At 41.8% G+C, this 144,179-nt stretch overlaps 10 protein-coding genes and 2 pseudogenes across 10 annotated transcripts; 2 read left to right on the top strand and 10 right to left on the bottom strand.

The window, feature by feature from the left end:
• Window positions 1–5,970: 5,970 nt before the first annotated feature.
• On the top strand, window positions 5,971–7,587 carry LOC140366299 (odorant receptor 131-2-like; annotated as a pseudogene).
• Window positions 7,588–13,178: 5,591 nt separating this feature from the next.
• On the top strand, window positions 13,179–13,944 carry LOC140366237 (odorant receptor 131-2-like). The gene has a single exon (XM_072452905.1). The coding sequence runs from the start codon at window positions 13,222–13,224 to the stop codon at window positions 13,942–13,944; it is 723 nt and encodes a 240-aa protein (XP_072309006.1). The 5' UTR covers window positions 13,179–13,221.
• An 8,113-nt stretch (window positions 13,945–22,057) lies between these two features.
• On the bottom strand, window positions 22,058–26,167 carry LOC140366236 (odorant receptor 131-2-like; annotated as a pseudogene).
• A 30,513-nt stretch (window positions 26,168–56,680) lies between these two features.
• On the bottom strand, window positions 56,681–58,556 carry LOC140366234 (odorant receptor 131-2-like). Its single transcript, XM_072452903.1, has 2 exons — window positions 58,404–58,556; window positions 56,681–57,460 (listed from the first exon to the last, which is right to left on the bottom strand). Exons 1-2 carry the CDS (start codon window positions 58,554–58,556, stop codon window positions 56,681–56,683), a joined length of 933 nt encoding a protein of 310 aa, XP_072309004.1.
• A 6,935-nt stretch (window positions 58,557–65,491) lies between these two features.
• LOC140366233 (odorant receptor 131-2-like) lies at window positions 65,492–67,219 on the bottom strand. The gene is made up of 2 exons (XM_072452901.1): window positions 67,067–67,219; window positions 65,492–66,271 (listed from the first exon to the last, which is right to left on the bottom strand). The coding sequence occupies exons 1-2, from the start codon at window positions 67,217–67,219 to the stop codon at window positions 65,492–65,494; spliced, it is 933 nt and encodes a 310-aa protein (XP_072309002.1).
• A 4,044-nt stretch (window positions 67,220–71,263) lies between these two features.
• LOC140366231 (odorant receptor 131-2-like) lies at window positions 71,264–72,970 on the bottom strand. The gene is made up of 2 exons (XM_072452899.1): window positions 72,839–72,970; window positions 71,264–72,043 (listed from the first exon to the last, which is right to left on the bottom strand). The coding sequence occupies exons 1-2, from the start codon at window positions 72,968–72,970 to the stop codon at window positions 71,264–71,266; spliced, it is 912 nt and encodes a 303-aa protein (XP_072309000.1).
• Window positions 72,971–86,791: 13,821 nt separating this feature from the next.
• LOC140366229 (odorant receptor 131-2-like) lies at window positions 86,792–88,665 on the bottom strand. Its single transcript, XM_072452898.1, has 2 exons — window positions 88,513–88,665; window positions 86,792–87,571 (listed from the first exon to the last, which is right to left on the bottom strand). Exons 1-2 carry the CDS (start codon window positions 88,663–88,665, stop codon window positions 86,792–86,794), a joined length of 933 nt encoding a protein of 310 aa, XP_072308999.1.
• A 6,447-nt stretch (window positions 88,666–95,112) lies between these two features.
• Window positions 95,113–96,826, bottom strand: LOC140366228 (odorant receptor 131-2-like). The gene is made up of 2 exons (XM_072452897.1): window positions 96,695–96,826; window positions 95,113–95,892 (listed from the first exon to the last, which is right to left on the bottom strand). Exons 1-2 carry the CDS (start codon window positions 96,824–96,826, stop codon window positions 95,113–95,115), a joined length of 912 nt encoding a protein of 303 aa, XP_072308998.1.
• A 9,271-nt stretch (window positions 96,827–106,097) lies between these two features.
• On the bottom strand, window positions 106,098–107,971 carry LOC140366227 (odorant receptor 131-2-like). Its single transcript, XM_072452896.1, has 2 exons — window positions 107,819–107,971; window positions 106,098–106,877 (listed from the first exon to the last, which is right to left on the bottom strand). Exons 1-2 carry the CDS (start codon window positions 107,969–107,971, stop codon window positions 106,098–106,100), a joined length of 933 nt encoding a protein of 310 aa, XP_072308997.1.
• A 6,447-nt stretch (window positions 107,972–114,418) lies between these two features.
• Window positions 114,419–116,132, bottom strand: LOC140366226 (odorant receptor 131-2-like). The gene is made up of 2 exons (XM_072452895.1): window positions 116,001–116,132; window positions 114,419–115,198 (listed from the first exon to the last, which is right to left on the bottom strand). Exons 1-2 carry the CDS (start codon window positions 116,130–116,132, stop codon window positions 114,419–114,421), a joined length of 912 nt encoding a protein of 303 aa, XP_072308996.1.
• Window positions 116,133–125,298: 9,166 nt separating this feature from the next.
• On the bottom strand, window positions 125,299–127,162 carry LOC140366225 (odorant receptor 131-2-like). The gene is made up of 2 exons (XM_072452894.1): window positions 127,010–127,162; window positions 125,299–126,078 (listed from the first exon to the last, which is right to left on the bottom strand). Exons 1-2 carry the CDS (start codon window positions 127,160–127,162, stop codon window positions 125,299–125,301), a joined length of 933 nt encoding a protein of 310 aa, XP_072308995.1.
• Window positions 127,163–141,383: 14,221 nt separating this feature from the next.
• On the bottom strand, window positions 141,384–142,163 carry LOC140366224 (odorant receptor 131-2-like). Its single transcript, XM_072452893.1, has one exon. The coding sequence runs from the start codon at window positions 142,161–142,163 to the stop codon at window positions 141,384–141,386; it is 780 nt and encodes a 259-aa protein (XP_072308994.1).
• Between the last annotated feature and the right edge of the window lie 2,016 nt (window positions 142,164–144,179).

Here is a 144,179-nt window from a genome sequence, read left to right as displayed (position 1 = left end):
ATGTCACCGTGAAAGTCCTGAAAGAAAAATAACCCTTCAAACTTTACGTTTTAGTAAAATTAAAAATAAAAAAAGTATTTACTGTAAAAAGGACTTAAGTAAAGTTGAGATACTTTCCACCACTGTATTGTGTGTATTATTAAAAAAAATCAGCAAATATTAATTTATTATTCATTACTAGTTTTTCATGAAAGGCCCTGAACCTGATTTCACCTGCACTTTGCACAATGTGTCGTAAAAGGAGCTGCTGTTCATGAAAAAGCGTAACCTGGATAAAACCTGGATAAACATATCTAGAACAATGCGGATATGAACTGTCAATGTAAAAACTGGCATAAATATTGGGCAGTTTACAGTAGATTGCCTGTATGGTCTCATCCCTACTTGTTAATAAATATCTTTATTTAGACTTTTTACTGACTCGACTGCCCTGTTGGTTTGCCAAGGCCTGGCCCAAAGGACAATGAGAGGGATGGGCCGGGCCAGGGACCAAATGGCCGCAGTGAACCCAGACCAGAGAGTTCATCACTTTTTTTTAACACCATATTGCTAGTTTAGACCATTTGTAGACTTGTCTTTTACGGTTATAAAATATACATCTCCAAAATATATGGCCCTAAACATCATTCAAGAAGAAATTACACCTACATATGAGGCCCTGTATCGCTCAACAAAAACGTCGATGATGAATGTGATTTCAGAACAAGATGGTTGAGTGCATGTTTGTTGGTTTTGGAGAATGTTATTTTATATTCCTGTGCTGATTACTGAGTACTGGCTGTGATGAGAAATGTACAAAGTTTAACCACAAGGCATAAATTACCTCTACACTGTGACTAGTCTGTTATAAAAGAGCCTTCACAAACTGTTATTGAACAGTATTGTTATTGAAAAGAGTTGATACCTTTGCCTATTGTTGCTTGGTCGACTTTAATACTTAAAATTGAAGTTTGGTCAATGTTACATAACAGTTTAAAATCATAGTCCCCAAAGTCTCATTTAAAGCCTGTCCACTGGGAAAAGCCGGCTGTTGTGAACATTATTTTCCCTTTGTATTCAATTAGGCCAAATGTCAGGCTGCGGTAATTGAGGCTCAATAGTCTCTGAAGAGGTGTGTTTTGATCTTGCACAGGCGTGTGGAGGGGGCGACCTTTACAGTACACACTAATGAGACAAGCACATGATAAACACTGTCCCAAACGCACAGGAAAATGTCACAGTGTCACCTAAAGTTTCTCTCTCAACAAACTTACAACTAGAAGACTGAAAAGTTGAAAAAGTAGAAATGATGGCTTAAAAGGGCACATTGTAACTTTTCTAGTGGAGGTCGCGCCTTCTGCTTGTTCCCATGGAGATGTTTTGCCCGGAATGGTCCTCAGTATGATAGGAAAGTTTATAATCACATTTCAATAAACTTTATTTACTGTGGGAGTGTACTGTATATAAGTTAACGCAACTGTTGCCTATCCATATAGTAAACAAAGGCCAACATCCATAATACACACTTTAGATTTGACAAATAATGATGTCTGATAACACATGTTCTTTGTTAATCGATTGTTTAAGCTATCAGAAAGATTGTTGCGTTTGATTCGTCCCTGTCAGTTATCAATGACATAGAAGTATTGATTATTAGGCATGCGCTCATTTGCATTCAAGTGGTTTTATCTCGGAAAGTCTAGATTTTCATGCCATCATCACCCAAAATGACATCACAGAGTTTGATCTTTAATACAGAACTTTTACTTTTTTGTATTTTCGGGGCGTTTGAAGTGTCCGTAATGCTGTCTCTGGCTGGAAAACCAGCCTTGCAACATTTGCCCACTCAAAGACAGCCCTCCTGGGACACCCTGGCTCTTTTCTATATTTCACAATGTTAAATGTTTGAGAGAGCTGCAGATTAACATAAATTGATAATAACTACTGCTCGTCTGTCTCCACAGAGCAGGTGGGGTGTGGAAGTTTGACTGGATGTTGCGTTGTGTGCATTTTTCAACTTGTAAAGACGTTTTCCGAGTTCCCAAGGACCATGCATCAACACGACATTAAAACACAGCATTATCATTCAGTTTGATTTAAAAGAAAAAGAAATTACCATATTTTCTGGACTATAAGTTGCCCATTTTTTCATAGTTTTGGCCTGGGTGCGACTTATACTTATATTTATACTTATATACGTATACTTATACGTCGGAGCGACTTATATGAAATATTATTTGTTATTTTCACACCGCATTTCATACTCCAGTGCAAATTATATATGTTTTTTTCTTCTCTATTATGCATTTTTTGGCTAGTGCGATTTATACTCCCGTGCGACTTACAGTCCGGAAAATACGGTACAAACTCCTTGCCTGGGATTCAGAACACATACTTAAATTCTTCTAGTCACCCAACCCTCTGTCGCGCCTCGAGTCATACGCAAAACGTATTGTGCAGTCAGAATTGTTTATTTCTGTGACGCTATTTTAATTTCATTTTTCTAAAGGATTTTCTGTCCCGTCGGCTTCATTAGACAGGACAGCTGAGCATAAAATGGGGGCGAGAGAGAAGGGGGGGTTGCAGTAAATTGTCAGACTTGGGATTCAAACTTGCGACACTGCGGCCGGCTGTATGTCGAGCCTGGCATGTGTGCTGCCGCCTTAACCACTCCACCCCCGTGCAGCACCTGAATGTGGACTATCGTGACATATATTGTTCAGACTAACACTATGTGCTCTCTGCTCATTGATTCAGCTCAATGCTATGTTTTTCTGTCCTTGTGATCTTTTTTCCTTTCTTCTTCACTCACTTTACCTACTTTTTGGAGGGTTTTCTGAACTCAGGGAGATTGTGGCGATTGTGGCCCAAACTACGGCCCAAATGCGGCCCTCAGACCAATTTTTTTTAGCCCTCCAGATTCCTGCTAAGTTGGTCAAAACAACAAAAAGTAGTTCCGTATTTTCCGGACTATAAGTCGCACCTTTTTTCATAGTTTTGGCCGGGGTGCGACTTATACTTATATTTATACTTATATACTTATACTCCGGAGCAACTCATGTGCAACTTATATTATTTGTTATTTTCACACATTTCATACTCCAGTGCAACTTATATATGTTTTTTCTTCTCTATTATGCATTTTATGGTGCGACTTATAGTCCGGTGCGACTTATAGTCCGGAAAATATGATACTTTTTACTGTAAAATTGGAAAAATTCAAGCAATTTGATGTTTTACCAACCAAATATTAATGTTCCAAGTCTGATTAAAGGTTTGGAGACTCATCAAAACAATGTCAAATGCAAAGTTTCAAACGATTCACTCTGCTCCGTATAAGTTTCAAAATGCGTCCCTCTGTAAAAAAAAGTTTGGACACTCCTGCTATAGACGAAGACCAGAGAGTGTGATGGAAGGGGCTGAGGGACAGCTACATTTTGACCGGCCCTGGTCCACCAGACTGATTCACCAATGTGCGTTTGGAATTGGTCTTTTGGCCGAATGTGGCTCCATGCTCAGGACCTGGCGCTGCACGTGAGGTAAAGGTCGGCCGAGGTCTGAGCATCCGACGTTACCAAATTATAACCAATGTTTTCAAAATGAATAAAACCTTTTATGTGAATGCTGCGTGTGAGCTGCTCTCAATGATAGTGTGACTGAGAAGTGAACTCATTTTACAATTATTTAAAGGCGCTGGACCTGTTTTTATGTGTAAACAACATGAAAAACTCTTTGCCGTCCACATGTATCGCTCACTTATTATTAGTATTATAAAACAAGCATATAAGTCAACCGTAAAGAATTATCAGACAAATTCAGATGTAAACAAAGAGCTGATTTCAAACACGCTAATTCATACTTTTACCAATTTGAAGTATTCACAAACATGTATCTAAATGTTTTAATCTCTACAGGCTTGTTCCTGATAAGTGGCTGGTCATGTGACTGTTGCATGTATAAGTGTCACTTCCCTTTACCATGGTCCATGTTTTTCAGCAGCACCTCACACATACAGAGGAGGAGGGAGTGAGTATAGAGCTGAAGGGTCCAAGTATGTCTGAGTGTCTTGAATATTTTGTTCAAGGGAAAAAATACTTAGTTAGTCTTTTAGTTATTATAATTATGCATGGTTTAATATGTTACATTATTTTATTTTTTTATTTTTTTATTTAGTTATTGCTAGTTTGGGCAATGTATAACTTTCTAGAATTATATCACATCAAAATATCAGATGGAAGATAAAGCTCTAAGACACATTTGTCAAAAAAAACAAAAATTAAATGATGATATTTCAAAATTAATTCAGGCTCATTTGATATGAAAAAATATTGGGGGTCATAAAATGTGTATTACTAAATAATAATTCAAATACAATACAATACAATAGGAGCTGTATTGTCATGTTGTTCAATAAATAATAGCTGGAACAATACTTATTGTCGTACAGTTTTGCTCAAATAGAAACATGTTGTTATTTTATTGTACTACAATAACATGTAGTAACTTCTAATTATAGATACTAAATTAGTGTTTCATTTTTGTTCATTGCTTTCTTTCTTTTTTTTACAATATTATCATTTAAAAAAGGATTTACTGGGATTATCCTGTGTCATGAAGTAGTTTCAATATTATTTTCTTGTTGCCATATATCGCACTTTGAAATGTTATTGTTTCGGGCTTACGATTCCTAAAAGGAATACAGCTAGTGTACATTACCCATGTTTTTGAGTTATTTTAGAAGTAGGATCATCTCTGCGTGGTACAAATATAGTGCTTTTTAGAGAGAATGTTTAGAATATTCTTCCTCCATAAATGGTAATCGGACTCTAAATAAGGAAGGCAGCAGGAACCAGACTACATCAGCTCCAGGCTCCTTAAGTCCTGTGCAGATGAACTGTGTGGAGTTATGGAGCATAACACTGTACAGGAAGTGCCAGAATCTGCTCAACCTCCTGAGGAGACTCAGATCTTTTGGAGTGACAGGGCCACTCCTGAAGACCTTCTATGACTCTGTGGTGGCATTAGTCCTCCTGTACGGTGTGGCCTGCTGGAGCAGCAGCATCACAGAGAGAGAGAGGAAGAAGCTGGACAAAGTCATCAAGAAGTCCAGCTCCGTCCTGGGCTGCGCTCTGGACTCGGTGCTGGAGGTGGGGGACAGAAGGGTCCTGGCTAAATTCACATCTATGCTGGACCATGAGTGTCGCCCCCTGCAGGACACTCTGTCCGCTCTGGAGAGCAGCTTCAGTGAGAGACTGATCCACCCTCGATGTGTGAAGGAAAGGTTTCGCAGGTCTTTCCTTCTGCTGCTGTCAGACTTTATAACAAACACTGTTAGTCCTGAACACGTGTCATTCATCTTCATAATCATGTGCAATACTGTTAAACTCATGTGCAATACTGTGACATAAGGTCAATCATTCCTTGTGCAATATTTTCTGTCCAGCCATCGAGTATAAGAGGTTTTTTATAACTCTAACCCTAACCCTAAAAGTTGTTTTTTAATGATTTACTTATGCGCCTAATTTGTGTTGCAACTCTGGAATTTCCCCATTGTGGGACATATAAAGGTTATCTTATCTTAAAATTTACTATGGGACATCACCCGTGTTAGGGCTGCAAAATATAATTAATTTTTTTCTTAAAAGTATTGCAATTATGATTAGATTTGTGACATATGTTTAAAAAGTAAGAATGGAGCATATACATAGAGAAAAGACTGAAACTGAACAACTAGAAAAGAATCGTATGTATTTCAGAACTACAGGTACAAAAAGACAGGATATTGTGTTCATTGCCAAGGACATAAGATCTAAAAATCTAGAGCCTTTGCATTTTGATGATTGCGCCAACTCAAATTGTGATTTCAATTCTGTTGCAGTGTATTGTGCAGCACTTATCCTTGCGTCATAAAATGGACATTTAGTTACAGACATTTTTTAAAACTTTAATTGTATGAAGATAAGACTTTCCTCTCTCCCTTATCAGCTGTTGTCTGTGGAAGATGAACGCGTCTGGAAACGTTACCATAGTGGTAGGGTATAGGGACTCTCTGGTCAAAGCTGTGACCAAAAACATCATTGTGGTGGTGCTGAGTATCTCCATCAACTACATCAATGTCAGCCTCATCCAGACCTTCAGGAAACATCAGGTACTGCTGCACTTTATCCACAAGCTACACAAATACATACATGTACTTGATTTCAGTTTGTGCTGTGTGTTTTTGTCCATGTGCAATACACTGTCAAACTGCACTTAACTAAATCTAGAGGTCCATTTACATGCCAAGTGAATATCAGATATGACTCACACAACCCTATCATTTAATCTGATGTTTGGTGTGTTTACTTGCACATAGAAATAGGATCCACAAAAACAGCTGGTGACATGCACGTCTGTTAATTAGAATACTAGTAACTCTTGTACTTGGAACTCTTGGTATTTTGGAACTAATCTTTAGTTTACCTTCCATTATTCCATTAGTTGTTCGCCTTTTTGCAGTTTCCTCATCAAAACAAGTGCAGTTTTGAAATTTCAATAATCTCATAACTCAAATAATGATCAGATTTTTATGTGTGAAAACATGAAACAGTGAAAACTAATACAAATATTAATAAAAAAAAACAGGTAAAAAATAAAGTATTTATATTGTAGCTATAGTGATATTATTCTTTAACTAAACTAATAAAAAGACACAGAGGAACGAGAAACAGCACAAATCAACAAACAAACAAAACAAACATTCAATTCTAGGTATATTTAGTATATTTTATTGAATCAAAATAAACAACTGTGACCCAGACCCTCCTGCATTCAAACAGAAAGCATGCCAGACACTGCATGGTATTTTCCAGATTTTCTACACCAACCCTCGCTACATCCTGTTCTGCCACCTGGTGATCAACGACATGATCCAAGTCAGCCTCACGGTCGTCCTCTTCCTCCTCAGCTACATCCTCTACACCATCAACACATCCGTCTGCTGTGCCTTCATTCTCATGGCTCTGTTCGCCACCGAGAACACGCCTCTCAATCTGGCCTGCATGGCCGTGGAATGCTACATCGCCATTTGCCTTCCCCTAAAACACACTCAGATCTGCACAGTCAAGCGAACTCTTTTTTTGATAGGGCTCATTTGGATGACAAGCGTAATTTCAGTACTTCCGGATTTGTTCATAACTTTGGCGACCATGCCGGTAGAATTTTTCCGATCAGAGGTTTTTTGCCTCCGTGAAACTGCTTTCCCAAATCAAATTCTACTGAAAAAAAGGGAGGTTACCTATACTCTATATTTAGTAATAGTTTGGATAATAATTATTTATGCATATTTCAAAATTCTGTTCACTGCAAAGAGTGCCAGCAAAGATGCCAGAAAAGCTAGATGGTTTACAAGTTCTGCTGTGCATGGCCACTTACGCCGAGTTTTCTCTGAAGGAAGCACTGAAACTGTGGTTTCCAAGAAATTATGCTGATTCGCTCTTTGGGTGTTACATTGTTATACAAATTATTCCTCGATCTATCAGTCCAATAATTTATGGCGTGAGAGACAAAATGTTTCGGAAGTATCTAGGAAGACATCTATTGTGTAGAGTGAAATCCATACATTGGTAAAGGAAAAAAAAGGTACTGGGTTCAAATCCCAGATTATGTCACATCTTTTGGGATTTTCAGGTTTCCCCTAAGAACCCAAAAAATGCAACTAAGGTGAATCTCCAGGTGGGTACTGTAACACAAAGTGAGCAGACCACAAACATAAGGCCTTTTGCCAATTACAAGAAAGAGTTGCTACAAGCAGAGGACAACAAACGTGCAATCGAACAAGGCGTGACGCAAACAAAGTACAAGGATATGAGGAGAGCGGTGTCAGCTGCTTTTACGTGTATATATAATATATAAAATAACATGGATATTATGACTAGATGGTTTAGATTCCTGAGTTGGTCCAGAGCTCTGAAATTTGAACTTGTATGAATTTTAAGGTAACTGCTTTTTCACTCACTGTATACAACCATGGATTTGTTTACTATTGGTTGAATGACTTGAAAATATGCAATTTTGCTAATCTGCACTTGAGCACTTTGTATCTGCACTGTATATTAAATGTTCCAAGATTTTCACCAAGATTTTCACCAAGAGCCAAAGCATGTCTAAGCATGTTTTTTTTTAGCTTAATCATGGTATATTGTTTTCCCCTTATGAAAAACACAACTGGTTATTTATTGCTTCACTCACACATGTGTCTTAATCGCGTGTGTGAGCTTGCATCACTTTTAAACTTTTAGCCTATTCTGTACAATGCTGAACAATTATTTGGGCACAAAAATGATTGACACATTGACATATTTTTTAACTACTTTTAACTGCCTTGATGCAAAGAATAAAACATACAATATCTCAGTCCAATATATTTCCGGAACCCTCTGGCTTGAGATGTTTACACGCTTGACGAAACCAACTTCTAACTTAACATACATGCTTTTAACTAAACATACATGCTTTTAACTAAACATACATGTACACACTGAACTGTTGTCAATGCAGCAACATGAATTGTATGTAAATATTGTATGGATGTGTGTCAGATAGTGTTTTGGAGTGGGACTGGTTTTACTAAATGCAAGGTTCAGAATAAGCAGCATCACATCGCGACGCAATTTCTCTCAAATGCGATGCATTCGTCATAAAAAAGGGTGTTTGTATCGCAGCTTTTGCGATACAAAAATGCGTGTTCAATTGTATAACCAAAGCGCCTAAAAGTACTGATCACTCGTCAATCGATCATCAATAACGGCATGACACATGTAGGACGCTGTGTTGACATGACGAGTCCCGCCGCTGTCTTCGACCACGAGTCTGAAAGTGGGAGGAGCCACGTGCGGTAAAGTTTGCGTCAGATTCAGACTTCCGAGGTCAATAGCTCCTAAAGGCAAAAGTCTTTGCAGATCATTCACATGCCAAAATACTCATATTTACACTGCCAAGTGACACAACCTTGTTTTTAACAATCAGATGCGTATTTTGGGCTCAGTGAATTACACTGATCCGAATGTTGTTGTTGTTGTTGTTGTTGTTTTATGGCGGTTGGCATCCAATTGTTGCATTACCGCCAGACTTTATTCCTCAGACTTTTCGTAGTCCTCAGACTGTCGTAGTCCGTAAAAGTACTCCTTCCATTGCTTTGGTGTTACAAAGGTCATGATATGTCTTTGTGACTAGAATAGTTGTTGTTGTTTCAGAGACCAACCGGGGTCTCTGAAACAACAACAACTCGCTCTAAAACCTACAAAGGTCTAAGGAATAAAGTCTGGCGGTAATGCAACACTCGGATGCCAACCGCCATAAAACAACAACAACAACAACAACAACCGGCTTTATTCCAGGGAGACTCTTCTTCATCTTCCTCTCCTTCTTTGACGTTCGGTGCTTCCACCGTACAGCTTTATTCTTTAGGCTTCATTCTATAGGCTTTAATATTTCCACTGATGTCGCTGCTTGGTAGCCGTGCGTCTACGAGACTGGACGAGGACAGGAGACCACCCCCACCCCCATCTCGTCACTCTGATCACTCTGACTCCCCACAAGCAGACCCCCATCACTCCGACTCCCATTTAGCGCCTTTAGCCTGTTTTCTATATCTGCCCAATCAAGCTCCTTTGTTCCAAGGAATCTCCCTGCAGCTTTAGCAATGATCCTGATCCTTTCAGTTCTGCTTTGAGTCTGAGCAGCACAGTTTACAACATCCACCATAAAGAGTACAAAATCCTCTCTATCCACAACCAGGGTATTCTCATTAATTCTGGAACCTGCACACTTGGGACTTCCACTCTTGAAACCTTCACACTTCTTGGGAGCCACGCTGGCCTTTCTCATTTCGCCCTGGCTGGGAGCAGCGCTGGCTCCTCTCTCTGTATTTACTCTAAACTCGTTACTTGAAACTTTCTTGACTGCATCTGCATAGGATATACCTTGAGAGACCTTTATTTTATGCACCTCAGCAGCTCTTTTGCTAAACCTGCATCCCCCGTAGGCAGAGCTATGTTCTTCCCCACAGTTACAGCACTTCAGTTTTGCTCCCACGTCACACTTCCCATACTCGTGATCTCCTGCACATTTACCACATCTTTGCCTCCCTCTACAGACCGCTGCAACATGCCCAAAGCGCTGGCACTTAAAGCAACGCAGGGGCGGTGGAACATATGGCCTAACGGCATGGCACATGAACCCAATGAACACCTTACTAGGCAGGCACCTCCCTTCAAGTGTTACCATTACCGACAAGCTGTCACATCTTACCCCAGACGGGGTCACCTTCAACCGCCTAGCGTCCACCACCGTAGCTCCAGTCAAATTCTCCTTAACTTCATCCACAGACGTCGCCGTAGGGACACCTACGATAACTCCTCTGACCGTGTTTCTTTCAGCATCAGACACAAGAATGTCCTTTCCACCCAGACGTTTAGTTCCAATCGCCTTCCGTTGCTGAGCCGCGTCCTTGCACACGACCAGCAGCGAGCCATCTCTAAGGACACTCGCACTCTTGATCACTCCCACAGCTACAGTTAGGCTCTTTGACAATGCCACTGAATTCCCCTCCTTAAAGGATGCACTATCCTGTGCAAGCTTTATGATCACCTTACAGTCTCTGCTCTCACCCCGGACATCAATAGCTTCAGCCTCATCCTGCTGCTCATTCCCAGAACCCTCGGACGAGCTAAGGGACTTTTTACGTTTCCGGGCACGTGCAGCCAGAAAAGGCTGCTCCTCCACGCCGATCCACTCTCCTCCGCCATCTCCCGTCTCTCCAGACCGGGGACTAGCTCTTCTTCTTCTTCTTCTTCTTCTTCTTCTTTGGTACTGATCCGAATGTGCAGCTGGAGCTGAGGCGTGTGCTTAGGGACCGTCAACAAAAGTGCAGCCGGAGCCAAGACGAGTGCTTAGGGACCGTCATCAAATGTGCAGTTGGAGCCGAGACGAGAGTACTTAGGGACCGTCATCAAATAGCAAAACGAAAAATGGAATGGAACATCAAATAGAGCGGTACAATTTGAAAAACACATAAAATACACCATGATGGACACCACAGCAACCTTTATTTTTCCATCAGAAGCTTAATACATATTTTTTGACAATTAATATGTAAATGAGACTCCTGCAAATAGTCATCTGATTGATGATGATATGGAAGAAAGTTGTAAATAAGGCCATCTGACTTTGTGTTGATTTATTCAACAACTAATTTTATTTGCAAGTTTTCTGTTTTATTTCATTTATAGAAAAAAATGTTTAAAAAGTGTTTAAAAGTTAATTTGTTAAGAGTTTTTTTTTAAATAGAATGTTTACAAATACATTTTAAATAAATAATCGTGTTATATCAATGGAAAATATTGATTGTTAGTCACTTTCATGTTTTGCTATGCAATTATCAAAGGGTTTGTCTTATTTTGAAAAATACTGAACCATGTAAGCTCACTGTGGCTAAAGAGTGGCCAAAAGAAAGGACAACTTATAACTGTTTGTAGTTCTATAGGGAATTCTGTCAATTAGTAGCCATATATCTGTTGATGTACAAATTTCAGAACAGGCTAAAAGATGGTTCTTAAAAAAACAAAGTACATCTGACGGACAGGAATATGGCAGGTTTATGTTTGTGGACATAATTGTGCATATATCGTTAATATTTACGAATATTTTTGGAACTGTACCCACAAACCCTCCAACCAGAAGCTATGGTTGGAGCTTTGAAAATGTTCTAAAATGCAAATTCTCTAGACAGTCAACAATCCCAGCCCTCTGTGGACTACACCATATAAAGAGGAATATTTCAGAAGCTCTTTCTTTTCTGTTCAAGTTATTGCCTTTGCAACAACTTCATGGTTATTCTTTATACTGTGGTTACTTTGGATGTTTACTTATTATCTTGAATTGAGTTTGTTAGTAAGGAAATAGGTAATTATATTATTCTCAAAATGTATTTAAATTATTAGTAGTTATTATCACTTAACATTGTGTGAAAGTGATGGATAATTATTGCATTGTTACATTTTGTTGTTGATATTTGAACACTTTACAGTTCTTTTAAAGATATGAATGCGACATATGAAGGGCAGTACGCTTTTACCAAAGCTCTGAAGAACTGCATCATAATCTTCCTTTGCATCGCCATCAACTTCATCAACTGTGTGCTGATTCACACGTTCCTAAAAAATGAGGTACAACTTTTATTTAGACAGCTGTTTGATCTTTCTTTGATTTGAATTTGGATGTATTGATTTGGAAATGCTTATAATTCATATTTAAACTGAATAGATACTATGGATAGATTCACGTGTGTGTGAGTGTGTGTTGTATTTGTCCAAATGATGCATACCTTTAGTAGGCACACCCCATCATCCACCAGGAGTCAAACCTTGCTCCGAGCCGTGCCAACTGTCAGTTTTTCTAATCAGTCAGGCTACTTATTTGACCCTCTTCAGCTCCAATCTTAACATCTACTAAAAATGTTCTCTACTTGTGCAAAGAAATAAGTTGATATGGTAAGTATTGTTAAGAAAGCGAAGCTCTCAGTCTAGATGATGGCGCAGCAGTTCTACACAGCCATCATTGAGTCCATCCTCACCTCCTCCATCACCCTGTGGTACGCTGAAACCCACAGCCAGGGACAGACACAGACTGCAGAACACGCTCTGCTGAGAAGGTGCAGGACCTGTACGTCTCCAGGACTCAAGGATGAGCTGGTCGGATCACCTCTGACCCTTCTCACCCTGGACATGGACTATTTGAGCCACTCTCCTCAGGCAGGAGGCTACGGTCCATCCGGACCAGAACCTCCACATAAGAACAGTTTCTTTCCCTCTGCCGTTGGACGCCTGTCACCTTAATTAACTCACATTAACAATACTCTATTTGCACTATTGTTCTGTCTATACAGTATATTTGTATCCATGTATACTATAAAATTCAGTAAGTTTCTCCACCTGATGACTAACATTGAACGTAGTCTGGTCAGGGATTTATAGGGTGTGTTCACACTTTGTCTGGTTTTGTTCAGGTCTGAGCTTAGGACTGACTTGGTTTTATTCTGTTCTAATTCTGGTTTAGCATTGTCTAGTCCAGGTTTAGTTTAGTTACACATTTGATATGGTCTGTGCTGTAAAGAATAAAAAGCATTCCTCCAAACTCATTACATTATTATTATTTTTTTTGCAGATTTTCTACTCCAAACCGCGTTACATCCTGTTCATCCACATGGTCGTAAACGACATGGTACATCTGACGCTGACTCTGCTACTTTTGACCCTCACTTTTGTCTTCTATGTTCTGCCTGTCTCCATGTGCACTGTTTTCATCCTCTTCATCGTCTTCACTACAGAAAACACTCCACTCAATCTGGCCTTCATGGCTCTAGAACGCTACATTGCTATCTGCTACCCCCTCCATCACACCAAAATCTGCACTGTCAAACGAACGCACATACTGATTGCACTGATTTGTCTCATAACTGTTATTTCCGGGATTTCTGATATTTTCATCACGCTGGCATCTTCCTCATTGGACTTTTTCGACAGCAATGTTGTTTGTCTCCGAATGAATGTCTTTCCAAGTCCAATTGTTGAGCAAAAACGAAATTTCTCCTACGTAGTTCTCTTGTTTGTTGTTTGGCTTGTAATTGTGTACACGTACTTCAAAATTCTCTTCAGTGCAAAAAAGGCTAGTAAGGATATGAAGAAAGCTCGAAACACAATCATTTTACATGGTTTACAAGTGTTTATGTGCATGACCATCTACATATCGCCAGCATTGAGAGATCGGCTAATCAGGTTGTTCCCCGGGAGTGCTCCGGATATACAGTTTGCAGTTTACGTTACTGTGCAGATTCTGCCAAGGTCACTAAGCCCCATTGTATACGGCATAAATGACATGACTTTTAGAAAACACATGAAGGCATATCTTATGTGTAAACGTACATAGAAGTATCGATGAAGAGTATGTTTTGAATATATTTCATAACATCAAACTTGTTGTTCATTCGAATAAATAAAGTTTCTATTTTTATGAGTAAGATTGATTCAAAATAAATTATATGTTTTATGAATAAAATAAATTCAGTTTTATGAAAAAAGATCCTGTTGGAACTGAGCTGGGCAGGGAAGCCATTGCGTTATTGTGTTGAGTGCATGTTGTTTTGTAATAAAGTAAAAACTTAAAACGTTCCTGTATAGACCATTATTGAATGCAGTAACCTTTTGGGGGGTCATGTGCTTAGCGGTTTTGATCCTTTTTCATTTGCAATACCCATAATAACAATGGTTAGCATTCGCAACCCCCAAACACAAAACAGGCTACCCTCAAAAAGATAACATTGCTTATACATCTAATTTTGGGCCTACATTTGGTGGGTCACGTACTATTGTATTCGGAGGGTGTCACGCCTTGTTAAAGAATATTACATTCCTTTTTTGATTCGTCATGAGAGTAAAATATTTAATCACATTTGTTACGGCGTGGCCGTAGCGATGTCACAAACCTCCCATGTTATTTCAATGGGGAAATCGTCAAATCTCTTGAATTTGAACATGCTTACACTTTCTACTTTTACGAACTCCTCCTAGGGCGTTAGCTCGATTAATCTTGATGTTCAACACAGATTCTCTCTCTTTCTACTGTCTGTTGGCCACATCATTGCTCCCATTTTCTTTTTGTTCATTTACGTCTCTGAAACCAGGTTCTGAGTGTGGAGCAGACCTTCCCGCACTCCTTGTGTATTATCCTGGGCAATTTTAACAAGGGGAATCTCAGCCACGAACTGCCAAAGTACAGACAGTTTATTAAAGTCCCAACCAGAGAGCAGAACACACTGGATCACTGTTACACAACAGTCAGCAACGCCTTCCGCACCGTGGCCCAATCCACGTTGGGCTCATCAGACCACGTCATGGTTCACCTAATCTCCATGTACAGACAGAGGCTGAAGCTCTCCAAACATGTAGTGAGGACTTCTAAGAGGTGGACCAATAAGGCAGTGGAGGAGCTACGGCAAGTTTGGACATTACAGACTGGGAGGTTTTCAGAGCTGCCGCAGATAGTTTGGATGAGTACACGGATACTGTGATGTCATACATTTGATTCTGTGAGGAAAGCATGATACCATCATACACCAAAGTCACCTGCTGGGCCAGACAGTGTCAGTCCTGCCATCATAAGACACTGTTCAGATGAACTGGCCCCTGTCTTAACTTGCATTTTTAACACCTCCCTTGAGTCACGCCATGTCCCAGCTTCAAGTCGTCAATCATTGTCCCTTTCCCCAAGAAGCCCCGGATCATTGCACTTAAAGGCGGTATGGAAGATTTTTCTGCGATTTGAGAACGCAGGCCGAAGTGCGCATGCGCACTCCCCCGTGCGGACTGATACAACACACACGTGCGTTTGTTTATTAGCGCAACGGAGCGCATCGCATCGCTCGTCTCCCGTAGATTTCTGTCCACTTCTGCGTCAGCTCGAACTGTCTTTCTCCGTCTTCATTTTGCCCCGTACACTGAGGGAACTATATTATGATAGATCCATGCACTTAGGCACGCGGAAACGTGGGGACGAGCCTGACGCGGCTGCAGGTGAGAGATAGGTGCGTTTTATGATTGATACGTGGCAGGACTAATGATTTATCCACGCCACGAGGAAATATGATTAAAAAAATTGCTGAAAAAAATCGTCCATACCACCTTTAATGACTACAGACCTGTGGCACTGATGTCTGTAGTCATTTGAGTGCCTGGTCCTCCCCCACCTCAAGTCCTTCATCTTCCCCCTGCTGGAGCCCCTACAGTTCACCTACGGAGCCAACAGGTCTGTGGACGACATCATCAACCTGGCACTCTTCCTCTTCTTTTTTTATTTGTAGAGCACATTTCCTACACAAGGCAAGACAACAGGAAAAAATGCATTCAAATCACAAAGAAATTACAAAAAATCATGAAACAGTTTAAAAGAGAAGAGTGCAAAAAAAAAAATCCTTTTATGCACATCTAAACAAAACAGTTTTTAGCTTAGATTGTCAGAGTAGAAGCCTGTCTCACATCTTCAGGAAGACTGTTCCAGATTTTAGCAGCATAAAACTGAAACGCAGATTCCCCATGTTTAGTCCTGACTCTGGCACCAGCAGGAGGCCGGTCCATGTTTAGTCCTGACTCTGGCACCAGCAGGAGGCCGGTCCATGTTTAGTCCTGACTGGCACCAGCAGGAGGCCGCTTTGTTGTTAGGCCATGGAGAGCAAAAGCTGCTTTAAATTCTATTCTCAGAGCCGCAGGGACTTGAGACAAACGCATGGATAAGTCTCTCCAATTCTGGTTTGGACCCTATCTTTATATTTTTTTAGATGGTAAAAAGCTGCTGATGTCATTGATTTGATGTGGCTGTTGAAGTTCAAGTCTGAGTCCATTATTACCCCCAGATGTCTAACTTGGTTTATAGATTTTAGAGCTCTCAAAAGACTCTGGAGGTGACCACTAACACTTTCTCTTTGTTTCTGTGGGCCAAAGACGTTGTATGCAGTGACAGAGTGAATCCACTGGTCCACATTCACCTGCCGACAGTGAAACATAGATCTGAGTGTCGTCTGCATAATGGTGATAGGACACATTTTCACTGCGTATCAACTGACCAAAGGGCAGCATGTAGAAGTTGAACAGAAGGGGTCCCAGGACTGACCCATGGGGCACCCCACAGGTTTCTCCACTTCATCTTGCAGCATCTCGTCTCACCGGGAACCTATGCCAGGATCCTGTTTGTGGACTTCAGCTCTGCATTCAACACCATCCTCCCTGCTCTGCTCCAGGACAAGCTTTCCGAGCTTAAAGTGCCTGATTCCACCTGCAGGTGGATCAATGACTTCCTGGCGGAACAGAGGAAGTCTATACCCTATATTGTCAGATCATTTCCTAATTACCTTTCAGTTCATTCTTAAAAATCATCCAGTCCCACAGAATAAAGTTGTAATGAAAAGGACAATATCTGAAAAATCTATCTCAAAATTCAAGGAAATAATAGACCCAATACTCAGTGACATGTCATGTGATCCTGCTGAGAATAGTTTTAGTCCCAGTATAAGTGATCAATTTGTCGACGTGACCATGAATTCTCTGAAGTCTGCTCTTGACGTTGTAGCGCCGTTAAAACAGAAGGTCATTAGGCCAAAGCGCGCCTCCCCATGGTACAACCAAGAACTGCGTTGACATAAACAAAGAGTTAGAAAGTTAGAGGGATTATGTCGCCGCTCTCACACAGAAGAATCCCTAAAAGCATGGAAAAGTTGCCTGCTGTCCTATAAGCAGGCTCTGCGTAAGGCCCAAACCAGATATTATTCAAATCTAATAGAAGTCAACAAAAGTAACACTAAATTCCTTTTCAGCACTGTAGCTAGGCTAACAAACTGTCACAGTGCAGTAGAGCCCTTAATCCCAGCTACACTCAGCTCTGATGATTTCCTCCTATTTTTTAACAATAAAATAAAAACAATCAGAGATAAATTAGATGAAATTACCCCCGCTATTAGCCCTGAACTAGCCCAAGCTGTAAATCTAACGTCCCATATAAATCCACCTGTAAACTTAGAAAGGTTCACAGCTGTTGATCAAGCAGAGATAACTTCAGCCATTATGTCCTCTAAAAGCTCAACTTGTGTCCTAGACCCCATTCCAAGCAGACTCCTCAAAGACATTCTTCCCCTAATTATAGACCCTATTCTTAATATAATAAATACTTCACTCGAAAGTGGCTATGTTCCACAGTCCTTCAAACATGCAGTCATTAAACCGCTTCTGAAAAAGCCTAATCTAGATCCCGACCTATTGGTAAACTACAGACCTATTTCAAATCTTCCCTTCGTCTCTAAAATCCTTGAAAAAGTTGTAGTAAAACAGCTTTGTCGCCACCTGCAGGACAATCACTTATTTGAAGTTTTTCAGTCAGGGTTCAGAGCCCACCACAGCACTGAAACTGCAATAGTTAAAGTCACAAATGATTTGTTATTAGCCGCTGACGATGGACTGGTCTCAATCCTGGTTCTGTTGGACCTCAGCGCAGCGTTTGACACCATCGACCACAACATTCTACTGCAGAGGTTAGAATGTGATGTAGGTGTTGGAGGAACAGCCCTCAGCTGGTTTAAATCCTATTTATCTGATAGGTACCAATTTGTTAATGTAAACCAGAGCTCCTCACCATGTTCTAAAGTAATTTACGGTGTGCCACAGGGTTCGGTACTCGGTCCAATTCTGTTTACTCTTTATATGCTGCCATTAGGCAACATTATCAGAAAGCATGGCATTAACTTCCACTGCTATGCAGATGATACCCAGCTATATTTATCAATGAAACCTGATCATAGCGATCAAGTAGACGGACTTAGTACTTGTGTGAAGGAGATAAAAACCTGGATGACACTTAACTACCTGCTTCTTAACCCTGAAAAAACCGAGGTCATTGTGCTTGGCCCTAAGCATCTACGAGACGCTCTATCTGAGCAGATAGTCACACTGGACAATGTCAGTGTAGCCTACAGTTCTACTCTAAAAAACCTTGGAGTCTTATTTGACCAGGAGCTCTCATTTAAAGCTCATATAAATCAAGCTTGTAAAACAGCCTATTTCCATTTGTGCAACATAGCCAAAATCAGAAGAATCCTGCCTAAAAGTGATGCCGAAAAACTTGACTAGATTAGACTACTGTAACTCCCTGCTTGCAGCGTGTCCTAAAAGCTCCATAAAAAGCTTTCAACTGGTTTAAAATGCAGCAGCAAGATTACTAACAGGAACAAAAAGAAGAGAGCACATTACGCCAGTGCTGAAGTCTCTTCACTGGCTCCCCGTAGAGTTTAGAATCAAATTTAAAATTCTACTCCTGACCTACAAAGCCATACATGACATGGCACCATCCTACCTCAAAGATGCTATAGAACCATATCATCCAAACAGAGCTCTTCGCTCTCAGAATGCCGGCCTTCTGGTGGTCCCAAGAGTCTCTAAAAGTACTGTAGGAGGTAGAGCGTTTAGCTACCAAGCTCCTGTGTTATGGAATCAGCTCCCGACCCATGTTAAATATGCTGACACAGTCTCTTCATTTAAGTCCAGGCTTAAAACGTTCCTCTTCGAAATCGCTTATGGTCAGACTAGTTAGGAACAGAAACATAAACCCACAGCTCTAGCTACGCTGCCCTAGGAGTTACTATGCTGGGGTATAAGTATGGCAGCTTGAGCACTATCCTCTTCTTCTGACTACTTATGCTATCAAACAATATTTATTTTTTAATTCCACTTGCAAACTGTTCACCGCCTTCTTTTTCTTTCTCTCACTCCTGAGGACCTGTGGACCCAGATGTCCCTCTCCTGGTGAAGTGGTCCCTGCCCTGTGTGGACGGTCCCTCATCTGCCTGAGGAGTGGGTCCAGCTCGCCTCCTACGGTCCCTCATCTGCCTGAAGAGTGGCTCCAGTTCGCCTCCTACGGTCCCTCATCTGCCTGAAGAGTGGCTCCAGTTCGCCTCCGACGGTCCCTCATCTGCCTGAAGAGTGGGTCCAGTTCGCCTCAGTCGGTCCCTCATCTGCCTGAAGAGTGGGTCCAGCTCGACTCAGACGGTCCCTCATCTGCCTGAAGAGTGGGTCCATGTTCCAGTCTCCCTCGTGTCCGTCTGTCCGTCTGTGAGAGTTGGATCTCTCCTTCACTGGAACTTTTTTCCCAAAGAGGTTTTTTTTGTAGTTTTTCGTGGCCGAGAAGGAGAGTCTAAGGACAGAGGACCCTGGGACATCGTCCCTCGCCACCACAGACATTGTCTGACTTCATCGCCACAACAGACATTGTCTGACTTCATCGCCACCACAGACATTGCTGATTCATTTCTCCCTGTGGCCCTCAGAGGCGACTGTTGTTGTGATTTTGGGCCTTACAAAAATAAATTGATTTGATTTGATTTGAAGTGCATGCGGCTGGCGAAGAATGTCACAGACACTCAGACTATCAGCACAGGTGCTCCACAGGATGGTGTACTTTCTCCTCTGCTCTTCTTTCTATACACAAACTGCTGCACCTCCAGCCACGACTCCGACTAAAACCGATCAAGTTTGCGGACGACACCACCCTCATCGGGCTCATCTCGGACGGAGATGAGTCTGTCTACAGGAGGGAGTTGGAGCAGCTGGTCTCCTGGTGCAGCTGTAACAACCTGGAGTTCAATGCCCAGAAGACAGTTGAGATGATCGTGGACTTTAGGAAAGTCACAGCCCCCCAGCCCCCCCTCACCATCACAGACTCCCCCTTTATCACTGTGGACTCCTTCCGCTTTCACAGCACAACTATCACCCAGGACCTCAAGTTGGAGCTCCCTCCAACTTGATCAGCTCCCTCATCAAGAAGGCCCAGCAGAGGATGTACTTTCTGCAGCAGCTGAGGAAAGCCAAGCTGCCTGTGCAGATGATGGTGCAGTTCTACACGGCCATCATTGAGTCCATCCTCAACTCCTCCGTCACCTTGTTGTACGCTGGAGCCACAGCCAGGGACAAACAGAGACTACAGTGCTGAGAAGGTGATCGGCTGCAGACTTCCATTTCTGCACAACCTGTACGTCACCAGGGCTCTAGGATCACAGCCGACCCTTCTCACCCTGGACATGGACTATTTGAGCCACTCCCCTCAGGCAGGAGGCTACGGTCCATATAGACCAGAACCTCCCGCCACAAGACACTTCCTAAACAGTGACACTTTAACCATAATTTAATCACCCAATGCACTGTTCACTTTCTGCACTACATATGTAAATTCAACTGTAAATTTGTGTACATAGTAAGCCTAGTAATAAGTTGGTAAGGAGTTGGAGATGTTAATCGCCAGCTGGGGTTCAGGAGCGGGACCACACCTCAACCTCTACTCCACTAGTAAACACGCCCCACTCTCTAACCACACCTCTAATTACTCAGAAGTCCGTGCTGCGCTGCCGCGCGCGCGTGGTCCGTGCCGTGCGTTGTCTGTGCCTCGCCCGCGTGTTGTCAACGCGTTTTCAACGCGCCGCCTGTAACAGGCTTTGCAGCGTCGGCGTAGGACGACCTCTTCTTACAATGTCTAACTTTTCTTGAAAGGTTCGTCTTGAGAAAGGCGTTATAATTGTATCCTCGACCAAATCGATATATTGTCCTCCTTCCGCCGTTGTGGGTTGAAAAAACAGCTTAGTAGTACAGGATTAATGTGTCTGTCACATCCAGTTTTCTCCATCAGAGTTTCTGAGGTTTCGCAGAGCCCCGCCCATAAGACCTGCTTCTCAATATTGGTGATCCAATCAAAAGATATGCACATGATGCACCTTCTAGATGGACAACCAGCAGATGTACAAGAGCCAACTCTGAAGCTGATTGGTTGACACATCATTTTCATTTCCATTCACTTTAAGCTACAAGCACCCGCTCTGTTGAGGTCTGAAGGCCTCGGCAGATTTTAGATCCCTGGCAACACATGATGGCTAAATATGATTGGATCAAATATCTAAGACCAGCCTCCAAATCTCAACCTGGGGCAAAGCAGTGCAACCAAGAGGGAAGCCATGAAATGAAGAGTAAAACTCTTACTCTGGGGAATAATTTAATAAATATTTGAGGGAAAATATATATATTTTCAAATCATATTCTGATTATGTTTAGGCTAGCAGAGAAGGCCTTGCTGGCCCTGACGGCCCACCACTGCAGCTACTACTCACAGTTACAGCTCACAGCTTCAACTCACAGTTATAGCTCACAGCTTCAACTCACAGTTACAGCTCACAGTTACACCTCACAGCTACACCTCACAGCTACTGCTCACAGCTACTACTCACAGTTACATCTCTCAGCTACAACTAACAGCTACTACTCACAGTTACAGCTCTCAGCTACTTCTCACAGTTACAGATCTCAGCTACTACTCACAGCTACTACTCGGTTACAGCTCACAGCTTCAACTCACAGCTACTACTCACAGTTACAACTCTCAGCTACTACTGACAGCTACAGCTACTACTCACAGCTACTACTCTCAGCTACTACTCTCAGCTACAACTCACAGCTCACAGCTACGGCTCACAGCCGGCAGCTACGCTCACGGCAACCACACAAACTGCAAAAACCACAGCGCCAGCCACGCTAGATCCGAGCACGAACCTTGCCAGCAGCCTTGCTCGCCTCAACCAACGGCAGCCGGCCACATGCGTGCCCCGACCCACGGCAGCCGGCCACACGCTCGCCCTGACCCACGGCAGCAGCCACACGCCCGCTCCCTCCCTCAACCACTCATTCCACTCATCCCTCCCAGCCCTCCCTTTATCACTCTTCCCACTCATCCCTTCCCTCAATCATCCATCCCACTCATCCCCTCCCTCAATCACCCCGGCCACACGCTCGCACCGAACCACAGTAGCCGGCCACACGCTCGCCCCGACCCACGGCCTCACTCAACTACTCATCCCACTCATCCCTCCTCAACCACTCATCTCTCCCATCCCTCCCTCATTCCACTCATCCCCTCCCTCAACCACTCATTCCTCCCATCCCTCCTCAACCACTCATCACACTCATCGCTCCCATCCCTCCCTCATCCCACTCATCCCCTCCCTCAATCGCCCATCCCACTCATCCCCCCCAATCCCTCCCTCAATCACCCATCCATCCATTTGACGCCTCTTCCACGTCCTCACCAGGGTCTCTGCGGGCACCAGGACGCCATCTATCCCCAGAACTATTGCCGGGCGCCGGGCCACCGTCTCTCCCCGGAGCAGTCACCGGGCACCGGGATGCTCAGTCATCTCACATTCCCTTTTTCTCAGAAGAGGCATATCTCGGCACGCACCTCAACCCATCGTGCATCTCGATGCATCGAAGACCGCTCAGCGCACTCCATCATCAGGACAAGCCCTTAATTTCAGACCAAGGATCCGCTTCCCGTCCCGTTCAGGCGACCATCGGACTCCCACTGTTGTGGGCTCGTTTTTAAAAAATGCTATGGCCAAGTCAAAATCCAGTTTTTTTGGTTTATTTCAGTGCAAAAAAATTAAGAAGCATTACAAAATCCCTGTGTCTCTTTTACTCTTTTGTCGTCCAGACTTTAAAGTTCTCAGGCGCTGCCAGCTCTGCAGCCACAATCCATCTCCCTTGGCAGCCCGAAACCGCCCTGCTCAAATACCCCTATGCCCCTCCCACGGGCATACATGAGCCAATCAAAATACATTAATAAACTGAACACAATTTCCCCCAAATCCATCCATCCATTTTCTACCACTTGTTCCCTTTCGGGGTCGCGGGTCCCCCAAATGAATACATAAAAATACACCCCAAATAACTCAACTAACTCAAAAAACATTACCCCACCATTCCTTCGCCGAATGGGCAGCCCCACTTCAAGATCACTGCTACCACGCGCAATGGTACCATAAAATGCGCCCCGTACCTTTACCTCTGTTTGGCCAATCAGTGTGCGGCATGGAAGCGTGTGCGGAAGTGGAACAGAGTGAGGAGCCGGGCTCTCAGCAGGACCCAGTGTGCACCCGCGGGATCCCACCAAAATAGAGGGAAAACTGCTATGATATAGGGAGAGCGAAAGGTAAGGTAAATGCGCTTGTGACACACGCGCATCTCGGCCGGTTTAAGCGTTCACGCAGTCTGTGTGCGTGTGTGCATGCATGCGTCCCGGGGAGATACGGGAGCGCGCGATTGTGCGTGCCGTCAGTGCCGGGGTTTACTTAGGCAGCTCCGTCACAACCCCACTATCGTTCAGGACATTTTTGGGGGTTCGACCAGTCAGAAGGCACTTGTGGTGAATTTTATTTTCTGCGCGCCATAGATTTTCTTGTGCGTGCACTAAGTGCGAGCAGTGCACTATGTGCTAGCAGTGCACTATGTGTGAGCAGTGCGCACTTGCCCAGCTTAGAGGGAACAGTGCCATCTCTTGGGGAAATGTGGGCATTACAGGCGAAAGGTAAAATAAACGGCCAGCCACAGTATCGTGAGTTTGAATCCAGACTCTGACATTTGCTGCATATCCTCCTTTCTCTCTCATCATACCCCTTCCTTTCGTTCTTATTCCATCTACTGTCTAAAAAGCCCAATTTTTTTTTTTTTTTATATATATAACTTGGACAAGCTTGGCGGGCCGGATTGAAAGGCCCAACGGACCGGATGTGGCCTGCGGGCCGTAGTTTTGGGACCATTGCTTTACATTATCTTTGTATCGGCTTTGCACGGACTTTGCTCCAAAATACAGCTTGGTCTTTAGACAATTTTGGGAATGACACAGAGTCACCCAGTTTAGATCAGTTTTTTTTTTCATTTTGAACTTCTTACCACTGGATGACACTAGATTGTGTCGTGGAGTCCTTTTTCAGATTCTAAAGTGAATATCGGTGCGCTCATGGATTTCTTGTTGATATTGCCAACAGCGTTCACAGTAACTTGCAAATGTAATATGGATGACATTACTGGGGAAAAGAGAAACTAGTAATCTTAGTATGTAGTGGAAAACATATGTCAGCATGCCTAAGAGCAATTGAAAAGCATGAAGCAAGATGGTGTTTCTTGACTTTTTTGCATCCCCACTTGAGGATTTGGCAGCTTTAGCCACAAAATATATATGAAGGTATGTGTAAAAGAGAACAATCCATATTCCAACAAGGTAGATTGTGTACAACACTTCCCGTTTTTTAGCACTTGCTGGGTGTCGAAACGAATTATCTCTTTTGCAAAAAACTTTTGACAAAAATATCTCTCCTGGCTCTGTAGCGATGAGTAAGAAAATGTCAGGCAAAACAGCAATTGAACTCATAAACCAAATCCATGAAATCAATATGTATGTTGTCTTAATTGTGCAAAATTCAACATGCCGTAATGGAAAGCATATGGCAATGTAGCACAGCCATGACTGCTAAATTTAAAGGGGAATTTAAAGTGGTGAATATGGCAAAACTAACAATTACCAAGCAAACAGAGGCATTGATTTTGTAGAAAACATAACTACTGACATATAAGGTGATGGCAGTAGTGAGCTGGATCATATCATTGACCACAAGATGGATAAAGAGGATGTAGCGAGGTGTCGTGTAGAACATCTGAAAGTGGAAAAAAGTACAATGTAAAAGAATTTGACAAAAAAATGGTTACGCTAAATCCAGTTAAACTGTTTATTTTACTCAAGTGAAGATTATAGGACCACCCTTTAAAGCTACTGACTGACTAGAGCAGCCCACCAGGAGGAGTACATCAACTTTTAGACATTTAGATATTAAATACATTTTATGGTCCCTAGTAGCCAGAGTATTCTATTGTGCATACTTAATGTTTGATGCTGAAGAAAACATGAGCATGGATCGATGCCAATCCAGTAATAATAACTAGTACATACGACAACTTTTTAACGTATGTAACAGTTTAAGTTACAAAAACTATATAAATATTTCAACCTGGCTCAGGCCAGATTGATCTTTTTCTCACTCTGAATTGAGTTCTTCACATTAATCGATCTGGGAAGGGCCGAAAGCCGTCGGGACGTTAAAAAAAGACTTCACACTGATTGTTCGAAGCGTCACAACAGCGGAAGAAGAAAAATGTGTAAAATGTGTTAAATCCAGTGTTCAGATAAGCACAGTCCTCTTTCTAATCTGTAAATGTACAAAGTGCCATTGTGTGCATGTTTTTGAAAAAGAAAATTGTCTGTATTTCTCCCATGTAAATGGTCCATTAAACCACTGGTGCAGACTGCAAACGAATCTGTTCTTCATTCTAGTCAAACAAATTATCTTGATCACCACTACTCTATTAGAAAAATAGAAAATTTACTTTTTATTTTAAATCAAATAAACAAAAGGTACACTGACCTATTGCAACAGCTTACTTACCTTAGCCTAGTTTTAGAATTTACTTTGCCATTGAATGTAAAAGGGCTCACACTGGGTGAGTCAAAATAACTTAGGTAAATGTGTCCTTAGTTTTATTAGTCGTAGTTAATTGTAAATGACTATAGAGTGCACTGTAGACATGATGACCTGGTGCTTCCTGAAGGTGTGAATGAGCATCCCATTGATGTAGTTTATGATTAGACCCAAAGCGATGACAATCACATTCTTGGTCACTGCAGATTGGTATGAGTCACGGTAAGGCTGCAGCGACACATTTTGGCTCAGACTGGACACATTCATGGTGAGATTCTGAAAGGTAGAACTGTGAAAAAGAAAAACCATGGATACTTGATTCACTATTATGTATCCTACATTTACTATAGTACTGTTATCAACCATAAATCCTACTATGAGTAAGTCATCATCATCAATTTATTTTTGTAAGGCCCAAAATCACAACAACAGTTGCCTCTGAGGGCCACAGGGAGAAATGAATCAACAATGTCTGTGGTGGCGATGAAGTCAGACAATGTCCGTGGTGGCGAGGGACGATGTCCCAGGGTCCTCTGTCCTTAGACTCTCCTTCTCGGCCAGGAAAAACTACAAAAAAACCTCTTTGGGAAGAGGCCGCAAACTGTAGCTAGAATTTCAGAAATCTCCCATATTTAAAATTTCTGCCGTTTGCGCAGATAAAGTCCGAATTGCGTCAAATTAGAATCAGTTGTTAAACTCTTTGCCCTAAACCTAATTGAAGTGAAATAAATTCATTTGGCGCCACAGCGCCCCCTACAGATTTTATATGGAGGTTAAATGTTTAGTTTTGCGAAATTATATGAAATTTGACACACAACTCAATTTTAGCATCCCCATCAAAAAAGTCAATGAGACCCATGTCATAATTGTTATGGCGTTGCCGTAACGATGACCGAAACCTTTCATGTTATTCCAATGGGGAAATCGCCAGAACATGTTTACACTTTAGACTTTCACAAACTCCTCCCAGGGCGTCAGCCCTATTAACCTGAAATTTGGTGAGACTCATCTTCAGGACCATCAAAAGTTATCCACATTTTCATTCAAAGAGTCACGATGTCTGTGCGGCAAAGCTGCACATTTTGCCAAGAATTCAAAATAAAATAGCTTTTTGATGGTAAAACAAAGGGGAGAAGATGTGACAGCGTCACAGATTCAGCAGTAGGCGTAATAAAAGGACAATTGGGGCGCGTTAGCGCCCCCTCCTCTTGCGGCGTGGCGGCGGTGTGGCGGCGGCGTGGCGAGGGCCGATCATTGCCGCTTGCGGCTATATTTAGGCCCGAGCCCCAGCAGGGGGAGGGCCTATTGCTCCCGCAACGCTGCCGAAGGCAGCGTTGCAACTGTCTGACCAAACATGCGGGCGCAGCCCGCATGTTTGGTACCCCGTCGCCCCTGGCAAGTACAGTGAACTAGCCCATGCCGAAGGCATGGATCATGCATACTTACTCCTGCTATGACAGAAATAGTCAACAATTAGTGAATGGGCGTAGCCCATTCACTAATTGTTGACAACAGCAGCGCGAAGCGCTGCATTCCTCCAAAAACCCTCCTGGCATCGTCCCGTATGCGAGAATCCATGCCGCAGGCATGGGCCATGCTTGTATCTGCTCAAATCAATGGAAGTCTATGGGGAGTGGGCGGGGCATCCCGACGGAATAGGGAGTGACGAGCGCGTAAGCGCTCGTAATGATGATTCCACCCCATGGCGGCATCGGGAAGGCTTAGAGCTTTCAAACGATGTATCATTTGTTGTTATAGTAAAAACGGCTATATTGTTTTTGCTAAAAATATTATTATTATTATTATTTTTCTTGTTCTTCTTCAGCGCTTTGATCTCTAATTTGACCCCCTGAACATGCTCAAAAACTCACCAAACTTTGCCCAAAATTCAGAATCGGCGAAAAATTTTATTTTTTCTGGGCCATTTTTTTTTTCGTTAAAAAATGGCGCGACAGCGCCACCGACAAAAGTCAAAATACATTGCGCCTATGGGAGACGCCCCGAGGTCAACTTTGGCGTAAAGCTACGAAATTCGGGACACGCATTCCTCTCGTGAGGATAAACAAAAAAAATCATTGTGGCCACGCCCCCAAACTTACCCTATGGCCGCCATCTTCCTTTGAAAATGAAAACAAGCTGAGTTAGCCATTTTGTTTACGTCAAACTTTGACGAACTCCTCCTAGGGCGTTTTGCCCACCAACTTCAAAATCGGCGTACGTCCTCTGGACAAGTGGGGCATCTAAAGTTATTCAATTTTTTGATATACCTCTTACGGTCTGTGTGCGGCGCAGCCGCAAAGTTGGACAACTTATTTTGGAATATTGCAGGTCTAAAAATTGCTCCCATTTGATCAAAACAAGTCCGATTAGGACCAAATTTGAATCAGTTGTTAAACTTTCTAGTTTGGACCAGTTTATGATGACAAAATTGAAATGGCAGTGATAGCGCCCCCTACAGAGTGACCTTTAAATTAACATTGAAGGTCAAAAATTAGTTTTACCAAAATTGTCTAAACTTTACCCAAAATTCTATTTTGCCGTCCCGATCACAAAAGCCAATCACAAAAATGCCTAATTTTTTACGCCGTAGTCGTAGCGATGACAGAAACCTCCCATGTTATCCCTATGGGAAAACCACAAAATCTCTCAAATTACCACATTTTTATGTTTTACACTTTAACGAAGTCCTCCTAGTGCGTTTTGCCCACCAACCTCAAAATCGGTGTACGTCCTCTAGACAAGTGGTGTATCTAAAGTTATCCAAATTTTAAGGATAACTTTTACGGTCTTTGTGCGACGGAGCCGCAAACGTTTCCCAGAATTCTGACTATTTGGCCTTCAGAGTGGCCTATAAACAATAGAGTTTTTCCAAATGACATGATATTTTGAACAAAATTCTAATTTGCCATCCTGATCATAAAAGTATGAGAGCCAAAGTCATATTTTGTACGGCGTAACCGTAGCGTTGACAGAAACATCCCATGTTATCCTTATGGGAAAATCGTAGAATCGCTCAAATCACCACATTTTTACGCTTCACACTTTAACAAACTCCTCCTAGGGCGATTGTCCGATCAAGCTCATATTTGGGGGAAATCATCTACACAAGCGGGCCATCCAAAGGTATCCATATTTTGATTCTAAGTGCTACGGTCTCTGTGTGGCGGACCCGCAAATATATGTCAGAAATGGGAAAACAGCGAAATCTCTAAAATGACCACATTTTCACGCTTCACACTTTAACAAACTCCTCCTAGGCCGATTGCCCGATCAAGCTCATATTTGGGGAAATCATCTACACAAATGGGGCATCAAAAGTTATCCATATTTTGATTTTAAGTGGTACGGTCTCTGTGCCGTGGAGCTGCAAATATATTGTCACAAATGGGAAAAACACCAAATCCTTGAAATGTTCACATTTACGCTTCACACTTTAATGAAGTCCTCTGTGGGCAATAGCTCGATCAAGCTCATATTTGGGAAAAATAATCTACACAAGCGGAGCATCAAAAGTTATCCATATTTTTATTCCAAGTGTCACGGTCTCTGTGCGCTGGAGCTGCACATTTGACCGACATTTGTGTTCATTTGCACTGGTTAAGCACAGCATTGTACATGTCCAATGTGTCGCTGTCTTAGTTCTTAGACAATTGCGTTAGCGCCATCTCTGTAAAATGCAGAGAGCAGAGTCGGAAGGCCGGCGGCCTGCGAGGGCCGTTGGATGCCGCTTGCGGCTTTAATTATTATTATTTTTCTTGTTCTTCATCGCTTTGAACTCTAATTTGACCCCCTGAACATGCTCAAAAACTCACCAAACTTTGCCCAAAATTTAGAATCGGCGAAAATTTTTTTTTTTTCTGGGCCATTTTTTTTTTCGTCAAAAAATGGCGCGACAGCGCCACCGACAAAAGTCAAAATACATTGCGCCTATGGGAGACGCCCCGAGGTCAACTTTGGCGTAAAGCTACGAAATTCGGGACACGCATTCCTCTCGTGAGGACAAAAAAAAAATATTACTGTGGCCACGCCCCCAGACTTACCCTATGGCCGCCATCTTCCTTTGAAAATGAAAACACGCTGTGTTAGCCATTTTGTTCACGTCAAACTTTGACGAACTCCTCCTAGGGCGTTTTGCCCACCAACTTCAAAATCGGCGTACGTCCTCTGGACAAGTGGGGCATCTAAAGTTATCCAATTTTTTGAGATACCTTTTACGGTCTGTGTGCGGCGCAGCCACAAAGTTGGACAACTTATTTTGGGATATTGCTAATCTAAAGATTGCTCCCATTTGATCAAAACGAGTCCGATTTGGACCAAATTTGAATCAGTTGTTAAACTATCCAGTTTGGACCAGTTTAGGATGACAAAATTGAAATGGGCGCGATAGCGCCCCCTACAGAGTGACCTTTAAATTAACATTGAAGGTCAAAAATTAGTTTTACCAAAATTTTCTAAACTTTACTTTAAAATTCTATTTTGGCGTCGCAATCAAAAAAGCCAATCAGACAAATGCCTTAATTTTTACGGCTTAGTCGTAGCGATGACATAAACCTCCCATGTTATCCCTATGGGAAAACCGCTAAATCTCTCGAATGTCCACATTTTTCTGTTTCACACTTTAACAAACTCCTCCTAGTGCGTTTTGCCCACCGACCTCAAAATCGGTGTACGTCCTCTAGACAAGTGGGGCATCTAAAGTTATCCAAATTTTAAGGATAGCTTTTACGGTCTCTGTGCGACGGAGCCGCAAACGTTTCTCTGAATTCTGACTATTTGGCCTTCAGAGTGGCCTATAAACAATAGAGTTTTTCCAAATGACATGATATTTTGAACAAAATTCTAATTTGCCATCCTGATCATAAAAGTATAAGAGCCAAAGTCATATTTTGTACGGCGTAACCGTAGCGATGACAGAAACATCCCATGTTATCCTTATGGGAAAATCGTAGAATCGCTCAAATCACCACATTTTTACGCTTCACACTTTAACAAACTCCTCCTAGGGCGATTGTCCGATCAAGTTCATATTTGGAGAATATCATCTACACAAGCGGGGCATCAAAAGTTATCCATATTTTGATTCTAAGTGCTACGGTCTCTGTGTGGCGGACCCGCAAATATATGTCAGAAATGGGAAAACAGCAAAATCTCTGAAATGTTCACATTTACGCTTCACACTTTAACAAACTCCTCTAAGGGCAATAGCTCGATCAAGCTCATATTTGGGGAAAATCATCTACACAAGCGGGGCATCAAAAGTTTGTCATATTTTGATTTTAAGTGGTACGGTCTCTGTGCTGTGGAGCTGCAAATATACTGTCACAAATGGGAAAACACCAAATCTTTGAAATGTTCAAATTTATGCTTCACACTTTAACAAACTCCTCCGTGGGCAATAGCCCGATCAAGCTTTACTTTGGGAAATATCATCTACACAAGCGGGGCATCAAAAGTTATCCATATTTATATTCTAAGTGCTACGGTCTCTGTGCGGCGGCGCAGCAAATTTGACTGACACTTGTGTTCATTTGCACTGGATTGGCCATGTCCAATGTGTCCCCGTCTGTCAAGTTCTTTTTTAATTCAACACACAATAAGGGCGCCATCTTTATCAAGTCGAAAGCGCAGAGTCGGAAGGCCGGCGGCCCGCGAGGGCTGTTGGATGCCGCTTGCGGCTTTAATTTTTCTTGTTCTTCATCGCTTTGAACTCTAATTTGACCCCCTGAACATGCTCAAAAACTCACCAAACTTTGCCCAAAATTCAGAATCGGCGAAAAATGTAGTTTTTTCTGGGCCATTTTTTTTTTCGTTAAAAAATGGCGCGACAGCGCCACCGACAAAAGTCAAAATACATTGCGCCTATGGGAGACGCCCCGAGGTCAACTTTGTCGTAAAGCTACGAAATTCGGAACACGCATTCCTCTTGTGAGGACAAAAAACAAATATTATTGTGGCCACGCCCCCAGACTTACCCTATGGCCGCCATCTTCCTTTGAAAATGAAAACACGCTGTGTTAGCCCTTTTGTTCACGTCAAACTTTGACGAACTCCTCCTAGGGCGTTTTGCCCACCGACTTCAAAATCGGCGTACGTCCTCTGGACAAGTGGGGCATCTAAAGTTAGCCAATTTTTTGAGATACCTTTTACGGTCTGTGTGCGGCGCAGCCGCAAAGTTGGACAACTTATTTTGGGATATTGCAGATCTAAAAATTGTTCCCATTTGATCAAAACAAGTCCGATTAGGACCAAATTTGAATCAGTTGTTCAACTTTCTAGTTTGGACCAGTTTATGATGACAAAATTGAAATGGGCGCGATAGCGCCCCCTACAGAGTGACCTTTAAATTAACATTGAAGGTCAAAAATTAGTTTTACCAAAATTTTCTAAACTTTACCCAAAATTCTATTTTGGCGTCCCGATCAAAAAAGCCAATCAGACAAATGCCTTAATTTTTACGGCGTAGTCGTAGCGATGACATAAACCTCCCATGTTATCCCTATGGGAAAACCGCTAAATCTCTCGAATATCTACATTTTTCTGTTTCACACTTTAACGAACTCCTCCTAGTGCGTTTTGCCCACCAACCTCAAAATCGGTGTACGTCCTCTAAACAAGTGGGGCATCTAAAGTTATCCAAATTTTAAGGATAGCTTTTACGGTCTCTGTGCGACGGAGCCGCAAACGTTTCCCAGAATTCTGACTATTTGGCCTTCAGAGTGGCCTATAAACATTAGAGTTTTTCCAAATGACATGATATTTTGAACAAAATTCTAATTTGCCATCCAAATCATAAAAGTATGAGAGCCAAAGTCATATTTTGTACGGCGTAACCGTAGCGTTGACAGAAACATCCCATGTTATCCTTATGGGAAAATCGTAGAATCGCTCAAATCACCACATTTTTACGCTTCACACTTTAACAAACTCCTCCTAGGGCGATTGTCCGATCAAGTTCATATTTGGAGAATATCATCTACACAAGCGGGGCATCAAAACTTATCCATATTTTGATTCTAAGTGCTACGGTCTCTGTGTGGCGGACCCGCAAATATATGTCAGAAATGGGAAAACAGCGAAATCTCTGAAATGTTCACATTTACGCTTCACACTTTAACAAACTCCTCTAAGGGCAATAACTCGACCAAGCTCATATTTGGGGAAAATCATCTACACAAGCGGGGCATCAAAAGTTATCCATATTTTTATTCCAAGTGCTACGGTCTCTGTGCGGCGGACCCGCACATTTGACCGACATTTGTGTTCATTTGCACTGGATTTGCCATGTCAATTGTGTCGCCGTCTGTCAAGTTCTTTTTTAATTCAACACAATAAGGGCGCCATCTTTATCAAGTCAAAAGCGCAGAGTCGGAAGGCCGGCGGCCTGCGAGGGCCGTTGGATGCCGCTTGCGGCTTTAATTAGGCCCGAGCCCCAGCAGGGGGAGGGCCTATTGCTCCCGCAACGCTGCCGAAGGCAGCGTTGCAACTGTCTGACCAAACATGCGGGCGCAGCCCGCATGTTTGGTACCCCGTCGCCCCTGGCAAGTACAGTGAACTAGCCCATGCCGAAGGCATGGATCATGCATACTTACTCCTGCTATGACAGAAATAGTCAACAATTAGTGAATGGGCGTAGCCCATTCACTAATTGTTGACAACAGCAGCGCGAAGCGCTGCATTCCTCCAAAAACCCTCCTGGCATCGTCCCGTACGCGAGAATCCATGCCGCAGGCATGGGCCATGCTTGTATCTGCTCAAATCAATGGAAGTCTATGGGGAGTGGGCGGGGCATCCCGACGGAATAGGGAGTGACGAGCGCGTAAGCGCTCGTAATGATGATTCCACCCCATGGCGGCATCGGGAAGGCTTAGAGCTTTCAAACGATGTATCATTTGTTGTTATAGTAAAAACGGCTATATTGTTTTTGCTAAAAATATTATTATTATTATTATTATTTTTCTTGTTCTTCTTCAGCGCTTTGATCTCTAATTTGACCCCCTGAACATGCTCAAAAACTCACCAAACTTTGCCCAAAATTCAGAATCGGCGAAAAATTTTATTTTTTCTGGGCCATTTTTTTTTTCGTTAAAAAATGGCGCGACAGCGCCACCGACAAAAGTCAAAATACATTGCGCCTATGGGAGACGCCCCGAGGTCAACTTTGGCGTAAAGCTACGAAATTCGGGACACGCATTCCTCTCGTGAGGATAAACAAAAAAAATCATTGTGGCCACGCCCCCAAACTTACCCTATGGCCGCCATCTTCCTTTGAAAATGAAAACAAGCTGAGTTAGCCATTTTGTTTACGTCAAACTTTGACGAACTCCTCCTAGGGCGTTTTGCCCACCGACTTCAAAATCGGCGTACGTCCTCTGGACAAGTGGGGCATCTAAAGTTATTCAATTTTTTGAGATACCTTTTACGGTCTGTGTGCGGCGCAGCCGCAAAGTTGGACAACTTATTTTGGAATATTGCAGGTCTAAAAATTGCTCCCATTTGATCAAAACCAGTCCGATTAGGACCAAATTTGAATCAGTTGTTAAACTTTCTAGTTTGGACCAGTTTAGGCTGACAAAATTGAAATGGCAGTGATAGCGCCCCCTACAGAGTGACCTTTAAATTAACATTGAAGGTCAAAAATTAGTTTTACCAAAATTGTCTAAACTTTACCCAAAATTCTATTTTGCCGTCCCGATCACAAAAGCCAATCACAAAAATGCCTAAATTTTTACGCCGTAGTCGTAGCGATGACAGAAACCTCCCATGTTATCCCTATGGGAAAACCACAAAATCTCTCAAATTACCACATTTTTATGTTTTACACTTTAACGAAGTCCTCCTAGTGCGTTTTGCCCACCAACCTCAAAATCGGTGTACGTCCTCTAGACAAGTGGTGTATCTAAAGTTATCCAAATTTTAAGGATAACTTTTACGGTCTTTGTGCGACGGAGCCGCAAACGTTTCCCAGAATTCTGACTATTTGGCCTTCAGAGTGGCCTATAAACAATAGAGTTTTTCCAAATGACATGATATTTTGAACGAAATTCTAATTTGCCATCCTGATCATACAAGTATGAGAGCCAAAGTCATATTTTGTACGGCGTAACCGTAGCGTTGACAGAAACATCCCATGTTATCCTTATGGGAAAATCGTAGAATCGCTCAAATCACCACATTTTTACGCTTCACACTTTAACAAACTCCTCCTAGGGCGATTGTCCGATCAAGTTCATATTTGGAGAATATCATCTACACAAGCGGGGCATCAAAACTTACCCATATTTTGATTCTAAGTGCTACGGTCTCTGTGTGGCGGACCCGCAAATATATGTCAGAAATGGGAAAACAGCGAAATCTCTAAAATCACCACATTTTTACGCTTCACACTTTAACGAACTCCTCCTAGGCCGATTGCCCGATCAAGCTCATATTTGGGGAAAATCATCTACACAAACGGGGCATCAAAAGTTATCCATATTTTGATTTTAAGTGGTACGGTCTCTGTGCCGTGGAGCTGCAAATATACTGTCACAAATGGGAAAAACGCCAAATCCTTGAAATGTTCACATTTACGCTTCACACTTTAACAAACTCCTCCGTGGGCAATAGCTCGATCAAGCTTTACTTTGGGAAAAATCATCTACACAAGCGCGGCATCAAAAGTTATCCATATTTTTATTCCAAGTGCTACGGTCTCTGTGCGGCGGCGCAGCAAATTTGACTGACACTTGTGTTCATTTGCACTGGATTGGCCATGTCCAATGTGTCGCCGTCTGTCAAGTTCTTTTTTTATTCAACACACAATAAGGGCGCCATCTTTATCAAGTCAAAAGCGCAGAGTCGGAAGGCCGGCGGCCCGCGAGGGCCGTTGGATGCCGCTTGCGGCTTTAATTTTTCTTGTTCTTCTTCAGCGCTTTGATCTCTAATTTGACCCCCTGAACATGCTCAAAAACTCACCAAACTTTGCCCAAAATTCAGAATCGGCGAAAAATTTTATTTTTTCTGGGCCATTTTTTTTTCCGTTAAAAAATGGCGCGACAGCGCCACCGACAAAAGTCAAAATACATTGCGCCTATGGGAGACGCCCCGAGGTCAACTTTGGCGTAAAACTACGAAATTCGGGACACGCATTCCTCTCGTGAGGATAAACAAAAAAAATCATTGTGGCCACGCCCCCAAACTTACCCTATGGCCGCCATCTTCCTTTGAAAATGAAAACAAGCTGAGTTAGCCATTTTGTTTACGTCAAACTTTGACGAACTCCTCCTAGGGCGTTTTGCCCACCGACTTCAAAATCGGCGTACGTCCTCTGGACAAGTGGGGCATCTAAAGTTATTCAATTTTTTGAGATACCTTTTACGGTCTGTGTGCGGCGCAGCCGCAAAGTTGGACAACTTATTTTGGAATATTGCAGGTCTAAAAATTGCTCCCATTTGATCAAAACCAGTCCGATTAGGACCAAATTTGAATCAGTTGTTAAACTTTCTAGTTTGGACCAGTTTAGGCTGACAAAATTGACATGGCAGTGATAGCGCCCCCTACAGAGTGACCTTTAAATTAACATTGAAGGTCAAAAATTAGTTTTACCAAAATTGTCTAAACTTTACCCAAAATTCTATTTTGCCGTCCCGATCACAAAAGCCAATCACCAAAATGCCTAAATTTTTACGGCGTAGTCGTAGCGATGACAGAAACCTCCCATGTTATCCCTATGGGAAAACCACAAAATCTCTCAAATTACCACATTTTTATGTTTTACACTTTAACGAAGTCCTCCTAGTGCGTTTTGCCCACCAACCTCAAAATCGGTGTACGTCCTCTAGACAAGTGGTGTATCTAAAGTTATCCAAATTTTAAGGATAACTTTTACGGTCTTTGTGCGACGGAGCCGCAAACGTTTCCCAGAATTCTGACTATTTGGCCTTCAGAGTGGCCTATAAACAATAGAGTTTTTCCAAATGACATGATATTTTGAACAAAATTCTAATTTGCCATCCTGATCATAAAAGTATGAGAGCCAAAGTCATATTTTGTACGGCGTAACCGTAGCGTTGACAGAAACATCCCATGTTATCCTTATGGGAAAATCGCAGAATCGCTCAAATCACCACATTTTTACGCTTCACACTTTAACAAACTCCTCCTAGGCCGATTGCCCGATCAAGCTCATATTTGGGGAAAATCATCTACACAAACGGGGCATCAAAAGTTATCCATATTTTGATTTTAAGTGGTACGGTCTCTGTGCCGTGGAGCTGCAAATATACTGTCACAAATGGGAAAAACGCCAAATCCTTGAAATGTTCACATTTACGCTTCACACTTTAACAAACTCCTCCGTGGGCAATAGCTCGATCAAGCTTTACTTTGGGAAAAATCATCTACACAAGCGGGGCATCAAAAGTTATCCATATTTTTATTCCAAGTGCTACGGTCTCTGTGCGGCGGCGCAGCAAATTTGACTGACACTTGTGTTCATTTGCACTGGATTGGCCATGTCCAATGTGTCGCCGTCTGTCAAGTTCTTTTTTTATTCAACACACAATAAGGGCGCCATCTTTATCAAGTCAAAAGCGCAGAGTCGTAAGGCCGGCGGCCCGCGAGGGCCGTTGGATGCCGCTTGCGGCTTTAATTTTTCTTGTTCTTCTTCAGCGCTTTGAACTCTAATTTGACCCCCTGAACATGCTCAAAAACTCACAAAACTTTACCCAAAATTCAAAATCGGCGAAAAATTTTGTTTTTTCTGGGCCATTTTTTTTTTCGTTAAAAAATGGCGCGACAGCGCCACCGACAAAAGTCAAAATACATTGCGCCTATGGGAGACGCACCGAGGTCAACTTTGTCGTAGAGCTACGAAATTCGGAACACGCATTCCTCTCGTGAGGACAAAAAACAAATATTATTGTGGCCACGCCCCCAGAATTACCCTATGCCCGCCATCTTCCTTTGAAAATGAAAACACGCTGTGTTAGCCATTTTGTTCACGTCAAACTTTGACGAACTCCTCCTAGGGCGTTTTGCCCACCGACTTCAAAATCGGCGTACGTCCTCTGGACAAGTGGGGCATCTAAAGTTATCCAATTTTTTGAGATACCTCTTACGGTCTGTGTGCGGCGCAGCCGCAAAGTTGGACAACTTATTTTGGGATATTGCAGATCTAAAAATTGTTCCCATTTGATCAAAACAAGTCCGATTAGGACCAAATTTGAATCAGTTGTTCAACTTTCTAGTTTGGACCAGTTTATGATGACAAAATTGAAATGGGCGCGACAGCGCCCCCTACAGAGTGACCTTTAAATTAACATTGAAGGTCAAAAATTAGTTTTACCAAAATTTTCTAAACTTTACCCAAAATTCTATTTTGGCGTCCCGATCAAAAAAGCCAATCAGACAAATGCCTTAATTTTTACGGCGTAGTCGTAGCGATGACATAAACCTCCCATGTTATCCCTATGGGAAAACCGCTAAATCTCTCGAATATCCACATTTTTATGTTTTACACTTTAACGAAGTCCTCCTAGTGCGTTTTGCCCACCGACCTCAAAATCGGTGTACGTCCTCTAGACAAGTGGGGCATCTAAAGTTATCCAAATTTTAAGGATAGCTTTTACAGTCTCTGTGCGACGGAGCCGCAAACGTTTCCCAGAATTCTGACTATTTGGCCTTCAGAGTGGCCTATAAACAATAGAGTTTTTCCAAATGACATGATATTTTGAACAAAATTCTAATTTGCCATCCTGATCACAAAAGTATGAGGGCCAAAGTCATATTTTGTACGGCGTAACCGTAGCGATGACAGAAACATCCCATGTTATCCTTATGGGAAAATCATAGAATTGCTCAAATCACCACATTTTTACGCTTCACACTTTAACGAACTCCTCCTTGGGCGATTGTCCGATCAAGTTCATATTTGGAGAATATCATCTACACAAGCGGGGCATCAAAACGTATCCATATTTTGATTCTAAGTGCTACGGTCTCTGTGTGGCGGACCCACAAATATATGTCAGAAATGGGAAAACAGCGAAATCTCTGAAATGTTCACATTTACGCTTCACACTTTAACAAACTCCTCTAAGGGCAATAGCTCGATCAAGCTCATATTTGAGGAAAATCATCTACACAAGCGGGGCATCAAAAGTTATCCATATTTTTATTCCAAGTGTCACGGTCTCTGTGTGGCGGACCCGCACATTTGACCGACATTTGTGTTCATTTGCACTGGATTTGCCATGTCAATTGTGTCGCCGTCTGTCAAGTTCTTTTTTAATTCAACACAATAAGGGCGCCATCTTTATCAAGTCGAAAGCGCAGAGTCGGAAGGCCGGCGGCCCGCGAGGGCCGTTGGATGCCGCTTGCGGCTTTAATTTAACTTGTTTTTTACTTTGTTCGGCTGGATTATTGAGTGTTTTCGTCATGTCATCAAGATATGCGCTGGCTCAGACCCCCCCGGCCCCCGCGCCCTCCGGCCGCCGCCGACGTACAGTATGCCGCCTGTACACATTTAAACAAAAGAGGAACTCATGAACGATCGGGACACCCGCTGGAATCGCTTTAACTCAACTTGTTTTGACTTTGTTCGGCTGGATTATTGAGTGTTTTCTTCGTGTCGTCGCGATGTGCCATGGTTCCGAGCCCCCCTGGTACCCCCCGCGCCCTCCGGCCGCCGCTGACGTACAGTATGCCGCTGGTACACGTTTATACAAAAGAGGAACTTCATGAACGATCGGGACACACACTGGAATCGCTTTAATTCAACTTGTTTTGACTTTGTCCGGCTGGATTATTGAGTGTTTTCGTCGTGTCATCATGATGTGCGCTGGCTCAAAGCCCCCCCCGGCCCCTCCGCGCCCTCCGGCCGCCGCATTAATTCAACTTGTTTTGACTTTGTTCGGCTGGATTATTGAGTGTTTTCATCGTGTCGTCGCGATGTGCCATGGTTCCGAGCCCCCCCGTGCCCCCCCGGCCCCCGCCGCCATACGGTACGGGACTGGCGCAGGACTTTGTGGACTGGTGTCAGCGGAACCACATCCTCATCAACGCGGGGAAGACCAAGGAGATGGTGGCAGACGCCACTCCACTGCCCCCTCACCAGTGAACATCCAGGGAAGGGACATTGAGAGAGTGGACTCATACAAGTACCTGGGTGTTCATCTGAACGACAAACTGGACTGGTCTCACAACACAGACGCACTGTACAGGAAGAGCCAGAGTCGGCTCTATCTCCTGAGGAGACTCAGGTCTTTTGGAGTGACAGGGCCACTCCTGAAGACCTTCTATGACTCTGTGGTGTCATCAGCCCTCAGCAGCATCACAGAGAGGGAGAGGAGGAAGCTGGACAAAGTCATCAAGAAGTCCAGCTCCGTCCTGGGCTGCGCTCTGGACTCGGTGCAGGAGGTGGGGGACAGAAGGCTCCTGGCTAAATTCACATCTATGCTGGACCATGAGACTCACCCCCTGCAGGACACTCTGTCCGCTCTGGAGAGCAGCTTCAGTGAGAGACGATCCACCCTCGCTGTGGGAGGGAGAGGTTTCGCAGGTCTTTCCTTCCTGCTGCTGTCAGACTTTATAACAAACACTGTTAGTCCTGAACACTCGCAATACTGACCTAACCATGTGCAATTCCGTCATATGTGCAATTACTGTCGTGATTCATGTGCAATTACTGTGAAATTCATATGCAATCCATGTGCCGTCGTGACACATATTCATGTGCAATTACTGTCGTGATCACATGCAATGGTATTTATGTATTTATTTTTATCTTTATTATTTTTCCCCTCCATCCCTTGTTGGGTAATGGGAGGTTTTGTCTATGAGAGTTTTTTGTTTATAAGAGAAATTCTACTGAGAGTGTTTTTCAAACTTCCTATAAGTGATCTGTTCTTTTCTTCTGTATCTACCTCTGTATCTACCTGCATTGCACCAATGAAATTTCCCCATGTGGGACAATAAAGGAATATCTTATCTTATCTTAATTGTTTCTTAGTTATTGGTTTTGGAATATTCTGTATTGCTGCAACAGGCTTTGTGGAAATGCTTTTGCCATTTTTAGATATCACATGACCCAGGAAGATTATTTCCTCTTTAACAAATTGTAATTTAGAAAGTCTCGCTTTGTGGCCTTCTGCATGTAAATGTTTGAAAAAAACAACAACCCCCTCCTGCAGCGTTGATCTTATCTTCTTTGGAAACACAACAAACAGTCTCCAAAGCTAGAGACAAACGCTTTCTCCAAGACTTTGAGGAATGTGAAAACAACGCATCAGAATCACGAATTTCAACCCAGTCCTCCACCACAGAATTTTTGTTTAACAAAATCTTTCCCCCCAGTTAGCCTTAATTGATTTTGATAATGCTAGATACATATGTGTATTGGACAAATTTAAATTTTCGAGATAGTCTGGGAGTCGCACAGAGACGGCAGAGAAATTATCATCCCAATAAAAGAAGTCAGTCGTCAGTACATCTTCCCCACATTCACACCATTGCCTAGCATCATTCATTTCTATGTCTGTGGACAAACAAGGAATGTTTTGCAGCTCTCCTACATCTCTAAAGTCAGTGTCATCAGTTTGCTTCACTTTGTTCTGAGCTAAAGAAATCAGTTAAATTGAGGAATTAGGGGTCAATTTCCAGTGAAAATCAGATTTGGGAGCTGTGAGCTCCATAAGGAAATTTGAATCATAATTTAATTCTTTGATAGTGGTCACTTTTAATCCATCTGAAGTGGGGAGATGAGACAAAGACCCAAATGACACATGAGATCTCGTCCAAGAAGATTGACAGGGCACAAATGAGAATATAGAAATTCATGTTGGAATTTTTGACCATGTTAGATAAAGAGCATGTTAAAGGAGAGGTATCAGAGCATGTTAAAGGAGAGGTGTAGTGTTCCTTTAATGTCTCACCAGACGCCGATAATGAAAATGTGTACCGACCGCTTATCTTGGGCTTATGTTTGAGTGCAGATTTTTTTAATACAAAACGTGTAGCTCCTGAGTCCCCAAGAATTTTTTTTTCACCATTAACAATTAAAGAGAACTCTGGAAATTTAGAACTTGATTGAGATGTTGTGAGATAAATTTCATTAGGTTTAGCAGCTCTAGCGTCAAGATGAGAGACCCCCCTTTAGCCCCGTCCAGTCAGTCCGACCCGTAATTCCCTCCAGGCCGCTGTTGGTTTAGGTGCTGTGGTGGCGCTGGATATGGCTGCTGTTGTTGTCCTGGATAGGACTGCCGTTGCATCGGATATGCCTGTTGCTGTGGCCCTGACCAGGCCTGTTGCTGTGGCCCTGACCATGCCTGTTGCTGTGGCTGTCCTGGATATGGCCCAAAGTAGGCCCCATGCTGTGGTCCAGGAATGTGTGGCCGCAGGTTCTGATGTGGGCAGTCTCGATAGAAATGTCCAAATTAACCACACGCATAGCACGCACCTCTCTGTATTCGGTGCAAAACTCCTCAAAGTCTTTGGCAAATGTTCGGGCAGTCTGTGACTGGGTTGGGCAGAGATTTCACCACAGCCATGACGTCCTCCTTTGACTATCAAATCAAATCAATTTATTTTTGTAAGGCCCAAAATCACAACAACAGTTGCCTCTGAGGGCCACAGGGAGAAATGAATCAACAATGTCTGTGGTGGCGATGAAGTCAGACAATGTCTGTGGTGGCGATGAAGTCAGACAACGTCTGTGGTGGCGAGGGACGATGTCCCAGGGTCCTCTGTCCTTAGACTCTCCTTCTCGGCCAGGAAAAACTACAAAAAAAACCTCTTTGGGAAAAAAGCGTAGAAACCTGGAGGAGTTCCAGTGAAGGAGAGATCCGACTCTCACAGACGGACAGACGGACACGAGGGAGACTGGAGCTGGACCCACTCTTCAGGCAGATGAGGGACCGACTGAGGCGAACTGGACCCACTCTTCAGGCAGATGAGGGACCGTCGGAGGCGAGCTGGACCCACTCCTCAGGCAGATGAGGGACCGTCCACACAGGGCAGGGACCACTTCACCAGGAGAGGGACATCTGGGTCCACAGGTCCTCAGGAGTGAGAGAAAGAAAAAGAAGGCGGTGAACAGTTTGCAAGTGGAATTAAAAAATAAATATTGTTTGATAGCATAAGTAGTCAGAAGAAGAGGATAGTGCTCAAGCTGTCATACTTCCCCCAGCATAGTTACTCCTAGTGCAGCGTAGCTAAAGCTGTGGGTTTATGTTTCTGTTCCTAACTAGTCTGACCATAAGCGATTTCGAAGAGGAACGTTTTAAGCCTGGACTTAAATGAAGACACTGTGTCAGCATATTTAACATGGGTCGGGAGCTTATTCCATAACACAGGAGCTTGGTAGCTAAACGCTCTACCTCCTACAGTACTTTTAGAGACTCTTGGCACCACCAGAAGGCCGGCATTCTGAGAGCGAAGAGCTCTGTTTGGATGATATGGTTCTATAGCATCTTTGAGGTAGGATGGGGCCATGTCATTTATGGCTTTGTAGGTCAAGAGTAGAATTTTGAATTTGATTCTAGACTCGACGGGGAGCCAGTGAAGAGACTTCAGCACTGGCGTAATGTGCTCTCTTCTTTTTGTTCCTGTTAGTAATCTTGCTGCTGCATTTTGAACCAGTTGAAAGCTTTTTATGGAGCTTTTAGGACACGCTGCAAGCAGGGAGTTACAGTAGTCTAGTCTAGTCGTTACAAATGCATGGATAAGTTTTTCAGCATCGCTTTTAGGCAGGATTCTTCTGATTTTGGCTATGTTGCGCAAATGGAAATAGGCTGTTTTACAAGCTTGATTTATATGAGCTTTAAATGAGAGCTCCTGGTCAAATAAGACTCCAAGATTTCTTACAGTAGAACTAGAGGCTACACAAACATTGTCCAGTGTGGCTATCTGTTCAGATAGACCGTCTCGTAGATGCTTAGGGCCAAGCACAATGACCTCGGTTTTTTCAGAGTTAAGAAGCAGGTTTTTATCTCCTTCACACAAGCACTAAGTCTGTCTACTTGATCGCTCTGATCAGGTTTCATTGATAAATACAGCTGAGTGTCATCTGCATAGCAGTGGAAGTTAATGCCATGCTTTCTGATAATGTTGCCTAATGGCAGCATATAAAGAGTAAACAGAATTGGACCGAGTACCGAACCCTGTGGCACACCGTAAATTACTTTTGAGCATGGTGAGGAGCTCTTGTTTACATTAACAAATTGGTACCTATCAGATAAATAGGATTTAAACCAGCTGAGGGCTGTTCCTCCAACACCTACATCACATTCTAACCTCTGCAGTAGAATGTTGTGGTCGATGGTGTCAAACGCTGCGCTGAGGTCCAACAGAACCAGGATTGAGACCAGTCCATCGTCAGCGGCTAATAACAAATCATTTGTGACTTTAACTATTGCAGTTTCAGTGCTGTGGTGGGCTCTGAACCCTGACTGAAAAACTTCAAATAAGTTATTGTCCTGCAGGTGGCGACAAAGCTGTTTTACTACAACTTTTTCAAGGATTTTAGAGACGAAGGGAAGATTTGAAATAGGTCTGTAGTTTACCAATAGGTCGGGATCTAGATTAGGCTTTTTCAGAAGAGGTTTAATGACTGCATGTTTGAAGGACTGTGGAACATAGCCACTTTCGAGTGAAGTATTTATTATATTAAGAATAGGGTCTATAATTAGGGGGGAAATGTCTTTGAGGAGTCTGCTTGGAATGGGGTCTAGGGACTAAAACTATTCTCAGCAGGATCACATGACATGTCACTGAATATTGGCTCTATTATTTCTTTGAATTTTGAGATAGATTTTTCAGATATTGTCCTTTTCATTATAACTTTATTTTGTGGGACTGGATGATCTTTAAGAATAAACTGAAAGGTAATTAGGAAATGATCTGACAATATAGGGTTTTGAGGGAGGACAATGAGGTCACTAATCTCTGTTCCATACGTTAGGACAAGATCCAGAGTGTTCTTGTGAGTCGGTTTATTTACATTCTGAGTGAAACCAATGCTGTCTAACAAGGCGCTGAAGGCATTACTGAGAGCGTCATCACTCATGTTCACGTGGATCTTAAAGTCTCCAGCTATAACTATTTTATCCCAGGCTAACACTAAGTTTGATATAAAGTCAGAAAACTCTGTTAAAAACTCTGAATAGGGACCAGGAGGTCGGTAGATAACTATGAACAAAACTCCTTTTTGGTTTTTCATATTTGGACATGTGATCGACAGCATAAGGCTTTCAAATGAGTGAAATGCATTGTTAGTTTTAGGGCTCATGAGTAGGCTTGAGTGTGAGATCACTGCCACACCACCACCTCGGCCTGTGCTCCTGGCGGTCTGAAAGTTAACATGGGTGGGTGGGGTGGACTCATTTAGTCTGACGTAGTCGTCTTGTTGAAGCCATGTTTCAGTTAGAGCTAGAAGATCTATGTTATGGTCACTAATTAATTCATTAACTAAGAGCGATTTGGAGGAAATTGCTCTAATGTTTAGCAGTCCACATTTTACGTGTTTATTCATTTGTGTATTTGTGTCATTTGTGATTGTTATTTTCCTTAAGTTATTTGGTCTGACCCCTGAAATATTTTTTCTGAGATGTGACTTTTTGGCATTATTTGTACGAGGGACACGAGGGACACGAGGGACACACACAGTCTCTATCTGTCTTGAAACTGAACACTTCACATGTAACAGAACGGGCAAGAGTTCAGCGACAGAGGAGCGTCTTTAACTGCTGCTCTGCGCCCGGGGCTCATCCCTAGATGGTCACTTAACACGACTAAGACTATCGGTCAAGTTCCGAACTAATAGGGATGTACCCTCCGAAGTCGGATGGATGCCATCCCTGCGTATGAGCCCGGGCTTTCCCCAAAACGCACTCAAGTTATCAATAAAGACTACGTTGTTTTGAGGGCACCATCTAGATAACCAGCTGTTGAATGCTGAAAGACGGCTGTACAATTCAGCATTGATCCGATTGGGCAGGGGACCAGAAAATATTACAGTGTCTGACATCGACTTCGCTAGGTCACACACCGCGGCTACTTGAACTTTGAGCACCTCTGATTGTCTCCGCCGGGCGTCGTTACCGCCTGCGTGAATCACGACTCGCCGGAAACGGGTCCTACTCTGCTTTAAGATCCTAAGGTTTCCTTCGATGTCACCCAGTCTGGCCCCCGGGTAACACCTAACGCTAGCAGCTGGCAGCTTCACGTCTCTAACAACAGAACTCCCGATTACAAGAGTTTCTCTAGTGTGTTCAGCGGGCGTGTGATCGCTGAGGGGAGAAAACCTATTATAGAGGTGAAGCTCACGCTGCTCTAAGGTTCAGCGTTTAGCGCCTTGTCCCCTCCGAACTGTCACAAATTGGTCCCTATTCTGTTCCTGGTTTAGTCCCGGCTGCACGGTAGACGCTGAGGGGCTGAGCTCGGCCTTACTGCTACTGCTAATGCTAATGCTACGCCCTGGAGCGCGGTCCGGTAGCCCTCGCACTAAGACCGAACTATAACTGGACTTTAGCTCCTCTAAACAGCGGATCCGCGCTTCTAACGCCGGTACACATAAAATTGCCCATCGGGTCCGGCCACTTCAATCATCGGACACGTGAGAAGCTGTCCTGGCTGTGCGTTGCTTTGCAGGGCCTGTGTCACTGGTTGTAGTACGGGTGGTGCCCTTTCTGGTGTGGTGTGGGTGAAGACCATCATGTACTCCTCCTCGAGGAGGACATGAATCTGGGTCCAGCCACGCCGCAGAAAGGCAGGTGAAATCTGGGTAAATAGAAGGGACTGACACAGTAATATGTTCAGGTGAGAGTATCTGTGTGTGTTGTGGTGCAGGTGTCCGTGTATATGCAGGGGGTACATCGCTATTGCTGCTTTCCTTATTTATTTTGCTTTTTAATTAGTTTTTTGTCTTCCAAACATTTTTGCTTTAGACTTTTTCAAGTAAACCAAGGATTTTAAGAACATTTTTCCAGTTTTAACGACATATCTGACGCCAGCGACATGTCGGGAGAAGAAGGGAGAAAGACTGTGAACGCTGTCAGAAATATCAACAAGAAATTAATGAGCTGAAAACACGGATATTTGTTTTGGAATCTGAAAAAGTTCTTCACGATACCATTTCTGTGTCAACCGATGGTAAGAAGAGCACACTTTTTACAAGAAAAACTGCTACTTTCAACCTAAACCGCAGTGACTCTGTGTCGTTTCCAAAACTGTCTAAAAACCAGAAAGACCAGGCTGTTTCTTGGAACAAACTTGGAGCAAAGCCTAAACGATACAAAGATAACGTGAAGTCACCAAAAATACAGCTCACAAACAGATTTTTACCACTTTCAGAGATGGAATTAAATGAAAAAAGGAAAGATGACGCGGCCAAAATACAGCGAGGAGGATCTGTGCCAAAAGCCAAGGTCACACGGATTGTTTTGATTGGAGACGGTGCGATAAGTCACGTGACGCATGAAAAGATAAAACACACATTCTTTTCCAAGCGCCACTGTTTCTGAGATAACGTCACTCCTTCCAAATATTATGGCTAAGCATGGAGGAGCTAAACAGCTGATTGTGCACGTGGGTGCAGTGGACATGCGGCGGGAACAGACTGAAGTTTTGAAAAAAGACTTCTTGAAGTTATTCGACGTGCTTGATAAAATGGAAATCAAAACATTCATAAGTGGACCTCTTCCAAACATTGACAGGAGGATAAACAAGTTTAGCCGTCTTCTTCAGCTGAACACATGGCTGTCAAAAGAGTGTGCCCCGAAAGGACTACACCACATTGAGAACTTCTATCCATTCTGGAAACGAGAGGACCTGTTTAAGAGAAATGGCCCCCACCTATGCAGAGGTGGAGTGAGGGTGCTGACAGAGAACCTGCTCCACGCTCTGAGGCATTGGACTGGGCCTGGACAGGGTCCTGAGCAGATAGTTAGAGAAGAGAGGAATGAGAGAAGAATTCCTGCTCCATCAGCCAGAGACCGAGCCAATGTTTCAACATCAAAAGCCCCACAACCTCAGCCTCCACCAAAGGATTCATCAGCAGCTGCTCCACCTACACCAGCAAAGGATTCAGCTCCAGCTGCTCCACATTCACCTCCACCAGCAAAGGAACAATCTTCAATCTTCATCTGTGACAGGCCTAACGACATCCCTGTCATCCCCCCTGCCTTCAGACCATCCCTGGGTTCCCCCTGCAACATCTACTCCCACTAAAGATTCATCATTCTCCTTCTCATCTCCACTCTCACCCATGGGCCTTCCCAGCCATTTTGAAAGTCTGATCAAATCAGGCATTAAGATGGCTCCACTCACGCCCAATATAGCAAGATCAAGGGCTATGTCAATACTTATCAACTCTTCCCTGCACAAGCCGACTACACCAACAAAAGCTCCACCACCCATCCCCCCTCGCCTCTCACCTGGTCCCAAACTCTCCTCGGCTACAAAAGCCCCACCACCCATCCAACCTCGCCTTTCACCTGGTATCTCCCATAGCTAGGATGCACTGGGTCTCAGCGTTGCCGGGACTTATTGTCATATTAAAAATCAAACCAACCCGGGGCCCTATGTAAAAAGAGCCCCCCCTAGTGCTATTTCTGTAGTCACATAATCACACAGATGGGAAAACAAAATGCGAGTCAGGCCCAATCTGAGAAATGTGATTCATATTCCCTGTGAAAAGATAAAGCCCAGTCCCACTGAAACTAGTCTGAAACTTGCTGTGCTAAATGTCAGATCCTTATGTAACAAATCACTTTTAGTTTATAATTGTATTACTTCTTATAATCTTGATTTTATGTTTTTAACTGAAACATGGCTTGACAAAAACACAGGAAATGTAGTTCTGATAGAATCTGCTCCACCCAACTTTAAGTTTGAATCTGAAACACGAGAAAACTCATTTCCTCATCCAAGTGTAATGAGTTTGCATTATTCTTTAATGACAAAGTTCAGGGCATTAAAAATGCTATAAATCCCACAATGCAAAAAATTACCCTAAAACCACCAAGACACTTAGAGCTAACTCACTTTGCACCAGTAACTGACAAAACTGTCCATGAGATCATCACCAGTCTGAGTTCATCTACATGCTGCCTCGATGTGTTACCCACCAGATTTCTAAAGTCTGTGCTGAACAGTTTGTTAGCACCACTCACTCACATAGTTAACATGTCGCTTCAATCTGGAACATTCCCAATGTCTTTGAAAACTGCGGTCATAAAGCCTCTCCTAAAGAAGAGCAGTCTTGATGCCGCAGTACTGAGTAATTACCGGCCCATCTCTATTCTGCCATTTTGGGGCAAAGTCCTTGAAAAGGTTGTTTACCAACAGCTCACAGATTTCCTCTTAATAAACAACTCATTTGATGTTTTTCAGTCAGGTTTTAGACCTCATCACAGCACTGAGACTGCTCTTGCCAAGGTGACAAATGACATCCGCCTGAACACTGACACGGGCAAAGCTTCAGTCTAAGTTCTGTTAGATCTGAGTGCTGCTTTTGACACTGTCGATCATGGGATCCTCTTACAGAGACTAGAGGACTGGGTGGGCATCACTTGCACTGCCCTAAACTGGTTAAGGTCCTATCCGGAAGACGGGAAGTACTTTGTTGAAATTGGTAGCTGTGTCTCAGACCACATGACCCTGACCTGGGGAGTGCCCCAAGGGTCAGTCCTGGGTCCCCTTCTGTTCAACCTCTACATGCTGCCGTTAGGTCAGTTGATACGCAGTGAAAATGTGTCCTATCACAATTATGCAGACGACACTCAGATCTATGTTTCACTGTCGGCAGGTGACTATGGACCAGTAGATTCACTCTGTCACTGCATCCAACAGATCAGTGTGTGGATGCAAAACAACTTTCTCCAGCTGAACTCAGACAAGACTGAAATAATCGTTTTTGGCCCACAGAAACAAAGAGAAAGTGTTAGCGGTCACCTCCAGAGTCTCGCTCTAAAACCTACAAACCAAGTTAGAAATCTGGGGGTAATAATGGACTCAGACTTGAACTTTAATAGCCACGTCAAATCAATAACATCAGCAGCTTTTTACCATCTAAAAAACATTGCCAAAATCAAAAATATAGTGAAAATATCAAAACCAGATTTAGAGAGACTTATCCATGCGTTTGTCTCCAGTAGATTAGACTACTGTAACAGCCTGCTCACTGGCCTCTCCAAACGGGTTGTAAAATAGCTGCAGTACATCCAGAACGCTGCTGCTCGGGTCCTGACTAGAACCAGGAAGTATGATCACATTAGTCCTGTTCTCAGGTCTCTGCACTGGCTCCCTGTGGCTCAGAGAATAGACTTTAAAGCAGCTAACCCTAGCACCAAAGTACATTTTGGATATGTTAGTGCCATATGAACCATCTCGGACTCTGAGGACCTCAGGGACCGGCCTCCTGCTGGTGCCCAGAGTCAGGACAAAACATAGGGAATCTGCATTTCAGTTTTATGCAGCTAAAATCTGGAACAGTCTTCCTGAAGATGTGAGACAGACTTCTAGGCAAGGCAAGGCAAGGCAAGGCAAGTTTATTTGTAGAGCACATTTCATACACAAGGCAATTCAAAGTGCTTCACACAGCAGGAAAAATGCATTCAAATCACAAAGAAATTACAGAAATACAATAAAATTAACTAAATTAAAAATTATCAATCCAACTGATTTTCTAAACTAATAAAATCACAAACAAAAGAGAAGAGTGCAACGATAAAAATTAACTACAATAAAATTAACTAAATTAAAAATTATCTATCCAACTGATTTTCTAAACTAATAAAATCACAAACAAAAGAGAAGAGTGCAAAGAAAAAATCCTTTCAGTCATATGCGCAGCTAAACAAAACTGTTTTTAGCTTAGATTTGAACTTTGTCAGAGTAGAAGCCTGTCTCATATCTTCAGGAAGACTGTTCCAGATTTTAGCTGCATAAAACTGAAACGCAGATTCCCCATGTTTTGTCCTGACTCTGGGCACCCGCAGGAGGCCGGTCCCTGAGGTCCTCAGAGTCCGAGATGGTTCATATGGCACTAACATATCCAAGATGTACTTTGGTGCTAGGCCATGGAGAGACTTGTACACAAGCAGAGCTGCTTTAAAGTCTATTCTCTGAGCCACAGGGAGCCAGTGCAGAGTACGGGCTGGAGACCCCAAGGACAAAGTGAAAAAGCACTCCACAGGTGGTGGAGAATGACCGAGCCAAGGTCCTCTAGGACTTCCAGATACAGACTGACCGAATGGTAATGGCGAACCAAGCGGATATAGTGGTGGTTTACAAGGTGCAGAGGAAAGCCATTGTCGTGGACATTGCAGTACCATGGGATGGTAACATCCGGAAGGAGGAACATGAGAAACTAGAGAAATACCAATGCCTCAGAGAGGAGCTGGAGAAGGCCTGGAGCGTAAAGGTATTGGTGGTGCCTGTAGTGATCGGAGCACTGGGACAGTGGCCCCCAAACTGGAGGAATGGCTTGAGTAAATCCCAGGAAAAACATCAATTGACATCTTGGTTCAGAAAAGTGCAGTGCTAGGAACAGCAAAGATACTGCGCAGGACCCTCAAGCTCCCAGGCCTCTGGTAGAGGACCCATACTTGAAGGGGTATAAATAAAGAGGGTGAGTTTATATCTATCCATCTATCCATCTATTTATATATATGCATATATAAAACAAAACAAAACAAAAAAACAGGAGAAATGCTGTTTGTGTCTTGGGCCTATTACCATATGGAAAGTGTCCAGTCAAAGTATTGCTCACTGCATTGTTGAAGCCATCTCTTTGGTTTACACTGAACAAAATAAACAAATATACACAAATGATCCATTACTCTCAAATAGTGTACACATGTCTGTCAAAATGTGTGGGAGTGAGCACTTCTCCTTTGCCGAGATAAGCCAGAGCTTCCCGAACATGGTCAGAGGGTGACATGTTTGGTAAGTATGTTGGCCATGCAATAACTGGCATGTCTTCAGCTTCGAGGAATTGTGTACACATCCTTGCAACATGGGGCCGTGCTTTATCATGCTGCAACTTCAGGTGGTGGTTGTGGATCAATGACACAACAATGGGCCTCAGGATCTTGTCAAGGTATCTATGTGGATTCAAAATGCCATCAATTAAATGGACCTGTGTTTGATGTCCAGCTACTTCCTGGGCCCTGTTAAGAGGTATCTCTGTACAGAACATATAACATACACGTCATAAGGCGCTGGTACAGCTGGCAGCCCGGTGTAAACGCTCTCTCTTCTTTCTCACACTTATTGTGCTTTATCTCTTTATATTTTGTAAATATAGTTAGTATATCTTTTCTATTTTACTGTACGATAGGGACACGCGCTGGAATAGTTTTTTTAATTCAACTGTTTTTGACTTTTTTCGGCTGGATTTGAGCGTTTTTCGTTGCGTTCGTTGTGTTGTTGTGACGTGAGCTAGCTCCGAGCGAGCCCACCAGCCCCTCCCCGTGCCCTCCGGCCGCGCTAAAGTACGGCGTGTCGTCGGTACACGTTTATATACACGTTTATATGAAAGAGGAACTTCACGAACGATCGGGACACGCACTGGAATCGCTTTAAATTAACTTGTTTTGACTTTATTCGGCTGGATTGAGTGTTTTCGTCGTGTCGTGGCGATGTGTCTTGGCTCTGAGTCCCCCGGCTCCGGCCCCGCCCCCCGGCCGGCGCCGTACCGCGTTTACACAAAGGAGGAACTCATGAAACTGCGGAGAACAGTCGTCTTACCCGGAGATCGTCACGTTATCCCGTCGCAATACTGACCTAACCTAATACTGATGTGCAATTCTGTCGTATGTGCAATTGCTGTTGGAATTCATGTGCAATTACTGTGAAATTCATGTGCAATCTATGTGCTGTCGTGACACATATTCATGTGCAATTACTGTTGTGATCACATGCAATGGTATTTATTTATTTATTTGTCTATGGGAGTTTTTATTTATTTATAGGAGATCTTCTACTGAAAGTGGTTTTCAGACTTCCTATAAGTGATCTGTTCTTCTGTTGTATCTACCTCTGTATCTACCTGCGTTGCACCAATGAAATTTCCCCATGTGGGACAATAAAGGATTATCTTATATGTGACGGAGCACCGTAAAAGCCGTTACAAGTCGGCCCCAACCAAACTGAGAAAAACAGGGTTTTAGGTTTTTTTCCTCAAATTTGTGATTTTCGTTTTTTGGCATTATGTGAAAGTTGAAGTTATAAAAGAGCCCCTCCGTGCTTCAGATAACAGTATTCGTTACCTTAAAAGTACACATCAAGCCGTTAAAAATGGGTAGTTTTCGTGCTCCGCGCGGGGGGCATTACCTTTTTTCTGCAGCACAACGTTGATATTTTTCCACCAATCAGCTGCGAACAACATGGCTACTGATTCAGCAGCAGCTACACGTTCTCCTCAGAGACATTATTCATTTCTGCAGACCTTCTCCAGAGCTTATGATTCCCTGGACTGCATTGCAACGGAACTGCGGTACCTATATGGCCGTTCCACACCGCCGCGGCCGAAGCGTCCAGTTTACATTCAAAGTGGTAAACGCGCGTCGAGCACATAGCGCGTTATCCGCGGCGCGATTTCTTCGTTTTTGCGGCGCGATTGGTGCGTTTTTTTACGCTCTCAACGCTTTGAGCGTGCGTATGAGCCGGCCAAGGCCACGAAAGCGGCTTACGCGACGCGTTCAGATATGTTGAGGTCTCTGGCAGCTGAAGCGTAGCAGCCGCCGCAGCAGCCAATCAGAGCTGACGCTCCAGTGACGTACGTACGTACGTATTGCCCCTCGCATTTCCGGTATTCCCCGTGGAATTCCCCAAGAAGCGCCACTTTTTCCTTGCCCGTCAACAATGGCAGACGAACGATTGATTGTGGCTGTTTGTGGGAGAAAGAAGCTGTACCATGTATTCACGGTGGAATACAGAGACCGGCGCCTCCGTGTGAGGGTTTTGAAAACCAAATACGTGAAAACAACACTCTCGATATCCGCCATTTTACACAATGAAAGGCCACACCGTCATCAACTCCACTGCTCATGCGACAACACCTCTACTGCGCTGCCTGTGTACAGTGGCTGGGGCGTCGATAGCGCGCGTCCGGTGCGTAAACCTTTTAAATGTACACGCGCTCAAATTCTGCGTCGGGCGCGATTAGGCCGCGGCGGTCTGTACGTAGCTTTACTCTAAAATATTGCTTTAACGCTGTGTTTTAAGGTGGTTTCGTGATGTCACTTTAGCCTCGTCACTTTTGCCTCGGGCACCGGAGCAGCGACGGAGCAATGCTAAACTTAAACGCTGCTTCAGTGCACTCACACACACGCGCATTATAAATACGGGCTTGAATTTAATGTGACCACTTATATTAATAATTTACATCACGTAGTCTCTTGAAACTAGCTGTTTTGGGATGGTATAATGTCTGTGTCTTCGTGTGTTTTACTGTTAGCCGCGTTAGCCGCTTTAGCTCGCTACATTCCAAGCTAGCATCGGCCTGTTTTCCTTTTTTCTTCGGCTTCTGCATAATAAATACGGGCTTGAATTTAATGTGACTACTACTGAATACATTACATTACAGCTTCGACTTTGTACAGCAGGTACTATTTATTACACATCATTTACTTAACTTCACTTTATTAAATGTACAATAAAGTGCAAATGCAGAATAGCAATTATAGACTGTTACTGTATGAAAAGACATAAATGTCTTTATCACATGCAATAATGTCACATTCATGTGCATATAACTGATGTAAATAGTGTTTATTTTACCATTATTATTAGTATTATTTTGTCTTACGCTAGACATTTTTATTTTATCTTTATTTTTCCCCTCCATTCCTTATTGAGAAATGAGAAGTTCTGTCTATAGGAGATTTTGTTTATAAGAGATCTTCTATAAAGAGTGTTTTTTAAACTTCCTATAAGTTATCTGTCCTTTTCCTCTGTATCTTCTATCTTGGAGAAATGTCATTGTTGCGTTGCAACAATGACATTTCTCCATCTGTGGACAATAAAGGAATATCTTATCAAATGTCACATGTCTTCATCTAATTCCTTCCATCTCTCCCTCTGTCTTCTACAGATACACATTCCCTCAAACCCTCTGCAGCCGGTCAGCACGAAGCGACGCACGTTCAGCACAATGGACGTCCACTTCCTTATTGCTGGCCACACCAAATTCTCCCCTGATTGCGCCTTTGGACTTATCAAGCGAGCATACATGAAGACCAGGGTTGACACTTTGGAAGACATCGCTGAGGTTAGTTTGTATTTGACTACTATATTGTGTAAACATTAGCCTGGCAAAACTTCAGTGCTGCTCTCTGCTTAAGATATGTTTATACTGTTCTCATTTGTTTTACAGCCCTTGTCATCAGGTAGTGGAAAACAGCTCTCCTGAGTCTCACCTCAATATCCCACAGCTTGTTGGAACGGCGGATGGCAAAGTGTTTGTCAAGAACTTGGACTGGCAGAAGCATCTGAGTCCCTTCTTCAGACGGCTTCCAAAGATCAAGAGTCATCAGCACTTCAGGCATTTATATTGAAACTTTCACATTGTGTTAAAAAAAATGAGTTAATGAGTGTTTTATGTGAAATAGTTTGCCATTTCTTAAATGTCCTGTTATTTGCTTACGTAAGGCTTTGATGCCAAGAGATCAGGTGTGGTGCTTGCGAAAAGTCACTGTGGAGCAGAATCTGTGGAATTTCAGCTACTACGCAATTCAGCTGTTCTGCCTCCGGTTGACAATCTCCATGTCCTGGTCCCACCTGGACTGAACATTGACAGGCAGACCTATCTGCATGAAAAAATCAGGCCTTTCTCTTGAAAAAATCAATGCCCAGCGCCAAGAGTCACAGCACAGAAGAGTGCACAGGATGATCTCTGATTGGACTCATGGATTCATATATTTTTATGATGTACATATCACCACTTCCTATTGCACTACATAACTTTATACCTTTTATATTTCATTATGTACATATCATGCCGTTTAGTGCTCAGTGTTCAATGTTTTGCTGTTTGTGTTGCACTGAATCACCTGTGAATTCTGTTTATCGAGTAACGGCAATAAACCCTATTCTGATTCTTGTAACTGGTTTATCCATGGTCAGTCACATATGTACTGTAGCCAGCTGGGCTTCCGTTGCCACATACCTTTGTACGGTTCTACAGGCATCTCTGGCCCGTCATTGGCTCAGGTGGTCGTGGAACAAAGGCCATCTGGCGCTGTTTTAAGTCCCTGTCTGGCACTGCGGTGCCCTACAGCTTTAGGAGCTGTATTAGCAATATGTGGATGAGCCATATCTCCAAGAGTGAAACACTGAACAATCATTCATCTTCAACCACTTGTTCTCTATTGAATCACGGGCTTCTAGAGCCAAGCCCAGTGACATTGGGCCTTGGGTGGGGTACACCCTGGACAAGGCCCTGCTAGTCGCAGGGTTAACATGCAACATCAAAACATTTTAGAAAAATAACTTGAGGTTACTTTGATAACAGAGGGAGGTGTTTCACCTACATTACCCTCCTTGCAAAGCAGAGTGTCGCTTTTGAATGATTACAGTAGGAGGCTGTATCAGAGGAGGGGGCGGAGCCCGAGATACAGTCATTCGGATGTGGTGCCATTGGAGCTTTTGTGTGTAATCACACCCAAGGCGATTCCCATGATTAAACACCCCAAGTACTTGTAAAGTGTAAAAAAATGCAATCATTCCAATTTTTTCAAGTTTTATTCCACACAAGTAAATAAAAAACATGTCAGACATTGAATATATTATTGAAGCGTATCATAGCTTGAAGCAAATGGTGCAAAGAAGATACATTTTCAATCTTTGCCTGAACATTTGGTCTCTCAGTCCGTACACAATGGGGCTAATGAGCCTGGGAAAGATCTGAATAAATATGTAACTTGCAAATGTAATGTGGGGCAAACTACTGGGGAAAAGACTACCAAGTGATCTTACCATGAAGTGGAAAACATATGTCAGCATGCATAAGAGCAATTGAAAAGCATGAAGCAAGATGGTGTTTCTTGCCTTTTTTGCATCCCCACTTGAGGATTTGGCAGCTTTTGCCACAAAAAATATATGAAGGTATGTGTAAAAGAGAACTATCCATATTCCAACAAGGTAGATTGTGTACAACACTTCCTGTTTTTTAACGCTAGCTGGGTGTGGAAACAAATTTCTACCACCGCAAAAAAGTTTAGACAAAAATAACTCCCGTGGCTCTGTAGCGATGAGTAAGAAAATGTCAGGCAAAACGCCAATTGAACTCAAAAACCAAATCCATGAAATCAATATGTATGTTGTCTTTACTGTGCAAAATTCTACATGCCGTAATGGAAAGCATATGGCAATGTAGCACTCCACAGCCATGACGGCTAAGTTTAAAGGGGAATTTAAAGTGGTGAATATGGCAAAACTAACAATTGCTAAGCAAACAGAGGCATTTATTTTGTAGAAAACATAACTACTGACATATAAGGTGATGGCAGTAGTGAGCTGGATCATATCATTGACCACAAGATGGATAAAGAGGATGTAGCGAGGTGTCGTGTAGAACATCTGGAAGAGGGGGGGAAATAAGATAAAAATATGATTTGAAAAATATGATTTGACAACAAATGTGCTCTGCTAAACATTTTTTTTCCAGATAAACTGTTTATTTTACTCAAGTGAAGATTATAGGACCACCCTTTAAAGCTACTGACTGACTAGAGCAGACCACCAGGAGCAGTACATAAACTTTTGGACATTTAGATATTAAATACATTTTATGGTCCCTAGTAGCCAGAGTATTCTATTGTGCATACTTAATGTTTGATGCTGAAGAAAATATGAGCATGGATGGATGCCACTCTAGTAATAATAACTAAGTACATACGACAACTGTTTAACATATGTAACAGTTTAAGTTACAAAAACAATATAAATATTTAAACCTGGCTCAGGCCAGATTGATCTTTGTCTCACTCTGAATTGAGTTCTTCACATTAATCGATCTGGGAAGGGCCGAAAGCCGTCGGGACGTTAAAAAAAGACTTCACACTGATTGTTCGAAGCGGAAGAAGAAAAATGTGTAAAATGTGTTAAATCCAGTGTTCAGATAAGCACAGTTCTCTTTCTAATCTGTAAATGTACAAAGTGCCATTGTGTGCATGTTTTTAGTCTGTATTTCTCCCATGTAAATGGCCCATAAAACCACTGGTGCAGACTGCAAACGAATCTGTTCTTCATTCTAGTCAAACAAATTATCTTGATCATCACTACTCTATTAAAAAAATAGAAAATTAACTTTTTATTTTTTATTTTAAATCAAATAAACAAAAGGTACACTGACCTATTGCAACAGCTTACTTACCTTAGCCTAGTTTTAGAATATACTTTGCCATTGAATGTAAAAGGGCTCACACTGGGTGAGTCAAAATAACTTAGGTAAATGTGTCCTTAGTTTTATTAGTCGTAGTTAATTGTAAATGACTATAGAGTGCACTGTAGACATGATGACCTGGTGCTTCCTGAAGGTGTGAATGAGCATCCCATTTATGTAGTTTATGATTAGACCCAAAGCGATGACAATCACATTCTTGGTCACTGCAGATTGGTATGAGTCACGGTAAGGCCGCAGCGACACATTTTGGCTCGGACTGGACACATTCATGGTGAGATTCTGAAAGGAAGAACTGTGAAAAAGAAAAAACATGGATACTTGATTCACTATTATGTATCCTACATTTACTATAGTACTATTATCAACTATAAATCCTACAGGGAGTAAGTCTTAAAGGGGCACAGTGCAACATTTCAGATTGTGTCTATGGCTGTGTCGCTGCACAGCCTGGAATGGGAGTCTCAATCCAGAATTTGATTTATGAGATTTTGTTGCTTAAAGGCGAAATGGACGTTTTTTTGGTGCCAAATCTGAGTCTCATTTCCTCATGGCTTGGACTCCCGATTAGTTCTGCCACATGTCAATCATAGAACGCACCTACTGCTCACCTGCAGCCGCGTGTGGCTCGTCCCCAGGAGAGAAGCATATTTCCCTGTGTCTAAGCGCATGTATCTATAATAATATAGTTCCCTCAGTGCACAGGACAAAATTAAGACAGAGAAAGTGCTGGGTCAGAAGAGACGGAAATCTATGGAGACGAGAGATGAGATGCGATCCGTAATAAACAAACGCATGTCTAACATCGAGGCTTTTCTCTGCATCCGCACGGGGAAGTGCGCATCCGCTTGAGTTCTCAAATCGGCGAGTTTGTTTATAAAGCAAAAAATTAAAAAAATACTGAGGAAAAAAATCTTGCAAAACAGGCTTTCTGTGCGGAGTCACCTCTCCACAGATCCAGCCTGTAACTTGGGATTTCCATGTTGAAGATGTTCATTGTTGCTTACATAAAAATATGATATGAAATATGTTTTCTTAGTGAAAGGTAAAAATAAAGACTGAATCTAGTAACAAGTCGGTGTACTCCCTCATTCGTCCAGGAGTGTTCCATTGGAAAAAAATCAATTCTATCATTTGGACTCTGTTTTTAGAAAAACAAAACGTTTCCAAGAGTCATTTTCAATCTGCAAATTGAGGGTTTCAAAACACTATCATATAATATTATATACAACTGGAAGGTTGAATCTATATATACATTTACATATACTCAAAATATTTATTTAATAGAACCGAAAGGTTGAATCTTAAACCCCCTTTCGGTTTAAACAAGTATTCTCATTTGTTCAACTCACTGTCTTTACTTGAGTAGTTTGTGGCTTTAAAATGAAGATCTGGAGGTCTACAATTTAATCTAGTATTACTGTAAAGTACACATTTTGTACAATTATCAATACTGAAATAATAATAACATAAACAGCACACAAATTGTCCTTTGCTGAACAGTTTTAGAAATATAGTCTTGAAAATGGTGATAGGAAACTATTTTTTTTTTTATGATTGGGCTTCTTATCTATCTACATTTGTAGTGAAACATATATTGGATAAGATATTATAGAAGGTTTCTGTTTGCATGTTCAGTTTTAATGATTGGACTTATAATAGATAGAAAGGAACATGTTGTATAGCGACAAATACATATATACACATTGCTATACAAATGTACAATGAGTAGAAAGTAAGACATACACACAATGTACTCTCACATTATGTCAGTTTTAGGTTGTCTTGAAATCCAAATAACTAAAGGATAATTGTGTGTTTTCTATCTGCCGTTTTAAAGCTGCTGATGCATGATATGCTGTGAGATAAAGAGTCTAATGAACACTTTTGTTTGAATCTAGGAACAACTTAATAAGAATAATTTTGACAAGACACAGTATGTACAACAATTTCTTAGACTGGCTGAAAATGTGGCTTGAAGTAAAAAACATGCAGTCATATTTTGAAATATAGTTACAAATCTCAACCTGATTAAAAGTTGAATAGTTATTGTTATCACTAGTTTAAGTTGTGCATTCATTCAATTATACTAAGCGCATCTGAAGTTGTTCCCTGTAATTTCTGTATATTGCAAAAATCAATTGTTCGATTTTAATATGATTTATCTTTATGACTTACATTTTCAGAAAAATATAAAAACTTAAATACATCAAATGCATACAGCTCATTTTCACTTAAATAAATAATTACGTGATAAATAAAGAGTAGATGTTCCCAGGTATTTCTTACCTGCAGATTCAATCAGTGTGTGTTTTTCTGGTGTACTGGAGTCTCAAGGCTTTCTGCTGAGTTTATATAGAGAGAATTTAAAAAAAAAGAAAACATAATGAGGAGGTTTATATCAGGGGGAAGGACTTCAAAGCAGTTACCGTACTTACCATAGGTTCCTCATAACAGGAAACACTGATTCTGTATTCTGTATGTCATTGTTGATAAGAACTTAAGGCCAACAAATATGCATTATTTGTATCACTATTGTCATTTAAACATGCTCTTGAGTATCTTTACTTTGACACAAAAACACATGACATCAAAAATTTAATTAAAGCTCCATCTACTGGCTGGAGCTACAAAAGGAAGAAAAACAAACCTAGGGAGGAAACGGAGCACCAATTGATAAAGTTGAACAATGTTATTCAGACAATACTGAGGGCCAAAATTGTGTTGCTGCGGTTGGAAAACAAGAATATGAAAAATAAGATCATGGATTTGGAATAGAGGTCACGTAGGAACAATCTCAGACTTGTATGGGTACTGGAGGAAGAGGAGGGCGATGACACTGAAAGTTTCCTGGAGAAGGCTCTGGAGTTGTGGTCCCCCATCAGGGGGGGTGAGGATTTGAGCCAGGTAGCTTTTTGGTGGGCCTTTCATTAGGAATGGACTTCCCTTTTTTTTTGCTAACATAACCTGCAGACATGAAGGCTGTGTGAGTTGGTCTTGCCAAACAACTACAAAGTAAGACATTTGGAGAGAATTCTGTTGGGAAAGTGTGGTGTGATTTTTCATGGCACCATGTCAAACTGACCCTTATTATAAAGAAATGCAGACATGTTTTGGGGCTATCCTGTATCCAACAAAAAGATACAGAATATTTTTGGCATTGCCATTTCATGTGATTTCAGGACTATGTATATGGGCAATAGGGCTACTTCTTCTTCTTTGGTGTTTAGTGGCGGCTGGTACCCATAAAGTGTTACATTACTGCCACCTACTGTATGTCTTCAAAGTGTGTGTTTATGCTACACCATGAAAAAAAAAAAGAGGCAAAGAGAGAGAGAAAGAGCGAGAGAAGAACTAAGGACTCCTGCAATGGACACAATCAATGGAAACCTTTGGAGCATACACCTGACTGCAGGTCTGGTCTGAGAATAGAACCCATGATCTCCTTCTTGGGAGGCAAGAGCGCTAACCGCCTTTGCCACCGTGCACCCGTGTTGCTTTTTGTGTTGTAATCTTTATATTCTAAAAACGTGTGTCTGTGTGTCTGTGTGTCTGATGGCTCCAAGCCCTAGACAGCTGCCCAAAGAGGTACATGAGAGAGAATGAAGCCAGGAGAATAAACGGGTTGTTCTCGTCTCAACCGGCGAAAGTGTGGCAGGGTAATAACAGCAGAGCAGGCCCAACAAGGCTGGAAACTGAACAGTACTGGAAAGGCAATTGTGACCGGCCGTATGAAAACCAGTCACAAGTCTACCCAGAGACATTTTGAGTTATTCACAGATTCAGAGTGTGAATTCAAAGCTATCCAATGATGTCTCACTCATGCACATCTGATAATATTTGAGTTAGTTGTGGTCATTTGAATGTATACAACTCTCAAAACCTTTCACTGAGAAAACGGGGCTCAAAGTTTTTCACCTAAGTGAGCCCAGAGTCACAGGGGGGCTCATTTACATCTCATTGGGATAAGCCCTCCCCCCTGTCACACTGACAGCACCGTCCCCCTACAGTTGTCACTAAAGACTAAAAGTAGTGATGTTTTATTGATGTAGCGTCATGACTTGAACTGGACTTGAATTAAAAGTAACTATATTAAAATGGAAATACTTGGATTACAAAAGGCCCTGAATAGCATCAAAGAATCAGAATCGGAATAGGGTTTATTGCCATTTGTCGATAAACAGAATTCACAGGTGATTCAGTGCAACACAAACAACAAAACATTGAACACTTGGCATGATATGTACATAATGAAATATAAAGGTACAGTGTTCTCGCTGGGCTGAGGTTTGAGGATGGTAGTGGGACACCAAAATATTTCCGTCGCTCCGTGCTGCCCGCGCCACAAGCGCGAATGTAGCGAGCTAAAGCGGCTAAGAGACTACGTGATGTTAATAATTCAGTAGTAGTCACATTAAATTCAAGCCCGTATTTATTATGCAGAAGCCGAGGAAAAAAGAAAAACATGGCCGGTGCTAGCTTGGAATATAGCAAGCGAAAACACGAAGATACAGACATTAAACCATCCCAAAACAGCTAGTTTCAAGAGACTACATGATGTTAATTATTCAGCAAGTAGTCACATTAAATTCAAGCCCATATTATAATGCAGAGCGCACTGAAGCAGCGTGTTAGCTTAGCATAGCTCCGTCTCTGCTCCAGTGCCCGAGGCAAAAGTGACGAGGCTAAAGTGATATCACGAAACCACCTTAAAACACAGCGTTAAAGCAATACTTTAGAGTATAAGTACCTCAGTTCCGTTGCAATGCAGTCCAGGGAATGTAAGCTCTGGAGAAAGTCTGGAGAAATGAATAATGTCTCTGAGGAGAATGCTAGCTGCTGCTGAATAAGTAGCCATGTGGTTCGCAGCTGACTCGTGGAAAAAGATCAACATTGCGCTGGCTAGAAATAAGTGATGCCCCCCAGGAGCGCTGGAAAAAGACACGAAAACTACCCATTTTTAACAGCTTAATGTATACATTTAAGACAACCAATAGTGTTATCTGATGCACACAGGGGCTCCTTCATAACTTCAACTTGCACATTCTGCAAAAAAACAAAAATCATACATTTGAAAAAAAAAATCTTATTTTGGCTTTATCTCAGTTTGGTCGGGGGCCACTTGTGGCGGTTTTTCCCGTGGCGAGTCACATATGGGAGAGGAAAGCATCCCACAACCGAGATGCACAGTGGCTGATGGTTTTGAGAGAGGACCACAGCAACATCCCGGAACAGAATCCCGTTACCATCACTGTGGCAGACATAAAGGAAAGAGTCTCAGGCATGAAAAACTGGACTGCACTGGGTCCTAACATGAGACATGCATACTGGCTTAAGAAGGTCAACTCACTCCACGAGCGCCTAGCAGCCCAAATGAACACACTGCTAAGGGTACACTACTCGCATAGTGTACAGAAACATCTGTGCAAAGTACGGACTGGAGACCCCAAGGACAAAGTGAAAAAACACTCCACAGGTGGTGGAAAATGACCGAGCCATGGTCCTCTGAGACTTCCAGATACAGACAGACCGAATGGTAATGGCGAACGAACCGGATATAGTGGTGGTTTACAAGATGCAGAGGAAAGCCATTGTCGTGGACATTGCAGTACCATGGGATGGTAACATCCGGAAGGAGGAACATGAGAAACAAGAGAAATACCAATGCCTCAGAGAGGAGCTGGAGAAGGCCTGGAGCGTAAAGGTATTGGTGGTGCCTGTAGTGATCGGAGCACTGGGACAGTGGCCCCCAAACTGGAGGAATGGCTTGAGTAAATCCCAGGAAAAACATCAATTGACATCTTGGTTCAGAAAAGTGCAGTGCTAGGAACAGCAAAGATACTGCGCAGGACCCTCAAGCTCCCAGGCCTCTGGTAGAGGACCCCTACTTGAAGGGGGATAAATAAAGAGTTTATATCTATCTATCTATCTATTTATATATATGTATATATAAAACAAAACAAAAAACAGGAGAAATGCTGTTTGTGTCTTGGGCCTATTACCATATGGAAAGTGTCCAGTCAAAGTATTGCTCATTGCATTGTTGAAGCCATCTCTTTGGTTTACACTGAACAAAATAAATAAAATACCTTGTTGCTTTAATTTTTCATGAGCTAACCTCAAACATAAAACATTTTCAATATGCACAAATGATCCATTACTCTCAAATAGTGTACACATGTCTGTCAAAATGTGTGAGAGTGAGCACTTCTCCTTTGCCGAGATAAGCCAGAGCTTCCCGAACATGGTCAGAGGGTGACATGTTTGGTAAGTATGTTGGCCATGCAATAACTGGCATGTCTTCAGCTTCGAGGAATTGTGTACACATCCTTGCAACATGGGGCCGTGCATTATCATGCTGCAGCGTCAGGTGGTGGTTGTGGATCAATGACACGACAATGAGCCTCAGGATCTTGTCAAGGTATCTATGTGGATTCAAAATGCCATCAATTAAATGGACCTGTGTTTGATGTCCAGCTACTTCCTGGGCCCTGTTAAGAGGTATCTCTGTACAGAACATATTTACTGCATCCAGCTGGGCTTCCGTTGCCACGTACCTTTGTACGGTTCTACAGACATCTCTGGCCCGTCATTGGCTCAAGTGGTCCTGGAACAATCTGGCGCTGTTTTAAGTCCCTGTCTGGCACTGCGGTGCCCTACAGCTTTAGGAGCTGTATTAGCAATATGTGGATGAGCCATATCTCCAAGAGTGAAACACTGAACAATCATTCATCTTCAACCACTTGTTCTCTATTGAATCACGGGCTTCTAGAGCCAAGCCCAGTGACATTGGGCCTTGGGTGGGGTACACCCTGGACAAGGCCTTGATAGTCGCAGGGTTAACACGCAACATCAAACAATGTTGAAAAAAGAAAAACCTCAAGGTTACTTTGATAACAAAGGGAGGTGTTTCACCTACATTACCCTCCTTGCAAAGCAGAGTGTCGCTTTTGAATGATTACAGTAGGAGGCTGTATCAGAGGAGGGGTCGGAGCCCGAGATACAGTCATTCGGATGTGGTGCCATTGGAGCTTTTGTGTGTAATCACACCCAAGGCGATTCCCATAATGAAACACCCCAAATGCTTGTAAAGTGTAAACAAATGCAATATTTCCAATGTAATATAAGACACAAGCTTTTTTCAAAAAGTTTTATTCCACATAAGCAAATTAAAAACATGTCAGATATTGGAATATTATTGAAGTGTATCATAGCTTGAGGCAAATGGTACACAGAAGATACTTTTTCAATTTTTGCCTGAACTTTTGGTCTCTCAGTCCGTACACAATGGGGCTAATGAGCCTGGGTAAGATCTGAACAAATATGTAACTTGCAAATGTAATATGGGTGAAACTACTTGGGAAAAGGGAAAGTAGTAATCTTAGTATGGAGTGGTAAACATAAGTCAGCATGCATAAGAGTAATTGAAAAGCATGAAGCAAGATGGTGTTTCTTGCCTTTTTTGCATCCCCACTTGAGGATTTGGCAGCTTTAGCCACAAAAAATATATGAAGGTATGTGTAAAAGAGAACAATCCATATTCCAACAAGGTAGATTGTGTGCAACACTTCCTGTTTTTTAAGGCTAACTGGGTGTCTAAACAAATTATCTCTGCTGCAAATAACGGTTGACAAAAATAACTCCCGAGGCTCTGTAGCGATGAGTAAGAAAATGTCAGGAAAAATGTCAATTGAACTCATAAACCAAATCCATGAAAACAATATGTATGTTGTCTTAATGGTGCAAAATTCTACATGCCGTAATGGAAAGCATATGGCAATGTAGCACTCCACAGCCATGACTGCTAAATTGAAAGGGGTATTTGAAGTGGTAAATACGGCAAAACTAACAATTACCAAGCAAACAGAGGCATTGATTTTGTAGAAAACATAACTACTGACATATAAGGTGATGGTAGTAGTGAGCTGGATCATATCATTGACCACAAGATGGATAAAGAGGATGTAGCGAGGTGTCGTGTAGAACATCTGAAAGTGGAAAAAAGTACACTGTAAAAGAATTTGACAACAAATGTGCTCTGCTAAATTGTTTTCCAGATAAACTGTTTATTTTACTCAAGTGAAGATTATAGGACCACCCTTTAAAGCTACTGACTGACTAGAGCAGCCCACCACGAGCAGTACATCAACTTTTGGACATTTAGATATTAAATACATTTCATGGTCACTAGAGTATTCTATTGTCTATACTTAAGGTTTGATTTGATGAAGAAAACATGAGCATGGATGGATGCCACTCCAGTAGTAATAACTAAGTACATACGACAACTTTTTAACATATGTAACAGTTTAAGTTACAAAAACAACATAAATATTTTAACCTGGCTCAGGCCAGATTGATCTTTGTCTCACTCTGAATTGAGTTCTTCACATTAATTGATCTGGGAAGGGCAGAAAGCCGTCGGGATGTTAAAAAAAGACTTCACACTGATTGTTCGAACAGCGGAAGAAGCAGAAAAAATCTAAAATGTGTTAAATCCAGTGTTCAGATAAGCACAGTCCTCTTTCTAATCTGTAAATGTACAAAGTGCCATTGTGCATGTTTTTGAAAAAGAAAATTGTCTGTATTTCTCCCATGTAAATGGCCCATTAAACCACTGGTGCAGCTGACTTATTTTTGGCCAAGTTTTAGAACACACTTTGCCATTGAATGTAAAAGGGCTCACACTGGGTGAGTCAAAATAACTCAAGTAAATGTGTCCTTAGTTTTATTAGTCATAGTTAATTGTAAATGACTATAGAGTGCACTGTAGACATGATGACCTGGTGCTTCCTGAAGGTGTGAATGAGCATCCCATTGATGTAGTTTATGATTAGGCCCAAAGCGATGACAATCACATTCTTGGTCACTGCAGATTGGTATGAGTCACGGTAAGGCCGCAGCGACCCATTTTGGCTCAGACTGGACACATTCATGGTGAGATTCTGAAAGGTAGAACTGTGAAAAAGAAAGCCATGAATTAGTTTAAGTTGTGCATTCATTCAATTATAATAAGTGCATCTGAAGTTGTTCCTTTTGGTTATTTCTGTATATTGCAAAAATCAACTGTTCGATTTAAATATGTTTTATGTACATTCATAAATAAATCAAATGCATACAGTTCATTTTCACTTAAATAAATAATGACATGATAAATACAGAGTAGATGTTCCCAGGTCATTCTTACCTGCAGATTGAATCAGTGTGTGTTTTTCTGGTGCACTGGAGTCTCAAGGCTCTCTGCTGAGTTTATATAGAGAGAATTAAAAATAAAAAAACACACAATGGAGGAGGTTGATATCAGGGGGAAGGACTTCAAAGCAGTTACTTACTATAACTTTTTTAAGGAAACATTGATTCTGTATTTTGTATGTCATGGTTGATAAGAACTTTAGAGCTCTTGAGTATCTTTACTTTGACACCTCATGTTTTAGGAAAAGAAAGTCTACAAAAAGCAGAAGTTACTTCAGTCATTCAGGCATTTCCCACATCAGGAATTGAGTTAGAGCTCCATCTACTGGCTGGAGCTACAAAGGGGAGATTAACAAACCTAGGGAGGAAACAGAGCACCGATTGATGAAGTTGAACAATATTTCAGACAATGCGGATGACACTGGAGGCCGAGGTGGTGACGCCGAGGTTGGTCGGACGGACGGAGAACAAGAATATGAAACATAAGATCATGGATTTGGGGTAGAGAATAGAAAACTGAGACATGCTTTTTTATTCCCGGCCACTCTTCTGGTGACTTCCGAAGGTAAAAAACATGTGCTCAGAACACCGGGAGAGGCAGAGAACTGGACAGTCACAAGAGATGGAGCCACCAGCGTGTGGTATATGAGTTCAGGTTATGGTCACATGGTAATGCATTTCTGTTTATTTGAAATGACTGATGTTTTTGACTTTGGACTTTATGCTCCATGTTGGCTGTCTGTTTTAGTACATAAACTCTGTGTCCAGTTAAATCCACCTGTCTGAGGGCCGAATCTGCAAGAAAAACTCAAATTGATCGAGGTAAATCATGTCAAGAAGGGGAGTCCTCCAATACTACAGGAAATTTAAAAAAAATAAGGAGAAATTAATGACCTGACCTCACAGGAAATAGTTAGAAAACTCTTTACCAAACAAAGATATTATGTGAGTCGATCAACATTTTCTAAATGATTTAAAAGCAAGACCAAATTCATCATTGTATCAGCATTTGAATCCTTCTATTAAAACATTTCAGGAGATGAAGAGGATCATATACACTTCTTTATAATAATAATAATAATAATAATAGAAAAATAATAAAAATCAAAAAAAGCTGAGTGCAACAGTTTTGGAAATACAAGGTGCAATCAAAAGATTAAAGAATAATAAATCCCCGATGGGAGTGATGAGTTCACCTTAGAGTGGTATATAGTTCTAAAATAAACACTTATTTCTTTGCTTTTAACTGGCCGCTTAGAAAGCAAAACCCTAGTTGGAAAGAAGGAATCATATCTCTTATACCTAAAGGGGCGAAGGACCGACTTGATTGTGCTTCATTGGACCAATTTCTATTCAGAATGTGGAGTAGGAAATGAAAGGCAAAATCATTTGTAGAGCACAGTTTGCACACAAGAAAGGGCTTCACACTACAAGAAACATTGATTAAAATCACAGACACATGACAGAAATCACAAAACAATTCAAGACATAAAAGAGATAGTGCAAATTTAATCCTTTCATTCAAATAACCAACTAAACAAAACAGTTTTTTAGTTTGGATTTGAACATTGTCAGAGTATACAGACCTGTCTCACATCTTCAGGAAGACTGTTCCAGATTTTAGCTGCATAAAACTGAAATGCAGATTCCCCATGTTTAGTCCTGACTCTGGGCACCAGCAGGAGGCCTCCCTGAGGTCCTCAGAGTCCAAGATGGTTCATATGGCACTAAGATGTACAATGGAGCAGAAATTCCTCTCTCATTCCTCTCTTCTCTAACTATCTGCTCAGGACCCTATTCAGGGCCATTCCAATGCCTCAGAGCACTACCATATAATTATGTCCAAAATAATGTAACAAATAGTCCCAAATTTAATCCACAATGATCAGAGAGGATTATCAAAGAAAAAACAGAGGAATTTCTTCGTGGCGTGGACAGCCGAGTAGTTTGTGTGTTTGTGTGTTTAGCGAGTTCCTTCAGTGTACAGTACAAAAATGACAACAGAGAAAGACTGAGTTCGAGCTCAGAAGAGACAAAAATCTGCGGAGACGAGAGATGCAATGCGATCCGTTGTGCTAATAAACATATGCACGTGTAGCAGCGGGCTGTGGCACGCTTCCGCATGAGGTTGATGGTAGGCGGCGTCTTGGAAACAACAGGAGGGTGGGGGGTGAGGGTGGTGAGTGTGCGCATGTGCATGAAAAAAAAGGACTAACAGTCGCTTGAGTTTTCAACTCGGCAAAAAATCCTCAATTATTCCATTAACAGAAAATAATTTAGAAGCACTGGGCCAAATACTGAACCAACATCATAACCAACATATGAAATATGGAGAAAATTACATTTGGACTTAACTTTAAATTTGACAAATTTGATTGGATTGGGTTTTTTTTTTAGTTTGTGTGCCTTAGTTTGATGTTTTATGTTTTATGTCCTGATTTGTTTTAATCTATTTTCTCTCTGGTCCGGTTCTGTGTTGTTTTTGTTAAATGTTTATATTCTGACCAGTTATTTGTGTCTTGGGCCTCTTCCCATAAGGGCAAGCCAGTGCCCAGTCAGAGGATTTCTTAATTGTTGAAGCTTTTGTTTTCTGTTTTGTTACTTTGCTCACATTTTTCATGAGCTGAACCTAAAAGATGAAACATTTTCAAGTGCACAATAGACCAATTTCTCTCAAATATTGTACACAAATCTGTCAAAATGTGTGGAAGTGATCACTTCTCTTTTGGCGACATAATCCAGAGTATCCCAAACATGGTCAGTGGGTGACACGTTTGGTAAGTATACTGGCCATGCAAGAACTGGGATGTCATCAGCTTCCAAGAATTGTGTACACATCCTTGCAACATGGGGCCGTGCTTTATCATGCTGCAACTTCAGGTGGTGGTTGTGAATCAATGGCACAACAATGGGCCTCAGGATCTCATCACAGAATCTATGTGCATTCGAAATGCCATCAATTTGTCCATAAAGTTTCTTCCCATACTATAACCCCACCATCACCATGGGCCCCTCCATACACAACGTTGACATCAGCAAACCCACACGCTCACCCACACAGTGCCACATAAGCTGAAATACTTTTGGAAACAGCTTATGGTAGAGAAATGAACATTCAACTCTGGTGGACATTCCTGCAGGAAGCATGTCAATTACGTGCGCTCCCACAAAACTTGCGACATCTGTGGCATTGTAAAAATGTAAAATTTCAGAGTGTTCTATTATTGTGGCCAGCCTTAGGCACACCTGTTCAATATTCATGCTGTAATCAGCATCTTCATATGCCACACTTGTGAGGGGGTTTGTATTATCTTGGCAAAGCAGTGCTCACCAACACAGATTGAGACAAATGTGTGAACAATATTTTAAAGTAATGGGTGTTTTGTAGTTTTATATCTTTGAGTTTAGCTCAGAAAAAATGGGAGAATATAATTTTTTTATTCAGTGTATATCTGCAGGGGCATTGCACCCATCGCAGAGATTGAGAGCAAGCTCTTTCACCTACATTACCCTCCTTGCAAAGCAGAGTGTCGTTTTTGAATGATTACAGTAGGAGGCTGTATCAGAGGAGGGGTCGGAGCCCGAGATATTCGGATGTGGTGCCATTGGAGCTTTTGTGTGTAATCACACCCAAGGCGATTCCCATAATGAAACACCTCAAATGCTAGTAAAGTGTAAACAAATGCAATAATTCCAATGTAATAATAAGACACAAGCTTTTTTAAAAGTTTTATTCCACATAAGCAAATTAAAAACATGTCGGACATTGAATATATTATTGAAGTGTATCATAGCTTGAAGCAAATGGTACACAGAAGATACTTTTTCAATCTTTGCCTGAACATTTGGTCTTTCAGTCCGTACACAATGGGGCTGATGAGCCTGGGTAAGATCTGAATAAATATGTAACTTGCAAATGTAACATGGGTGAAACTACTGGGGAAAAAAGAAACAATTAATCTTAGTATGATGTAGTAAACATAAGTCAGCATGCATAAGAGCAATTGAAAAGCATGAAGCAAGATGGTGTTTCTTGCCTTTTTTGCATCCCCACTTGAGGATTTGGCAGCTTTAGCCACAAAATATATATGAAGGTATGTGTATAAGAGTACAAGCCATATTCCAACAAGGTAGATTGTGTACAACACTTCCTGTTTTTTAAGGCTAACTGGGTGTCTAAACAAATTATTTCTACTGCAAAAAAAATTTGACAAAAATATCTCTCCTGGCTCTGTAGCGATGAGTAAGAAAATGTCAGGCAAAACAGCAATTGAACTCATAAACCAAATCCATGAAATCAATATGTATGTTGTCTTTACTGTGCAAAATTCTACATGCCGTAATGGAAAGCATATGGCAATGTAGCACTCCACAGCCATGACTGCTAAATTGAAAGGGGTATTTGAAGTGGTAAATACGGCAAAACTAACAATTACCAAGCAAACAGAGACATTGATTTTGTAGAAAACATAACTACTGACATATAAGGTGATGGTAGTAGTGAGCTGGATCATATCATTGACCACAAGATGGATAAAGAGGATGTAGCGAGGTGTCGTGTAGAACATCTGAAAGTGGAAAAAAGTACAATGTAAAAGGATTTGACAACAAATGTGCTCTGCTAAATTGCGTTTCGAGATAAACTGTTAATTTTACTCAAGTGAAGATTATAGGACCACCCTTTAAAGCTAGTGACTGACTAGAGCAGACCACTAGGAGCAGTACATCAACTTTTGGACATTTAGATATTAAATACATTTTATGGTCACTAGAGTATTCTATTGTCTATACTTAAGGTTTGATTTGATGAAGAAAACATGAGCATGGATCGATGCCACTCCAGTAATAATAACTAAGTACATACGACAACTTTTTAACATATGTAACAGTTTAAGTTACAAAAACAACATAAATATTTCAACCTGGCTCAGGCCAGATTGATCTTTGTCTCACTCTGAATTGAGTTCTTCACATTAATTGATCTGGGAAGGGCCGAAAGCCGTCGGGATGTTAAAAAAAGACTTCACACTGATTGTTCGAACAGCGGAAGAAGCAGAAAAATCTAAAATGTGTTAAATCCAGTGTTCAGATAAGCACAGTCCTCTTTCTAATCTGTAAATGTACAAAGTGCCATTGTGCATGTTTTTGAAAAAGAAAATTGTCTGTATTTCTCCCATGTAAATGGCCCATTAAACCACTGGTGCAGCTGACTTACATTTGGCCAAGTTTAAGAACACACTTTGCCATTGAATGTAAAAGGGCTCACATTGGGTGAGTCAAAATAACTCAAGTAAATCTGTCCTTAGTTTTATTAGTCGTAGTTAATTTTAAATGACTATAGAAGGCACTGTAGACATGATGACCTGGTGCTTCCTGAAGGTGTGAATGAGCATCCCATTGATGTAGTTTATGATTAGGCCCAAAGTGACGACAATCACATTCTTGGTCACTGCAGATTGGTATGAGTCACGGTAAGGCTGCAGCGACACATTCATGGTGAGATTCTGAAAGGTAGAAATGTGAAAAAGAAAGCCATGCATACATTTACTATAGTACTTTTATCAACTACAAATCCTGCCATGAGGAAGTCTTAAAGGGGCTCAGTGCAACATTTCAGATTGAGTCTATGGCTGTGTCGTTGCCTGGAATGGGGGTCTAGATCTAGCATTTCATTCATGTGTTTTTGTTGCTTGAAAGAATTTAGAGAGTTTGTTTTAAAATAAAATTAATGAATAAAATAAAAGTGCTTTTAACTGAAAAAAAAAAAATCTTGAGCACGTTGAACATGTTCATTGTTGCTTGCATAAAAATACGATTTGAAAATATGTTCTAATAATAATTCTAATAAAAATAATGAAATTACATAAATAGCACAAAAATTGTCCTTCACTTAACAGTTTTAGAATTATAGTCTTGCGTATAAGATCAAATGGTGATATTAAAGAAACTAGTATATATATTTTTTTAAATGATTGGGCCATCTTCTTAGTAGTGAAACTTAAATTAGAGAAAATAATCCAGAGGGTTTCGGTTAAGATTGTTTGCATGTTCAGTTTTAATCATTGGTAAAAATGTTACTAGCCAGACTTAGACTTATAATAGATAGAAGGAACATGTTGTATTGCGACAAATACATGTATACACATTGCTATACAAATACACAATGAGTAGAAAGTAAGACATACACAACAATGTACTCTCACATTATGTCATTTTTAGGTTGCCTTGAAATCCAAATGACTAAGCATGTGTGTTTTCTATTCGCCGTATTAAAGCTGCTGATGCATGATATGTTGTGAGATAAAGAGTTTAATAAACACTTTGCTTGAATCTAGGAACAACTTAATTAGAATACAAGGCACAGTATGTACAACAATGTCCTAGACAACTGGCTTTAAAATGTTGCTTGAAGTAAAAAGCATGCAGTAATATTTTGGAATATAGTTAAAAAATCTAAACCTGATTTTAAAATGTTAGTTTAAGAGTTATTTTTAGCACTAGTTTAAGTGGTGCATTCATTCAATTATACTAAGCGCATCTGAAGTTGTTCCCTTTGGTTATTTCTGCATTTTGCAAAAATCAATTGTTTGATTTAAATATGTTTTATATACATCTTAATGATGTATACATTCATAAATAAATCAAATGCATACAGTTCATTTTCACTTAAATAAATAATGACATGATAAATACAGAGTAGATGTGCCCAGGTCATTCTTACCTGCAGATTGAATCAGTGTGTGTTTTTCTGGTGCACTGGAGTCTCAAGGCTTTCTGCTGAGTTTATATAGAGAGAATTAAAAATAAAAAAAATACATAATGAGGAGGTTGATATCAGGGGGAAGGACTTCAAAGCAGTTACTTACTAAAACTTTTTTAAGGAACCATTGATTCTGTATTTTGTATGTCATTGTTGATAAGAACTTAAGAGCAAATATTATAAATTAGGTTATTGTTAGGTTATTATTGCTATTGTCCTTAAAGGTCCCATAACATGCAAAATCGACTTTTCAGAGCTTTTAACCTTCTTACATTGCTATTTGTGCTTCATATGTGTACCCAGAGTGTTTTTTTATTGATTCCCGCAGTTTTTAGCTATATTACAGACTCTGTAATCTCCTTTCCGCGAATCTCCAAACTGACGGGCGGTGGCTGCAAGACCGCGTCATAACCACAGGCACGCGTCACCATCCCCCCTCAACCTCCCCCTCCCCCCTCTCCACCCCCCTCCCCCTCCCGCCTGCCGCCCCCTTCCCCCCGGCTCCGCGCTGCTGTCAATTTACGACGAAACACGGTTCAAAGATGCTCAAAACTTCATTAATGATATCGCACTCTTTACTATTATCACAGTGGTGAAGGTTTGTGTGGCAGTTGATGCAGCAACCGGGACAATAAACGGAGAGAAGTTCTATCCGACACCGAAAAACCAGGAAATAAGAGCGCGATAGACATAAGACTTTTATATATATATATATACAGAGAAGTTCTATCCGACACCGAAAAACCAGGAAATAAGAGCGCGATAGACATAAGACTTTTATATATATATATATATAGATCTATAGATATATCTGTTCTGCGCACGCTGTAGAATAAACACCAGATTTATTTAGTCTCAAAGTAGTGTTGATCTGAAGTTCTATCGTTTCTCACTCACTCACGCGGAACGGCGCACCGCAGAGCTTACAGCACACAGCTGTGGGGCACACACTACGTCACGGGTGGGCGGGGCACACACGCGCTCTGAGACTACGTCACGGGTTGGGCGGGGGAGCCAGATCGCTCTTCGCAAGGGTGGGGGCGAATATCAAACCAAGCCGTTTGCATTTCCGGGTTGGTGAGGGGGTCCAAGGTCTGGGTGATATTTCTTAACTATTATGTTATGGGTGTTGCACAACCCTTATTATTATCAATTATACACTTGGGATAGACTACGAAACGTGAAAAAAAGCATGTTATGGCACCTTTAAAACATGCTCTTGAGTATCTTTACTTTGACACCTTATGTTTTAGGGGGGAAAAAAAGTCCACAAAAAGCAGAAGTTACTTCAGATCATTCAGGCATTCCCCACATCAGGAATTGAGTTAGAGCTCCATCTACTGGCTGGAGCTACAAAGGGGAGATAAACAAACCTAGGAAGGAAACAGAGCACCGATTGATGAAGTTGAACAATGTATTTCAGACAATGCGGATGACACTGGAGGCCGAGATGGTGACGCCGAGGTTGGTCGGATGGTCGGAGAAAAAGAATATGAAACACAAGATCATGGATTTGGAATAGAGATCACGTAGGAACAATCTCAGACTTGTGTGGGTACTGGAGGAAGAGGAGGGCGATGACAGCAAAAGTTTCTTTGAGAAGGTGATTCCAGATTCCAATTAATCATCCAGATCACATACACCTGTGTTCTTGATTTTTGTGCACACGCTTCCATGGCGACGGGGCGCTCGAATACACACTCATTCCTTACCTTTCTATGGATCGACTCGACCTCGTTCCTTCCGATGCTTTGTTACGGCAGTTTCCTGTAAATAATGATCAAGTAAAGAGTAACCAGGCAATAACTTGAAGCAGAAGCAGTCTCTCGGTCTCTCTCAAAAGGTGGAAGTTTATTCACGTGCACAGTGGATAAACACCCTCTCTCTCCCTAAGACAAGGTCGTTCTGTCCCTACCTAACCTTACAATTTACAAAGTACACCTTTTATAGGTGGTAACAAACATAACATAATCACAACCCAAATCAGCTCAAAAAGAGATAGACCAGACTATCACGTCTGTGACGGTTCCAGCCATCTCTTCAGAGGTTTAATCAAAGGCCATTTCCACACTGAATCCGGTCCTGACGCATTAATTGATGATTAAGAGGCGCCGGACAGTAAATATTCAGTATAATCAGGACCCCATATTCTTATCCCATCTGCACACAGGAGAACAACACAGATATTAATTCTGTGACATGTCATGGCCTAAAACAACATTAGAATGACGTGACATGACCCATTTTCTGCCATTACAGCTTCGGCCCGATCCAGGCCTCACCTCGCCCAGCACAGGAGAGCCATACCGGGCCATCCTCCACTGGTATCCCATTGGACCGGGATATGCAAGCGAGAGCTCCCGTCAGCAGACCGACGTCCCGCCTTGAATCACCTCTGCCAGTCCGGTATTTAGATAGCCCTGCGCCCTCCTCCCAGCGCTCCGGTCTTCCCAACGCCCATCCCGTGGCCTCGCTCGTTAAGCGCCCTCCGCGCGCGCTCGTCATTCTTCTCTACACCGCCCACGTGGACGGCGGCAGGTCTCCAGGCCGCACTTAAGAAGCGTTCGTTTTCACGGTGCCAGCGCCGTCAACAATCAGGTTGTTTAAACTTCTCTTTGGCTAGTACAATTCGCTGTTCAAGCTCTTTCCACTCCAGAGTGCGCTCTGCCCCACCCACTTTCGTGGGCTGCAGCGGCTCTTCCAGGTAAAGTATTCCTCCACGTTGTTTCCTTCCTCCTCCGTCGTCTCCTTCCTCCCGCACAGAGCTGCGCATCACTCCAGCCTTGGAAGCCAGACTTGATCACCTCTTTCAAGTAATTCATTCACTTATTTGCTCACCACTCCAGCATCCAACCATTGTCCTAAAAGAAGCTGTCATCTCTCGAAATAAAAAATAAATACCCCCCTCTCCTTTCTCTCCCCCCCTCCTCTCCTTTCTTTTTCTCACGCACCAGTTATTCCTCCGGCTCTGCGTCGTCAGGTTCCTGCGTTTTATCCCCTGGCTCTGCATCGCCAGGTTCTAGCGTTTTATCCTCTGGCACTGCGTCGCCAGGTTCCTGCATTTCATCCTCAGCTACCACGTTGCCAGGTTCCAGCATTTTCATCCTGTTACCGCGCTTAGTCCTCTGGCTCAGAGTTGTTAGGTTCCAGTCTTACCAGGTTTCAGCGTTTCCTCTTCGGGCACCGCGTTGCCAGGTTCCGGCATTTTATCCTCGGGCACTGCATTGCCAAGTTCCAGCGTTTCCTCCTCGGGCACCGCGTTGCCAAGTTCAGGCATTACATCCTCGGGCACCACGTTGCCAGGTTCCGGCATTTTATCCCCGGGCACCGCGTCGCCACGTTCCGACATTTTATCCCCGGGCAATGCGTTACCAAGTCCTGGTGTTTTCTCCTCGGGCACCGTGTTGCCAGGTTCCACCGTTCCAGGTTCCACTTCCCTTCAAGCCCGGGCTTTCTGGTCTGCCCACCAAGCAGTTTTGCCAGGATCTATTCCAGCCTCCTCATCCACTCCAGCCTCCTCAAGCACCGGATTGCCCTCTTGCTCTAACCCAGAAGGGCTGCGTCCACCCACCGCCTCTTCCCTCATGCAGCCTCTTCCCGCCTCTCCCCACATGCCGCCTCTTCCCTCTTGCAGCCTCTTCACTCTTGCAGCCTCTTCCTGCCTCTTCCCTCATTCAGCCTCTTCCCTCTTGCAGCCTCTTCTCTCTTCCCTCATGCAGCCTCTTTCCTCATGCAGCCTCTTCCCGCCTCTTCCCTCATGCAGCCTCTTCCCTCTTGCAGCCTCTTCCCGCCTCTTCCCTCATGCAGCCTCTTCCCTCTTGCAGCCTCTTCCCGCCTCTTCCCTCTTCCCGCCTCTTCCCTCATGCAGCCTCTTCTCTCTTCCATCATGCAGCCTCTTCCCTCTTGCGGCCTCTTCCTGCCTCTTCCCTCATGCAGCCTCTTTCCTCATGCAGCCTCTTTCCTCATGCAGCCTCTTCCCACATGCCGCCTCTTCCCTCATGCAGCCTCTTCTCTCTTCCCTCATGCAGCCTCTTCCCTCTTGCAGCCTCTTCCTGCCTCTTCCCGCATGCAGCCTCTTCCCTCTTGCAGTCTCTTCCCGCCTCTTCCCTCTTCCCGCCTCTTCCCTCATGCAGCCTCTTCCCTCTTGCAGCCTCTTCCCGCCTCTTCCCTCTTCCCGCCTCTTCCCTCATGCAGCCTCTTCTCTCTTCCCTCTTGCAGCCTCTTCCCTCATGCAGCCTCTTTCTTCATGCAGCCTCTTCCCACATGCCGCCTCTTCTCTCTTGCAGCCTCTTCCCGCCTCTTCCCTCATGCAGCCTCTTCTCTCTTCCCTCATGCAGCCTCTTCCCTCTTGCAGCCTCTTCCTGCCTCTTCCCTCATGCAGCCTCTTCCCGCCTCTTCCCACATGCCGCCTCTTCCCTCTTGCAGCCTCTTCCCGCCTCTTCCCTCATGCAGCCTCTTCTCTCTTCCCTCATGCAGCCTCTTCCCTCTTCCCTCATGACGCCTCTTCCCACATGCTGCCTCTTCCCTCTTGCAACCTCTTCCCGCCTCTTCCCTCATGCAGCCTCTTCCCTCATGCAGCCTCTTCCCGGCTCTTCCTCATGCAGCCTCTTCCCGCCTCTTCCCTCATGTAGCCTCTTCCCACATGCCGCCTCTTCCCTCTTACAGCCTCTTCCCTCATGCAGCCTCTTCCCGCCTCTTCCTTCTTGCAGCCTCTTCCCTCTTGCAGCCGCTTTCCTCTTGCAGCCGCTTCCCTCTTCGGGCACCGGGAATGCCGCCTCTTCGGGCACCGGGATGCCGCTTCTTTGGGCACCGGGATGCCGCCTCTTCGGGCACTGGGATGCTGCGTCTTCCCTCTTCGGGCAAGACCGAAGTTAACCCAAAGTTAAACTAGAGCTCTCGTCTAAGGAACCTTCTCATACTCCAAACAGCAGCTTGGTCATCCCAACTTTACCATGCAGATCATCCCCTTGGAACAAGGCCCTTATCTCCCACCTCCCGACCCTAACGTTTTCAGTTCATCACTCCAAAGCGTCGTCATTCTCATCCAGTGCATCAAGTTGCTGCTCCACTTTGATATGCCGTTCTATTAGCCGGTTTGGGGGTTACTTTAAGATCTATACCGTCAGGATTGCTGCCTTCCTGTCGGACCATTCATGTTCATGGCCGTCCAGTCCGATGACCCTGTATTCACTGACACCATCAACAAATACATTCAGAACATTTCTTACCGAGGTGGAACAGTCATCAACCCCAGTTCCTCCATCCTTAGCTACCACGTTCCACACATAAGTCCCGCTTCAGGCGACCTTCTCTTCCTAGACCACCCAGCTCAGTTTCCGTTCCTTCCATCATGGCTTCAATCTACCTTTACAGCGTTTAACCTTCTTTCCTTATTAACTTATTACTTCCCATTCACCTTCGACTGCCAGTATCCATTTGCAGTTACTCAAAGCCTACCCAAGCGGCATCGACATCTTTTCAGGCTTGTTCCCCTGCTCAAAGGTTGTCTTGTCCACAACAGTTCTCCTCACCCCGGCATCAAGGACCTCCAACCAACGCTTAAGTCTTTCCCCAAAACAGCAGGACTACAGTGGTAGTTCAAGCTAAATCTATTCTCAGCCCCTTTGCAATCTTCCCGGACCTTGCGTACTGTTCGTCAAGTGGCACTTCCCCTTAGGACTTAATCCTCTCTACCGACCAAGGCCAGATTGCAGCAGGGTCTGGTTCATCCTTTACATAAAGTTGATCCTCGCCTGGTCCCCACATTTCCTACCAAACTTTTCCTGCATTGGTGCTGCCACATGTGCTTCCAGTTAAGGAGTTGTAGACCGCCTCATTATATTATGGAGCACTGGTTCTCCATGGCCTTCCAGGTCTACACCCACCATTACCTACGCATTCTCCATTCTGCCAATCCGCACTGCCTCTGTTAAGCTTCTTTTGGGGTATCGAGGTCCGGGAGCCTTCAGCCCTCATTGCAAGAAGCCCCAAAATAACATCAACTTCTATACATTTGTGTTGTTCATGTTTCTCGCCTGCCAATAAACACCTTGCATCGTAGCTGGGGTTGTGGTCCTTGCAAGTGAATTTGCTTTGTGTAAAGTACGTTACTATTATTGAATGTTGAACGTGGGATAACTTTTATTGGATAAGTTGAAGGGGACTCGGGGACTTTATTGAAAACACTAACGTTACGTGTTGTAGGAATAACAGATCACAGAGTGAGCCGGAATTATGTCAAAACTGGATGTTGTTGACTGATCACTGCGCTGAGAGAGAGATAAAAGACAAGAGAAGTCCAAGAGGATATAAGTTCCACAGGAAGTCGGAGAACGGCCTACCGTAACTGGTGATAGTGGCAGACGTGCTCTATTTTGTGAGGTTTTAGTATACTTTGGGGACATGTTGAGGCACGCCAGAAACTAAGAGAATTCGATAGGAAATCGAACTGCAAAATTCTAAATGGGTTTGGCAAATTCTAATGGGAGTAAGAAATAAGAAAAAAGAAGAAAAGGAAAAATCTTCTTCAAGAGGAGAGATAGGGACAGCCAGGGGGGGAAAGGAGGGGGCTTGTAGTAACTCGAAAGGCAGGGCTTTACCCCTCCCTTGAGGAGTTTTGGGTGATGCTGCGCTATGCAGCAGAACAGAATTCAAACATAGAAACTTGCTTTGTTGATTTAGTGTAACATAAAACAATAAACGATGATGGAAAAACCTATATAGGTCAAAACTATTTAAATATGCTCTAGGTTAAAATTGATATAGGCTATAAGATTCAAAATAAATGAATGAATGAATAAATAAATGAACAAATAAATAAACAAAACAAAAAAGGATTAAGAATCCTGACTCATTTGATAGGAAAAAAAGAGGATGGAGACAAGAGAATGACACCCCAGGTAAGAAACACGGGGAAGAGAAATGCGACAGACACAAGAAGCTCTGGAGAAACAAAACTTAGACAAGAAGAAGAAGAACGGAAACACTGAGAGGAGGAACATCAAAGGATTTTGGACCGAGAGGAAAAGGACCAGGTCAAAGAGATGAGGGAAGAACAGAAGAAATCAGCGACTAAGAAAAAACGCCAAACAGGTAAGAAAAAAAGGGGACACACGGAGACTGACTCATCAGAGGAGGAAGGATGCTTGTCGTCGTCCTCCTCCTCCTCCAGTCAGGAAACAGACAACGACGACTCTGACCCCGGACCAAAGATGGTAATTAAAACAGCGGCTCAAAATACAGGGATGATGAGGAAGGCATGAACACGAGTGAAGAAAGAGTGTGGAAAATCAAAGAAGGAAAAGAGGAAGTCAGGTCAGACAGAACTAGAACCTACTATGCTCCGAATGCCATTGATGGTGGACAGAAATGGAGGTTTGGGAGGTTTCCAACCATCCCAATTCAAAGATCTATAAGCCAGAGCTGAACCAAATTTATCGGGGCTAATAGTCTAACAGCCGGACACCAGCTGACAGCTGGGGACATCAGGGGCATAATGGGTCGGTGCTGCAGTCGTTATGAAATCAAACAGCAATAGATCAAATCAACAGATTTTATACAATAATCAAAGAAACATTTCCTGACCTGACCTGATCCATTTCCGGTCACACAACATGGACTCGCACTGATGGACCCGAAGAATGGTTCCAGAAGTGTTTAACTCAGTGGATAGATGCGACAGGAAGACACCCAATGAGATACTCAGATAGGAAAATAATGGCTTCCATGACCGCAGTCATGGAAGCCCTTCCCCCAAATGTTAAAGAACATCTAAATATGCACTTTACACACTTTTGAGCAGAAGTCTGTTAGAGGAAAAGAGACGTGTGGCTTTAGGAAACACGTGGAAGAAAGAAAGGAGACAGTTTTGTGAATGTTAGAGTTGTGCTAAAAGTGGAGCTAATGTGGAACTAAAAACAAGAAAACTAACTTCTGTGATGATGCTCTGAGGAAAACATCCTCTACAAACCTGGACAGATCAGCAGCCGCAGGTAAAAACACAGGTCAGAGTGTGATAAAGTCTGAACATGACTGTGTCCACACTAATGTGACTGTGAACACTAACACGATGCACTCATTTGAGTCACTACATGAATCATTTGTCACTAAGATCAACTTAAACTATGAAAATAGCGAGCTCATATTGAGTTTGAGCAGAAACATGTCTATAATATGAACATTTTATATCAGAAATCACATCAAAAGTCCATGTTCCTGTTCCTGTTACTGCATGAATATGGACTCACCTCAGCAGTCTCCACAACTAATACTAGGCTGTAAAAAAGCTATTTATTTCTTATATTTTCTATTGTTTTATTTTGTACATAATATTTGGCCCACGACTCAGCTTGAGCGTCGAAATTCGACAAAAGAGTTTGGTTTGATGGAACACTGTGGCTCATGCACTTATTCTATATTTTCAAGGCCAGAGGCGTAACTTAACCTCCTTACTTAAACGCTCCACGTGTATTTGTATTTAGTGGTGTGACAGTTCAGGTGTACAGAGAACTACAGAGAGCTACAGAGAACTACAGAGAGCTACAGATAACTACACAGACGTGGAAATGTTAGTTAGCACAGTATTGGTGAAATTACATTGCTTTTCTTAATACATTTCAGTATATGAGAACAAATGTTTTGTATGTTTTTTTTAATTGATCCAGTAATTGCTTCAAAAACTTATTTCCTATATTTGTAATTGTTTTATGTTTTATGTTATGTTCGGTCCGCAACCCAGCCTGAGCGTCAAAATTCGGCCCGCGGCCCAAATGAATTTGACACCCCTGCTCTGCTGTAGGAGATCTTTGAACTTCTTAGGGTGAACAGTGTCTAGTATAGGTAATTGTATTTCTCCTGAACATAAAAACATGATTCTGACCCATCTTAAACCCATAACTGTGGACACATGCTCTCTTTTCTTAGCCTTTGAGGCTACAGTCGCCTGTTCATATCCGACTACGTTGATCACTGCCTCTTTATGTGCACTTATTTGTGAAAAATAAATGAAGAACACTGCCACCTTGGACTGGACTTACTTTTCTGTGGAGGGTGTCAAGATGGCTGACAACCTCTCTTGTGAGGGTTCTCCTCATGACTGTGTTTCTCTTACTAAGACCTTGGCCAAGGTACGATATGACCTCTCTTTTAAACCTCTGACTGAAGGCATAGTTTTCTTTACTGATGGCTGCTGTTTCAGGAAGCGGGACGGCTACCTGTCTGCTCCCGCTGCTGTTGTTTAAGCTGAAGGAAATTCTTTAGTTGACTGGTGTTCTTCTACACTCTCTGACTGGCCATCTGCACAAAATGCAGAGATCTTAGATACTGTGCTTACTCTTGAAGATTAAGATCTACTCAGACTCTTTCAGAACAGCTGAAGAGGGTCCAGTCAGACATCCAGATTTGATCAAAAGGTTAGATTATGCACTTGTGTTGCCCTCAGCTGTCGCTTTTGTTAAATCCCCTGCCCACACCAAAGGGCAGGACTTTGTTTTCTAGCGGCACTGAGGCCGCAGATTGCCTGGCCAAGAGAGCGGCAGGTTATATCGCCTCAGACGGCTGTCGGATGGTGAGTAACTTTCTGCTCTCCACACTGCTGCTACCTACATTATCTACTGAAGTCATTATCAAAGCCTAAGCTGACAGTTCATCTGAAGAGCATGCTAATTGGACATACTATCACTGTTACCAAGGAGAAACTGGCCTCTGGTGGGGTCCCAAAGGAAGCCGGTTCTTCTCACTGGACCTCTGCTATACGCTGCATTAACTGACGCCCAAGTCCGTCACACCTTAAACCCCACTGCAATGAATGTTTGCCTCACACCCTGGTACCACCCCCAAATTATATTATTAACATGATTACCAGAGTTTGTGGCCAATGTTTCCTTTTGTCTATTATTGACTCATTCTCCCACTAGCCAAAAGCATATGTAATGGCAAAAATCTCCTGAATAAAACAAGGAAGCGAGTTGTGTTGTCTCAAAGGTAAAAATGTTTAATGATCAACCTCTCTCTGGTTCATGCATGATCACTTCTCCCTCGCTCATCCCCTCGTGCCTCTATATATAACAGAGGTCACATGAACACACGGAAATGTACATATTTAACGAAAGGTCAAATGTTTGCCCAGTTTCCTTGGGCAGACAAAACCCTTTATATGCAGCTGTTGCCTTTCCTGAGGAAACAGGAAGTTCTCCACCCCTGAGGAAAGTGGCTGGTGTTAGAATCGCGGACCCCTGCTTTCTCTCTTTCTCTTGATCTGCAGGGGGTCCGGGACGGTCCCTGATTTATGGGGACATGAGGTGCAGGAAACAGCATACAATAAACTTTCCACACAAGGCAGAAAGGCCAGATCATATTTCTACTATAACACATATCCTTGTTCTGAATGAAGTCTGATAATGGTTTCCATTTTTTTTTTTTTATCTGCACACATCATTTGGCACTGTTATGATCCCCAGTCCCAAAGGAAATGATTCCATGGCACTCTAAAAATCACATCTGGCAAAATCACTCACTGGCCTGAATTAGCTTGATTAATCACCCCTTGCTCGGCTTGCAGTAAAACAGACCATTTGCAGGGCAACGGGACACTTCCCATTTGATGACTGGGAGACCCATGCCATCTCTCCATCTCTCTCTCTGCCCCTAGATCCAAATGTTAACACCGCTCCTGTTTTCTCAATTACATGCCTTGGCATCTAGTTTTTCCACCCAGATCCACAAGGAGGCGTCTCGGACCTCTGCCCGGCAAGGTTCTCCTGAAAGTGCTCCGGAGATCTTGGACTGAATCTCTCTGGTCTGGTCCATTCACTGTCAAACCCAGGACCTCTCACGCAGTGAAACCAGTGGAGAAAGGAGTATTGTTGTGTAATCTATCTCAGATTACCCCTGCCACAAGAGACTCTCTACAGAACATTTCTTCAAGATGACTTTTTTAAATTGTATTGTTTTCCTGTGCTTCTGCTAAACATTTCTGTGTTGTAGACTCCGTTTGAGGACTCAGTAGACCTCTGAGCCACCTGGCTTAGAGATGGTCTGGTGGTCTTCTTACACATGTACGTCTCCAGGGTCCTGTTTGGTGACACACACGCTTACATTGCTTTTTTCAGGTGGGCTGGGTGTTCCCCAGTCCAAGAGAGGGAGGTTGGTTTATGAGGTTATAGGTTGGTTTATGTGGTTAGTTTATGCAGTCATCATTTTAATAGGATGTATAGTAGTAATTGGCATTCTTCTTTGGGACACATCTGAAAACATCAGACATCCAACAAATATAACACAGACTGACAGTATATTCTATGCAAGATTAGATACAGTTCCAATACAACCAGACTAATTGGACACCTCCTAGAGAATTTTACGTAGGACTAGATTGGCTTTGAACCTCCAGACCAAAATTTCATTTTATAATTATATTACAAAAAAAAACAATAATACAATAGTAATCTACATACAAAGAAATAACTGAAGGGACAATATGCTCCTCCCAGTTACAGAACCACGTTAATTGAATTGTGAACTCCTAAATGGAGTTCAAGAGAGGGAATGTTGTAATTAATAAACATTTAATATTGTAATGCATTAATAAACCTTTCAGTGTTATGCATACTGGACACACACACACACACACACATGAATGTTCATATTTTTTGTCCTGTGTGTCAGAGAGATAGCCCTAGCGCGCTTTGGCAGTCTGGTGGAAGTTCTGGGGGACAAGTGTGTTTCAATTTGTTATTTTTGTAATCGTAGGGAATACATTATTTTGATCTATAAAACCACATCCTGTCTTGTTTTCTCTTTAAATTTGACAAATTTGATTCAATTGGGATGTTTTTTTTGTTTTTTTTTGTGCCTTAGTTTTATGTTTCATGTCCTGATTTTCTTTTGTCTATTTTCTCTCTGGTCCCGTTCTATGTTGTTTTTGTTAAATGTTTATATTCTGACCAGTTATTTGTGTCTTGGGCCTCTTCCCATAAGGGCAAGCCAGTGCCCAGTCAGAGGATTTTTTAATTGTTGAAGCTTTTGTTTTCTGTTTTGTTACTTTGCTCACATTTTTCTTGAGCTGAACCTAAAAGATAAAACATTTTCAATATGCACAATAGATCAATTTCTCTCAAATATTGTAGACGAATCCGTCAAAATGTGTGGGAGTGAGCACTTCTCTTTTGGCGACATAATCCAGAGCATCCCAAAAATGGTCAGTGGGTGACACGTTTGGTAAGTATACTGGCCATGCAAGAACTGGGGTGTCATCCGCTTCCAAGAATTGTGTACAGATCCATGCAACTTCAGGTGGTTCACAACGTTGACATCAGCAAACCCACACGCTCACCCATACATGTCACATAAGCTGAAATGCCTTTGGAAACAGCTTATTGTAGAGAAATGAACATTCAATGCGCAGGCAACAACTCTGGTGGACATTCCTGCAGGAAGCATGCCAATTACGCGCTAAAGTGTAAACAAATGCAATAATTCCAATCCAATATAAGACACAAGATTTTTTCAAGTTTTATTCCACATAAGCAAATTAAAACATTGAATGTATTATTGAAGGGAATCATAGCTTGAAGCAAATGGTGCAAAGAAGATACATCTGCAATTTTTGCCTGAACATTTGGTCTCTCAGTCCGTACACAATGGTGCTAACGAGCCTGGGTAAGATCTGAATAAATATGTAACTTATGAATATAATATGGAGGATACTACTGGGGAAAAGGTAAACAAGTGATCTTACTATGGATTGGTAAACATATGTCAGCATGCATAAGAGCAATTGAAAAGCATGAAGCAAGATGGTGTTTCTTGCCTTTTTTGCATCCCCACTTGAGGATTTGGCAGCTTTAGCCACAAAAAATATATGAAGGTATGTGTAAAAGAGTACAATCCATATTCCAACAAGGTAGATTGTGTACAACACTTCCTGTTTTTTAAGGCTAACTGGGTGTCGAAACAAATTATCTCTTTTGCAAAGAATGGTCGACAAAAATATCTCTCCTGGCTCTGTAGCGATGAGTAAGAAAATGTCAGGAAAAACGTCAATTGAGCTCATAAACCAAATCCATGAAATCAATATGTATGTATTCTTAATTGTGCAAAATTCAACATGCCGTAATGGAAAGCATATGGCAATGTAGCACTCCACAGCCATGACTGCTAAGTTTAAAGGGGAATTTGAAGAGGTAAATATGGTAAAACTAACAATTACTAAGCAAACAGAGACATTGATTTTGTAGAAAACATAACTACTGACATATAAGGTGATGGCAGTAGTGAGCTGGATCATATCATTGACCACAAGATGGATGAAGAGGATGTAGCGAGGTGTCATGTAGAACATCTGAAAAAAATTAAAAAATGTACAGTTTGACAACACATTTTACAAGAAATGTGCTCTGCTAATTTGCGTTTCGAGATAAACTGTTAATTTTACTCAAGTGAAGATTATAGGGACCACGCTTTAAAGCTACTGACTAACTAGAGCAGCCCACCATGCGCAGTACATCAACTTTTGGACATTTAGAATATATTTTATGGTCACTAGTAGCCGGAGTATTCTATTGTGCATACTTAATGTTTGATTTGACGGAGAAAACATGAGCATGGATGGATGCCACTCCTGTACAAATAACTAAGTACATATGACAACTTATTAACTTTTTAACTTATGTCAAAGTAACAGTTTAAGTTAACCTGGCTCAGGCCAGATTGATCTTTGTCTCACTTTGAATGGAGTTCTTTACATTAACCGATCTGGGAAGGGCCAAAAGCCGTTGGGACGTTAAAAAAAGATTTCACGCTGATTGGTCGAAGCTTCACAACAGCGGAAGTAGAAAAATCTAAACTGTTAAATTCAATGTTCAGAAAAGCACAGTCCTCTTTCTCCTCCACAAATGTACAAAGTGCCATTGTGTGCATGTTTTTGAAAAAGAAAATAGTCTGTATTTCTCCCATGTAAATGGTCCATTAAACCACTGGTGCAGACTGCAAACGAATCTGCTCTTTATCCTAGTCAGACAAACTATCTTGATCACCACTACTCTATTGGATATAGAGAAATATTTTTTTTTATTTTAAATCAAATAAAACAAAAAGGTATACTGACAAAAGGTATACTGACAAGAGCTTACTTAGTTTTTCCTAGTTTTAGAATATACTTTGCCATTGAATGTAAAAGGGCTCACACTGGGTGAGTCAAAATAACTTAGGTAAATGTGTCCTTGGTTTTATTAGTCGTAGTTAATTGTAAATGACAATAGAGTGCACTGTAGACATGATGACCTGGTGCTTCCTGAAGGTGTGAATGAGCATCCCATTGATGTAGTTTATGATTAGACCCAAAGCGATGACAATCACATTCTTGGTCACTGCAGATTGGTATGAGTCACGGTAAGGCCGCAGCGACACATTTTGGCTCGGACTGGACACATTCATGGTGAGATTCTGAAAGGTAGAAATGTGAAAAAGAAAAACCATGGATACATTATTCACTATTATGTATCCTACATTTACTATAGTACTATTATCAACTATAAATCCTACAGTGAGTAAGTCTTAAAGGTGCACAGTGGAACATTTCAGATTGTCTCTATGGCTGTCGTTGCACTGCCTGGAATGGGAGTCTCAATCCAGCATTTAATTTAAGAGTTTTTATTGCTTAAGAACATTTAGAGGTTTTTTTACATTGAAAAAAAAAAAAGTGCTTTCTAACTGAGAAAAAAAATCTTGAGAAACATGCATTCTGTGCGGAGTCACCGCTCCACAGATCTAGCCTGCAACTTGAGCATGTTGAAGATGTTCATTGTTGCTCACATACAAATTTGATATGAAAATATTTTCTCTTAGTATCAGGTAAAATTTAACATTGTATCTAGTATTAAAATAACATATGATTTTTTTACAGTTATTAACACTGAAATAATACAAATACATGAATAGCACAACAATTCTCCTTTTCTGAACAGTTTTAGAAATATAGTCTTTATCTATATCAGAACAACTGTATAAGACCAAATTGTGATATTAAACAACTTTTTAGTGAATTTTTAGAGAAACATAAATTAGATACAATACTATAGAGGGTTTCTGTTGCAAGGCAAGTTTATTTGTAGAGCACATGTCATACACAAGGCAATTCAAGTGCTTCACACAACAGGAAAAAAATGCATTCAAACCACAAAGAAATTACTGAAATCACAAAACAGTTCAAGACATGAAAGAGAAGAATGCAGAAAATCATTCCTGTAATTGCTGTATAATGCAAAAATTGTATTTAAATACGTCTTTATGACATATACGTACATATATTTTCAGAAAAATATAAAATAAAAACTTAAATAAATCAAATGCATGCAGCTCATTTTCACTTAAATAAATAATAACATGATAAATAAAGAGTAGATGTTCCCAGGTCATTCTTACCTGCAGATCAAATCTGTTTTCCGGTGAACTGGAGTCTCAAGGCTTTCTGCTGAGTTTTTATAGAGAGAATTAAAAAAAAAAAAAAAAAAACATGAGGAGGTTGATATCAGGGGGAGGACCTTCAAAGCAGTTACTTACCACAACTTTTTTTCAGGAAACATTTACTTTGTATTTTGTATGTCATGGTTGATAAAAACTAATATTATGCATTATTAGGCCTGAGCTGAAAGACGAGAATTGCCCGAGGGAAAATTGTATCCGGGGAGTATAAAAACGCAATTATTGAGTAGTAAGAAAAAAGGACGAATATGCCCATGAGTGGTATTCTGTTTTTACATCAACAATGCCTGGTGACTTCAGATATGACTGTGATCTCCAAACACTGCTCTCCTGCTCTGGAATATATTTTTATCAACTGCAAACCATTCTACTCTACGTGAGTTTGCCTCATTTATCCTGGCTGCTGATTTACATTCCAACGAGCGAAATATCCATGGCGATTTTAAGAAAGGGAATATCAGCCATGAACTACCTAAGCTTAAACAGTTTATTAAAGTCCCAACCAGAGAGCAGTTACACAATTGTTACACAAGAAATGCTTTTCGTGCCTTGGCCTTGGGCTGGTCAGATCACGTCATGATTCACCTGATCCCCATGTACAGACAGAGGCTCTCCAAACCTGTAGTCAGGACTTAGACGGCTAGGAGAATGTTTGGACATTCCAGACTTTTCAAAGCTGCCACGTTACGGACACTGTGACGTCATACATTAGATTCTGTGAGGACAGCATCGTACCAAATCACATCAAACTTTCAACACTGACAAGTTAAGTTAAGGGTTGTGCAACACCCTTAACATAATAGTTAAGAAATATCACCCAGACCTTGGACCCCCTCACCAACCCGAAAATGCAAACGGCTTGGTTTGATATTCGCCCCCACCCTTGCGAAGAGCGATCTGGCTCCCCCGCCCAACCCGTGACGTAGTCTCAGAGCACGTGTGTGCCCCGCCCACCCGTGATGTAGTGTGTGCCCCACAGCTATCTGCTCCGCGGTGCGCCGCTCCGCGTGAGTGAGTGAGAAAGAGTCTACTTTGAGACTAAATAAATCTGGTGTTTATTCTACAGCGTGCGCAGAACAGATATATCTATAGATCTATGGATCTATATATATATATATATATATATATATATATATATATATATATATATAACAGTCTTATGTCCATCGCGCTCTTATTTCCTGGTTTTTCGGTATCGGATAGAACTTCTCTCCGTTTATTTTCCCGGTTGTTGCATCAACTGCCACATAAACCTTCACCATTGTGATAATAGTAAAGAGTGCGATATCATTAATGAAGTTTTGGGCCTCTTTGAGCCGTGTTTCATCGTAAATCGAAGCAGAAAAACTCCGGGGCTTGTATGGTGAGACACGGGTTAGCCTGGAGCAGCGCGGAGCCGGGGGGAAGGGGGCGGGAGGCGGCAGACGGGAGGCGGGAGGGGGAGGGGGGTGGAGAGGGTGAGGGGGGATGGTGACGCGTGCCTGTGGTTATGACGCGGTCTTGCATCCACCCCCCGTCAGTTTGGAGATTCGCGGAAAGGAGATAGTCTGTAATATAGCTAAAAACTGCGGGAATCAATCAAAAAAACACTCTGGGTACATATATGAAGCACAAATAGCAATGTAAAAAGGTTAAAAGCTCTGAAAAGTTGATTTTGCATGTTATGGGACCTTTAAGACAGCAGAAGTAGGCAGGGCCGGTGACGAGAGCGCTAGAAAGATGCGAAGTACAATTTTAGCAGGGAGTTGTTGAGAGCTAGATCTCAGTACAGTCTACGCGACTGAAGCAGCAGTTCTCAAACAACAACCCTGCCTCTGTGTGGAGTGGGCTCTGGGCTTGTAGTTGATGAGAATGCTGCAGATGACCGGAAACCCAACTCAGCAACTCAACACCTTTTACTTTAGGTTTGATGACGGCAGGAACAGGATGTAAACAGACTATTTCGGAAATACACCCGAAAAGCTGCTGGTCCAGAGGGTTTCAGTGCAGTGCACTGTTGCCCCACCTCAAGACCTACCCCCTGCTGGACCTCCTGCAGTTCCTCACTCTACTTCATCTTGCAGCATCTGAACTCCCTGGGAACTTATGCCAGTATCCTGTTTGTGGACTTTAACTCTGCATACAACACCATCGTCCCTGCTCTGCTCTCCCAGCTCAACGTGCCTGACTCCACCTGAAGGTGAATCACTGACTTCCTGACGGATCGGCGGCAGTGCGTGTGGCTGGGGAAGAATGTCACATACATTCGGACTATCAGCAGAGGATCTCCACAGGGCTTTGTACTTTCTCCGCTGCTATTTTCCCTGTACACAAACTTCTGCACCTCCATCCACGACTCCGTAAAACTGATAAGTTTGCGGACGACACCACCCTCATCGGGCTCATCTTGTATGGGGATGCGTCTGCCTACTGGAAGGAGGTGAACCGACTGGTGTCCTGGTGCAGGGGTAACAACCTGGAGCTCAATGCCCAGCTCCCCCATCACCACCGTACCTTCCTCGGCACAACCATCACCAAAGATTTAAATGAAAAAAATGAATGTCTTAGCCTGATGCCATAAAACTCAGGTCAACATGTGTCTAACATTCGGCGCACACTTATTGTGGCTCGACATGTTGACATCCTTGGGAAAACAGCCTGATAGCTAGGGATTCAACTTGGTTCATCCAAGGATGTCTCACATGTGGTAAAACATCGAGTGTGTCTTTGCAATATGTTGAGACTGGGTTTGTGCATATGTGAAACCTATTTTGCGTTGATAAGTTGGACTTATCTTTGTTCTGGAGTCAGATCAGGAAGAGAGACGACTCTGCCAGGGAGAGCATTTTGGCTTCTGCACGGCTAAAATAATGATTCACTTTTAGACTAGACAACTTGGTTCTATTCTGCTTCATTTCTCTGTCATTGTTTACAGCATTTTTTCCACAACAACCTCAAGTGGGAGCCCACCATGAGCTCCCTCATCAAGAAGGCCCAGCAGAGGAAGTACTTCCTGCGGCAGCTAAGGAAAGCCAAGCTGCCAGCGCAGATGATGGTGTAGTTTTACACGGCCATCCTCACCTCCTCCATCACCGTGTGGTATGCTAGAGCCACAGCCAGGGACAAACAGAGACTTCAGCGCATTGTGCACTTTGCTGAGAAGTTGATCGATCGTCTACACCCATCTACACTTCCATCTGTAGACGAGCAGGCCAAGGCTCTGAGACGAACAGGCCGGATCACAGCTGACCCTTCTCACCCTGGATACGGACTATTTGAGACACTCCCCTCAGGCAAGAGGCTATGGTCCATCCAGACCACAACCTCCCGTCACAAGAATAGTTTTTTCCCTCTGCCGTTGGACTCATGAACGCCTCTTAAACACCTGTCACTTTAACTATAATTAAACTATAGTTTAATCAATCACTCACAGCACTGTTCACTTTCTGCACTACATCTGTAAATTCAACAGTAAATTTTGTTTACATAGTAGGCCTATTTTTATATTTATCCTATAGCAGATTTAAATTAATTTTCTTTTTGATTTTATATAGGTTGTTTAATCATTGTTCATTGTTGCACCATATCACCAAAGCAAGTTCCTATGTTTGTGAATTCTGTTCATTAGCAATGGCAATAAACTTTTCTGATTCTGATTCAAATAAGGCACGGAAAGGCCTGTTCATTTGTAAAGCACAATTTGTACATGAGGTAATTCAAAGTGCTTCACTCAACAGGAAAATGTTATTAAAATCACAAAGACATGAAAAAAATCATAAAACAGTCTAAGATATAAAAGAGAAGAGTGCAAAGAAAATCATTTCAGTCATATGAACTGCTAAACAAAACAAATTTTAGCTTAAATTTGAACAATGCCAGAATAGAGGCCTGTCTCACATCTTCAGGAAGATTGTTGAAGATTTTAGTTGGATAAAATTGAAACGCAGATTCCCCATATTTAGTCCTGACTCTGGGCACCAGCAGGAGCCCGGAACCTGAGGTCCTCAGTGTCTGAGATGGTTCTAAAATGTCCAAGATGTAAATTTAAAGTCTATTCTCTGAGCCACAGGAGCCAGTGCAAAGACCTGAGAAAAGGACTAATGTGATCGTACTTCCTGGTTCTAGTCAGGACCCGAGCAGCAGCGTTCCGGATGTATTACAGCTGTTTTACAGCTCGTTTGGAGAGGCCAGTGAGCAGGCCGTTACAGTAGTGTAATCTACCAGGGACAAATGCATGGATAAGTCTCTCAAAGTCTGGTTTAGACACAATACTTTTGATTTTCTTTAGAGTTTTTCAGATTGTAAAAAGCTGCTGATGTTATTGATTTGACGTGGCTGTTGAGTCCATTATTAGCCCCGGATTTCTAACTTGATTTGTAGGTTTTAGAGATGACTGCTAACACTTTCTTTTTGTTTCTGTGGGTCAAAGATGATGATTTCAGTTTTGTCTGAGTTCAGCTGGAGAAAGTTGTTTTGCATCCACAAACTGATCTGTTGGATGCAGTGACAGAGTGAATCTATTGGTCCATATTCACCTTCCGTCAGTTAAACATAGATCTGAGTGTCGTCTGCATAATTGTGATAGGACACATTTTCGCTGCGTATTGTCACGGCCCTCCCCTGCCTGTTGTGGGAGCTCCCCATGGCAGGCAGGGGTGGGGCCGCCTGATCAGTGGCACCTGAGTCAGATGAATTGTTTGTTACAACATGGGCACCTGCGGTTTATTGACAAGTACAGCCCATATATGTACGTTGCCACGTACCTTTGGCTGGTTCTACAGGCATCTCTGGCCCGTCATTGGCTCAGGTGGTCGTGGAACAAAGGCCATCTGGCGCTGTTTTAAGTCCCTGTCTGGCACTGCGGTGCCCTACAGCTTTAGGAGCTGTATTAGCAATATGTGGATGAGCCATATCTCCAATAGTGAAACACTGAACAATCATTCATCTTCTACCACTTGTTCTCTATAGAGGTCACGGGCTTCTAGAGCCTAGCCCAGTGACTTTGGGCCTTAGGTGGGATACACCCTGGACAAGGCCTTGATAGTCGCAGGGTTAACACGCAACATCAAACAATGTTGAAAAAAGAAAAAACTCAAGGTTACTTTGATAACAGAGGGAGGTGTTTCACCTACATTACCCTCCTTGCAAAGCAGAGTGTCGCTTTTGAATGATTACAGTAGGAGGCTGTATCAGAGGAGGGGGCGGAGCCCGAGATACAGTCATTCGGATGTGGTGCCATTGGAGCTTTTGTGTGTAATCACACCCAAGGCGATTCCCATAATGAAACACCCCAAATGCTTGTAAAGTGTAAACAAATGCAATATTTCCAATGTAATATAAGACACAAGCTTTTTTCAAAAAGTTTTATTCCACATAAGCAAATTAAAAACATGTCAGATATTGGAATATTATTGAAGTGTATCATAGCTTGAAGCAAATGGTACACAGAAGATACTTTTTCAATTTTTGCCTGAACTTTTGGTCTCTCAGTCCGTACACAATGGGGCTAATGAGCCTGGGTAAGATCTGAACAAATATGTAACTTGCAAATGTAACATGGATGACATTACTGGGGAAAAGGTAAACAAGTGATCTTACTATAGAGTGGAAAACATATGTCAGCATGCATAAGAGCAATTGAAAAGCATGAAGCAAGATGGTGTTTCTTGCCTTTTTTGCATCCCCACTTGAGGATTTGGCAGCTTTAGCCACAAAAAAAATATGAAGGTATGTGTAAAAGAGAACAATCCATATTCCAACAAGGTAGATTGTGTACAACACTTCCTGTTTTTTAAGGCTAACTGGGTGTCTAAACAAATTATCTCTGCTGCAAAAAAAATTTGACAAAAATATCTCTCCTGGCTCTGTAGCGATGAGTAAGAAAATGTCAGGCAAAACAGCAATTGAACTCAAAAACCAAATCCATAAAATCAATATGTATGTTGTCTTAATGGTGCAAAATTCAACATGCCGTAATGGAAAGCATATGGCAATGTAGCACTCCACAGCCATGACGGCTAAGTTTAAAGGGGTATTTATAGTGGTAAATACGGCAAAACTAACAATTACCAAGCAAACAGAGGCATTGATTTTGTAGAAAACATAACTACTGACATATAAGGTGATGGTAGTAGTGAGCTGGATCATATCATTGACCACAAGATGGATAAAGAGGATGTAGCGAGGTGTCGTGTAGAACATCTGAAAGTGGAAAAAAGTACAATGTAAAAGGATTTGACAACAAATGTGCTCTGCTAAATTGTTTTCCAGATAAACTGTTTATTTTACTCAAGTGAAGATTATAGGACCACCCTTTAAAGCTACTGACTGACTAGAGCAGACCACCAGGAGCAGTACATCAACTTTTGGACATTTAGATATTAAATACATTTTATGGTCCCTAGTAGCCAGAGTATTCTATTGTCTATACTTAAGGTTTGATTTGATGAAGAAAACATGAGCATGGATGGATGCCACTCCAGTAATAATAACTAAGTACATACGACAACTTTTTAACATATGTAACAGTTTAAGTTACAAAAACAACATAAATATTTCAACCTGGCTCAGGCCAGATTGATCTTTGTCTCACTCTGAATTGAGTTCTTCACATTAATTGATCTGGGAAGGGCCGAAAGCCGTCGGGACGTTAAAAAAAAGACTTCACACTGATTGTTCGAACAGCGGAAGAAGCAGAAAAATCTAAAATGTGTTAAATCCAGTGTTCAGATAAGCACAGTCCTCTTTCTAATCTGTAAATGTACAAAGTGCCATTGTGCATGTTTTTGAAAAAGAAAATTGTCTGTATTTCTCCCATGTAAATGGCCCATTAAACCACTGGTGCAGCTGACTTACATTTGGCCAAGTTTAAGAACACACTTTGCCATTGAATGTAAAAGGGCTCACACTGGGTGAGTCAAAATAACTCAAGTAAATGTGTCCTTAGTTTTATTAGTCGTAGTTAATTTTAAATGACTATAGAAGGCACTGTAGACATGATGACCTGGTGCTTCCTGAAGGTGTGAATGAGCATCCCATTGATGTAGTTTATGATTAGGCCCAAAGTGACGACAATCACATTCTTGGTCACTGCAGATTGGTATGAGTCACGGTAAGGCTGCAGCGACACATTCATGGTGAGATTCTGAAAGGTAGAAATGTGAAAAAGAAAACCATGTATACATTTACTATAATACTTTTATCAACTACAAATCCTGCCATGAGGAAGTCTTAAAGGGGCTCAGTGCAACATTTCAGATTGTGTCTATGGCTGTGTCGTTGCCTGGAATGGGGGTCTAGATCTAGCATTTCATTCATGTGTTTTTATTGCTTGAAAAAAATTAGAGAGTTTGTTTTAAAATAAAATTAATTAATAAAATAAAAGTGCTTTTAACTGAAAAAAAAAAAAATATTGAGCACGTTGAACATGTTCATTGTTGCTTGCATAAAAATATGATTTGAAAATATGTTCTAATAATAATTCTAATAAAAATAATAAAACTACATAAATAGCACAAAAATTTTCCTTCACTTAACAGTTTTAGAAATATAGTCTTGCGTATAAGATCAAATGGTGATATTAAAGAAACTAGTATATATTTTTTAATGATTGGGCCATCTTCTTAGTAGTGAAACTTAAATTAGATAAAATAATCCAGAGGGTTTCGGTTAAGATTGTTTGCATGTTCAGTTTTAATCATTGGTGAAAATGTTACTAGCCAGACTTAGACTTATAATAGATAGAAGGAACATGTTGTATTGCGACAAATACATGTATACACATTGCTATACAAATACACAATGAGTAGAAAGCAAGACATACACAACAATGTACTCTCACATTATGTCATTTTTAGGTTGCCTTGAAATCCAAATGACTAAAGCATAATTGTGTGTTTTCTATTCGCCATATTAAAGCTGCTGATGCATGATATGTTGTGAGATAAAGAGTTTAATAAACACTTTGCTTGAATCTAGGAACAACTTAATTAGAATACAAGGCACAGTATGTACAACAATGTCCTAGACAACTGGCTTTAAAATGTTGCTTGAAGTAAAAAGCATGCAGTAATATTTTTGAATATAGTTAAAAAATCTAAACCTGATTTTAAAATGTTAGTTAAAGAGTTATTTTTAGCACTAGTTTGAGTGGTGCATTCATTCAATTATACTAAGCGCATCTGAAGTTGTTCCCTTTGGTTATTTCTGCATTTTGCAAAAATTAATTGTTTGATTTAAATATGTTTTATATACATCTTAATGATGTATACATTCATAAATAAATCAAATGCAAACAGTTCATTTTCACTTAAATAAATAATGACATGATGAATACAGAGTAGATGTGCCCAGGTCATTCTTACCTGCAGATTGAATCAGTGTGTGTTTTTCTGGTGCACTGGAGTCTCAAGGCTTTCTGCTGAGTTTATATAGAGAGAATTAAAAATTAAAAAAATACATAATGAGGAGGTAGATATCAGGGGGAAGGACTTCAAAGCAGTTACTTACTATAACTTTTTTGAGGAACCATTGATTCTGTATTTTGTATGTCATTGTTGATAAGAACTTAAGAGCAAATATTATAAATTATGTTTATTGCTATTATAAATTATGTTTATTGCTATTGTCCTTAAAACATGCTCTTGAGTATCTTTACTTTGACACCTTATGTTTTAGGGGGGGAAAAAGTCCACAAAAAGCACAAGTTACTTCAGATCATTCAGGCATTCCCCACATCACGAATTGAGTTAGAGCTCCATCTACTGGCTGGAGCTACAAAGGGGAGATAAACATACATTATGTATTTATTTATTTGTCTATGGGAGTTTTTATTTATAGGAGATCTTCTACTGAAAGTGTTTTTCAGACTTCCTATAAGTGATCTGTTCTTCTGTATCTACCTCTGTATCTTCCTGCGTTGCACCAATGAAATTTCCCCATGTGGGACAATAAAGGATTATCTTATCTTATCTTATCTTAAACAAACCTAGGGAGGAAACAGAGCACCAATTGATAAAGTTGAACAATGTATTTCAGACAATGCGGATGACACTGGAGGCCGAGGTGGTGACGCCGAGGTTGGTCGGACGGTCGGAGAACAAGAATATGAAACATAAGATCATGGATTTGGAATAGAGATCACGTAGGAACAATCTCAGACTTGTGTGGGTACTGGAGGAAGAGGAGGGCGATGGCAGTTACTCAAAGCCTACCCAAGCGGCATCGACATCTTTTCAGGCTTGTTCCCCTGCTCAATGGTTGTCTTGTCCACAACAGTTCTCCTCACCCCGGCATCAAGGACCTCCAACCAACGCTTAGTCTTCCCCTAAAACAGCAGGACTACAGTGGTAGTTCAAGCTAAATCTATTCTCAGCCCCTTTGCAATCTTCCCGGACCTTGCGTACTGTTCGTCAAGTGGCACTTCCCCTCAGGACTTAATCCTCTCTACCGACTAAGGCCAGATTGCAGCAGGGTCTGGTTCATCCTTTACATAAAGTTGATCCTCGCCTGGTCCCCACATTTCCTACCAAACTTTTCCTGCATTGGTGCTGCCACATGTGCTTCCAGTTAAGGAGTTGTAGACCGCCTCATTATATTATGGAGCACTGGTTCTCCATGGCCTTCCAGGTCTACACCCACCATTACCTACGCATTCTCCATTCTGCCAATCCGCACTGCCTCTGTTAAGCTTCTTTTGGGGTATCGAGGTCCGGGAGCCTTCAGCCCTCATTGCAAGAAGCCCCAAAATAACATCAACTTCTATACATTTGTGTTGTTCATGTTTCTCGCCTGCCAATAAACACCTTGCATCGTAGCTGGGGTTGTGGTCCTTGCAAGTGAATTTGCTTTGTGTAAAGTACGTTACTATTATTGAATGTTGAACGTGGGATAACTTTTATTGGATAAGTTAAAGGGGACTCGGGGACTTTATTGAAAACACTAACGTTACGTGTTGTAGGAATAACAGATCACAGAGTGAGCCTGAATTGTGTCAAAACTGGATGTTGTTGACTGATCACTGCGCTGAGAGAGAGATAAAAGACAAGAGAAGTCCAAGAGGATATAAGTTCCACAGGAAGTCGGAGAACGGCCTACCGTAACTGGTGATAGTGGCAGACGTGCTCTATTGTGTGAGGTTTTAGTATACTTTGGGGACATGTTGAGGCACGCCAGAAACTAAGAGAATTCGATAGGAAATCAAACTGCAAAATTCTAAATGGGTTTGGCAAATTCTAATGGGAGTAAGAAATAAGAAAAAAGAAGAAAAGGAAAAATCTTCTTAAAAGGGAGAGATAGGGACAGCCGGGGGGGGGGGGGGGGGGGGGGGGGGGGGGCTTGTAGTAACTCGGAAGGCGGGGCTTTACCCCTCCCTTGAGGAGTTTTGGGTTTTGGGAACAGAATTCAAACATAGAAACTTGCTTTAGTGTAACATAAAACAATAAACGATGATGGAAAAACCTATATAGGTCAAACTATTTAAATATGCTCTAGGTTAAAATATATATAGGCTATAAGATTCAAAATAAATGAATAAATAAATGAACAAATAAATAAACAAAACAAAAAAGGATTAAGAATCCTGACTCATTTGATAGGAAAAAAAGAGGATGGAGACAAGAGAATGACACCCCAGGTAAGAAACACGGGGAAGAGAAATGCGACAGACACAAGAAGCTCTGGAGAAACAGAACTTAGACAAGAAGAAGAAGAACGGAAACACTGAGAGGAGGAACATCAAAGGATTTTGGACCGAGAGGAAAAGGACCAGGTCAAAGAGATGAGGGAAGAACAGAAGAAATCAGCGACTAAGAAAAAATGCCAAACAGGTAAGAAAAAAAGTGGACACACGGAGACTGACTCATCAGAGGAGGAAGGATGCTTGTCATCGTCCTCCACCTCCTCCAGTCAGGAAACAGACAACGACGACTCTGACCCCGGACCAAAGATGGTAATTAAAACAGCGGCTCAAAATACAGGGATGATGAGGTAGGCATGAACACGAGTGAAGAAAGAGTGTGGAAAATCAAAGAAGGAAAAGAGGAAGTCAGGTCAGACAGAACTAGAACCTACTATGCTCCGAATGCCATTGATGGTGGACAGAAATGGAGGTTTGGGAGGTTTCCAACCATCCCAATTCAAAGATCTATAAGCCAGAGCTGAACCAAATTTATCGGGGCTAATAGTCTAACAGCCGGACACCAGCTGACAGCTGGGGACATCAGGGGCATAATGGGTCGGTGCTGCAGTCGTTATGAAATCAAACAGCAATAGATCAAATCAACAGATTTTATACAATAATCAAAGAAACATTTCCTGACCTGACCTGATCCATTTCCGGTCACACAACATGGACTCGCACTGATGGACCCGAAGAATGGTTCCAGAAGTGTTTAACTCAGTGGATAGATGCGACAGGAAGACACCCAATGAGATACTCAGATAGGAAAATAATGGCTTCCATGACCGCAGTCATGGAAGCCCTTCCCCCAAATGTTAAAGAACATCTAAATATGCACTTTACACACTTTTGAGCAGAAGTCTGTTAGAGGAAAAGAGACGTGTGGCTTTAGGAAACACGTGGAAGAAAGAAAGGAGACAGTTTTGTGAATGTTAGAGTTGTGCTAAAAGTGGAGCTAATGTGGAACTAAAAACAAGAAAACTAACTTCTGTGATGATGCTCTGAGGAAAACATCCTCTACAAACCTGGACAGATCAGCAGCCGCAGGTAAAAACACAGGTCAGAGTGTGATAAAGTCTGAACATGACTGTGTCCACACTAATGTGACTGTGAACACTAACACGATGCACTCATTTGAGTCACTACATGAATCATTTGTCACTAAGATCAACTTAAACTATGAAAATAGCGAGCTCATATTGAGTTTGAGCAGAAACATGTCTATAATATGAACATTTTATATCAGAAATCACATCAAAAGTCCATGTTCCTGTTCCTGTTACTGCATGAATATGGACTCACCTCAGCAGTCTCCACAACTAATACTAGGCTGTAAAAAAGCTATTTGTTTCTTATATTTTCTATTGTTTTATTTTGTACATAATATTTGGCCCACGACTCAGCTTGAGCGTCGAAATTCAACAAAAGAGTTTGGTTTGATGGAACACTGTGGCTCATGCACTTATTCTATATTTTCAAGGCCAGAGGCGTAACTTAACCTCCTTAAACGCTCCACGTGTGTTTGTATTTAGTGGTGTGACAGTTCAGGTGTACAGAGAACTACAGAGAGCTACAGATAACTACACAGACGTGGAAATGTTAGTTTCTACATTTAAAATGTTTTTTAGATCTTGAGAAGTTTATTTTGTTATAAAGTCAAATACAATATTTTTCAGTTCCAAATACCTATGACTAAATGTTTATCTCTGTAGATCTACTCTGAAGTTGTAATGCACATAAACTGAAGCACAGTATTGGTGAAATTACACTTGCTTTTCTTAATACATTTCAGTTTATGAGAACAAATGTTTTGTATTTTTTTTTTTAATTGATCCAGTAATTGCTTCAAAAACTTATTTCCTATATTTGTAATTGTTTTATGTTTTATGTTATGTTTGGTCAGCAATCCAGCCTGAGCGTCAAAATTCTTAATCTTAACCCATCTTAAACCCATAACTGTGGACACATGCTCTCTTTTCTTAGCCTTTGAGGCTACAGTCGCCTGTTCATATCCGACTACGTTGATCACTGCCTCTTTATGTGCACTTATTTGTGAAAAATAAATGAAGAACACTGCCACCTTGGACTGGACTTACTTTTCTGTGGAGGGTGTCAAGATGGCTGACAACCTCTCTTGTGAGGGTTCTCCTCATGACTGTGTTTCTCTTACTAAGACCTTGGCCAAGGTACGATATGACCTCTCTTTTAAACCTCTGACTGAAGGCATAGTTTTCTTTACTGATGGCTGCTGTTTCAGGAAGCGGGACGGCTACCTGTCTGCTCCCGCTGCTGTTGTTTAAGCTGAAGGAAATTCTTTAGTTGACTGGTGTTCTTCTACACTCTCTGACTGGCCATCTGCACAAAATGCAGAGATCTTAGATACTGTGCTTACTCTTGAAGATTAAGATCTACTCAGACTCTTTCAGAACAGCTGAAGAGGGTCCAGTCAGACATCCAGATTTGATCAAAAGGTTAGATTATGCACTTGTGTTGCCCTCAGCTGTCGCTTTTGTTAAATCCCCTGCCCACACCAAAGGGCAGGACTTTGTTTCCAGGGGCACTGAGGCCGCAGATTGCCTGGCCAAGAGAGCGGCGGGTTATATCGCCTCAGACGGCTGTCGGATGGTGAGTAACTTTCTGCTCTCCACACTGCTGCTACCTACATTATCTACTGAAGTCATTATCAAAGCCTAAGCTGACAGTTCATCTGAAGAGCATGCTAATTGGACATACTATCACTGTTACCAAGGAGAAACTGGCCTCTGGTGGGGTCCCAAAGGAAGCCGGTTCTTCTCACTGGACCTCTGCTATACGCTGCATTAACTGACGCCCAAGTCCGTCACACCTTAAACCCCACTGCAATGAATGTTTGCCTCACACCCTGGTACCACCCCCAAATTATATTATTAACATGATTACCAGAGTTTGTGGCCAATGTTTCCTTTTGTCTATTATTGACTCATTCTCCCACTAGCCAAAAGCATATGTAATGGCAAAAATCTCCTGAATAAAACAAGGAAGCGAGTTGTGTTGTCTCAAAGGTAAAAATGTTTAATGATCAACCTCTCTCTGGTTCATGCATGATCACTTCTCCCTCGCTCATCCCCTCGTGCCTCTATATATAACAGAGGTCACATGAACACACGGAAATGTACATATTTAACGAAAGGTCAAATGTTTGCCCAGTTTCCTTGGGCAGACAAAACCCTTTATATGCAGCTGTTGCCTTTCCTGAGGAAACAGGAAGTTCTCCACCCCTGAGGAAAGTGGCTGGTGTTAGAATCGCGGACCCCTGCTTTCTCTCTTTCTCTTGATCTGCAGGGGGTCCGGGACGGTCCCTGATTTATGGGGACATGAGGTGCAGGAAACAGCATACAATAAACTTTCCACACAAGGCAGAAAGGCCAGATCATATTTCTACTATAACACATATCCTTGTTCTGAATGAAGTCTGATAATGGTTTCCATTTAATTTTTTTTATCTGCACACATCATTTGGCACTGTTATGATCCCCAGTCCCAAAGGAAATGATTCCATGGCACTCTAAAAATCACATCTGGCAAAATCACTCACTGGCCTGAATTAGCTTGATTAATCACCCCTTGCTCGGCTTGCAGTAAAACAGACCATTTGCAGGGCAACGGGACACTTCCCATTTGATGACTGGGAGACCCATGCCATCTCTCCATCTCTCTCTCTGCCCCTAGATCCAAATGTTAACACCGCTCCTGTTTTCTCAATTACATGCCTTGGCATCTAGTTTTTCCACCCAGATCCACAAGGAGGCGTCTCGGACCTCTGCCCGGCAAGGTTCTCCTGAAAGTGCTCCGGAGATCTTGGACTGAATCTCTCTGGTCTGGTCCATTCACTGTCAAACCCAGGACCTCTCACGCAGTGAAACCAGTGGAGAAAGGAGTATTGTTGTGTAATCTATCTCAGATTACCCCTGCCACAAGAGACTCTCTACAGAACATTTCTTCAAGATGACTTTTTTAAATTGTATTGTTTTCCTGTGCTTCTGCTAAACATTTCTGTGTTGTAGACTCCGTTTGAGTGATGGTTTTAGGACTCAGTAGACCTCTGAGCCACCTGGCTTAGAGATGGTCTGGTGGTCTTCTTACACATGTACGTCTCCAGGGTCCTGTTTGGTGACACACACGCTTACATTGCTTTTTTCAGGTGGGCTGGGTGTTCCCCAGTCCAAGAGAGGGAGGTTGGTTTATGAGGTTATAGGTTGGTTTATGTGGTTAGTTTATGCAGTCATCATTTTAATAGGATGTATAGTAGTAATTGGCATTCTTCTTTGGGACACATCTGAAAACATCAGACATCCAACAAATATAACACAGACTGACAGTATATTCTATGCAAGATTAGATACAGTTCCAATACAACCAGACTAATTGGACACCTCCTAGAGAATTTTACGTAGGACTAGATTGGCTTTGAACCTCCAGACCAAAATTTCATTTTATAATTATATTACAAAAAAAAACAATAATACAATAGTAATCTACATACAAAGAAATAACTGAAGGGACAATATGCTCCTCCCAGTTACAGAACCACGTTAATTGAATTGTGAACTCCTAAATGGAGTTCAAGAGAGGGAATGTTGTAATTAATAAACATTTAATATTGTAACACACATACACACACACACACATACACACATACTGAGTCCTAAAACCATCACTCAAACGGAGTCTACAACACAGAAATGTTTAGCAGAAGCACAGGAAAACAATACAATTTAAAAAAGTCATCTTGAATGTTCATATTTTTTGTCCATGAATGTTCATATTTTTTGTCCTGTGTGTCAGAGAGATAGCCCTAGCGCGCTTTGGCAGTCTGGTGGAAGTTCTGAGGGACAAGTGTGTTTCAATTTGTTATTTTTGTAATCGTAGGGAATACATTATTTTGATCTATAAAACCACATCCTGTCTTGTTTTCTCTTTAAATTTGACAAATTTGATTCAATTGGGATGTTTTTTTTTTTTTTTTTTGTGCCTTAGTTTTATGTTTCATGTCCTGATTTTCTTTTGTCTATTTTCTCTCTGGTCCCGTTCTATGTTGTTTTTGTTAAATGTTTATATTCTGAACAGTTATTTGTGTCTTGGGCCTCTTCCCATAAGGGCAAGCCAGTGCCCAGTCAGAGGATTTTTTAATTGTTGAAGCTTTTGTTTTCTGTTTTGTTACTTTGCTCACATTTTTCTTGAGCTGACCTAAAAGATAAAACATTTTCAATATGCACAATAGATCAATTTCTCTCAAATATTGTAGACAAATCCGTCAAAATGTGTGGGAGTGAGCACTTCTCTTTTGGCGACATAATCCAGAGCATCCCAAAAATGGTCAGTGGGTGACACGTTTGGTAAGTATACTGGCCATGCAAGAACTGGGGTGTCATCCGCTTCCAAGAATTGTGTACAGATCCATGCAACTTCAGGTGGTTCACAACGTTGACATCAGCAAACCCACACGCTCACCCATACATGCCACATAAGCTGAAATGCCTTTGGAAACAGCTTATTGTAGAGAAATGAACATTCAATGCACAGGCAACAACTCTGGTGGACATTCCTGCAGGAAGCATGCCAATTACGCGCTAAAGTGTAAACAAATGCAATAATTCCAATCCAATATAAGACACAAGATTTTTTCAAGTTTTATTCCACATAAGCAAATTAAAAACATGTCAGACATTGAATGTATTATTGAAGGGAATCATAGCTTGAAGCAAATGGTGCAAAGAAGATACATCTGCAATTTTTGCCTGAACATTTGGTCTCTCAGTCCGTACACAATGGTGCTAACGAGCCTGGGTAAGATCTGAATAAATATGTAACTTATGAATATAATATGGAGGATACTACTGGGGAAAAGGTAAACAAGTGATCTTACTATGGATTGGTAAACATATGTCAGCATGCATAAGAGCAATTGAAAAGCATGAAGCAAGATGGTGTTTCTTGCCTTTTTTGCATCCCCACTTGAGGATTTGGCAGCTTTAGCCACAAAAAATATATGAAGGTATGTGTAAAAGAGTACAATCCATATTCCAACAAGGTAGATTGTGTACAACACTTCCTGTTTTTTAAGGCTAACTGGGTGTCGAAACAAATTATCTCTTTTGCAAAGAATGGTCGACAAAAATATCTCTCCTGGCTCTGTAGCGATGAGTAAGAAAATGTCAGGAAAAACGTCAATTGAGCTCATAAACCAAATCCATGAAATCAATATGTATGTATTCTTAATTGTGCAAAATTCAACATGCCGTAATGGAAAGCATATGGCAATATAGCACTCCACAGCCATGACTGCTAAGTTTAAAGGGGAATTTGAAGAGGTAAATATGGTAAAACTAACAATTACTAAGCAAACAGAGACATTGATTTTGTAGAAAACATAACTACTGACATATAAGGTGATGGTAGTAGTGAGCTGGATCATATCATTGACCACAAGATGGATGAAGAGGATGTAGCGAGGTGTCATGTAGAACATCTGAAAAAAATTAAAAAATGTACAGTTTGACAACACATTTTACAACAAATGTGCTCTGCTAATTTGCGTTTCGAGATAAACTGTTAATTTTACTCAAGTGAAGATTATAGGGACCACGCTTTAAAGCTACTGACTGACTAGAGCAGCCCACCACGAGCAGTACATCAACTTTTGGACATTTAGAATATATTTTATGGTCACTAGTAGCCGGAGTATTCTATTGTGCATACTTAATGTTTGATTTGACGGAGAAAACATGAGCATGGATGGATGCCACTCCTGTACAAATAACTAAGTACATATGACAACTTATTAACTTTTTAACTTATGTCAAAGTAACAGTTTAAGTTAACCTGGCTCAGGCCAGATTGATCTTTGTCTCACTTTGAATGGAGTTCTTTACATTAACCGATCTGGGAAGGGCCAAAAGCCGTTGGGACGTTAAAAAAAGATTTCACGCTGATTGGTCGAAGCTTCACAACAGCGGAAGTAGAAAAATCTAAACTGTTAAATTCAATGTTCAGAAAAGCACAGTCCTCTTTCTCCTCCACAAATGTACAAAGTGCCATTGTGTGCATGTTTTTGAAAAAGAAAATAGTCTGTATTTCTCCCATGTAAATGGTCCATTAAACCACTGGTGCAGACTGCAAACGAATCTGCTCTTTATCCTAGTCAGACAAACTATCTTGATCACCACTACTCTATTGGATATAGAAAAATATTGTTTTTTATTTTAAATCAAATAAAACAAAAAGGTATACTGACAAAAGGTATACTGACAAGAGCTTACTTAGTTTTTCCTAGTTTTAGAATATACTTTGCCATTGAATGTAAAAGGGCTCACACTGGGTGAGTCAAAATAACTTAGGTAAATGTGTCCTTGGTTTTATTAGTCGTAGTTAATTGTAAATGACAATAGAGTGCACTGTAGACATGATGACCTGGTGCTTCCTGAAGGTGTGAATGAGCATCCCATTGATGTAGTTTATGATTAGACCCAAAGCGATGACAATCACATTCTTGGTCACTGCAGATTGGTATGAGTCACGGTAAGGCTGCAGCGACACATTTTGGCTCGGACTGGACACATTCATGGTGAGATTCTGAAAGGTAGAAATGTGAAAAAGAAAAACCATGGATACATTATTCACTATTATGTATCCTACATTTACTATAGTACTATTATCAACTATAAATCCTACAGTGAGTAAGTCTTAAAGGTGCACAGTGGAACATTACAGATTGTCTCTATGGCTGTCGTTGCACTGCCTGGAATGGGAGTCTCAATCCAGCATTTAATTTAAGAGTTTTTATTGCTTAAGAACATTTAGAGGTTTTTTTACATTGAAAAAAAAAAAAGTGCTTTCTAACTGAGAAAAAAAATCTTGAGAAACATGCATTCTGTGCGGAGTCACCTCTCCACAGATCTAGCCTGCAACTTGAGCATGTTGAAGATGTTCATTGTTGCTCAAATACAAATTTGATATGAAAATATGTTCTCTTAGTATCAGGTAAAATTTAACATTGTATCTAGTATTAAAATAACATATGAATTTTTTACAGTTATCAACACTGAAATAATACAAATACATGAATAGCACAACAATTCTCCTTTTCTGAACAGTTTTAGAAATATAGTCTTTATCTATATCAGAACAACTGTATAAGACCAAATTGTGATATTAAACAACTTTTTAGTGAATTTTTAGAGAAACATAAATTAGATACAATACTATAGAGGGTTTCTGTTGCAAGGCAAGTTTATTTGTAGAGCACATGTCATACACAAGGCAATTCAAGTGCTTCACACAACAGGAAAAAAATGCATTCAAACCACAAAGAAATTACTGAAATCACAAAACAGTTCAAGACATGAAAGAGAAGAATGCAGAAAATCATTCCTGTAATTGCTGTATAATGCAAAAATTGTATTTAAATACGTCTTTATGACATATACGTACATATATTTTCAGAAAAATATAAAATAAAAACTTAAATAAATCAAATGCATGCAGCTCATTTTCACTTAAATAAATAATAACATGATAAATAAAGAGTAGATGTTCCCAGGTCATTCTTACCTGCAGATCAAATCTGTTTTCCGGTGAACTGGAGTCTCAAGGCTTTCTGCTGAGTTTTTATAGAGAGAATTAAAAAAAAAAAAAAAAAAACATGAAGAGGTTGATATCAGGGGGAGGACCTTCAAAGCAGTTACTTACCACAACTTTTTTTCAGGAAAAATTTACTTTGTATTTTGTATGTCATGGTTGATAAAAACTAATATTATGCATTATTAGGCCTGAGCTGAAAGACGAGAATTGCCCGAGGGAAAATTGTATCCGGGGAGTATAAAAACGCAATTATTGAGTAGTAAGAAAAAAGGACGAATATGCCCATGAGTGGTATTCTGTTTTTACATCAACAATGCCTGGTCTTCAGATATGACTGTGATCTCCAAACACTGCTCTCCTGCTCTGGGATATCTTTTTATCAACTGCAAACCATTCTACTCTACGTGAGTTTGCCTCATTTATCCTGGCTGCTGATTTACATTCCAACGAGCGAAATATCCATGGCGATTTTAAGAAAGGGAATATCAGCCATGAACTACCTAAGCTTAAACAGTTTATTAAAGTCCCAACCAGAGAGCAGTTACACAATTGTTACACAAGAAATGCTTTTCGTGCCTTGGCCTTGGGCTGGTCAGATCACGTCATGATTCACCTGATCCCCATGTACAGACAGAGGCTCTCCAAACCTGTAGTCAGGACTTAGACGGCTAGGAGAATGTTTGGACATTCCAGACTTTTCAAAGCTGCCACGTTACGGACACTGTGACGTCATACATTAGATTCTGTGAGGACAGCATCGTACCAAATCACATCAAACTTTCAACACTGACAAGTTAAGTTAAGGGTTGTGCAACACCCTTAACATAATAGTTAAGAAATATCACCCAGACCTTGGACCCCCTCACCAACCCGAAAATGCAAACGGCTTGGTTTGATATTCGCCCCCACCCTTGCGAAGAGCGATCTGGCTCCCCCGCCCAACCCGTGACGTAGTCTCAGAGCACGTGTGTGCCCCGCCCACCCGTGATGTAGTGTGTGCCCCACAGCTATCTGCTCCGCGGTGCGCCGCTCCGCGTGAGTGAGTGAGAAAGAGTCTACTTTGAGACTAAATAAATCTGGTGTTTATTCTACAGCGTGCGCAGAACAGATATATCTATAGATCTATGGATCTATATATATATATATATATATATATATATATATATATATATATATATATAACAGTCTTATGTCCATCGCGCTCTTATTTCCTGGTTTTTCGGTATCGGATAGAACTTCTCTCCGTTTATTTTCCCGGTTGTTGCATCAACTGCCACATAAACCTTCACCATTGTGATAATAGTAAAGAGTGCGATATCATTAATGAAGTTTTGGGCCTCTTTGAGCCGTGTTTCATCGTAAATCGAAGCAGAAAAACTCCGGGGCTTGTATGGTGAGACACGGGTTAGCCTGGAGCAGCGCGGAGCCGGGGGGAAGGGGGCGGGAGGCGGCAGACGGGAGGCGGGAGGGGGAGGGGGGTGGAGAGGGTGAGGGGGGATGGTGACGCGTGCCTGTGGTTATGACGCGGTCTTGCATCCACCCCCCGTCAGTTTGGAGATTCGCGGAAAGGAGATAGTCTGTAATATAGCTAAAAACTGCGGGAATCAATCAAAAAAACACTCTGGGTACATATATGAAGCACAAATAGCAATGTAAAAAGGTTAAAAGCTCTGAAAAGTTGATTTTGCATGTTATGGGACCTTTAAGACAGCAGAAGTAGGCAGGGCCGGTGACGAGAGCGCTAGAAAGATGCGAAGTACAATTTTAGCAGGGAGTTGTTGAGAGCTAGATCTCAGTACAGTCTACGCGACTGAAGCAGCAGTTCTCAAACAACAACCCTGCCTCTGTGTGGAGTGGGCTCTGGGCTTGTAGTTGATGAGAATGCTGCAGATGACCGGAAACCCAACTCAGCAACTCAACACCTTTTACTTTAGGTTTGATGACGGCAGGAACAGGATGTAAACAGACTATTTCGGAAATACACCCGAAAAGCTGCTGGTCCAGAGGGTTTCAGTGCAGTGCACTGTTGCCCCACCTCAAGACCTACCCCCTGCTGGACCTCCTGCAGTTCCTCACTCTACTTCATCTTGCAGCATCTGAACTCCCTGGGAACTTATGCCAGTATCCTGTTTGTGGACTTTAACTCTGCATACAACACCATCGTCCCTGCTCTGCTCTCCCAGCTCAACGTGCCTGACTCCACCTGAAGGTGAATCACTGACTTCCTGACGGATCGGCGGCAGTGCGTGTGGCTGGGGAAGAATGTCACATACATTCGGACTATCAGCAGAGGATCTCCACAGGGCTTTGTACTTTCTCCGCTGCTATTTTCCCTGTACACAAACTTCTGCACCTCCATCCACGACTCCGTAAAACTGATAAGTTTGCGGACGACACCACCCTCATCGGGCTCATCTTGTATGGGGATGCGTCTGCCTACTGGAAGGAGGTGAACCGACTGGTGTCCTGGTGCAGGGGTAACAACCTGGAGCTCAATGCCCAGCTCCCCCATCACCACCGTACCTTCCTCGGCACAACCATCACCAAAGATTTAAATGAAAAAAATGAATGTCTTAGCCTGATGCCATAAAACTCAGGTCAACATGTGTCTAACATTCGGCGCACACTTATTGTGGCTCGACATGTTGACATCCTTGGGAAAACAGCCTGATAGCTAGGGATTCAACTTGGTTCATCCAAGGATGTCTCACATGTGGTAAAACATCGAGTGTGTCTTTGCAATATGTTGAGACTGGGTTTGTGCATATGTGAAACCTATTTTGCGTTGATAAGTTGGACTTATCTTTGTTCTGGAGTCAGATCAGGAAGAGAGACGACTCTGCCAGGGAGAGCATTTTGGCTTCTGCACGGCTAAAATAATGATTCACTTTTAGACTAGACAACTTGGTTCTATTCTGCTTCATTTCTCTGTCATTGTTTACAGCATTTTTTCCACAACAACCTCAAGTGGGAGCCCACCATGAGCTCCCTCATCAAGAAGGCCCAGCAGAGGAAGTACTTCCTGCGGCAGCTAAGGAAAGCCAAGCTGCCAGCGCAGATGATGGTGTAGTTTTACACGGCCATCCTCACCTCCTCCATCACCGTGTGGTATGCTAGAGCCACAGCCAGGGACAAACAGAGACTTCAGCGCATTGTGCACTTTGCTGAGAAGTTGATCGATAGTCTACACCCATCTACACTTCCATCTGTAGACGAGCAGGCCAAGGCTCTGAGACGAACAGGCCGGATCACAGCTGACCCTTCTCACCCTGGATACGGACTATTTGAGACACTCCCCTCAGGCAAGAGGCTATGGTCCATCCAGACCACAACCTCCCGTCACAAGAACAGTTTTTTCCCTCTGCCGTTGGACTCATGAACGCCTCTTAAACACCTGTCACTTTAACTATAATTAAACTATAGTTTAATCAATCACTCACAGCACTGTTCACTTTCTGCACTACATCTGTAAATTCAACAGTAAATTTTGTTTACATAGTAGGCCTATTTTTATATTTATCCTATAGCAGATTTAAATTAATTTTCTTTTTGATTTTATATAGGTTGTTTAATCATTGTTCATTGTTGCACCATATCACCAAAGCAAGTTCCTATGTTTGTGAATTCTGTTCATTAGCAATGGCAATAAACTTTTCTGATTCTGATTCAAATAAGGCACGGAAAGGCCTGTTCATTTGTAAAGCACAATTTGTACATGAGGTAATTCAAAGTGCTTCACTCAACAGGAAAATGTTATTAAAATCACAAAGACATGAAAAAAATCATAAAACAGTCTAAGATATAAAAGAGAAGAGTGCAAAGAAAATCATTTCAGTCATATGAACTGCTAAACAAAACAAATTTTAGCTTAAATTTGAACAATGCCAGAATAGAGGCCTGTCTCACATCTTCAGGAAGATTGTTGAAGATTTTAGTTGGATAAAATTGAAACGCAGATTCCCCATATTTAGTCCTGACTCTGGGCACCAGCAGGAGCCCGGAACCTGAGGTCCTCAGTGTCTGAGATGGTTCTAAAATGTCCAAGATGTAAATTTAAAGTCTATTCTCTGAGCCACAGGAGCCAGTGCAAAGACCTGAGAAAAGGACTAATGTGATCGTACTTCCTGGTTCTAGTCAGGACCCGAGCAGCAGCGTTCCGGATGTATTACAGCTGTTTTACAGCTCGTTTGGAGAGGCCAGTGAGCAGGCCGTTACAGTAGTGTAATCTACCAGGGACAAATGCATGGATAAGTCTCTCAAAGTCTGGTTTAGACACAATACTTTTGATTTTCTTTAGAGTTTTTCAGATTGTAAAAAGCTGCTGATGTTATTGATTTGACGTGGCTGTTGAGTCCATTATTAGCCCCGGATTTCTAACTTGATTTGTAGGTTTTAGAGATGACTGCTAACACTTTCTTTTTGTTTCTGTGGGTCAAAGATGATGATTTCAGTTTTGTCTGAGTTCAGCTGGAGAAAGTTGTTTTGCATCCACAAACTGATCTGTTGGATGCAGTGACAGAGTGAATCTATTGGTCCATATTCACCTTCCGTCAGTTAAACATAGATCTGAGTGTCGTCTGCATAATTGTGATAGGACACATTTTCGCTGCGTATTGTCACGGCCCTCCCCTGCCTGTTGTGGGAGCTCCCCATGGCAGGCAGGGGTGGGGCCGCCTGATCAGTGGCACCTGAGTCAGATGAATTGTTTGTTACAACATGGGCACCTGCGGTTTATTGACAAGTACAGCCCATATATGTACGTTGCCACGTACCTTTGGCTGGTTCTACAGGCATCTCTGGCCCATCATTGGCTCAGGTGGTCGTGGAACAAAGGCCATCTGGCGCTGTTTTAAGTCCCTGTCTGGCACTGCGGTGCCCTACAGCTTTAGGAGCTGTATTAGCAATATGTGGATGAGCCATATCTCCAATAGTGAAACACTGAACAATCATTCATCTTCTACCACTTGTTCTCTATAGAGGTCACGGGCTTCTAGAGCCTAGCCCAGTGACTTTGGGCCTTAGGTGGGATACACCCTGGACAAGGCCTTGATAGTCGCAGGGTTAACACGCAACATCAAACAATGTTGAAAAAAGAAAAAACTCAAGGTTACTTTGATAACAGAGGGAGGTGTTTCACCTACATTACCCTCCTTGCAAAGCAGAGTGTCGCTTTTGAATGATTACAGTAGGAGGCTGTATCAGAGGAGGGGGCGGAGCCCGAGATACAGTCATTCGGATGTGGTGCCATTGGAGCTTTTGTGTGTAATCACACCCAAGGCGATTCCCATAATGAAACACCCCAAATGCTTGTAAAGTGTAAACAAATGCAATATTTCCAATGTAATATAAGACACAAGCTTTTTTCAAAAAGTTTTATTCCACATAAGCAAATTAAAAACATGTCAGATATTGGAATATTATTGAAGTGTATCATAGCTTGAAGCAAATGGTACACAGAAGATACTTTTTCAATTTTTGCCTGAACTTTTGGTCTCTCAGTCCGTACACAATGGGGCTAATGAGCCTGGGTAAGATCTGAACAAATATGTAACTTGCAAATGTAACATGGATGACATTACTGGGGAAAAGGTAAACAAGTGATCTTACTATAGAGTGGAAAACATATGTCAGCATGCATAAGAGCAATTGAAAAGCATGAAGCAAGATGGTGTTTCTTGCCTTTTTTGCATCCCCACTTGAGGATTTGGCAGCTTTAGCCACAAAAAAAATATGAAGGTATGTGTAAAAGAGAACAATCCATATTCCAACAAGGTAGATTGTGTACAACACTTCCTGTTTTTTAAGGCTAACTGGGTGTCTAAACAAATTATCTCTGCTGCAAAAAAAATTTGACAAAAATATCTCTCCTGGCTCTGTAGCGATGAGTAAGAAAATGTCAGGCAAAACAGCAATTGAACTCAAAAACCAAATCCATAAAATCAATATGTATGTTGTCTTAATGGTGCAAAATTCAACATGCCGTAATGGAAAGCATATGGCAATGTAGCACTCCACAGCCATGACGGCTAAGTTTAAAGGGGTATTTATAGTGGTAAATACGGCAAAACTAACAATTACCAAGCAAACAGAGGCATTGATTTTGTAGAAAACATAACTACTGACATATAAGGTGATGGTAGTAGTGAGCTGGATCATATCATTGACCACAAGATGGATAAAGAGGATGTAGCGAGGTGTCGTGTAGAACATCTGAAAGTGGAAAAAAGTACAATGTAAAAGGATTTGACAACAAATGTGCTCTGCTAAATTGTTTTCCAGATAAACTGTTTATTTTACTCAAGTGAAGATTATAGGACCACCCTTTAAAGCTACTGACTGACTAGAGCAGACCACCAGGAGCAGTACATCAACTTTTGGACATTTAGATATTAAATACATTTTATGGTCCCTAGTAGCCAGAGTATTCTATTGTCTATACTTAAGGTTTGATTTGATGAAGAAAACATGAGCATGGATGGATGCCACTCCAGTAATAATAACTAAGTACATACGACAACTTTTTAACATATGTAACAGTTTAAGTTACAAAAACAACATAAATATTTCAACCTGGCTCAGGCCAGATTGATCTTTGTCTCACTCTGAATTGAGTTCTTCACATTAATTGATCTGGGAAGGGCCGAAAGCCGTCGGGACGTTAAAAAAAAGACTTCACACTGATTGTTCGAACAGCGGAAGAAGCAGAAAAATCTAAAATGTGTTAAATCCAGTGTTCAGATAAGCACAGTCCTCTTTCTAATCTGTAAATGTACAAAGTGCCATTGTGCATGTTTTTGAAAAAGAAAATTGTCTGTATTTCTCCCATGTAAATGGCCCATTAAACCACTGGTGCAGCTGACTTACATTTGGCCAAGTTTAAGAACACACTTTGCCATTGAATGTAAAAGGGCTCACACTGGGTGAGTCAAAATAACTCAAGTAAATGTGTCCTTAGTTTTATTAGTCGTAGTTAATTTTAAATGACTATAGAAGGCACTGTAGACATGATGACCTGGTGCTTCCTGAAGGTGTGAATGAGCATCCCATTGATGTAGTTTATGATTAGGCCCAAAGTGACGACAATCACATTCTTGGTCACTGCAGATTGGTATGAGTCACGGTAAGGCTGCAGCGACACATTCATGGTGAGATTCTGAAAGGTAGAAATGTGAAAAAGAAAACCATGTATACATTTACTATAATACTTTTATCAACTACAAATCCTGCCATGAGGAAGTCTTAAAGGGGCTCAGTGCAACATTTCAGATTGTGTCTATGGCTGTGTCGTTGCCTGGAATGGGGGTCTAGATCTAGCATTTCATTCATGTGTTTTTATTGCTTGAAAAAAATTAGAGAGTTTGTTTTAAAATAAAATTAATTAATAAAATAAAAGTGCTTTTAACTGAAAAAAAAAAAAATATTGAGCACGTTGAACATGTTCATTGTTGCTTGCATAAAAATATGATTTGAAAATATGTTCTAATAATAATTCTAATAAAAATAATAAAACTACATAAATAGCACAAAAATTTTCCTTCACTTAACAGTTTTAGAAATATAGTCTTGCGTATAAGATCAAATGGTGATATTAAAGAAACTAGTATATATTTTTTAATGATTGGGCCATCTTCTTAGTAGTGAAACTTAAATTAGATAAAATAATCCAGAGGGTTTCGGTTAAGATTGTTTGCATGTTCAGTTTTAATCATTGGTGAAAATGTTACTAGCCAGACTTAGACTTATAATAGATAGAAGGAACATGTTGTATTGCGACAAATACATGTATACACATTGCTATACAAATACACAATGAGTAGAAAGCAAGACATACACAACAATGTACTCTCACATTATGTCATTTTTAGGTTGCCTTGAAATCCAAATGACTAAAGCATAATTGTGTGTTTTCTATTCGCCATATTAAAGCTGCTGATGCATGATATGTTGTGAGATAAAGAGTTTAATAAACACTTTGCTTGAATCTAGGAACAACTTAATTAGAATACAAGGCACAGTATGTACAACAATGTCCTAGACAACTGGCTTTAAAATGTTGCTTGAAGTAAAAAGCATGCAGTAATATTTTTGAATATAGTTAAAAAATCTAAACCTGATTTTAAAATGTTAGTTAAAGAGTTATTTTTAGCACTAGTTTGAGTGGTGCATTCATTCAATTATACTAAGCGCATCTGAAGTTGTTCCCTTTGGTTATTTCTGCATTTTGCAAAAATTAATTGTTTGATTTAAATATGTTTTATATACATCTTAATGATGTATACATTCATAAATAAATCAAATGCAAACAGTTCATTTTCACTTAAATAAATAATGACATGATGAATACAGAGTAGATGTGCCCAGGTCATTCTTACCTGCAGATTGAATCAGTGTGTGTTTTTCTGGTGCACTGGAGTCTCAAGGCTTTCTGCTGAGTTTATATAGAGAGAATTAAAAATTAAAAAAATACATAATGAGGAGGTAGATATCAGGGGGAAGGACTTCAAAGCAGTTACTTACTATAACTTTTTTGAGGAACCATTGATTCTGTATTTTGTATGTCATTGTTGATAAGAACTTAAGAGCAAATATTATAAATTATGTTTATTGCTATTATAAATTATGTTTATTGCTATTGTCCTTAAAACATGCTCTTGAGTATCTTTACTTTGACACCTTATGTTTTAGGGGGGGAAAAAGTCCACAAAAAGCACAAGTTACTTCAGATCATTCAGGCATTCCCCACATCACGAATTGAGTTAGAGCTCCATCTACTGGCTGGAGCTACAAAGGGGAGATAAACATACATTATGTATTTATTTATTTGTCTATGGGAGTTTTTATTTATAGGAGATCTTCTACTGAAAGTGTTTTTCAGACTTCCTATAAGTGATCTGTTCTTCTGTATCTACCTCTGTATCTTCCTGCGTTGCACCAATGAAATTTCCCCATGTGGGACAATAAAGGATTATCTTATCTTATCTTATCTTAAACAAACCTAGGGAGGAAACAGAGCACCAATTGATAAAGTTGAACAATGTATTTCAGACAATGCGGATGACACTGGAGGCCGAGGTGGTGACGCCGAGGTTGGTCGGACGGTCGGAGAACAAGAATATGAAACATAAGATCATGGATTTGGAATAGAGATCACGTAGGAACAATCTCAGACTTGTGTGGGTACTGGAGGAAGAGGAGGGCGATGGCAGTTACTCAAAGCCTACCCAAGCGGCATCGACATCTTTTCAGGCTTGTTCCCCTGCTCAATGGTTGTCTTGTCCACAACAGTTCTCCTCACCCCGGCATCAAGGACCTCCAACCAACGCTTAGTCTTCCCCTAAAACAGCAGGACTACAGTGGTAGTTCAAGCTAAATCTATTCTCAGCCCCTTTGCAATCTTCCCGGACCTTGCGTACTGTTCGTCAAGTGGCACTTCCCCTCAGGACTTAATCCTCTCTACCGACTAAGGCCAGATTGCAGCAGGGTCTGGTTCATCCTTTACATAAAGTTGATCCTCGCCTGGTCCCCACATTTCCTACCAAACTTTTCCTGCATTGGTGCTGCCACATGTGCTTCCAGTTAAGGAGTTGTAGACCGCCTCATTATATTATGGAGCACTGGTTCTCCATGGCCTTCCAGGTCTACACCCACCATTACCTACGCATTCTCCATTCTGCCAATCCGCACTGCCTCTGTTAAGCTTCTTTTGGGGTATCGAGGTCCGGGAGCCTTCAGCCCTCATTGCAAGAAGCCCCAAAATAACATCAACTTCTATACATTTGTGTTGTTCATGTTTCTCGCCTGCCAATAAACACCTTGCATCGTAGCTGGGGTTGTGGTCCTTGCAAGTGAATTTGCTTTGTGTAAAGTACGTTACTATTATTGAATGTTGAACGTGGGATAACTTTTATTGGATAAGTTAAAGGGGACTCGGGGACTTTATTGAAAACACTAACGTTACGTGTTGTAGGAATAACAGATCACAGAGTGAGCCTGAATTGTGTCAAAACTGGATGTTGTTGACTGATCACTGCGCTGAGAGAGAGATAAAAGACAAGAGAAGTCCAAGAGGATATAAGTTCCACAGGAAGTCGGAGAACGGCCTACCGTAACTGGTGATAGTGGCAGACGTGCTCTATTGTGTGAGGTTTTAGTATACTTTGGGGACATGTTGAGGCACGCCAGAAACTAAGAGAATTCGATAGGAAATCAAACTGCAAAATTCTAAATGGGTTTGGCAAATTCTAATGGGAGTAAGAAATAAGAAAAAAGAAGAAAAGGAAAAATCTTCTTAAAAGGGAGAGATAGGGACAGCCGGGGGGGGGGGGGGGGGGGGGGGGGGGGGGCTTGTAGTAACTCGGAAGGCGGGGCTTTACCCCTCCCTTGAGGAGTTTTGGGTTTTGGGAACAGAATTCAAACATAGAAACTTGCTTTAGTGTAACATAAAACAATAAACGATGATGGAAAAACCTATATAGGTCAAACTATTTAAATATGCTCTAGGTTAAAATATATATAGGCTATAAGATTCAAAATAAATGAATAAATAAATGAACAAATAAATAAACAAAACAAAAAAGGATTAAGAATCCTGACTCATTTGATAGGAAAAAAAGAGGATGGAGACAAGAGAATGACACCCCAGGTAAGAAACACGGGGAAGAGAAATGCGACAGACACAAGAAGCTCTGGAGAAACAGAACTTAGACAAGAAGAAGAAGAACGGAAACACTGAGAGGAGGAACATCAAAGGATTTTGGACCGAGAGGAAAAGGACCAGGTCAAAGAGATGAGGGAAGAACAGAAGAAATCAGCGACTAAGAAAAAATGCCAAACAGGTAAGAAAAAAAGTGGACACACGGAGACTGACTCATCAGAGGAGGAAGGATGCTTGTCATCGTCCTCCACCTCCTCCAGTCAGGAAACAGACAACGACGACTCTGACCCCGGACCAAAGATGGTAATTAAAACAGCGGCTCAAAATACAGGGATGATGAGGTAGGCATGAACACGAGTGAAGAAAGAGTGTGGAAAATCAAAGAAGGAAAAGAGGAAGTCAGGTCAGACAGAACTAGAACCTACTATGCTCCGAATGCCATTGATGGTGGACAGAAATGGAGGTTTGGGAGGTTTCCAACCATCCCAATTCAAAGATCTATAAGCCAGAGCTGAACCAAATTTATCGGGGCTAATAGTCTAACAGCCGGACACCAGCTGACAGCTGGGGACATCAGGGGCATAATGGGTCGGTGCTGCAGTCGTTATGAAATCAAACAGCAATAGATCAAATCAACAGATTTTATACAATAATCAAAGAAACATTTCCTGACCTGACCTGATCCATTTCCGGTCACACAACATGGACTCGCACTGATGGACCCGAAGAATGGTTCCAGAAGTGTTTAACTCAGTGGATAGATGCGACAGGAAGACACCCAATGAGATACTCAGATAGGAAAATAATGGCTTCCATGACCGCAGTCATGGAAGCCCTTCCCCCAAATGTTAAAGAACATCTAAATATGCACTTTACACACTTTTGAGCAGAAGTCTGTTAGAGGAAAAGAGACGTGTGGCTTTAGGAAACACGTGGAAGAAAGAAAGGAGACAGTTTTGTGAATGTTAGAGTTGTGCTAAAAGTGGAGCTAATGTGGAACTAAAAACAAGAAAACTAACTTCTGTGATGATGCTCTGAGGAAAACATCCTCTACAAACCTGGACAGATCAGCAGCCGCAGGTAAAAACACAGGTCAGAGTGTGATAAAGTCTGAACATGACTGTGTCCACACTAATGTGACTGTGAACACTAACACGATGCACTCATTTGAGTCACTACATGAATCATTTGTCACTAAGATCAACTTAAACTATGAAAATAGCGAGCTCATATTGAGTTTGAGCAGAAACATGTCTATAATATGAACATTTTATATCAGAAATCACATCAAAAGTCCATGTTCCTGTTCCTGTTACTGCATGAATATGGACTCACCTCAGCAGTCTCCACAACTAATACTAGGCTGTAAAAAAGCTATTTGTTTCTTATATTTTCTATTGTTTTATTTTGTACATAATATTTGGCCCACGACTCAGCTTGAGCGTCGAAATTCAACAAAAGAGTTTGGTTTGATGGAACACTGTGGCTCATGCACTTATTCTATATTTTCAAGGCCAGAGGCGTAACTTAACCTCCTTAAACGCTCCACGTGTGTTTGTATTTAGTGGTGTGACAGAGAACTACAGAGAACTACAGAGAGCTACAGATAACTACACAGACGTGGAAATGTTAGTTTCTACATTTAAAATGTTTTTTAGATCTTGAGAAGTTTATTTTGTTATAAAGTCAAATACAATATTTTTCAGTTCCAAATACCTATGACTAAATGTTTATCTCTGTAGATCTACTCTGAAGTTGTAATGCACATAAACTGAAGCACAGTATTGGTGAAATTACACTTGCTTTTCTTAATACATTTCAGTTTATGAGAACAAATGTTTTGTATTTTTTTTTTTAATTGATCCAGTAATTGCTTCAAAAACTTATTTCCTATATTTGTAATTGTTTTATGTTTTATGTTATGTTTGGTCAGCAACCCAGCCTGAGCGTCAAAATTCTTAATCTTAACCCATCTTAAACCCATAACTGTGGACACATGCTCTCTTTTCTTAGCCTTTGAGGCTACAGTCGCCTGTTCATATCCGACTACGTTGATCACTGCCTCTTTATGTGCACTTATTTGTGAAAAATAAATGAAGAACACTGCCACCTTGGACTGGACTTACTTTTCTGTGGAGGGTGTCAAGATGGCTGACAACCTCTCTTGTGAGGGTTCTCCTCATGACTGTGTTTCTCTTACTAAGACCTTGGCCAAGGTACGATATGACCTCTCTTTTAAACCTCTGACTGAAGGCATAGTTTTCTTTACTGATGGCTGCTGTTTCAGGAAGCGGGACGGCTACCTGTCTGCTCCCGCTGCTGTTGTTTAAGCTGAAGGAAATTCTTTAGTTGACTGGTGTTCTTCTACACTCTCTGACTGGCCATCTGCACAAAATGCAGAGATCTTAGATACTGTGCTTACTCTTGAAGATTAAGATCTACTCAGACTCTTTCAGAACAGCTGAAGAGGGTCCAGTCAGACATCCAGATTTGATCAAAAGGTTAGATTATGCACTTGTGTTGCCCTCAGCTGTCGCTTTTGTTAAATCCCCTGCCCACACCAAAGGGCAGGACTTTGTTTCCAGGGGCACTGAGGCCGCAGATTGCCTGGCCAAGAGAGCGGCGGGTTATATCGCCTCAGACGGCTGTCGGATGGTGAGTAACTTTCTGCTCTCCACACTGCTGCTACCTACATTATCTACTGAAGTCATTATCAAAGCCTAAGCTGACAGTTCATCTGAAGAGCATGCTAATTGGACATACTATCACTGTTACCAAGGAGAAACTGGCCTCTGGTGGGGTCCCAAAGGAAGCCGGTTCTTCTCACTGGACCTCTGCTATACGCTGCATTAACTGACGCCCAAGTCCGTCACACGTTAAACCCCACTGCAATGAATGTTTGCCTCACACCCTGGTACCACCCCCAAATTATATTATTAACATGATTACCAGAGTTTGTGGCCAATGTTTCCTTTTGTCTATTATTGACTCATTCTCCCACTAGCCAAAAGCATATGTAATGGCAAAAATCTCCTGAATAAAACAAGGAAGCGAGTTGTGTTGTCTCAAAGGTAAAAATGTTTAATGATCAACCTCTCTCTGGTTCATGCATGATCACTTCTCCCTCGCTCATCCCCTCGTGCCTCTATATATAACAGAGGTCACATGAACACACGGAAATGTACATATTTAACGAAAGGTCAAATGTTTGCCCAGTTTCCTTGGGCAGACAAAACCCTTTATATGCAGCTGTTGCCTTTCCTGAGGAAACAGGAAGTTCTCCACCCCTGAGGAAAGTGGCTGGTGTTAGAATCGCGGACCCCTGCTTTCTCTCTTTCTCTTGATCTGCAGGGGGTCCGGGACGGTCCCTGATTTATGGGGACATGAGGTGCAGGAAACAGCATACAATAAACTTTCCACACAAGGCAGAAAGGCCAGATCATATTTCTACTATAACACATATCCTTGTTCTGAATGAAGTCTGATAATGGTTTCCATTTTTTTTTTTTTATCTGCACACATCATTTGGCACTGTTATGATCCCCAGTCCCAAAGGAAATGATTCCATGGCACTCTAAAAATCACATCTGGCAAAATCACTCACTGGCCTGAATTAGCTTGATTAATCACCCCTTGCTCGGCTTGCAGTAAAACAGACCATTTGCAGGGCAACGGGACACTTCCCATTTGATGACTGGGAGACCCATGCCATCTCTCCATCTCTCTCTCTGCCCCTAGATCCAAATGTTAACACCGCTCCTGTTTTCTCAATTACATGCCTTGGCATCTAGTTTTTCCACCCAGATCCACAAGGAGGCGTCTCGGACCTCTGCCCGGCAAGGTTCTCCTGAAAGTGCTCCGGAGATCTTGGACTGAATCTCTCTGGTCTGGTCCATTCACTGTCAAACCCAGGACCTCTCACGCAGTGAAACCAGTGGAGAAAGGAGTATTGTTGTGTAATCTATCTCAGATTACCCCTGCCACAAGAGACTCTCTACAGAACATTTCTTCAAGATGACTTTTTTAAATTGTATTGTTTTCCTGTGCTTCTGCTAAACATTTCTGTGTTGTAGACTCCGTTTGAGTGATGGTTTTAGGACTCAGTAGACCTCTGAGCCACCTGGCTTAGAGATGGTCTGGTGGTCTTCTTACACATGTACGTCTCCAGGGTCCTGTTTGGTGACACACACGCTTACATTGCTTTTTTCAGGTGGGCTGGGTGTTCCCCAGTCCAAGAGAGGGAGGTTGGTTTATGAGGTTATAGGTTGGTTTATGTGGTTAGTTTATGCAGTCATCATTTTAATAGGATGTATAGTAGTAATTGGCATTCTTCTTTGGGACACATCTGAAAACATCAGACATCCAACAAATATAACACAGACTGACAGTATATTCTATGCAAGATTAGATACAGTTCCAATACAACCAGACTAATTGGACACCTCCTAGAGAATTTTACGTAGGACTAGATTGGCTTTGAACCTCCAGACCAAAATTTCATTTTATAATTATATTACAAAAAAAAACAATAATACAATAGTAATCTACATACAAAGAAATAACTGAAGGGACAATATGCTCCTCCCAGTTACAGAACCACGTTAATTGAATTGTGAACTCCTAAATGGAGTTCAAGAGAGGGAATGTTGTAATTAATAAACATTTAATATTGTAATGCATTAATAAACCTTTCAGTGTTATGCATACTGGACACACACACACACACACACATGAATGTTCATATTTTTTGTCCTGTGTGTCAGAGAGATAGCCCTAGCGCGCTTTGGCAGTCTGGTGGAAGTTCTGAGGGACAAGTGTGTTTCAATTTGTTATTTTTGTAATGGTAGGGAATACATTATTTTGATCTATAAAACCACATCCTGTCTTGTTTTCTCTTTAAATTTGACAAATTTGATTCAATTGGGATGTTTTTTTTTTTTTTTTTGTGCCTTAGTTTTATGTTTCATGTCCTGATTTTCTTTTGTCTATTTTCTCTCTGGTCCCGTTCTATGTTGTTTTTGTTAAATGTTTATATTCTGAACAGTTATTTGTGTCTTGGGCCTCTTCCCATAAGGGCAAGCCAGTGCCCAGTCAGAGGATTTTTTAATTGTTGAAGCTTTTGTTTTCTGTTTTGTTACTTTGCTCACATTTTTCTTGAGCTGACCTAAAAGATAAAACATTTTCAATATGCACAATAGATCAATTTCTCTCAAATATTGTAGACAAATCCGTCAAAATGTGTGGGAGTGAGCACTTCTCTTTTGGCGACATAATCCAGAGCATCCCAAAAATGGTCAGTGGGTGACACGTTTGGTAAGTATACTGGCCATGCAAGAACTGGGGTGTCATCCGCTTCCAAGAATTGTGTACAGATCCATGCAACTTCAGATGGTTCACAACGTTGACATCAGCAAACCCACACGCTCACCCATACATGCCACATAAGCTGAAATGCCTTTGGAAACAGCTTATTGTAGAGAAATGAACATTCAATGCACAGGCAACAACTCTGGTGGACATTCCTGCAGGAAGCATGCCAATTACGCGCTAAAGTGTAAACAAATGCAATAATTCCAATCCAATATAAGACACAAGATTTTTTCAAGTTTTATTCCACATAAGCAAATTAAAACATTGAATGTATTATTGAAGGGAATCATAGCTTGAAGCAAATGGTGCAAAGAAGATACATCTGCAATTTTTGCCTGAACATTTGGTCTCTCAGTCCGTACACAATGGTGCTAACGAGCCTGGGTAAGATCTGAATAAATATGTAACTTATGAATATAATATGGAGGATACTACTGGGGAAAATGTAAACAAGTGATCTTACTATGGATTGGTAAACATATGTCAGCATGCATAAGAGCAATTGAAAAGCATGAAGCAAGATGGTGTTTCTTGCCTTTTTTGCATCCCCACTTGAGGATTTGGCAGCTTTAGCCACAAAAAATATATGAAGGTATGTGTAAAAGAGAACAATCCATATTCCAACAAGGTAGATTGTGTACAACACTTCCTGTTTTTTAAGGCTAACTGGGTGTCGAAACAAATTATCTCTTTTGCAAAGAATGGTCGACAAAAATATCTCTCCTGGCTCTGTAGCGATGAGTAAGAAAATGTCAGGAAAAACGTCAATTGAACTCAAAAACCAAATCCATGAAATCAATATGTATGTATTCTTAATTGTGCAAAATTCAACATGCCGTAATGGAAAGCATATGGCAATGTAGCACTCCACAGCCATGACTGCTAAGTTTAAAGGGGAATTTGAAGAGGTAAATATGGTAAAACTAACAATTACCAAGCAAACAGAGACATTGATTTTGTAGAAAACATAACTACTGACATATAAGGTGATGGCAGTAGTGAGCTGGATCATATCATTGACCACAAGATGGATAAAGAGGATGTAGCGAGGTGTCATGTAGAACATCTGAAAGTGGAAAAAAGTACAATGTAAAAGGATTTGACAACAAATGTGCTCTGCTAAATTGCGTTTCGAGATAAACTGTTAATTTTACTCAAGTGAAGATTATAGGGACCACCCTTTAAAGCTACTGACTGACTAGAGCAGCCCACCATGCGCAGTACATCAACTTTTGGACATTTAGAATATATTTAATGGTCACTAGTAGCCGGAGTATTCTATTGTGCATACTTAATGTTTGATTTGATGAGAAAATATGAGCACGGATGGATGCCACTCCAGTGCAAATAACTAAGTACATATGACAACTTATTAACTTTTTAACTTATGTCAAAGTAACAGTTTAAGTTAACCTGGCTCAGGCCAGATTGATCTTTGTCTCACTTTGAATGGAGTTCTTTACATTAACCGATCTGGGAAGGGCCAAAAGCCGTTGGGACGTTAAAAAAAGATTTCACGCTGATTGGTCGAAGCTTCACAACAGCGGAAGTAGAAAAATCTAAACTGTTAAATTCAATGTTCAGAAAAGCACAGTCCTCTTTCTCCTCCACAAATGTACAAAGTGCCATTGTGTGCATGTTTTTGAAAAAGAAAATAGTCTGTATTTCTCCCATGTAAATGGTCCATTAAACCACTGGTGCAGACTGCAAACGAATCTGCTCTTTATCCTAGTCAGACAAACTATCTTGATCACCACTACTCTATTGGATATAGAAAAATATTTTTTTTTATTTTAAATCAAATAAAACAAAAAGGTATACTGACAAAAGGTATACTGACAAGAGCTTACTTAGTTTTTCCTAGTTTTAGAATATACTTGTATTGAATGTAAAAGGGCTCACACTGGGTGAGTCAAAATAACTTAGGTAAGTGTCCTTGGTTTTATTAGTCGTAGTTAATTGTAAATGACAATAGAGTGCACTGTAGACATGATGACCTGGTGCTTCCTGAAGGTGTGAATGAGCATCCCATTGATGTAGTTTATGATTAGACCCAAAGCGATGACAATCACATTCTTGGTCACTGCAGATTGGTATGAGTCACGGTAAGGCCGCAGCGACACATTTTGGCTCGGACTGGACACATTCATGATGAGATTCTGAAAGGTAGAAATGTGAAAAAGAAAAAACATGGATACATTATTCACTATTAGGTATCCTACATTTACTATAGTACTATTATCAACTATAAATCCTACAGTGAGTAAGTCTTAAAGGGGCACAGTGCAATATTTCAGATTGTCTCTATGGCTGTCGTTGCACTGCCTGGAATGGGAGTCTCAATCCAGCATTTAATTTAAGAGTTTTTATTGCTTAAGAACATTTAGAGTTTTTTTTACATTGAAAAAAAAAAAGTGCTTTTAACTGAGAAAAAAAAATCTTGAGAAACATGCATTCTGTGCGGAGTCACCTCTCCACAGATCTAGCCTGCAACTTGAGCATGTTGAAGATGTTCATTGTTGCTCAAATACAAATTTGATATGAAAATATGTTCTCTTAGTATCAGGTAAAATTTAACATTGTATCTAGTATTAAAATAACATATGAATTTTTTACAGTTATCAACACTGAAATAATACAAATACATGAATAGCACAACAATTCTCCTTTTCTGAACAGTTTTAGAAATATAGTCTTTATCTATATCAGAACAACTGTATAAGACCAAATTGTGATATTAAACAACTTTTTAGTGAATTTTTAGAGAAACATAAATTAGATACAATACTATAGAGGGTTTCTGTTGCAAGGCAAGTTTATTTGTAGAGCACATGTCATACACAAGGCAATTCAAGTGCTTCACACAACAGGAAAAAAATGCATTCAAACCACAAAGAAATTACTGAAATCACAAAACAGTTCAAGACATGAAAGAGAAGAATGCAGAAAATCATTCCTGTAATTGCTGTATAATGCAAAAATTGTATTTAAATACGTCTTTATGACATATACGTACATATATTTTCAGAAAAATATAAAATAAAAACTTAAATAAATCAAATGCATGCAGCTCATTTTCACTTAAATAAATAATAACATGATAAATAAAGAGTAGATGTTCCCAGGTCATTCTTACCTGCAGATCAAATCTGTTTTCCGGTGAACTGGAGTCTCAAGGCTTTCTGCTGAGTTTTTATAGAGAGAATTAAAAAAAACAAAAAAAAAACATGAGGAGGTTGATATCAGGGGGAGGACCTTCAAAGCAGTTACTTACCACAACTTTTTTTCAGGAAACACTTACTTTGTATTTTGTATGTCATGGTTGATAAAAACTAATATTATGCATTATTAGGCCTGAGCTGAAAGACGAGAATTGCCCGAGGGAAAATTGTACCCGGGGAGTGTAAAAACGCAATTATTGAGTAGTAAGAAAAAAGGACGAATATGCCCATGAGTGGTATTCTGTTTTTACATCAACAATGCCTGGTCTTCAGATATGACTGTGATCTCCAAACACTGCTCTCCTGCTCTGGAATATCTTTTTATCAACTGCAAACCATTCTACTCTACGTGAGTTTGCCTCATTTATCCTGGCCGCTGATTTACATTCCAACGAGCGAAATATCCATGGCGATTTTAAGAAAGGGAATATCAGCCATGAACTACCTAAGCTTAAACAGTTTATTAAAGTCCCAACCAGAGAGCAGAACACGCTGGATCACTGTTACACAATTGTTACACAAGAAATGCTTTTCGTGCCTTGGCCTTGGGCTGGTCAGATCATGTCATGATTCACCTGATCCCCATGTACAGACAGAGGCTTACCAAACCTGTAGTCAGGACTTAGACGTAGTCGGCTAGGAGAATGTTTGGACATTCCAGACTTTTCAAAGCTGCCACGTTACGGACACTGTGACGTCATACATTCGATTCTGTGAGGACAGCATCGTACCAAATCACATCAAACTTTCAACACTGACAAGTTAAGTTAATGGTTGTGCAACACCCTTAACATAATAGTTAAGAAATATCACCCAGACCTTGGACCCCCTCACCAACCCGGAAATGCAGACGACTTTGTAACCCAGGTGATTTTTTGCTCCTGGACCGTTTCTGCCTCCGTTTTGCTTGCCTGGTCCCTTTGCTTCATTTTTGCCTGCCTGGTCCGTCTCTGCCGAACTATCGCGAGACTTCGCTCACGTATCGCGAGATTTGCGGCGCTAAGCTCTTTAAAACATGGCCGCGCGCAGTTGTTCGGGAGGAGTGTGGGCCTCCAGGTTGTTAAGCGGCTGCAGATGCCTCTGCCTGTGATCTTGTGTTTTGTTTGACTGATATACTTAAAGTGGACCTGGCCAGGTTCCAGAACTGGATGGCGAGCTAAAGAAACCAGAATGAACCGAGAGAGTGCAAACATCTGCCGGTGCGGTAGGAGGCGCTGCAGCCGCTCCCCACACATACATTATATCCTACACAATATCCCCTGCTAGTGGATACACTGATTCATACTCTGAAACCCTTGGAAGTTACCCGTGGATTCTATTTTTGTGGACTGAGCTATGCAGCACTGCACTTGGAACTTTGTTAACGCGTTGAACTGATGAAGTTCAGAAATATGGACCATTATTCTAATTGTGCACAACTGTAAATATTGTATATATTTGTCAATCACTGTAAATAACACCACTCAGCGCTACAAGCATTTTTGTCAGTTGTCTCATTGAATACACCTCATTTTCCTCCGAGCCGAACCTTAAACTTCTGGTACTAGTCCAACTCCAATTTTAATGCACTGCAGCATTATATATGCTACATAAATGTGGCCAGCTAGCCAGGAGGAATTGGGTTGTGTTTAATGTGCATTGTTCATTTTCATTTTGTTCATTTGCAAAATATTGTCAAAAATGGATGTATTTTTGAGATATGGCATAAAAATTCCAAATGCTGTTCTGGTTGAGGGCATAACAGAGAAAGTAGAAGATGAAATTATTGACTTTCTAAAACAATATGGCTCTATTCATAATAATGTAATCATTTCTGAACCGGAGTTTGAGTTTGATGGTGCGTTAGTAGTTGAATTTGCAAGCGGTTCTGCGTTGGAAGCTTTGCGTCCCATATTACCCTACACTTTTGTTACTGCTAAAAAGACGGATACTTTTTGTATTTCTGAGCTTTCCACTGTTTATACTGAACACTTTGCTAAAACTAAAACAAAGTCGTACCTTTCTGATTTGCATAACATTGCTAAACTTACCGGGGTTGATTTCGCTGAAGTTTTAAAAACTATGATGACTCAGATTGGACTGTCTATCACTGATCCCCAGCTGACTGCTCGTGGTGAAGAACTGGCTGACGCAGAGTCCTCTACATCCTCTACACGTCCTTCACCCACCACCGGACCACAACCAGAGATGAAACGCACAATCCCCAGCGTGGACGTCCATCCGCCTGAGATCCAGAGATATGTGGTTGAACACATTGTGAAGAATGAGGAGGGTGCTATACACCATCAGCGGCTCAGGGCATTCTCTGGACGGCTGCCCCGACCTGCACATGAGGCGGATTATGAAACTTGGAGGTCGGGAGTTGACCTGCTTTTAAGGGATCCATCTGTGTCTGATCTCCAGCGCTCCCGGAGGATAGTCGACAGTCTCCTGCCTCCAGCGGCTGAGGTGGTGAAGCACCTGCGTTCCGATACAATGCCCGCAGTATATTTGGATACTCTTGACTCTGCTTATGGAACTGTTCAAGATGGAGATGAATTGTTTGCTAAATTCATGGACACCTTTCAGGACACTGGTGAGAGACCATCTGCTTATCTTCAGCGGCTCCAGGCTGCCTTGAACTCTGCTTTAAAGAGGGGAGGAGTTATTGAGTCTGATGTCAACCGGCACCTGTTGAATCAGTTTTGTCGAGGGTGCTGGGATAATACACTAATAGCTGAGCTTCAGCTGAAGCAGAAAAAGACTCGACCACCCACGTTTGCAGAACTGTTACTACTCTTGCGCACAGAAGAGGACCGGGAAGCCGCTAAAGCTATGAGGATGAAGCAACACCTGGGGTCTACGCGCCAGAAAGTCACTGCCCATGCACAGTTCACGCGTCCTGATCTTGAAGGAGGGGCAGTTGCTGCTTTGACAAACATCACGGAGCAGCTCGCAGAACAACTAGCTGATGTCCAGCGGCAGCTTGCTATGCTAACGGCTGGCAATCAGAGGACTTCTGCCAAGCCGCACTTTAATGAAAAAACTATACCACAACAGTCACGTCGACCAACATTTCCTCAGTCCAAGCCCGGTTACTGTTTTCGATGCGGGGAAGATGGCCACATTCGTCCACAATGTGAAAATGAGCCAAATCCTGCACTGGTGGATAGAAAAAAGAAACTGTTTTCCAGAAGACAGCAGAACACTTCCTCCAGACATTTAAACTAAGTCCGGTTCCTGTTGTGGGACAGATGGGAGCCAAGGGGGACCAAACCCGTCCCAAGAAAGAGAAGAAGAATGTTAAATGTGCTGAAATGTTACAATCAAAGAACAATATGCCAATCCAACTTCCAAAGGGGCTGGTGGGCTCGAAGTGTTCCTCCATTGTTAAAGTTTCTGGACTGAGCCACTACTGTCTCTTGGATACTGGGTCACAGGTGACTACAGTTCCAGTCTCATTTTATAATGAGACCCTCAGTGAACAACCCGTGAATCCACTCTACAATTTACTACAAGTGGAGGGAGCAGCTGGTCAGTCAGTTCCTTACCTCGGCTATGTGGAAATAACTATTACCTTTCCAAAAGATTTCTTGGGAGTTGACTTTGAAGTTCCAACACTTGCCTTGGTTGTGCCGGATGCCCATCCTGATTCCAATTCACCTGTTTTAATTGGTATGAACACTCTGGAGCAATTATATGAGCAGTACCTCGGCAGTGATGTCTCCAACTTCCAACCATCCGCCAAAGGTTATTGTGCAGTCCTGAAGCTCCTGCAATTGAAATATCAACAGAGCCGAGAGGGCAGTGCCGGAACTGTAAGGTTGCTGAGTCAGACGACAGCTTTAGTTCCAGCGGGGCAGACTGTTGTCTTGGAGGGCTCTGCCAGAGTGAATGACCCCTCTACAGTCCAATGGGCCACAATTGAACACCCCACATCACCACTTCCTGGTGGTCTGTGTGTTCAGAGTTGCCTCATCACGCTCCCAACCCGTGCTCCATACAAAGTTCCTGTTGTCATCCGAAACGAATCTGAACATAATGTGCTTATTCCTGCAGCAGCTGTCATCGCAGACATTGCAGCTTCTCCAACCATCCTTGCCCAACAAACTGTTAACTACACTCAGACTTCATCTAAATCCCAGCAAGACACTTTGGAGTACAATTTTGGAGATTCTCCAATTCCAGCTGACTGGAAAGAGCGAATAACATCTAGGCTTAACCAAATGACTGAAGTGTTTTCTTGCAACGATCTGGATTTTGGTTGTACGGATAAAGTTAAGCATAACATCAAGCTCCATGACGAAACACCGTTCAAGCAACGAGCCAGGCCAATCCATCCCCACGACATTGAAGCTGTTCGCAGCCATTTGCGAGACCTGCTTGAAGCTGGCATCATCCGGGAGTCAGAGTCACCCTTTGCGTCCCCAATCGTGGTGGTCCGTAAACGGAATGGCGATGTGAGGCTCTGCATCGACTATCGGAAGCTGAATTTACAGACTATAAAAGATGCCTATGCCCTGCCAAACCTTGAGGAGTCGTTCTCCGCTCTTACTGGATCTAAATGGTTCACAGTTTTGGATCTCAAATCTGGGTATTATCAGATACAAATGGATGAAGCTGACAAGTTTAAAACTGCTTTTGTTACGCCACTAGGTTTCTGGGAATGGAATAGAATGCCGCAGGGGGTAACAAATGCTCCTAGTACCTTCCAGAGACTCATGGAGAAATGTATGGGGGATTTAAACCTCAAGGAAGTTCTTGTGTTCCTCGATGATATTATAATATTTTCTGACACTTTAGAAGAACATGAGAAGCGGCTATTGAACGTTCTCCACCGTCTCAAGGAGTTTGGTTTGAAGTTGTCTCCTGATAAATGCAAGTTTTTCCAGTCTAGTGTGCGTTACCTTGGACATGTGGTGTCTGAGAGGGGTGTTGAAACGGACTCCGAGAAGACATCCTCACTCAAATCCTGGCCAGTTCCCCGAAACCTCAAGGAGCTTCGGTCCTTCCTCGGTTTCGCAGGATATTATCGGAGGTTTATCAGAGACTATGCCACAATTGTGAAATCCCTCAACACCCTTACCCGTGGCTATGCACCCGTCCATCGGTCTACTAAAGACAAAAGTCCTACTGTGAAGTACCATGACCCGAAGCAGTCTTTTGGAGACAGATGGACTCCAGAATGTCAAGCTGCTTTCAACAGCATTATCGAGAAGCTAACATCTGCTCCTGTGCTTGGTTTCGCCAATCCAAAATTGCCTTATATCCTGCACACGGACGCTAGTACTATCGGTTTGGGAGCTGTTCTTTATCAAGAACAAGATGGTCAGCTCCGAGTCATCGCCTATGCAAGCAGAGGCTTGTCTCAAAGTGAGTCTCGATATGCAGCACATAAACTTGAATTTCTCGCTTTAAAATGGAGTGTTACTGAAAAGTTTCACGATTATTTATATGGTGCAAACTTCACAGTAGTTACAGACAACAATCCTCTCACTTACGTACTCACATCTGCAAAACTTGATGCCACAAGCCACAGGTGGTTAGCTGCATTGTCCACATACTCTTTCAAAATGCAATATCGTGCTGGTAAACATAATTTTGATGCTGATGCTCTTTCTAGACTTTGCCATGCAGAAGTTCCAGACGACGTTCACGCAAGGAAAGAATGGAACCTCATTCACCAGCTAGCATCTGGGCCAGTCGAGACTGCAGAGCTATCACCTGACATTGTCGACGCCATCTGTCAGAGCAGCCTTGTTCGGACGTTTCATCGATCCCGGTTGAGTCACTCTGACGTTACACTGGTCGAGTCCCTTACAGTTTCTGCAGAAGTCATCCCTGCTGGCTTTGCTGAAGAAGAGTTGCACGGTTTACCTGTCATTCCCTCTTTTTCACACACAGATTTGAGGGATGAACAGTGTGCCGATCCTGCAGTTCGAGAAGTCATCCACCAGCTGAATACTGGAGAAAAGATTCCTCCCGGCGTTCGAAAGGAACTTCCTGAGCTCCCCCTGCTGTTACGGGAGTGGAATCGGTTGGAGTTGGAGGATGGAGTCCTTTACAGACGAAAGCGGGAGGAGGATAAAGTTGTTCTTCAACTCGTTTTGCCACCAGCCTTGCGTTCTACAGTTCTGGAAAGTCTCCACAATGACATGGGGCATATGGGCATAGAGCGGACGCTGGATTTAGTGCGACAACGGTTCTTCTGGCCAAAGATGGCAGCCGATGTGGAGCACTTTATCAAGACTTGTGACCGGTGCGTGCGACGCAAAACTCCACCTGAAAGAGCAGCTCCATTGGTGAATATTCAAACTACTCGCCCTCTGGAACTATTGTGCATGGACTTTTTATCAATTGAACCGGATAGTAGCAATACAAAAGACATTCTGGTGTTAACTGATCACTTTACAAAATTTGCTGTCGCAATTCCAACTGCAAATCAGAAAGCTAAAACTGTTGCCAGATGTTTATGGAATGACTTTATGGTCTATTATGGAATTCCTGAACGCTTACATTCAGATCAAGGACCAGACTTTGAGTCACTGCTGATTAAAGAACTTTGTGATGTGGCTGGGATCAAGAAGACTCGAACTACTCCATACCACCCGAGGGGTAATCCGGTCGAGCGCTTTAATCGAACTCTCTTGGGCATGCTTGGAACGCTCGAGAGCAAGCAGAAGTCAAAGTGGAAGGACTATGTTAAGCCACTTGTTCATGCATATAACTGCACTCGTAATGATGTGACTGGCTTCACGCCTTATGAACTTCTGTTTGGGCGATTGCCACGGCTCCCGGTTGACTTGGCTTTTGGCTTACCAGTGCGTGAATCGCTTTCATCTTCGCACTCCCAATATGTGAAGAGTCTGAAAGCACGTCTTGAAGAAAGTTACAAGCTTGCATCCCAGAATGCCCAAAAGTCCGGTCAAAGGAATAAAAGCCGATTTGATCAGCGTGTAAAACCTGCAAGTTTAGAAATTGGTGATCGTGTTCTTGTACGAAATGTCAGAATCCGTGGAAAACACAAGCTCGCGGATAAGTGGGAGCAAGAGGTTTATGTGGTTGTTCAATGTGCCGGTGATCTCCCTGTCTACATTGTGAAACCAGAGACCAGGGATGGGGCTACTCGCACGCTCCACCGCGACCTTCTTCTGCCCTGTGGGTTTCTACCAGACTGTGTCTCTGAGGACTCCCAAGAGTCTGCTCCTGCTCGAAGACCACCCACTCGTAGCCAGAGTCAACAAGCTGATCCTGCGCCGGAGAGTGAGGGTGAATGGGAGACTGAGTCTGTCATCCTTGAGTATTCTCCTCAGCTTCCGGTGAGATTTGGTGTGGAAGGAGCCTGTGAACTGGAGCAAATGCCAGAAACCAATATCACTGACTCGGCGCTTCCACTGCCTTCTGCTGGAAGCCTGTCAACTGCAACACCATCTGAGGACCATGTACCTGCAGGAGAATCCAGACCAGCTGAGGCAGAAGTTCCAGCAACACTCAGCAGCAATGAGTCAGAAGATGAAATTGCCTCACCTGAATCCATCGATCTACCTGAGGGAGGAGAATTACCCAATAATGTGCCTGAAGACTCTTTGTCCGGGGCTGAAATACCTCTGGAAGCTGGGGATCTTGGGCCGGTTCGATCTGAGTCATCAGAGGGTGACATAGGGGCTAGACGTTCGCGTCGTAATCGCCAACCACCTCAGCGTCTTGGCTATTCCACACTGGGTAACCCACTAATATCAGTTGTTCAAAACTTAATTCACAGCCTGTCTAATGTTTATGCTGAGGTCCTTAGTTTCACTCCTGCAGCAGACTCCGTCTCTAAATTATAATACTCGTATAGATCCCATACAACGGGACGTGCATGATCTAAAGGGGGGAGGGTGTAACCCAGGTGATTTTCTGCTCCTGGACCGTTTCTGCCTCCGTTTTGCTTGCCTGGTCCCTTTGCTTCATTTTTGCCTGCCTGGTCCGTCTCTGCCGAACTATCGCGAGACTTCGCTCACGTATCGCGAGATTTGCAGCGCTAAGCTCTTTAAAACATGGCCGCGCGCAGTTGTTCGGGAGGAGTGTGGGCCTCCAGGTTGTTAAGCGGCTGCAGATGCCTCTGCCTGTGATCTTGTGTTTTGTTTGACTGATATACTTAAAGTGGACCTGGCCAGGTTCCAGAACTGGATGGCGAGCTAAAGAAACCAGAATGAACCGAGAGAGTGCAAACATCTGCCGGTGCGGTAGGAGGCGCTGCAGCCGCTCCCCACACATACATTATATCCTACACAATATCCCCTGCTAGTGGATACACTGATTCATACTCTGAAACCCTTGGAAGTTACCCGTGGATTCTATTTTTGTGGACTGAGCTATGCAGCACTGCACTTGGAACTTTGTTAACGCGTTGAACTGATGAAGTTCAGAAATATGGACCATTATTCTAATTGTGCACAACTGTAAATATTGTATATATTTGTCAATCACTGTAAATAACACCACTCAGCGCTACAAGCATTTTTGTCAGTTGTCTCATTGAATACACCTCATTTTCCTCCGAGCCGAACCTTAAACTTCTGGTACTAGTCCAACTCCAATTTTAATGCACTGCAGCATTATATATGCTACAACTTGGTTTGATATTCGCCCCCACCCTTGCGAAGAGCGATCTGGCTCCCCCGCCCAACCCGTGACGTAGTCTCAGAGCGCGTGTGTGCCCCGCCCACCCGTGACGTATCTGCTCCGCGGTGCGCCGCTCCGCGTGAGTGAGTGAGAAAGAGTCTACTTTGAGACTAAATAAATCTGGTGTTTATTCTACAGCGTGCGCAGAACAGATATATCTATATCTATATCTATATCTATATCTATATCTATATATATATATATATATATATATATATATATATATATATATATATATATATATGATATGGTATCGGATAGAACTTCTCTCCGTTTATTTTCCCGGTTGTTGCATCAACTGCCACATAAACCTTCACCATTGTGATAATAGTCTTTAATAGTAAAGAGTGCGATATCATTAATGAAGTTTTGGGCCTCTTTGAGCCGTGTTTCATCGTAAATCGAAGCAGAAAAACTCCGGGGCTTGTATGGTGAGACACGGGTTAGCCTGGAGCAGCGCGGAGCCGGGGGGAAGGGGGCGGGAGGCGGCAGACGGGAGGCGGGAGGGGGAGGGGGGTGGAGAGGGTGAGGGGGGATGGTGACGCGTGCCTGTGGTTATGACGCGGTCTTGCATCCACCCCCCGTCAGTTTGGAGATTCGCGGAAAGGAGATAGTCTGTAATATAGCTAAAAACTGCGGGAATCAATCAAAAAAACACTCTGGGTACATATATGAAGCACAAATAGCAATGTAAAAAGGTTAAAAGCTCTGAAAAGTTGATTTTGCATGTTATGGGACCTTTAAGACAGCAGAAGTAGGCAGGGCCGGTGACGAGAGCGCTAGAAAGATGCGAAGTACAATTTTAGCAGGGAGTTGTTGAGAGCTAGATCTCAGTACAGTCTACGCGACTGAAGCAGCAGTTCTCAAACAACAACCCTGCCTCTGTGTGGAGTGGGCTCTGGGCTTGTAGTTGATGAGAATGCTGCAGATGACCGGAAACCCAACTCAGCAACTCAACACCTTTTACTTTAGGTTTGATGACGGCAGGAACAGGATGTAAACAGACTATTTCGGAAATACACCCGAAAAGCTGCTGGTCCAGAGGGTTTCAGTGCAGTGCACTGTTGCCCCACCTCAAGACCTACCCCCTGCTGGACCTCCTGCAGTTCCTCACTCTACTTCATCTTGCAGCATCTGAACTCCCTGGGAACTTATGCCAGTATCCTGTTTGTGGACTTTAACTCTGCATACAACACCATCGTCCCTGCTCTGCTCTCCCAGCTCAACGTGCCTGACTCCACCTGAAGGTGAATCACTGACTTCCTGACGGATCGGCGGCAGTGCGTGTGGCTGGGGAAGAATGTCACATACATTCGGACTATCAGCAGAGGATCTCCACAGGGCTTTGTACTTTCTCCGCTGCTATTTTCCCTGTACACAAACTTCTGCACCTCCATCCACGACTCCGTAAAACTGATAAGTTTGCGGACGACACCACCCTCATCGGGCTCATCTTGTATGGGGATGCGTCTGCCTACTGGAAGGAGGTGAACCGACTGGTGTCCTGGTGCAGGGGTAACAACCTGGAGCTCAATGCCCAGCTCCCCCATCACCACCGTACCTTCCTCGGCACAACCATCACCAAAGATTTAAATGAAAAAAATAAATGTCTTAGCCTGATGCCATAAAACTCAGGTCAACATGTGTCTAACATTCGGGGCACACTTATTGTGGCTCGACATGTTGACATCCTTGGGAAAACAGCCTGATAGCTAGGGATTCAACTTGGTTCATCCAAGGATGTCTCACATGTGGTAAAACATCGAGTGTGTCTTTGCAATATGTTGAGACTGGGTTTGTGCATATGTGAAACCTGTTTTGCGTTGATAAGTTGGACTTATCTTTGTTCTGGAGTCAGATCAGGAAGAGAGACGACTCTGCCAGGGAGAGCATTTTGGCTTCTGCACGGCTAAAATAATGATTCACTTTTAGACTAGACAACTTGGTTCTATTCTGCTTCATTTCTCTGTCATTGTTTACAGCATTTTTTCCACAACAACCTCAAGTGGGAGCCCACCATGAGCTCCCTCATCAAGAAGGCCCAGCAGAGGAAGTACTTCCTGCGGCAGCTAAGGAAAGCCAAGCTGCCAGCGCAGATGATGGTGTAGTTTTACACGGCCATCCTCACCTCCTCCATCACCGTGTGGTATGCTAGAGCCACAGCCAGGGACAAACAGAGACTTCAGCGCATTGTGCACTTTGCTGAGAAGTTGATCGATAGTCTACACCCATCTACACTTCCATCTGTAGACGAGCAGGCCAAGGCTCTGAGACGAACAGGCCGGATCACAGCTGACCCTTCTCACCCTGGATACGGACTATTTGAGACACTCCCCTCAGGCAAGAGGCTATGGTCCATCCAGACCACAACCTCCCGTCACAAGAACAGTTTTTTCCCTCTGCCGTTGGACTCATGAACGCCTCTTAAACACCTGTCACTTTAACTATAATTAAACTATAGTTTAATCAATCACTCACAGCACTGTTCACTTTCTGCACTACATCTGTAAATTCAACAGTAAATTTTGTTTACATAGTAGGCCTATTTTTATATTTATCCTATAGCAGATTTAAATTAATTTTCTTTTTGATTTTATATAGGTTGTTTAATCATTGTTCATTGTTGCACCATATCACCAAAGCAAGTTCCTATGTTTGTGAATTCTGTTCATTAGCAATGGCAATAAACTTTTCTGATTCTGATTCAAATAAGGCACGGAAAGGCCTGTTCATTTGTAAAGCACAATTTGTACATGAGGTAATTCAAAGTGCTTCACTCAACAGGAAAATGTTATTAAAATCACAAAGACATGAAAAAAATCATAAAACAGTCTAAGATATAAAAGAGAAGAGTGCAAAGAAAATCATTTCAGTCATATGAACTGCTAAACAAAACAAATTTTAGCTTAAATTTGAACAATGCCAGAATAGAGGCCTGTCTCACATCTTCAGGAAGATTGTTGAAGATTTTAGTTGGATAAAATTGAAACGCAGATTCCCCATATTTAGTCCTGACTCTGGGCACCAGCAGGAGCCCGGAACCTGAGGTCCTCAGTGTCTGAGATGGTTCTAAAATGTCCAAGATGTAAATTTAAAGTCTATTCTCTGAGCCACAGGAGCCAGTGCAAAGACCTGAGAAAAGGACTAATGTGATCGTACTTCCTGGTTCTAGTCAGGACCCGAGCAGCAGCGTTCCGGATGTATTACAGCTGTTTTACAGCTCGTTTGGAGAGGCCAGTGAGCAGGCCGTTACAGTAGTGTAATCTACCAGGGACAAATGCATGGATAAGTCTCTCAAAGTCTGGTTTAGACACAATACTTTTGATTTTCTTTAGAGTTTTTCAGATTGTAAAAAGCTGCTGATGTTATTGATTTGACGTGGCTGTTGAGTCCATTATTAGCCCCGGATTTCTAACTTGATTTGTAGGTTTTAGAGATGACTGCTAACACTTTCTTTTTGTTTCTGTGGGTCAAAGATGATGATTTCAGTTTTGTCTGAGTTCAGCTGGAGAAAGTTGTTTTGCATCCACAAACTGATCTGTTGGATGCAGTGACAGAGTGAATCTATTGGTCCATATTCACCTTCCGTCAGTTAAACATAGATCTGAGTGTCGTCTGCATAATTGTGATAGGACACATTTTCGCTGCGTATTGTCACGGCCCTCCCCTGCCTGTTGTGGGAGCTCCCCATGGCAGGCAGGGGTGGGGCCGCCTGATCAGTGGCACCTGAGTCAGATGAATTGTTTGTTACAACATGGGCACCTGCGGTTTATTGACAAGTACAGCCCATATATGTACAAGTTATTTTATTCAGGAGCCTGAAAAGTACGGTATGTACTATTGCCAGCTGGGCTTCCGTTGCCACGTACCTTTGGCTGGTTCTACAGGCATCTCTGGCCCGTCATTGGCTCAGGTGGTCGTGGAACAAAGGCCATCTGGCGCCGTTTTAAGTCACTGTCTGGCACTGCGGTGCCCTACAGCTTTAGGAGCTGTATTAGCAATATGTGGATGAGCCATATCTCCAAGAGTGAAACACTGAACAATCATTCATCTTCTACCACTTGTTCTCTATTGAATCACGGGCTTCTAGAGCCAAGCCCAGTGACATTGGGCCTTAGGTGCGGTACACCCTGGACAAGGCCTTGATAGTCGCAGGGTTAACACGCAACATCAAACAATGTTGAAAAAAGAAAAAACTCAAGGTTACTTTGATAACAGAGGGAGGTGTTTCACCTACATTACCCTCCTTGCAAAGCAGAGTGTCGCTTTTGAATGATTACAGTAGGAGGCTGTATCAGAGGAGGGGGCGGAGCCCGAGATACAGTCATTCGGATGTGGTGCCATTGGAGCTTTTGTGTGTAATCACACCCAAGGCGATTCCCATAATGAAACACCCCAAATGCAATATTTCAATCCAATATAAGACACAAGCTTTTTAAAAAAAGTTTTATTCCACATAAGCAAATTAAAAACATGTCAGATATTGGAATATTATTGAAGTGTATCATAGCTTGAAGCAAATGGTACACAGAAGATACTTTTTCAATTTTTGCCTGAACATTTGGTCTCTCAGTCCGTACACAATGGGGCTAATGAGCCTGGGTAAGATCTGAACAAATATGTAACTTGCAAATGTAACATTGATGACATTACTGGGGAAAAGGTAAACAAGTGATCTTACCATGAAGTGGAAAACATATGTCAGCATGCATAAGAGCAATTGAAAAGCATGAAGCAAGATGGTGTTTCTTGCCTTTTTTGCATCCCCACTTGAGGATTTGGCAGCTTTAGCCACAAAAAATATATGAAGGTATGTGTAAAAGAGTACAATCCATATTCCAACAAGGTAGATGGTGTGCAACACTTCCTGTTTTTTAAGGCTAACTGGGTGTCGAAACAAATTATCTCTTTGGCAAAAAACTGCAGACAAAAATAACTCCCGTGGCTCTGTAGCGATGAGTAAGAAAATGTCAGGAAAAACGCCAATTGAACTCAAAAACCAAATCCATGAAATCAATATGTATGTTGTCTTAATTGTGCAAAATTCAACATGCCGTAATGGAAAGCATATGGCAATGTAGCACTCCACAGCCATGATTGCTAAATTGAAAGGGGTATTTGAAGTGGTAAATATGGCAAAACTAACAATTACCAAGCAAACAGAGGCATTGATTTTGTAGAAAACATAACTACTGACATATAAGGTGATGGTAGTAGTGAGCTGGATCATATCATTGACCACAAGATGGATAAAGAGGATGTAGCGAGGTGTCGTGTAGAACATCTGAAAGTGGAAAAAAGTACAATGTAAAAGAATTTGACAACAAATGTGCTCTGCTAAATTGTTTTCCAGATAAACTGTTTATTTTACTCAAGTGAAGATTATAGGACCACCCTTTAAAGCTACTGACTGACTAGAGCAGACCACTAGGAGCAGTACATCAACTTTTGGACATTTAGATATTAAATTAATTTCATGGTCACTAGTAGCCGGAGTATTCTATTGTGCATACTTAATGTTTGATTTGCTGAAGAAAACATGAGCATGGATGGATGCCACTCCAGTAATAAACAACTTTTTAACATATGTAACAGTTTAAGTTACAAAAACAATATAAATATTTTAACCTGGCTCAGGCCAGATTGATCTTTGTCTCACTCTGAATTGAGTTCTTCACATTAATTGATCTGGGAAGGGCCGAAAGCCGTCGGGACGTTAAAAAAAGACTTCACACTGATTGTTTGAACAGCGGAAGAAGCAGAAAAATCTAAAATGTGTTAAATCCAGTGTTCAGATAAGCACAGTCCTCTTTCTAATCTGTAAATGTACAAAGTGCCATTGTGCATGTTTTTGAAAAAGAAAATTGTCTGTATTTCTCCCATGTAAATGGCCCATTAAACCACTGGTGCAGCTGACTTACATTTGGCCAAGTTTAAGAACACACTTTGCCATTGAATGTAAAAGGGCTCACACTGGGTGAGTCAAAATAACTCAAGTAAATGTGTCCTTAGTTTTATTAGTCATAGTTAATTTTAAATGACTATAGAAGGCACTGTAGACATGATGACCTGGTGCTTCCTGAAGGTGTGAATGAGCATCCCATTGATGTAGTTTATGATTAGGCCCAAAGTGACGACAATCACATTCTTGGTCACTGCAGATTGGTATGAGTCACGGTAAGGCTGCAGCGACACATTCATGGTGAGATTCTGAAAGGTAGAACTGTGAAAAAGAAAACCATGTATACATTTACTATAATACTTTTATCAACTACAAATCCTGCCATGAGGAAGTCTTAAAGGGGCTCAGTGCAACATTTCAGATTGTGTCTATGGCTGTGTCGTTGCCTGGAATGGGGTTCTAGATCTAGCATTTCATTCATGTGTTTTTATTGTTTGAAAAAATTTAGAGTTTGTTTTAAAAATAGATGAATGGATAAAAAAGTGCTTTTAACTGAGAATTAAATCTTGAGAAACATGCATTCTGTGCGGAGTCACCTTTCCACAGATCTAGCCTGCAACTTGAGCATGTTGAACATGTTCATTGTTGCTTCTATAAAAATATTATATGAAAATATGTTCCCTAGGTACTAGGTAAAAATAACATTGAATCTAGTATTAAAAGAAAACACACATTTTATACAATTATCAATACTGAACTAATACAATTATATAAATAGCACACACATTGTCCTTCACAGAACAGTTATAGAAATATAGTGTATAAGATCAAATGGTGATATTAAAGAAACAACTACTATAATATATATATATTATATATATGTATATATATATATATATATATATATATATATATATGTTTTTTTTAATGATTGGGCCATCTTCTTTGAAGTGAATTGTAGTGAAACCTGAATTAGATAAGAGAGTTTCTGTTAAGATTATTTGCATGTTCAGTTTTAATGATTGGTGAAAATGTTACTAGCAATAGATTTACAATAGATAGAAAGGAACATGTTGCATAGCGACAAATACATGTATACACATTGCTATACAAATGTACAATGAGTAGAAACAGCTGTAACAAGGCACAGTATGTACAACAATTTCATTGAAAATGTGGCTTGAAGTAAAAAGCATGCAGTAATATTTTGGAACATAGTTTAAAAATCTAAACTTGATTTTAAAATGTTATTTTTACCACAATGTTAAGTTGTGCATTAATCCAATAATACAAATTAATTAAGTATAATTAAATTATACTAAGTGATTCTGAAGTTGTTCCCTGTAATTTCTGTATATTGTTTGATTTAAATATGTTTTATTTACATCTTTATGACAC

This window comes from Eucyclogobius newberryi, unplaced genomic scaffold, assembly GCF_026437365.1.
Source record: "Eucyclogobius newberryi isolate DKJ021-1_F unplaced genomic scaffold, fEucNew1.0.hap1 SCAF_19, whole genome shotgun sequence".
NCBI classification, from domain to species: domain Eukaryota; kingdom Metazoa; phylum Chordata; class Actinopteri; order Gobiiformes; family Gobiidae; genus Eucyclogobius; species Eucyclogobius newberryi.
This window is presented reverse-complemented; position numbering and strand designations above follow the sequence as displayed.

Bases quoted from the DNA above. Each gene is read 5' to 3' on its own strand.
- LOC140366231 (XM_072452899.1), bottom strand. From the start codon at position 72,970: ATGAATGTGTCGCTGCAGCCTTACCGTGACTCATACCAATCTGCAGTG. The intron at 72,044-72,838 runs GTCATCATGTCT...TTCCACTTTCAG, and splicing joins ACACCTTCAGGAAGCACCAG to ATGTTCTACACGACACCTCG.
- LOC140366228 (XM_072452897.1), bottom strand. From the start codon at position 96,826: ATGAATGTGTCGCTGCAGCCTTACCGTGACTCATACCAATCTGCAGTG. The intron at 95,893-96,694 runs GTCATCATGTCT...TTCCACTTTCAG, and splicing joins ACACCTTCAGGAAGCACCAG to ATGTTCTACACGACACCTCG.
- LOC140366234 (XM_072452903.1), bottom strand. From the start codon at position 58,556: ATGAATGTGTCCAGTCCGAGCCAAAATGTGTCGCTGCGGCCTTACCGT. The intron at 57,461-58,403 runs GTCATCATGTCT...CCCCTCTTCCAG, and splicing joins ACACCTTCAGGAAGCACCAG to ATGTTCTACACGACACCTCG.
- LOC140366227 (XM_072452896.1), bottom strand. From the start codon at position 107,971: ATGAATGTGTCCAGTCCGAGCCAAAATGTGTCGCTGCAGCCTTACCGT. The intron at 106,878-107,818 runs GTCATCATGTCT...AATTTTTTTCAG, and splicing joins ACACCTTCAGGAAGCACCAG to ATGTTCTACATGACACCTCG.
- LOC140366229 (XM_072452898.1), bottom strand. From the start codon at position 88,665: ATGAATGTGTCCAGTCCGAGCCAAAATGTGTCGCTGCGGCCTTACCGT. The intron at 87,572-88,512 runs GTCATCATGTCT...AATTTTTTTCAG, and splicing joins ACACCTTCAGGAAGCACCAG to ATGTTCTACATGACACCTCG.
- LOC140366224 (XM_072452893.1), bottom strand. From the start codon at position 142,163: ATGTTCTACACGACACCTCGCTACATCCTCTTTATCCATCTTGTGGTC.
- LOC140366226 (XM_072452895.1), bottom strand. From the start codon at position 116,132: ATGAATGTGTCGCTGCAGCCTTACCGTGACTCATACCAATCTGCAGTG. The intron at 115,199-116,000 runs GTCATCATGTCT...TTCCACTTTCAG, and splicing joins ACACCTTCAGGAAGCACCAG to ATGTTCTACACGACACCTCG.
- LOC140366225 (XM_072452894.1), bottom strand. From the start codon at position 127,162: ATGAATGTGTCCAGTCCGAGCCAAAATGTGTCGCTGCGGCCTTACCGT. The intron at 126,079-127,009 runs GTCATCATGTCT...TTCCACTTTCAG, and splicing joins ACACCTTCAGGAAGCACCAG to ATGTTCTACATGACACCTCG.
- LOC140366233 (XM_072452901.1), bottom strand. From the start codon at position 67,219: ATGAATGTGTCCAGTCTGAGCCAAAATGGGTCGCTGCGGCCTTACCGT. The intron at 66,272-67,066 runs GTCATCATGTCT...TTCCACTTTCAG, and splicing joins ACACCTTCAGGAAGCACCAG to ATGTTCTACACGACACCTCG.
- LOC140366237 (XM_072452905.1), top strand. From the start codon at position 13,222: ATGGTCGTAAACGACATGGTACATCTGACGCTGACTCTGCTACTTTTG.